Here is a 136,607-nt window from a genome sequence, read left to right as displayed (position 1 = left end):
TTGAACACATGCACCGCTTTTGCAAGTCGCTCTGCAGCAGCCAAGACTTCTCCCCCTTTTTGTTTTTGCAAAAGCGCTTTCAAGGTTTGATGCGCTCTCTCCACGATGGCTTGTCCCGTGGGGGAATGCGGTATTCCTGTGATGTGACGTATACCCCAGAGTTGGCAAAAATGAGTAAATTTCCGGGAAGTGTAGGCCAGACCATTGTCAGTTTTGATCTCTGCAGGCACACCCAGTGCCATAATTGCAGCATGCATATGTTTGATGACATGCCGTGCTGTTTCACCTGTTTGCGCTGTTGCCCAGAGCGCTAGAGAAAAGGTATCAATAGAAACATGCACATATTTAAGCCTGCCAAATTCTGGGATATGGGTCACATCCATTTGCCAGAGTTGTAAAGGTTGGAGTCCTCGGGGGTTTACTCCCAAACCGAGGCCTACTCCCACCTTCTGGCAATCGGGACAGGATTGCACAATTCCTCTAGCATCAGCCACAGGAATGTGAAATTGTCTGGCTAACATTTTTGCTGACTGGTGAAAAAACTGGTGTGACAGCCTGGCCTGTTCAAAGGTGTTAACGGCAGGGCCCGTCCAGGCTGGAGCGACAAGTTGATCAGCTCGAGCGTTTCCCAACGCAAGGCCTCCACATTGTTGATGACTGCGGATGTGCATAATAAAATATTCATCCTGACATTGGTTCAAAAGCGTCAGCAATTGTAACAACAAAGTATGTAATACAGGATTTCGCACAGGTTTCACCATGCTGTTTTCCAGATGTTGTACTGTACCTACCACATACAATGAGTCTGATACTATATTAAGAGGTTCTTGAGACCAGCGTTGAAATGTCCAGATAACAGCTCGAAGTTCTAAAGTCTGTAAAGAGTCACCAGGCACTCCAGGGAGTAATTGATGTTCCCAGGTGTCCCCTTCCTTCCAGGTCACTGCAGCCCTTCGAGATTTTCGTCCAGCATCAGTGAAGACAGTTATCCCTTCTACTGGAACCTCTGATCGCAAGGGTAAATGTACAAACCGCTGATGGCATAATAATGACAAAAGCTTATCCGATCGATAACTATTGGTGATAGTACCTAAGAAATCAGCAATTGCTATTTGAAAGACAGTTGAAGCAGATAATAACCAATCTAAATAAAACTGAGATACAGGTATGTAGATGACTTCTGGTTCGATGCCTGAAATATCTAAAATTCGCTGCCTCCCTTTTATGACAAGCTGTGAAAATAATTGAGGCCGTGTAACTACTGTGTTTCTGGGCTGAAAAGGGAGAAAAATCCATTCCAAAATTCGTAAATTTGGTTTTGTTTCACTCAACTGAATAATAAGCCCCAATGGGTGTTCACGTTTATCCCCAGAGTTAACTAACATAAAAGAAAGAGCTTTATCATCCAGTCGCCTGTGAGTATAAGTTGTCATGATTTTATTGCTAATTACTTGTAAAGCTTGCTGTTGATCCTCATCCAGTTGACAGCGCTCCTGAGCTTGTACAGACGTGCCCAGGAGTGGCATCAAAGGTTTCAGATCATCGTTCGTGATTCCACAGATGTTACGAACCCACTGGATATCCCCAATTAATCTCTGCGCATCAGACAATGTTTCTATTTTTGTGTTGATTTTAACCTTTTGAGGGCGAATCATTGCATTTGTAATAATCCAGCCCAGATACAGCCATGGTCCCTGTTTCTGAATTTTCTCTGGTGCTATCTCTAATCCCCTCTCCCTGAGACTGCATGTTAGCTGGCCCAATATTGTCACGCAGTCCAGTTGTTTTCCTGCCACTAAGATATCATCCATGTAATGATAAATGAGTAAATGAGGATACTGTTTTCGGATGGGTTCCAGAGCCCACGCGACGAAAGACTGACAGATCGTGGGTGAATTTTTCATCCCTTGTGGTAGCAACACCCAGTGATACCTCTTTGCTGGTTCGGCCTTATTAATTGATGGCACTGTAAAGGCAAACCTTTCAGCATCCTCTGGATGTAAGGGGATTGTAAAGAAGCAATCTTTTAGATCGATAACTACCAGATCCCAGCCTTCAGGTAACATTACTGGGGAAGGCAAACCAGGTTGTAAGGTGCCCATGTCACAGATAACCACATTAATCGCTCTCAAATCATGTAACAGACGCCATTTCCCAGACTTTTTCTGAATTGTAAAAATTGGTGTGTTCCATGGGCTAGTTGAAGGCAGGATATGTCCGGCATCTAGCTGTTCCTGTACCAAATCAATAATTTGCAGCCGGTCCAGTTTTAGCGGCCACTGGTCGATCCATATGGGATCATCAGTTTTCCAGGTTAATTTTAGGACTGGTTGCTCTACCGTGGCCGCGCCTAAAAAGGCGAAGTAATCAATCGAGCTCCCATTTGACTGAGCAGATCTCTGCCCACCAGTGCCACAGGTGAGTGCATCACATAGGGACGTGTGGTTACTAGCTTGCCATCCGGAAACATAAATGCTATTGTGTCTCTGCTGATGGACGCGACTTGAGTTCCTCCAACCCCTAGAATTCCTGTATTAGCAGGCAGTAAAGGCCACTGACTAGGCCATAGATAAAGTGGTACAATTGTGACATCTGCTCCAGTGTCAATGAGCATTCGTAATTTACTCGTCTGTCCATTAGGGTGTCTCATCTCCATCTGCCTCTCTGGCTTCCCCCGACTAATGTCCAGGGCTAACAAAACATCTGGTTGTCCGGTGGACCCAAAGCCTTTTTCACCTCTCTTCTTTTGTCCTGCATTAGGCACTTCTGATTCAAATGGAATTAGCTGAGCAATTTTCGATCCCTCCATGATAGTCAAAGGAGGAGTAAGTGTGTATACCATGATTTTAATTGTTCCCTCAAAGTCAGCATCAATAAGTCCTGGGATGACAAAAATACCTTTTTTAGATGCTGAGGAACGTCCAATTAATAAGGCACTTAAACCATGTCCCAGAGGTCCCACCAGATTAGAATCAACCAGATGTATTGTAGTGTCTGTAAGTGTAATAGCTACTGCTGTTGCCAAGTCCACTCCTGCGCTTCCTGAGGTGGCAGCGGAGCAGCGGTCCAAGCACCCTGGACTTGTGTCGTCGCGCGAGGGCGGGGCGCGCTCTGCCTCCCGTTTCCCCTTTTACGAGACACGTGAGCACGACATTCTGATTTAAAATGACCTATTTGTCCACAGTTAAAGCACTTATCTCGCTTGCCTTTGATGTGTTTGCCTCTGACTATTGGTGTTACTGCAGCTCCTACCGCAGCAGCCATAAAGGCAGCTTTCTCCTGATCAAGCATTCGCTCTGCTGCCTCCAACAGCTGACCTGCAGTAGATTGTCGTGGGAGAAGGCTTAAAGCTTTATTAGTTTTGTCGTTAGCATTGTCATAAGCAAGCATATCAAGGAACTTAACTTTCATTTCATCACTTAAATCAGGATTGCTATTAATGGCGGCATGCAATCTGTCGATGAATTTTGGGTAGGGCTCCGTGGGCCCCTGTCTCACTCCTGTAAATGCTGGCGCCGCTTTTTCATCATGTACGGCTAGAATGATTTTGAGAGCCAATTCCTGGGTTAACCGTAACACTTCTGGTTGAAATCCCACTTGCCAATCTGGGCTAGCAAAAGGACCTGCCCCCATCAGCATCTGAGCTTGCACCCCATATAGAGGGTCTCCTTGCTAACGGGGTGTGGCTGCCGCAGCGTCGCAGGCCACTTGCCAGCGTTGGAAAAACTGCAATTGTTGTGAAGCTGTTAGTAAGGTTTGTATAATCATGCGCACATCATACGGAGTCAATAAATGTGCTGTAAAGATACGCTGAATTACCGAATTTGTATATGGTGATTTCAACCCATATTGTGTTACGGCTAATTTTGCTTCTTTAATCATTTTCCAATCTAAGGCTTCCCACTCATTGCCCTGTGGGGTCACTATTACTGGGAACGTCATTGGGCCAAGTTCATTAAACTGCCCCTCTATTGTAGCATCCCGAATAACTCCCCGCCAACGGTTTGCCGGATTATTATTACCACTCGCGCGTCCCAGTGCCCCCCCTCCCATTTCGGCCGATGGTGGCGGCAACCCGATAGCCACCGTTTCCCTCTGACCAACGCCCCCCCGCCCGTGTCGCAGAAGAAGGGGTTAAAAGGAAGAGGCGGCAGTGCTGTGGGGGTGGGCTGAGCGGCTTGCTGCATTCTGATTTCAAGTTGCTCTAACTTTCTCGTTAACTCTTGCAAGTGCTGATCTTGTAAACCATAACGAGATTGTTCTTGCGGCGACTGAGGTGTCGGAGGCGAGGACGGGGGCAGGGGTGGGTAGGCGCCGTCCTCTAAAGAGGAAGCAGCGGCAGCGGCGGTGGGGCGGTCGGGCGGTCGGACGTGTTTACACGTCGCTCGAAACAGGCGCCACCGGCCCTGGGCTCTGCCCACAGCCCACGCCTCCTCAGCTGCTCGCCCACCGGCTTGCCAGTCTCCTTAGAGCCGGCTAGCCGCCTTTCTGTCTCCAAAAGAGTCAAAAGCGCCCCCCAAAAAAGCTCCTTTCCAGTCCCTTTTGCCGCGAAAACCCCCCGTACGGGCTTGCCTGCACTGGAGCTGCTCTCCTCGGCCAGTGACCGTTGGTGTGTTTACACGTCGCTCGAAACAGGCGCCACCGGCCCTGGGCTCTGCCCACAGCCCAGGCCTCCTCAGCTGCTTGCCCACCAGCTTGCCAGTCTCCTTAGAGCCAGCTAGCCGCCTTTCTGTCTCCAAAAGAGTCAAAAGTGCCCCCAAAAAAGCTCCTTTCCATCCGCTTTTGCCGCGAAAACCCCCCAGTACGGGCTTGCCTGCACTGGAGCTGCTCTCCTCGGCAAGTCACCGTTGGTGTGTTTACACGTCGCTCGAAACAGGCGCCACCGGCCCTGGGCTCTGCCCACAGCCCACGCCTCCTCAGCTGCTCGCCCACCGGCTTGCCAGTCTCCTTAGAGCCGGCAAGCCGCCTTTCTGTCTCCAAAAGAGTCAAAAGTTCCCCCCATAAAAAGCTCCTTTCCAGTCCCTTTTGCCACGAAAACCCCCCAGTACGGGCTTGCCTGCACTGAAGCTGCTCTCCTCGGCCAGTCACCGTTGGTGTGTTTACACGTCGCTCGAAACAGGCGCCACCGGCCCTGGGCTCTGCCCACACCGCACGCCTCCTCAGCTGCTCGCCCACCGGCTTGCCAGTCTCCTTAGAGCCGGCTAGCCGCCTTTCTGTCTCCAAAACATTCAAAAGTCCCCCCAAAAAAACCTCCTTTCCAGTGCCTTTTGCCGCGAAAACCCCCCAGTACGGGCTTGCCTGCACTGGAGCTGCTCTCCTCGGCAAGTCACCGTTGGTGTGTTTACAACTCGCTCGAAACAGGCGCCACCGGCCCTGGGCTCTGCCCACACCACACGCCTCCTCAGCTGCTCGCCCACCGGCTTGCCAGTCTCCTTAGAGCTGGCTAGCCGCCTTTCTGTCTCCAAAAGAGTCAAAACTCCCCCCAAAAAAACCTTCTTTCCAGTCCCTTTTGCCGCGAAAACACCCCAGTACAGGCTTGCCCGCACTGGAGCTGCTCTCCTCGGCCAGTCACCGTTGGTGTGTTTACACGTCGCTCCAAAGAGGGGCCACCGGCCCTGGGCTCTGCCCACAGGCCGCGCCTCCTCAGCTGCTCGCCCACCGGCTTGCCAGTCTCCTTAGAGCCGGCTAGCCGCCTTTCTGTCTCCGAAACATTCAAAAGTGCCCCCAGAAAAAGCTCCTTTCCAGTCCCTTTTGCCGCGAAAACCCCCCAGTAGGGGCTTGCCTGCACTGAAGCTGCCCTCCTCGGCCAGTCACCGTTGGTGTGTTTACACGTCGCTCGAAACAGGCGCCACCGGCCCTGGGCTCTGCCCACACCGCACGCCTCCTCAGCTGCCCGCCCACCGGCTTGCCAGTCTCCTTAGAGCCGGCTAGCCGCCTTTCTGTCTCCAAAAGAGTCAAAAGTGCCCCCCAAAAAAGCTCCTTTCCAGTCCCTTTTGCCGCGAAAACCCCCAGTACGGGCTTGCCTGCACTGGAGCTGCTCTCCTCGGCAAGTCACCGTTGGTGTGATTACACGTCGCTCGAAACAGGCACCACCGGCCCTGGGCTCTGCCCACACCGCACGCCTCCTCAGCTGCTCGCCCACCGGCTTGCCAGTCTCCTTAGAGCCGGCTAGCCACATTTCGGTCTCCAAAAGAGTCAGAAGTCCCCCCAAAAAAACCTCCTTTCCAGTCCCTTTTGCCGCGAACACCCCCCTGTACGGGCTTGCCCGCACTGGAGCTGCTCTCCTCGGCAAGTGACCGTTCGTGTCGTGTGTTTACACCTCGCTCGAAAGAGGCGCCACCGGCCCTGGGCTCTGCCCACAGCCCACGCCTCCTCAGCTGCTCGCACACCGGCTTGCCTGTCTCCTTAGAGGCGGCTAGCAGCCTTTCTGTCTCCAAGACATTCAAAAGTCCCCCCCAGAAACGCTCCTTTCCAGTCCCTTTTGCCGCGAAAACCCCCCAGTACGGGCTTGCCTGCACTGGAGCTGCTCTCCTCGGCAAGTCACCGTTGGTGTGTTTACACGTTGCTCCAAAGAGGGGCCACCGGCCCTGGGCTCTGCCCACACCGCACGCCTCCTCAGCTGCTCGCCCACCGGCTTGCCAGTCTCCTTAGAGCTGGCTAGCCGCCTTTCTGTCTCCAAAAGAGTCAAAAGTCCCCCCAAAAAAAGCTCCTTTCCAGTCCCTTTTGCCGCGAAAATCCCCAGTAAGGGCGTGCCTGCACTGGAGGTGCTCTCATCGGCAAGTCACCGTTGGTGTGTTTACACGTCGCTCGAAACAGGCGCCACCGGCCCTGGGCTCTGCCCACAGCCCACGCCTCCTCAGCTGCTCGCCCACCGGCTTGCCAGTCTCCTTAGAGCCGGCTAGCCGCCTTTCTGTCTCCAAAAGAGTCAAAAGTGCCCCCCAAAAAAGCTCCTTTCCAGTCCCTTTTGCGGCGAAAACCCCCCAGTACGGGCTTGCCTGCACTGGAGCTGCTCTCCTCGGCAAGTGACCGTTCGTGTGTTTACACGTCGCTCAAAAGAGGCGCCACCGGCCCTGGGCTCTGCCCACACCGCACGCCTCCTCAGCTGCCCGCCCACCGGCTTGCCAGTCTCCTTAGAGCCGGCTAGCCGCCTTTCTGTCTCCAAAACATTCAAAAGTCCCCCCCAGAAACGCTCCTTTCCAGTCCCTTTTGCCGCGAAAACCCCCCAGTACGGGCTTGCCTGCACTGGAGCTGCTCTCCTCGGCAAGTGGCCGTTCGTGTGTTTACACCTCGCTCGAAAGAGGGGCCACCGGCCCTGGGCTCTGCCCACAGCCCACGCCTCCTCAGCTGCTCGCCCACCGGCTTGCCAGTCTCCTTAGAGCTGGCTAGCCGCCTTTCTGTCTCCAAAAGAGTCAAAAGTCCCCCCAAAAAAAGCTCCTTTCCAGTCCCTTTTGCCGCGAAAATCCCCAGTAAGGGCGTGCCTGCACTGGAGCTGCTCTCATCGGCAAGTGACCGTTGGTGTGTTTACACGTCGCTCCAAAGAGACGCCACCGGCCCTGGGCTCTGCCCACACCGCACGCCTCCTCAGCTGCTCGCCCACCGGCTTGCCAGTCTCCTTAGAGCCGGCTAGCCGCCTTTCTGTCTCCAAAAGAGTCAAAAGTCCCCCCAAAAAAAGCTCCTTTCCAGCCCCTTTTGCGGCGAAAACCCCCCAGTACGGGCTTGCCCGCACTGGAGCTGCTCTCCTCGGCAAGTGACCGTTCGTGTGTTTACACGTCGCTCAAAAGAGGCGCCACCGGCCCTGGGCTCTGCCCACACCGCACGCCTCCTCAGCTGCCCGCCCACCGGCTTGCCAGTCTCCTTAGAGCCGGCTAGCCGCCTTTCTGTCTCCAAAACATTCAAAAGTCCCCCCCAGAAACGCTCCTTTCCAGTCCCTTTTGCCGCGAAAACCCCCCAGTACGGGCTTGCCTGCACTGGAGCTGCTCTCCTCGGCCAGTCACCGTTGGTGTGTTTACACGTTGCTCCAAAGAGGGGCCACCGGCCCTGGGCTCTGCCCACAGCCCACGCCTCCTCAGCTGCTCGCCCACCGGCTTGCCAGTCTCCTTAGAGCCGGCTAGCCGCCTTTCTGTCTCCAAAACATTCAAAAGTTCCCCCCAGAAAAAGCTCCTTTCCAGTCCCTTTTGCCGCGAAAACCCCCCAGTACGGGCTTGCCTGCACTGGAGCTGCTCTCCTCGGCAAGTCACCGTTGGTGTGTTTACACGTCGCTCGAAACAGGCGTCACCGGCCCTGGGCTCTGCCCACAGGCCACGCCTCCTCAGCTGCTCGCCCACCGGCTTGCCAGTCTCCTTAGAGGCGGCTAGCCGCCTTTCTGTCTCCAAAAGAGTCAAACGTCCCCCCCAGAAACGCTCCTTTCCAGTCCCTTTTGCCGCGAAAACCCCCTGTACGGGCTTGCCTGCACTGGAGCTGCTCTCCTCGGCAAGTCACTGTTGGTGTGTTTACAAGTCGCTCGAAACTGGCGCCACTGGCCCTGGGCTCTGCCCACACCGCACGCCTCCTCAGCTGCCCGCCCACCGGCTTGCCAGTCTCCTTAGAGCCGGCTAGCCGCCTTTCTGTCTCCAAAAGAGTCACAAGTCCCCCGAAAAAAAGCTCCTTTCCAGCCCCTTTTGCGGCGAAAACCCACCAGTACAGGCTTGCCCGCACTGGAGCTGCTCTCCTCGGCAAGTGACCGTTCGTGTGTTTACACCTCGCTCCAAAGAGGCGCCACCGGCCCTGGGCTCTGCCCACACCGCACGCCTCCTCAGGTGCTCGCCCACCGGCTTACCAGTCTCCTTAGAGCCGGCTAGCCGCCTTTCTGTCTCCAAAAGAGTCAAAAGTGCCCCCCAAAAAAGCTCCTTTCCAGTCCCTTTTGCCGCGAAAACCCCGTGTACGGGCTTGCCTGCACTGGAGCTGCTCTCCTCGGCCAGTGACCATTGGTGTGTTTACACGTCGCTCGAAACAGGCGCCACCAGCCCTGGGCTCTGCCCACAGCCCACGCCTCCTCAGCTGCTCGCCCACCGGCTTGCCAGTCTCCTTAGAGCTGGCTAGCCGCCTTTCTGTCTCCAAAAGAGTCAAAAGTGCCCCCCAAAAAAGCTCCTTTCCAGTCCCTTTTGCCGCGAAAACCCCCCAGTACAGGCTTGCCTGCACTGGAGCTGCTCTCCTCGGCAAGTCACCGTTGGTGTGTTTACAAGTCGCTCGAAACAGGCGCCACCGGCCCTGGGCTCTGCCCACACCGCACGCCTCCTCAGCTGCCCGCCCACCGGCTTGCCAGTCTCCTTAGAGCCGGCTAGCCGCCTTTCTGTCTTCAGAAGAGTCAAAAGTGCCCCCAAAAAAGCTCCTTTCCAGCCCCTTTTGCGGCGAAAACCCCCCAGTACAGGCTTGCCCGCACTGGAGCTGCTCTCCTCGGCAAGTCAACGTTGGTGTGTTTACGCGTCGCTCGAAACAGGCGCCACCGGCCCCGGGCTCTGCCCACAAGGCCGCGCCTCCTCAGCTGCTCGCCCACCGGCTTGCCAGTCTCCTTAGAGCCGGCTAGCCGCCTTTCTGTCTCCAAAAGAGTCAAAAGTCCCCCCAAAAAAAGCTCCTTTCCAGTCCCTTTTGCCGCGAAAATCCCCAGTAAGGGCGTGCCTGCACTGGAGCTGCTCTCCTCGGCAAGTGACCGTTGGTGTGTTTACACGTCGCTCGAAACAGGCGCCACCGGCCCTGGGCTCTGCCCACAGCCCACGCCTCCTCAGGTGCCCGCCCACCAGCTTGCCAGTCTCCTTAGAGCCGGCTAGCCGCCTTTCTGTCTCCAAAAGAGTCAAAAGTGCCCCCCAAAAAAGCTCCTTTCCAGCCCCTTTTGCGGCGAAAACCCCCCAGTACAGGCTTGCCTGCACTGGAGCTGCTCTCCTCGGCAAGTCACCGTTGGTGTGTTTACACGTCGCTCGAAACAGGCGCCACCGGCCCTGGGCTCTGCCCACACCGCACGCCTCCTCAGCTGCTCGCCCACCGGCTTGCCAGTCTCCTTAGAGCCGGCTAGCCGCCTTTCTGTCTCCAAAAGAGTCAAAAGTCCCCCCAAAAAAACCTCCTTTCCAGTCCCTTTTGCCGCGAAAACCCCCCAGTACGGGCTTGCCTGCACTGGAGCTGCTCTCCTCGGCGAGTGACCGTTGGTGTGTTTACACCTCGCTCCAAAGAGGCGCCACCGGCCCTGGGCTCTGCCCACACCGCACGCCTCCTCAGCTGCTCGCCCACCGGCTTGCCAGTCTCCTTAGAGCCGGCTAGCCGCCTTTCTGTCTCCAAAAGAGTCAGAAGTCCCCCCCAAAAAAGCTCCTTTCCAGCCCCTTTTGCCGCGAAAACCCCCCAGTAAGGGCTTGCCTGCACTGGAGCTGCTCTCCTCGGCAAGTCACCGTTGGTGCGTTTACACGTCGCTCAAAAGAGGCGCCACCGGCCCTGGGCTCTGCCCACACCGCACGCCTCCTCAGCTGCTCGCCCACCGGCTTGCCAGTCTCCTTAGAGCCGGCTAGCCGCCTTTCTGTCTCCAAAAGAGTCAAAAGTCCCCCCAAAAAAACCTCCTTTCCAGTCCCTTTTGCCGCGAAAACCCCCCAGTACAGGCTTGCCTGCACTGGAGCTGCTCTCCTCGGCAAGTCACCGTTGGTGTGTTTACAAGTCGCTCGAAACAGGCGCCACCGGCCCTGGGCTCTGCCCACACCGCACGCCTCCTCAGCTGCTCGCCCACCGGCTTGCCAGTCTCCTTAGAGCCGGCTAGCCGCCTTTCTGTCTTCAGAAGAGTCAAAAGTGCCCCCAAAAAAGCTCCTTTCCAGCCCCTTTTGCCGCGAAAATCCCCAGTAAGGGCGTGCCTGCACTGGAGCTGCTCTCCTCGGCAAGTCAACGTTGGTGTGTTTACACGTCGCTCCAAAGAGACGCCACCGGCCCTGGGCTCTGCCCACAGCCCACGCCTCCTCAGCTGCTCGCCCACCGGCTTGCCAGTCTCCTTAGAGCCGGCTAGCCGCCTTTCTGTCTCCAAAAGAGTCAAAAGTCCCCCCAAAAAAAGCTCCTTTCCAGCCCCTTTTGCGGCGAAAACCCCCCAGTACGGGCTTGCCTGCACTGGAGCTGCTCTCCTCGGCAAGTGACCGTTCGTGTGTTTACACCTCGCTCGAAAGAGGCGCCACCGGCCCTGGGCTCTGCCCACACCGCACGCCTCCTCAGCTGCTCGCCCACCGGCTTGCCAGTCTCCTTAGAGCCGGCTAGCCGCCTTTCTGTCTCCAAGACATTCAAAAGTCCCCCCCAGAAACGCTCCTTCCCAGTCCCTTTTGCCGCGAAAACCCCCCGTACGGGCTTCCCTGCACTGGAGCTGCTCTCCTCGGCCAGTCACCATTGGTGTGTTTACACGTTGCTCCAAAGAGGCGCCAGCGGCCCTGGGCTCTGCCCACACCGCACGCCTCCTCAGCTGCCCGCCCACCGGCTTGCCAGTCTCCTTAGAGCCGGCTAGCCGCCTTTCTGCCTCCAAAAGAGTCAAAAGTCCCCCAAAAAAAAGCTCCTTTCCAGTCCCTTTTGCCGCGAAAACCCCCCAGTACGGGCTTGCCCGCACTGGAGCTGCTCTCCTCGGCAAGTCACCGTTGGTGTGTTTACAAGTCGCTCAAAACAGGCACCACCGGCCCTGGGCTCTGCCCACAGCCCACGCCTCCTCAGGTGCCCGCCCACCGGCTTGCGAGTCTCCTTAGAGCCGGCTAGCCGCCTTTCTGTCTCCAAAAGAGTCAAAAGTCCCCCCAAAAAAACCTCCTTTCCAGTCCCTTTTGCCGCGAAAACCCCCTGTACGGGCTTGCCTGCACTGGAGCTGCTCTCCTCGGCCAGTCACCGTTGGTGTGTTTACACGTCGCTCGAAAGAGGGGCCACCGGCCCTGGGCTCTGCCCACAGCCCACGCCTCCTCAGCTGCTCGCCCACCGGCTTGCCAGTCTCCTTAGAGCTGGCTAGCCGCCTTTCTGTCTCCAAAAGAGTCAGAAGTCCCCCCAAAAAAAGCTCCTTTCCAGTCCCTTTTGCCGCGAAAATCCCCAGTAAGGGCGTGCCTGCACTGGAGCTGCTCTCCTCGGCAAGTGACCGTTCGTGTGTTTACACCTCGCTCGAAAGAGGCGCCACCGGCCCTGGGCTCTGCCCACACCGCACGCCTCCTCAGGTGCCCGCCCACCGGCTTACCAGTCTCCTTAGAGCCGGCTAGCCGCCTTTCTGTCTCCAAAAGAGTCAAAAGTGCCCCCAAAAAAGCTCCTTTCCAGCCCCTTTTGCCGCGAAAACCCCCCAGTACGGGCTTGCCTGCACTGGAGCTGCTCTCCTCGGCCAGTCACCCGTGGTGTGTTTACACGTCGCTCGAAACAGGCGCCACCGGCCCTGGGCTCTGCCCACACCGCACACCGCCTCAGCTGCTCGCCCACCGGCTTGCCAGTCTCCTTAGAGCCGGCTAGCCGCCTTTCTGTCTCCAAAACATTCAAAAGTCCCCCCCAGAAACGCTCCTTTCCAGTCCCTTTTGCCGCGAAAACCCCCCAGTACGGGCTTGCCTTCACTGGAGCTGCTCTCCTCGGCAAGTCGCCGTTGGTGTGTTTACAAGTCGCTCAAAACAGGCGCCACCGGCCCTGGGCTCTGCCCACACCGCACGCCTCCTCAGCTGCTCGCCCACCGGCTTGCCAGTCTCCTTAGAGCCGGCTAGCCGCCTTTCTGTCTCCAAAAGAGTCAGAAGTCCCCCCCAAAAAAGCTCCTTTCCAGCCCCTTTTGCCGCGAAAACCCCCCAGTACGGGCTTGCCTGCACTGGAGCTGCTCTCCTCGGCAAGTCACCGTTGGTGCGTTTACACGTCGCTCAAAAGAGGCGCCACCGGCCCTGGGCTCTGCCCACACCGCACGCCTCCTCAGCTGCTCGCACACCGGCTTGCCAGTCTCCTTAGAGCCGGCTAGCCGCCTTTCTGTCTTCAGAAGAGTCAAAAGTGCCCCCAAAAAAGCTCCTTTCCAGCCCCTTTTGCCGCGAAAATCCCCAGTAAGGGCGTGCCTGCACTGGAGCTGCTCTCCTCGGCAAGTCAACGTTGGTGTGTTTACACGTCGCTCGAAACAGGCGCCACCGGCCCTGGGCTCTGCCCACATCGCACGCCTCCTCAGCTGCTCGCCCACCGGCTTGCCAGTCTCCTTAGAGCCGGCTAGCCGCCTTTCTGTCTCCAAAAGAGTCAAAAGTCCCCCCCAAAAAAGCTCCTTTCCAGTCCATTTTGCCGCGAAAACCCCCCGTACGGGCTTGCCTGCACTGGAGCTGCTCTCCTCCGCCAGTCACCGTTGGTGTGTTTACACGTCGCTCGAAAGAGGGGCCACCGGCCCTGGGCTCTGCCCACAGCCCACGCCTCCTCAGCTGCTCGCCCACCGGCTTGCCAGTCTCCTTAGAGCTGGCTAGCCGCCTTTCTGTCTCCAAAAGAGTCAAAAGTCCCCCCAAAAAAAGCTCCTTTCCAGCCCCTTTTGCCGCGAAAACCCCCCGTACGGGCTTGCCTGCACTGGAGCTGCTCTCCTCGGCCAGTCACCATTGGTGTGTTTACACGTTGCTCCAAAGAGGCGCCACCGGCCCTGGGCTCTGCCCACACCGCACGCCTCCTCAGCTGCCCGCCCACCGGCTTGCCAGTCTCCTTAGAGCCGGCTAGCCGCCTTTCTGCCTCCAAAAGGGTCAAAAGTCCCCCCAAAAAAAGCTCCTTTCCAGCCCCTTTTGCGGCGAAAACCCCCCAGTACGGGCTTGCCTGCACTGGAGCTGCTCTCCTCGGCAAGTCACCGTTGGTGTGTTTACAAGTCGCTCAAAACAGGCGCCACCAGCCCTGGGCTCTGCCCACAGCCCACGCCTCCTCAGGTGCCCGCCCACCGGCTTGCCAGTCTCCTTAGAGCCGGCTAGCCGCCTTTCTGTCTCCAAAACATTCAAAAGTCCCCCCCAGAAACGCTCCTTTCCAGTCCCTTTTGCCGCGAAAACCCCCCAGTACGGGCTTGCCTGCACTGGAGCTGCTCTCCTTGGCAAGTGAGCGTTCGTGTGTTTACACCTCGCTCGAAAGAGGCGCCACCGGCCCTGGGCTCTGCCCACACCGCACGCCTCCTCAGCTGCTCGCCCACCGGCTTGCCAGTCTCCTTAGGGGCGGCTAGCCGCCTTTCTGTCTCCAAAAGAGTCAAAAGTCCCCCCAAAAAAAGCTCCTTTCCAGCCCCTTTTGCGGCGAAAACCCCCCAGTACGGGCTTGCCTGCACTGGAGCTGCTCTCCTCGGCAAGTCACCGTTGGTGTGTTTACACGTCGCTCGAAACAGGCGCCACCGGCCCTGGGCTCTGCCCACAGCCCACGCCTCCTCAGCTGCTCGCCCACCGGCTTGCCAGTCTCCTTAGAGCCGGCTAGCCGCCTTTCTGTCTCCAAAAGAGTCAAAAGTTCCCCCCAGAAAAAGCTCCTTTCCAGTCCCTTTTGCCGCGAAAACCCCCCAGTACGGGCTTGCCTGCACTGGAGCTGCTCTCCTCGGCAAGTCACCGTTGGTGTGTTTACACGTCGCTCCAAAGAGGGGCCACCGGCCCTGGGCTCTGCCCACAGCCCACGCCTCCTCAGCTGCTCGCCCACCGGCTTGCCAGTCTCCTTAGAGCCGGCAAGCCGCCTTTCTGTCTCCAAAACATTCAAAAGTCCCCCCCAGAAACGCTCCTTTCCAGTCCCTTTTGCCGCGAAAACCCCCCAGTACGGGCTTGCCTGCACTGGAGCTGCTCTCCTCGGCAAGTCACCGTTGGTGCGTTTACACGTCGCTCAAAAGAGGCGCCACCGGCCCTGGGCTCTGCCCACACCGCACGCCTCCTCAGCTGCTCGCACACCGGCTTGCCAGTCTCCTTAGAGCCGGCTAGCCGCCTTTCTATCTCCAAAAGAGTCAAAAGTCCCCCCAAAAAAACCTCCTTTCCAGTCCCTTTTGCCGCGAAAACCCCCCAGTACAGGCTTGCCTGCACTGGAGCTGCTCTCCTCGGCAAGTCACCGTTGGTGTGTTTACAAGTCGCTCGAAACAGGCGCCACCGGCCCTGGGCTCTGCCCACACCGCACGCCTCCTCAGCTGCTCGCCCACCGGCTTGCCAGTCTCCTTAGAGCCGGCTAGCCGCCTTTCTGTCTTCAGAAGAGTCAAAAGTGCCCCCAAAAAAGCTCCTTTCCAGCCCCTTTTGCCGCGAAAATCCCCAGTAAGGGCGTGCCTGCACTGGAGCTGCTCTCCTCGGCAAGTGACCGTTGGTGTGTTTACACGTCGCTCGAAAGAGGCGCCACCGGCCCTGGGCTCTGCCCACAGCCCACGCCTCCTCAGCTGCCCGCCCACCGGCTTGCCAGTCTCCTTAGAGCCGGCTAGCCGCCTTTCTGTCTCCAAAAGAGTCAAAAGTCCCCCCAAAAAAAACTCCTTTCCAGTCCCTTTTGCCGCGAAAACCCCCCAGTACGGGCTTGCCTGCACTGGAGCTGCTCTCCTCGGCAAGTCACCGTTGGTGTGTTTACAAGTCGCTCGAAACAGGCGCCACCGGCCCTGGGCTCTGCCCACACCGCACGCCTCCTCAGGTGCCCGCCCACCGGCTTACCAGTCTCCTTAGAGCCGGCTAGCCGCCTTTCTGTCTCCAAAAGAGTCAAAAGTGCCCCCAAAAAAGCTCCTTTCCAGCCCCTTTTGCCGCGAAAACCCCCCAGTACGGGCTTGCCTGCACTGGAGCTGCTCTCCTCGGCAAGTCACCGTTGGTGTGTTTACAAGTGGCTCGAAACAGGCGCCACCGGCCCTGGGCTCTGCCCACACCGCACGCCTCCTCAGCTGCTCGCCCACCGGCTTGCCAGTCTCCTTAGAGCCGGCTAGCCGCCTTTCTGTCTCCAAAACATTCAAAAGTCCCCCCCAGAAACGCTCCTTTCCAGTCCCTTTTGCCGCGAAAACACCCCAGTACGGGCTTGCCTGCACTGGAGCTGCTCTCCTCGGCGAGTGACCGTTGGTGTGTTTACACGTCGCTCGAAACAGGCGCCACCGGCCCTGGGCTCTGCCCACAGCCCACGCCTCCTCAGCTGCTCGCCCACCGGCTTGCCAGTCTCCTTAGAGCCGGCTAGCCGCCTTTCTGTCTCCAAAAGAGTCAAAAGTTCCCCCCAGAAAAAGCTCCTTTCCAGTCCCTTTTGCCGCGAAAACCCCCCAGTACGGGCTTGCCTGCACTGGAGCTGCTCTCCTCGGCAAGTCACCGTTGGTGTGTTTACACGTCGCTCCAAAGAGGGGCCACCGGCCCTGGGCTCTGCCCACAGCCCACGCCTCCTCAGCTGCTCGCCCACCGGCTTGCCAGTCTCCTTAGAGCCGGCAAGCCGCCTTTCTGTCTCCAAAACATTCAAAAGTCCCCCCCAGAAACGCTCCTTTCCAGTCCCTTTTGCCGCGAAAACCCCCCAGTACGGGCTTGCCTGCACTGGAGCTGCTCTCCTCGGCAAGTCACCGTTGGTGCGTTTACACGTCGCTCAAAAGAGGCGCCACCGGCCCTGGGCTCTGCCCACACCGCACGCCTCCTCAGCTGCTCGCACACCGGCTTGCCAGTCTCCTTAGAGCCGGCTAGCCGCCTTTCTATCTCCAAAAGAGTCAAAAGTCCCCCCAAAAAAACCTCCTTTCCAGTCCCTTTTGCCGCGAAAACCCCCCAGTACAGGCTTGCCTGCACTGGAGCTGCTCTCCTCGGCAAGTCACCGTTGGTGTGTTTACAAGTCGCTCGAAACAGGCGCCACCGGCCCTGGGCTCTGCCCACACCGCACGCCTCCTCAGCTGCTCGCCCACCGGCTTGCCAGTCTCCTTAGAGCCGGCTAGCCGCCTTTCTGTCTTCAGAAGAGTCAAAAGTGCCCCCAAAAAAGCTCCTTTCCAGCCCCTTTTGCCGCGAAAATCCCCAGTAAGGGCGTGCCTGCACTGGAGCTGCTCTCCTCGGCAAGTGACCGTTGGTGTGTTTACACGTCGCTCGAAAGAGGCGCCACCGGCCCTGGGCTCTGCCCACAGCCCACGCCTCCTCAGCTGCCCGCCCACCGGCTTGCCAGTCTCCTTAGAGCCGGCTAGCCGCCTTTCTGTCTCCAAAAGAGTCAAAAGTCCCCCCAAAAAAAACTCCTTTCCAGTCCCTTTTGCCGCGAAAACCCCCCAGTACGGGCTTGCCTGCACTGGAGCTGCTCTCCTCGGCAAGTCACCGTTGGTGTGTTTACAAGTCGCTCGAAACAGGCGCCACCGGCCCTGGGCTCTGCCCACACCGCACGCCTCCTCAGGTGCCCGCCCACCGGCTTACCAGTCTCCTTAGAGCCGGCTAGCCGCCTTTCTGTCTCCAAAAGAGTCAAAAGTGCCCCCAAAAAAGCTCCTTTCCAGCCCCTTTTGCCGCGAAAACCCCCCAGTACGGGCTTGCCTGCACTGGAGCTGCTCTCCTCGGCAAGTCACCGTTGGTGTGTTTACAAGTGGCTCGAAACAGGCGCCACCGGCCCTGGGCTCTGCCCACACCGCACGCCTCCTCAGCTGCTCGCCCACCGGCTTGCCAGTCTCCTTAGAGCCGGCTAGCCGCCTTTCTGTCTCCAAAACATTCAAAAGTCCCCCCCAGAAACGCTCCTTTCCAGTCCCTTTTGCCGCGAAAACACCCCAGTACGGGCTTGCCTGCACTGGAGCTGCTCTCCTCGGCGAGTGACCGTTGGTGTGTTTACACGTCGCTCGAAACAGGCGCCACCGGCCCTGGGCTCTGCCCACACCGCACGCCTCCTCAGCTGCCCGCCCACCGGCTTGCCAGTCTCCTTAGAGCCGGCTAGCCGCCTTTCTGTCTCCAAAACATTCAAAAGTCCCCCCCAGAAACGCTCCTTTCCAGTCCCTTTTGCCGCGAAAACCCCCCAGTACGGGCTTGCCTGCACTGGAGCTGCTCTCCTCGGCAAGTCACCGTTGGTGTGTTTACACGTCGCTCGAAACAGGCGCCACCGGCCCTGGGCTCTGCCCACAGCCCACGCCTCCTCAGCTGCTCGCCCACCGGCTTGCCAGTCTCCTTAGAGCCGGCTAGCCGCCTTTCTGTCTCCAAAAGAGTCAAAAGTTCCCCCCAGAAAAAGCTCCTTTCCAGTCCCTTTTGCCGCGAAAACCCCCCAGTACGGGCTTGCCTGCACTGGAGCTGCTCTCCTCGGCAAGTCACCGTTGGTGTGTTTACACGTCGCTCCAAAGAGGGGCCACCGGCCCTGGGCTCTGCCCACAGCCCACGCCTCCTCAGCTGCTCGCCCACCGGCTTGCCAGTCTCCTTAGAGCCGGCAAGCCGCCTTTCTGTCTCCAAAACATTCAAAAGTCCCCCCCAGAAACGCTCCTTTCCAGTCCCTTTTGCCGCGAAAACCCCCCAGTACGGGCTTGCCTGCACTGGAGCTGCTCTCCTCGGCAAGTCACCGTTGGTGCGTTTACACGTCGCTCAAAAGAGGCGCCACCGGCCCTGGGCTCTGCCCACACCGCACGCCTCCTCAGCTGCTCGCACACCGGCTTGCCAGTCTCCTTAGAGCCGGCTAGCCGCCTTTCTATCTCCAAAAGAGTCAAAAGTCCCCCAAAAAAACCTCCTTTCCAGTCCCTTTTGCCGCGAAAACCCCCCAGTACAGGCTTGCCTGCACTGGAGCTGCTCTCCTCGGCAAGTCACCGTTGGTGTGTTTACAAGTCGCTCGAAACAGGCGCCACCGGCCCTGGGCTCTGCCCACACCGCACGCCTCCTCAGCTGCTCGCCCACCGGCTTGCCAGTCTCCTTAGAGCCGGCTAGCCGCCTTTCTGTCTTCAGAAGAGTCAAAAGTGCCCCCAAAAAAGCTCCTTTCCAGCCCCTTTTGCCGCGAAAATCCCCAGTAAGGGCGTGCCTGCACTGGAGCTGCTCTCCTCGGCAAGTGACCGTTGGTGTGTTTACACGTCGCTCGAAAGAGGCGCCACCGGCCCTGGGCTCTGCCCACAGCCCACGCCTCCTCAGCTGCCCGCCCACCGGCTTGCCAGTCTCCTTAGAGCCGGCTAGCCGCCTTTCTGTCTCCAAAAGAGTCAAAAGTCCCCCCAAAAAAAACTCCTTTCCAGTCCCTTTTGCCGCGAAAACCCCCCAGTACGGGCTTGCCTGCACTGGAGCTGCTCTCCTCGGCAAGTCACCGTTGGTGTGTTTACAAGTCGCTCGAAACAGGCGCCACCGGCCCTGGGCTCTGCCCACACCGCACGCCTCCTCAGGTGCCCGCCCACCGGCTTACCAGTCTCCTTAGAGCCGGCTAGCCGCCTTTCTGTCTCCAAAAGAGTCAAAAGTGCCCCCAAAAAAGCTCCTTTCCAGCCCCTTTTGCCGCGAAAACCCCCCAGTACGGGCTTGCCTGCACTGGAGCTGCTCTCCTCGGCAAGTCACCGTTGGTGTGTTTACAAGTGGCTCGAAACAGGCGCCACCGGCCCTGGGCTCTGCCCACAGCCCACGCCTCCTCAGCTGCTCGCCCACCGGCTTGCCAGTCTCCTTAGAGCCGGCTAGCCGCCTTTCTGTCTCCAAAACATTCAAAAGTCCCCCCCAGAAACGCTCCTTTCCAGTCCCTTTTGCCGCGAAAACACCCCAGTACGGGCTTGCCTGCACTGGAGCTGCTCTCCTCGGCGAGTGACCGTTGGTGTGTTTACACGTCGCTCGAAACAGGCGCCACCGGCCCTGGGCTCTGCCCACACCGCACGCCTCCTCAGCTGCCCGCCCACCGGCTTGCCAGTCTCCTTAGAGCCGGCTAGCCGCCTTTCTGTCTCCAAAACATTCAAAAGTCCCCCCCAGAAACGCTCCTTTCCAGTCCCTTTTGCCGCGAAAACCCCCCAGTACGGGCTTGCCTGCACTGGAGCTGCTCACCTCGGCGAGTGACCGTTGGTGTGTTTACACGTCGCTCGAAACAGGCGCCACCGGCCCTGGGCTCTGCCCACACCGCACGCCTCCTCAGCTGCTCGCCCACCGGCTTGCCAGTCTCCTTAGAGCCGGCTAGCCGCCTTTCTGTCTCCAAAAGAGTCAAAAGTCCCCCCAAAAAAACCTCCTTTCCAGTCCCTTTTGCCGCGAAAACCCCCCAGTACGGGCTTGCCTGCACTGGAGCTGCTCTCCTCGGCAAGTCACCGTTGGTGCGTTTACACGTCGCTCAAAAGAGGCGCCACCGGCCCTGGGCTCTGCCCACACCGCACGCCTCCTCAGCTGCTCGCCCACCGGCTTGCCAGTCTCCTTAGAGCCGGCTAGCCGCCTTTCTGTCTCCAAAAGAGTCAAAAGTCCCCCCAAAAAAACCTCCTTTCCAGTCCCTTTTGCCGCGAAAACCCCCCAGTACAGGCTTGCCTGCACTGGAGCTGCTCTCCTCGGCCAGTCACCGTTGGTGTGTTTACACGTCGCTCCAAAGAGGCGCCACCGGCCCTGGGCTCTGCCCACAGCCCACGCCTCCTCAGCTGCCCGCCCACCGGCTTGCCAGTCTCCTTAGAGCCGGCTAGCCGCCTTTCTGTCTCCAAAACATTCAAAAGTGCCCCCAGAAAAAGCTCCTTTCCAGTCCCTTTTGCCGCGAAAACCCCCCAGTAGGGGCTTGCCTGCACTGAAGCTGCCCTACTCGGCCAGTCACCGTTGGTGTGTTTACACGTCGCTCGAAACAGGCGCCACCGGCCCTGGGCTCTGCCCACACCGCACGCCTCCTCAGCTGCTCGCCCACCGGCTTGCCAGTCTCCTTAGAGCCGGCTAGCCGCCTTTCTGTCTCCAAAACATTCAAAAGTCCCCCCCAGAAACGCTCCTTTCCAGTCCCTTTTGCCGCGAAAACCCCCCAGTACGGGCTTGCCTGCACTGGAGCTGCTCTCCTCGGCAAGTCACCGTTGGTGTGTTTACAAGTCGCTCGAAACAGGCGCCACTGGCCCTGGGCTCTGCCCACAGCCCACGCCTCCTCAGCTGCCCGTCCACCGGCTTGCCAGTCTCCTTAGAGCCGGCTAGCCGCCTTTCTGTCTCCAAAAGAGTCAAAAGTCCCCCAAAAAAAAGCTCCTTTCCAGTCCCTTTTGCCGCGAAAATCCCCAGCAAGGGCGTGCCTGCACTGGAGCTGCTCTCCTCGGCCAGTCACCATTGGTGCGTTTACACGTCGCTCAAAAGAGGCGCCACCGGCCCTGGGCTCTGCCCACAGCCCACGCCTCCTCAGCTGCTCGCCCACCGGCTTGCCAGTCTCCTTAGAGCCGGCTAGCCGCCTTTCTGTCTCCAAAAGAGTCAAAAGTCCCCCCAAAAAAACCTCCTTTCCAGTCCCTTTTGCCGCGAACACCCCCCAGTACGGGCTTGCCCGCACTGGAGCTGCTCTCCTCGGCAAGTGACCGTTCGTGTGTTTACACCTCGCTCCAAAGAGGCGCCACCGGCCCTGGGCTCTGCCCACACCGCACGCCTCCTCAGCTGCTCGCCCACCGGCTTGCCAGTCTCCTTAGAGCCGGCTAGCCGCCTTTCTGTCTCCAAAAGAGTCAAAAGTCCCCCCAAAAAAACCTCCTTTCCAGTCCCTTTTGCCGCGAAAACCCCCCAGTACGGGCTTGCCTGCACTGGAGCTGCTCTCCTCGGCGAGTGACCGTTGGTGTGTTTACACGTCGCTCCAAAGAGGGGCCACCGGCCCTGGGCTCTGCCCACAGCCCACGCCTCCTCAGCTGCTCGCCCACCGGCTTGCCAGTCTCCTTAGAGCCGGCTAGCCGCCTTTCTGTCTCCAAAACATTCAAAAGTCCCCCCCAGAAACGCTCCTTTCCAGTCCCTTTTGCCGCGAAAACCCCCCAGTACGGGCTTGCCTGCACTGGAGCTGCTCTCCTCGGCGAGTGACCGTTGGTGTGTTTACACGTCGCTCGAAACAGGCGTCACCGGCCCCGGGCTCTGCCCACAGGCCACGCCTCCTCAGCTGCTCGCCCACCGGCTTGCCAGTCTCCTTAGAGCCGGCTAGCCGCCTTTCTGTCTCCAAGACATTCAAAAGTCCCCCCCAGAAACGCTCCTTCCCAGTCCCTTTTGCCGCGAAAACCCCCCAGTACGGGCTTGCCTGCACTGGAGCTGCTCTCCTCGGCAAGTCACCGTTGGTGCGTTTACACGTCGCTCAAAAGAGGCGCCACCGGCCCTGGGCTCTGCCCACACCGCACGCCTCCTCAGCTGCTCGCCCACCGGCTTGCCAGTCTCCTTAGAGCCGGCTAGCCACCTTTCTGTCTCCAAAAGAGTCAAAAGTCCCCCAAAAAAAACCTCCTTTCCAGTCCCTTTTGCCGCGAAAACCCCCCAGTACAGGCTTGCCTGCACTGGAGCTGCTCTCCTCGGCCAGTCACCATTGGTGCGTTTACACGTCGCTCAAAAGAGGCGCCACCGGCCCTGGGCTCTGCCCACAGGCCGCGCCTCCTCAGCTGCTCGCCCACCGGCTTGCCAGTCTCCTTAGAGCCGGCTAGCCGCCTTTCTGTCTCCAAAAGAGTCAAAATTGCCCCCAAAAAAAGCTCCTTTCCAGTCCCTTTTGCCGCGAAAACCCCCCAGTACAGACTTGCCTGCACTGGAGCTGCTCTCCTCGGCCAGTCACCATTGGTGCGTTTACACGTCGCTCAAAAGAGGCGCCACCGGCCCTGGGCTCTGCCCACAGCCCACGCCTCCTCAGCTGCCCGCCCACCGGCTTGCCAGTCTCCTTAGAGCCGGCTAGCCACCTTTCTGTCTCCAAAAGAGTCAAAAGTCCCCCAAAAAAAAGCTCCTTTCCAGTCCCTTTTGCCGCGAAAATCCCCAGCAAGGGCGTGCCTGCACTGGAGCTGCTCTCCTCGGCCAGTCACCATTGGTGCGTTTACACCTCGCTCCAAAGAGGCGCCACCGGCCCTGGGCTCTGCCCACAGCCCACGCCTCCTCAGCTGCTCGCCCACCGGCTTGCCAGTCTCCTTAGAGCCGGCTAGCCGCCTTTCTGTCTCCAAAAGAGTCAAAAGTGCCCCCCAAAAAAGCTCCTTTCCAGTCCATTTTGCCGCGAAAACCCCCTGTACGGGCTTGCCTGCACTGGAGCTGCTCTCCTCGGCAAGTGACCGTTGGTGTGTTTACACGTTGCTCCAAAGAGGCGCCACCGGCCCTGGGCTCTGCCCACACCGCACGCCTCCTCAGCTGCTCGCCCACCGGCTTGCCAGTCTCCTTAGAGCCGGCTAGCCGCCTTTCTGTCTCCAAAAGAGTCAAAAGTCCCCCCAAAAAAACCTCCTTTCCAGTCCCTTTTGCCGCGAAAACCCCCCAGTACGGGCTTGCCTGCACTGGAGCTGCTCTCCTCGGCAAGTGACCGTTCGTGTGTTTACACCTCGCTCGAAAGAGGCGCCACCGGCCCTGGGCTCTGCCCACAGGCCGCGCCTCCTCAGCTGCCCGCCCACCGGCTTGCCAGTCTCCTTAGAGCTGGCTAGCCACCTTTCTGTCTCCAAAACATTCAAAAGTGCCCCCAGAAAAAGCTCCTTTCCAGTCCCTTTTGCCGCGAAAACCCCCCGTACGGGCTTGCCTGCACTGGAGCTGCTCTCCTCGGCCAGTCACCGTTGGTGTGTTTACACGTCGCTCCAAAGAGGCGCCACCGGCCCTGGGCTCTGCCCACAGCCCACGCCTCCTCAGCTGCCCGCCCACCGGCTTGCCAGTCTCCTTAGAGCCGGCTAGCCGCCTTTCTGTCTCCAAAAGAGTCAAAAGTCCCCCAAAAAAAAGCTCCTTTCCAGTCCCTTTTGCCGCGAAAATCCCCAGTAAGGGCGTGCCTCCACTGGAGCTGCTCTCATCGGCAAGTCACCGTTGGTGTGTTTACACGTCGCTCGAAACAGGCGCCACCGGCCCTGGGCTCTGCCCACAGCCCACGCCTCCTCAGGTGCCCGCCCACCGGCTTGCCAGTCTCCTTAGAGCCGGCTAGCCGCCTTTCTGTCTCCAAAAGAGTCAAAAGTCCCCCCAAAAAAAGCTCCTTTCCAGTCCCTTTTGCCGCGAAAATCCCCAGCAAGGGCGTGCCTGCACTGGAGCTGCTCTCCTCGGCCAGTCACCATTGGTGCGTTTACACGTCGCTCAAAAGAGGCGCCACCGGCCCTGGGCTCTGCCCACAGCCCACGCCTCCTCAGCTGCCCGCCCACCGGCTTGCCAGTCTCCTTAGAGCCGGCTAGCCGCCTTTCTGTCTCCAAAAGAGTCAAAAGTCCCCCAAAAAAAAGCTCCTTTCCAGTCCCTTTTGCCGCGAAAATCCCCAGTAAGGGCGTGCCTGCACTGGAGCTGCTCTCCTCGGCAAGTGACCGTTCGTGTGTTTACACGTCGCTCGAAAGAGGCGCCACCGGCCCTGGGCTCTGCCCACACCGCACGCCTCCTCAGCTGCTCGCCCACCGGCTTGCCAGTCTCCTTAGAGCCGGCTAGCCGCCTTTCTGTCTCCAAAAGAGTCAAAAGTCCCCCCCAAAAAAGCTCCTTTCCAGTCCATTTTGCCGCGAAAACCCCCAGTACGGGCTTGCCTGCACTGGAGCTGATCTCCTCGGCAAGTCACCCGTGGTGTGTTTACAAGTCGCTCGAAACAGGCGCCACCGGCCCTGGGCTCTGCCCACACCGCACGCCTCCTCAGCTGCCCGCCCACCGGCTTGCCAGTCTCCTTAGAGCCGGCTAGCCGCCTTTCTGTCTCCAAAACATTCAAAAGTCCCCCCAAAAAAACCTCCTTTCCAGCCCCTTTTGCGGCGAAAACCCCCCAGTACAGGCTTGCCTGCACTGGAGCTGCTCTCCTCGGCAAGTCACCGTTGGTGTGTTTACACGTCGCTCGAAACAGGCCCCACCGGCCCTGGGCTCTGCCCACAGGCCACGCCTCCTCAGCTGCTCGCCCACCGGCTTGCCAGTCTCCTTAGAGCCGGCTAGCCGCCTTCCTGTCTCCAAGACATTCAAAAGTCCCCCCCAGAAACGCTCCTTCCCAGTCCCTTTTGCCGCGAAAACCCCCCGTACGGGCTTGCCTGCACTGGAGCTGCTCTCCTCGGCAAGTCACCGTTGGTGTGTTTACAAGTCGCTCAAAAGAGGCGCCACCGGCCCTGGGCTCTGCCCACACCGCACGCCTCCTCAGGTGCCCGCCCACCGGCTTACCAGTCTCCTTAGAGCCGGCTAGCCGCCTTTCTGTCTCCAAAAGAGTCAAAAGTCCCCCCAAAAAAAGCTCCTTTCCAGTCCCTTTTGCCGCGAAAATTCCCAGTAAGGGCGTGCCTGCACTGGAGCTGCTCTCCTCGGCAAGTCACCGTTGGTGCGTTTACACGTCGCTCAAAAGAGGCGCCACCGGCCCTGGGCTCTGCCCACACCGCACGCCTCCTCAGCTGCTCGCCCACCGGCTTGCCAGTCTCCTTAGAGCCGGCTAGCCGCCTTTCTGTCTCCAAAAGAGTCAAAAGTCCCCCCCAAAAAACCTCCTTTCCAGTCCCTTTTGCCGCGAAAACCCCCCAGTACAGGCTTGCCTGCACTGGAGCTGCTCTCCTCGGCGAGTGACCGTTGGTGTGTTTACAAGTCGCTCGAAACAGGCGCCACCGGCCCTGGGCTCTGCCCACAGGCCACGCCTCCTCAGCTGCTCGCCCACCGGCTTGCCAGTCTCCTTAGAGCCGGCTAGCCGCCTTTCTGTCTCCAAGACATTCAAAAGTCCCCCCCAGAAACGCTCCTTTCCAGTCCCTTTTGCCGCGAAAACCCCCCGTACGGGCTTGCCTGCACTGGAGCTGCTCTCCTCGGCCAGTCACCGTTGGTGTGTTTACACGTCGCTCCAAAGAGGCGCCACCGGCCCTGGGCTCTGCCCACACCGCACGCCTCCTCAGCTGCCCGCCCACCGGCTTGCCAGTCTCCTTAGAGCCGGCTAGCCGCCTTTCTGTCTCCAAAAGAGTCAAAAGTCCCCCCAAAAAAACCTCCTTTGCAGTCCCTTTTGCCGCGAAAACCCCCCAGTACGGGCTTGCCTGCACTGGAGCTGCTCTCCTCGGCAAGTCACCGTTGGTGTGTTTACACGTCGCTCGAAACAGGCGCCACCGGCCCTGGGCTCTGCCCACACCGCACGCCTCCTCAGCTGCCCGCCCACCGGCTTGCCAGTCTCCTTAGAGCCGGCTAGCCGCCTTTCTGTCTCCAAAACATTCAAAAGTCCCCCCCAGAAACGCTCCTTTCCAGTCCCTTTTGCCGCGAAAACCCCCCAGTACGGGCTTGCCTGCACTGGAGCTGCTCTCCTCGGCGAGTGACCGTTGGTGTGTTTACACGTCGCTCCAAAGAGGGGCCACCGGCCCTGGGCTCTGCCCACAGCCCATGCCTCCTCAGCTGCTCGCCCACCGGCTTGCCAGTCTCCTTAGAGCCGGCTAGCCGCCTTTCTGTCTCCAAAAGAGTCAGAAGTCCCCCCCAAAAAAGCTCCTTTCCAGCCCCTTTTGCCGCGAAAATCCCCAGTAAGGGCGTGCCTGCACTGGAGCTGCTCTCCTCGGCGAGTGACCGTTGGTGTGTTTACACGTCGCTCGAAAGAGGCGCCACCGGCCCTGGGCTCTGCCCACAGCCCACGCCTCCTCAGCTGCCCGCCCACCGGCTTGCCAGTCTCCTTAGAGCCGGCTAGCCGCCTTTCTGTCTCCAAAAGAGTCAAAAGTCCCCCCAAAAAAAGCTCCTTTCCAGTCCCTTTTGCCGCGAAAACCCCCCGTACGGGCTTGCCTGCACTGGAGCTGCTCTCCTCGGCCAGTCACCGTTGGTGTGTTTACACGTCGCTCCAAAGAGGCGCCACCGGCCCTGGGCTCTGCCCACAGCCCACGCCTCCTCAGCTGCCCGCCCACCGGCTTGCCAGTCTCCTTAGAGCCGGCTAGCCGCCTTTCTGTCTCCAAAACATTCAAAAGTGCCCCCAGAAAAAGCTCCTTTCCAGTCCCTTTTGCCGCGAAAACCCCCCAGTAGGGGCTTGCCTGCACTGAAGCTGCCCTCCTCGGCCAGTCACCGTTGGCATGTTTACACGTCGCTCGAAACAGGCGCCACCGGCCCTGGGCTCTGCCCACACCGCACGCCTCCTCAGCTGCTCGCCCACCGGCTTGCCAGTCTCCTTAGAGCCGGCTAGCCGCCTTTCTGTCTCCAAGACATTCAAAAGTCCCCCCCAGAAACGCTCCTTCCCAGTCCCTTTTGCCGCGAAAACCCCCAGTACGGGCTTGCCTGCACTGGAGCTGCTCTCCTCGGCCAGTCACCATTGGTGCGTTTACACGTCGCTCAAAAGAGGCGCCACCGGCCCTGGGCTCTGCCCACACCGCACGCCTCCTCAGCTGCCCGGCCACCGGCTTGCCAGTCTCCTTAGAGCCGGCTAGCCGCCTTTCTGTCTCCAAAAGAGTCAAAAGTCCCCCCAAAAAAAGCTCCTTTCCAGTCCCTTTTGCCGCGAAAACCCCCCGTACGGGCTTGCCTGCACTGGAGCTGCTCTCCTCGGCCAGTCACCATTGGTGCGTTTACACGTCGCTCGAAACAGGCGCCACCGGCCCTGGGCTCTGCCCACACCACACGCCTCCTCAGCTGCTCGCACACCAGCTTGCCAGTCTCCTTAGAGCCGGCTAGCCGCCTTTCTGTCTCCAAGACATTCAAAAGTCCCCCCCAGAAACGCTCCTTTCCAGTCCCTTTTGCCGCGAAAACCCCCCAGTAGGGGCTTGCCTGCACTGAAGCTGCCCTCCTCGGCCAGTCACCGTTGGTATGTTTACACGTCGCTCGAAACAGGCGCCACCGGCCCTGGGCTCTGCCCACACCGCACGCCTCCTCAGCTGCCCGCCCACCGGCTTGCCAGTCTCCTTAGAGCCGGCTAGCCGCCTTTCTGTCTCCAAAAGAGTCAAAAGTGCCCCCAAAAAAAGCTCCTTTCCAGCCCCTTTTGCCGCGAAAACCCCCCATTACAGGCTTGCCCGCACTGGAGCTGCTCTCCTCGGCAAGTCACCGTTGGTGTGTTTACACGTCGCTCGAAACAGGCGCCACCGGCCCCGGGCTCTGCCCACAGGCCGCGCCTCCTCAGCTGCTCGCCCACCGGCTTGCCAGTCTCCTTAGAGCCGGCTAGCCGCCTTTCTGTCTCCAAAAGAGTCAAAAGTGCCCCCAAAAAAAGCTCCTTTCCAGTCCCTTTTGCCGCGAAAACCCCCCAGTACGGGCTTGCCTGCACTGGAGCTGCTCTCCTCGGCAAGTGACCGTTGGTGTGTTTACACGTCGCTCCAAAGAGACGCCACCGGCCCTGGGCTCTGCCCACAGCCCACGCCTCCTCAGCTGCTCGCCCACCGGCTTGCCAGTCTCCTTAGAGCTGGCTAGCCGCCTTTCTGTCTTCAGAAGAGTCAAAAGTGCCCCCAAAAAAGCTCCTTTCCAGCCCCTTTTGCCGCGAAAATCCCCAGTAAGGGCGTGCCTGCACTGGAGCTGCTCTCCTCGGCAAGTCAACGTTGGTGTGTTTACACGTCGCTCGAAACAGGCGCCACCGGCCCTGGGCTCTGCCCACACCGCACGCCTCCTCAGCTGCTCGCCCACCGGCTTGCCAGTCTCCTTAGAGCCGGCTAGCCGCCTTTCTGTCTCCAAAAGAGTCAAAAGTCCCCCCCAAAAAAGCTCCTTTCCAGTCCCTTTTGCCGCGAAAACCCCCCAGTACGGGCTTGCCCTCACTGGAGCTGCTCTCCTCGGCAAGTCACCGTTGGTGTGTTTACACGTCGCTCAAAAGAGGCGCCACCGGCCCTGGGCTCTGCCCACAGCCCACGCCTCCTCAGCTGCCCGCCCACCGGCTTGCCAGTCTCCTTAGAGCCGGCTAGCCGCCTTTCTGTCTCCAAAAGAGTCAAAAGTCCCCCCAAAAAAAGCTCCTTTCCAGTCCCTTTTGCCGCGAAAACCCCCCGTACGGGCTTGCCTGCACTGGAGCTGCTCTCCTCGGCCAGTCACCATTGGTGCGTTTACACGTCGCTCAAAAGAGGCGCCACCGGCCCTGGGCTCTGCCCACAGCCCACGCCTCCTCAGCTGCCCGCCCACCGGCTTGCCAGTCTCCTTAGAGCCGGCTAGCCGCCTTTCTGTCTCCAAAAGAGTCAAAAGTCCCCCAAAAAAAAGCTCCTTTCCAGTCCCTTTTGCCGCGAAAATCCCCAGTAAGGGCGTGCCTCCACTGGAGCTGCTCTCATCGGCAAGTCACCGTTGGTGTGTTTACACGTCGCTCGAAACAGGCGCCACCGGCCCTGGGCTCTGCCCACAGCCCACGCCTCCTCAGGTGCCCGCCCACCGGCTTGCCAGTCTCCTTAGAGCCGGCTAGCCGCCTTTCTGTCTCCAAAAGAGTCAAAAGTCCCCCCAAAAAAACCTCCTTTCCAGTCCCTTTTGCCGCGAAAACCCCCCAGTACGGGCTTGCCTGCACTGGAGCTGCTCTCCTCGGCGAGTGACCGTTGGTGTGTTTACACGTCGCTCCAAAGAGGGGCCACCGGCCCTGGGCTCTGCCCACAGCCCACGCCTCCTCAGCTGCTCGCCCACCGGCTTGCCAGTCTCCTTAGAGCCGGCTAGCCGCCTTTCTGTCTCCAAAACATTCAAAAGTCCCCCCCAGAAACGCTCCTTTCCAGTCCCTTTTGCCGCGAAAACCCCCCAGTACGGGCTTGCCTGCACTGGAGCTGCTCTCCTCGGCAAGTCACCGTTGGTGCGTTTACACGTCGCTCAAAAGAGGCGCCACCGGCCCTGGGCTCTGCCCACACCGCACGCCTCCTCAGCTGCTCGCCCACCGGCTTGCCAGTCTCCTTAGAGCCGGCTAGCCGCCTTTCTGTCTTCAGAAGACTCAAAAGTGCCCCCAAAAAAGCTCCTTTCCAGCCCCTTTTGCCGCGAAAATCCCCAGTAAGGGCGTGCCTGCACTGGAGCTGCTCTCCTCGGCAAGTGACCGTTCGTGTGTTTACACGTCGCTCGAAAGAGGCGCCACCGGCCCTGGGCTCTGCCCACACCGCACGCCTCCTCAGCTGCCCGCCCACCGGCTTGCCAGTCTCCTTAGAGCCGGCTAGCCGCCTTTCTGTCTCCAAAACATTCAAAAGTGCCCCCAGAAAAAGCTCCTTTCCAGTCCCTTTTGCCGCGAAAACCCCCCAGTAGGGGCTTGCCTGCACTGAAGCTGCCCTCCTCGGCCAGTCACCGTTGGTATGTTTACACGTCGCTCGAAACAGGCGCCACCGGCCCTGGGCTCTGCCCACACCGCACGCCTCCTCAGCTGCTCGCCCACCGGCTTGCCAGTCTCCTTAGAGCCGGCTAGCCGCCTTTCTGTCTCCAAGACATTCAAAAGTCCCCCCCAGAAACGCTCCTTCCCAGTCCCTTTTGCCGCGAAAACCCCCAGTACGGGCTTGCCTGCACTGGAGCTGCTCTCCTCGGCCAGTCACCATTGGTGCGTTTACACGTCGCTCAAAAGAGGCGCCACCGGCCCTGGGCTCTGCCCACACCGCACGCCTCCTCAGCTGCCCGGCCACCGGCTTGCCAGTCTCCTTAGAGCCGGCTAGCCGCCTTTCTGTCTCCAAAAGAGTCAAAAGTCCCCCCAAAAAAAGCTCCTTTCCAGTCCCTTTTGCCGCGAAAACCCCCCGTACGGGCTTGCCTGCACTGGAGCTGCTCTCCTCGGCCAGTCACCATTGGTGCGTTTACACGTCGCTCGAAACAGGCGCCACCGGCCCTGGGCTCTGCCCACACCACACGCCTCCTCAGCTGCTCGCACACCAGCTTGCCAGTCTCCTTAGAGCCGGCTAGCCGCCTTTCTGTCTCCAAGACATTCAAAAGTCCCCCCCAGAAACGCTCCTTTCCAGTCCCTTTTGCCGCGAAAACCCCCCAGTAGGGGCTTGCCTGCACTGAAGCTGCCCTCCTCGGCCAGTCACCGTTGGTATGTTTACACGTCGCTCGAAACAGGCGCCACCGGCCCTGGGCTCTGCCCACACCGCACGCCTCCTCAGCTGCCCGCCCACCGGCTTGCCAGTCTCCTTAGAGCCGGCTAGCCGCCTTTCTGTCTCCAAAAGAGTCAAAAGTGCCCCCAAAAAAAGCTCCTTTCCAGCCCCTTTTGCCGCGAAAACCCCCCATTACAGGCTTGCCCGCACTGGAGCTGCTCTCCTCGGCAAGTCACCGTTGGTGTGTTTACACGTCGCTCGAAACAGGCGCCACCGGCCCCGGGCTCTGCCCACAGGCCGCGCCTCCTCAGCTGCTCGCCCACCGGCTTGCCAGTCTCCTTAGAGCCGGCTAGCCGCCTTTCTGTCTCCAAAAGAGTCAAAAGTGCCCCCAAAAAAAGCTCCTTTCCAGTCCCTTTTGCCGCGAAAACCCCCCAGTACAGACTTGCCTGCACTGGAGCTGCTCTCCTCGGCAAGTCAACGTTGGTGTGTTTACACGTCGCTCGAAACAGGCGCCACCGGCCCTGGGCTCTGCCCACACCGCACGCCTCCTCAGCTGCTCGCCCACCGGCTTGCCAGTCTCCTTAGAGCCGGCTAGCCGCCTTTCTGTCTCCAAAAGAGTCAAAAGTCCCCCCCAAAAAAGCTCCTTTCCAGTCCCTTTTGCCGCGAAAACCCCCCAGTACAGGCTTGCCTGCACTGGAGCTGCTCTCCTCGGCAAGTCACCGTTGGTGTGTTTACACGTCGCTCAAAAGAGGCGCCACCGGCCCTGGGCTCTGCCCACAGCCCACGCCTCCTCAGCTGCCCGCCCACCGGCTTGCCAGTCTCCTTAGAGCCGGCTAGCCGCCTTTCTGTCTCCAAAAGAGTCAAAAGTCCCCCCAAAAAAAGCTCCTTTCCAGTCCCTTTTGCCGCGAAAACCCCCCGTACGGGCTTGCCTGCACTGGAGCTGCTCTCCTCGGCCAGTCACCATTGGTGCGTTTACACGTCGCTCAAAAGAGGCGCCACCGGCCCTGGGCTCTGCCCACAGCCCACGCCTCCTCAGCTGCCCGCCCACCGGCTTGCCAGTCTCCTTAGAGCCGGCTAGCCGCCTTTCTGTCTCCAAAAGAGTCAAAAGTCCCCCAAAAAAAAGCTCCTTTCCAGTCCCTTTTGCCGCGAAAATCCCCAGTAAGGGCGTGCCTCCACTGGAGCTGCTCTCATCGGCAAGTCACCGTTGGTGTGTTTACACGTCGCTCGAAACAGGCGCCACCGGCCCTGGGCTCTGCCCACAGCCCACGCCTCCTCAGGTGCCCGCCCACCGGCTTGCCAGTCTCCTTAGAGCCGGCTAGCCGCCTTTCTGTCTCCAAAAGAGTCAAAAGTCCCCCCAAAAAAACCTCCTTTCCAGTCCCTTTTGCCGCGAAAACCCCCCAGTACGGGCTTGCCTGCACTGGAGCTGCTCTCCTCGGCGAGTGACCGTTGGTGTGTTTACACGTCGCTCCAAAGAGGGGCCACCGGCCCTGGGCTCTGCCCACAGCCCACGCCTCCTCAGCTGCTCGCCCACCGGCTTGCCAGTCTCCTTAGAGCCGGCTAGCCGCCTTTCTGTCTCCAAAACATTCAAAAGTCCCCCCCAGAAACGCTCCTTTCCAGTCCCTTTTGCCGCGAAAACCCCCCAGTACGGGCTTGCCTGCACTGGAGCTGCTCTCCTCGGCAAGTCACCGTTGGTGCGTTTACACGTCGCTCAAAAGAGGCGCCACCGGCCCTGGGCTCTGCCCACACCGCACGCCTCCTCAGGTGCTCGCACACCGGCTTGCCAGTCTCCTTAGAGCCGGCTAGCCGCCTTTCTATCTCCAAAAGAGTCAAAAGTCCCCCCAAAAAAACCTCCTTTCCAGTCCCTTTTGCCGCGAAAACCCCCCAGTACAGGCTTGCCTGCACTGGAGCTGCTCTCCTCGGCAAGTCACCGTTGGTGTGTTTACAAGTCGCTCGAAACAGGCGCCACCGGCCCTGGGCTCTGCCCACACCGCACGCCTCCTCAGCTGCTCGCCCACCGGCTGGCCAGTCTCCTTAGAGCCGGCTAGCCGCCTTTCTGTCTTCAGAAGAGTCAAAAGTGCCCCCAAAAAAGCTCCTTTCCAGCCCCTTTTGCCGCGAAAATCCCCAGTAAGGGCGTGCCTGCACTGGAGCTGCTCTCCTCGGCGAGTGACCGTTGGTGTGTTTACACGTCGCTCGAAAGAGGCGCCACCGGCCCTGGGCTCTGCCCACAGCCCACGCCTCCTCAGCTGCCCGCCCACCGGCTTGCCAGTCTCCTTAGAGCCGGCTAGCCGCCTTTCTGTCTCCAAAAGAGTCAAAAGTCCCCCCAAAAAAACCTCCTTTCCAGTCCCTTTTGCCGCGAAAACCCCCCAGTACAGGCTTGCCTGCACTGGAGCTGCTCTCCTCGGCAAGTCACCGTTGGTGTGTTTACACGTCGCTCGAAACAGGCGCCACCGGCCCTGGGCTCTGCCCACACCGCACGCCGCCTCAGCTGCTCGCCCACCGGCTTGCCAGTCTCCTTAGAGCCGGCTAGCCGCCTTTCTGTCTCCAAAAGAGTCAAAAGTCCCCCCAAAAAAAGCTCCTTTCCAGTCCCTTTTGCCGCGAAAATCCCCAGTAAGGGCGTGCCTGCACTGGAGCTGCTCTCCTCGGCAAGTCACCGTTGGTGTGTTTACACGTCGCTCGAAACAGGCGCCACCGGCCCTGGGCTCTGCCCACAGCCCACGCCTCCTCAGCTGCCCGCCCACCGGCTTGCCAGTCTCCTTAGAGCCGGCTAGCCGCCTTTCTGTCTCCAAGACATTCAAAAGTCCCCCCCAGAAACGCTCCTTCCCAGTCCCTTTTGCCGCGAAAACCCCCCAGTACGGGCTTGCCTGCACTGGAGCTGCTCTCCTCGGCGAGTGACCATTGGTGTGTTTACAAGTCGCTCGAAACAGGCACCACCGGCCCTGGGCTCTGCCCACACCGCACGCCTCCTCAGCTGCTCGCCCACCGGCTTGCCAGTCTCCTTAGAGCCGGCTAGCCGCCTTTCTGTCTTCAGAAGACTCAAAAGTGCCCCCAAAAAAGCTCCTTTCCAGCCCCTTTTGCCGCGAAAATCCCCAGTAAGGGCGTGCCTGCACTGGAGCTGCTCTCCTCGGCAAGTGACCGTTCGTGTGTTTACACCTCGCTCGAAAGAGGCGCCACCGGCCCTGGGCTCTGCCCACAGCCCACGCCTCCTCAGCTGCCCGCCCACCGGCTTGCCAGTCTCCTTAGAGCCGGCTAGCCGCCTTTCTGTCTCCAAAAGAGTCAAAAGTTCCCCCCAGAAAAAGCTCCTTTCCAGTCCCTTTTGCCGCGAAAACCCCCCAGTATGGGCTTGCCTGCACTGGAGCTGCTCTCCTCGGCAAGTCAACGTTGGTGTGTTTACACGTCGCTCGAAACAGGCGCCACCGGCCCTGGGCTCTGCCCACACCGCACGCCTCCTCAGCTGCTCGCACACCGGCTTGCCAGTCTCCTTAGAGCCGGCTAGCCGCCTTTCTGTCTCCAAAAGAGTCAAAAGTCCCCCCAAAAAAACCTCCTTTCCAGTCCCTTTTGCCGCGAAAACCCCCCAGTACGGGCTTGCCTGCACTGGAGCTGCTCTCCTCGGCCAGTCACCGTTCGTGTGTTTACACCTCGCTCGAAAGAGGCGCCACCGGCCCTGGGCTCTGCCCACACCGCACGCCTCCTCAGCTGCCCGCCCACCGGCTTGCCAGTCTCCTTAGAGCCGGCTAGCCGCCTTTCTGTCTCCAAAAGAGTCAAAAGTGCCCCCAAAAAAGCTCCTTTCCAGCCCCTTTTGCCGCGAAAACCCCCCAGTACGGGCTTGCCTGCACTGGAGCTGCTCTCCTCGGCCAGTCACCCGTGGTGTGTTTACACGTCGCTCGAAACAGGCGCCACCGGCCCTGGGCTCTGCCCACACCGCACGCCGCCTCAGCTGCTCGCCCACCGGCTTGCCAGTCTCCTTAGAGCCGGCTAGCCGCCTTTCTGTCTCCAAAACATTCAAAAGTCCCCCCCAGAAACGCTCCTTTCCAGTCCCTTTTGCCGCGAAAACCCCCCAGTACGGGCTTGCCTTCACTGGAGCTGCTCTCCTCGGCAAGTCGCCGTTGGTGTGTTTACAAGTCGCTCAAAACAGGCGCCACCGGCCCTGGGCTCTGCCCACACCGCACGCCTCCTCAGCTGCTCGCCCACCGGCTTGCCAGTCTCCTTAGAGCCGGCTAGCCGCCTTTCTGTCTCCAAAAGAGTCAGAAGTCCCCCCCAAAAAAGCTCCTTTCCAGCCCCTTTTGCCGCGAAAACCCCCCAGTACGGGCTTGCCTGCACTGGAGCTGCTCTCCTCGGCAAGTCACCGTTGGTGCGTTTACACGTCGCTCAAAAGAGGCGCCACCGGCCCTGGGCTCTGCCCACACCGCACGCCTCCTCAGCTGCTCGCACACCGGCTTGCCAGTCTCCTTAGAGCCGGCTAGCCGCCTTTCTGTCTCCAAAAGAGTCAAAAGTCCCCCCAAAAAAACCTCCTTTCCAGTCCCTTTTGCCGCGAAAACCCCCCAGTACAGGCTTGCCTGCACTGGAGCTGCTCTCCTCGGCAAGTCACCGTTGGTGTGTTTACAAGTCGCTCGAAACAGGCGCCACCGGCCCTGGGCTCTGCCCACACCGCACGCCTCCTCAGCTGCTCGCCCACCGGCTTGCCAGTCTCCTTAGAGCCGGCTAGCCGCCTTTCTGTCTTCAGAAGAGTCAAAAGTGCCCCCAAAAAAGCTCCTTTCCAGCCCCTTTTGCCGCGAAAACCCCCCAGTACAGGCTTGCCTGCACTGGAGCTGCTCTCCTCGGCAAGTCACCGTTGGTGTGTTTACACGTCGCTCGAAAGAGGCGCCACCGGCCCTGGGCTCTGCCCACAGCCCACGCCTCCTCAGCTGCCCGCCCACCGCCTTGCCAATCTCCTTAGAGCCGGCTAGCCGCCTTTCTGTCTCCAAAAGAGTCAAAAGTCCCCCCAAAAAAAGCTCCTTTCCAGTCCCTTTTGCCGCGAAAACCCCCCGTACGGGCTTGCCTGCACTGGAGCTGCTCTCCTCGGCAAGTCACCGTTGGTGTGTTTACACGTCGCTCGAAACAGGCGCCACCGGCCCTGGGCTCTGCCCACACCGCACGCCTCCTCAGCTGCCCGCCCACCGGCTTGCCAGTCTCCTTAGAGCCGGCTAGCCGCCTTTCTGTCTCCAAAAGAGTCAAAAGTCCCCCCAAAAAAACCTCCTTTCCAGTCCCTTTTGCCGCGAAAACCCCCCAGTACAGGCTTGCCTGCACTGGAGCTGCTCTCCTCGGCAAGTCACCGTTGGTGTGTTTACACGTCGCTCAAAAGAGGCGCCACCGGCCCTGGGCTCTGCCCACAGCCCACGCCTCCTCAGCTGCCCGCCCACCGGCTTGCCAGTCTCCTTAGAGCCGGCTAGCCGCCTTTCTGTCTCCAAAAGAGTCAAAAGTCCCCCCAAAAAAAGCTCCTTTCCAGTCCCTTTTGCCGCGAAAACCCCCCGTACGGGCTTGCCTGCACTGGAGCTGCTCTCCTCGGCCAGTCACCATTGGTGCGTTTACACGTCGCTCAAAAGAGGCGCCACCGGCCCTGGGCTCTGCCCACAGCCCACGCCTCCTCAGCTGCCCGCCCACCGGCTTGCCAGTCTCCTTAGAGCCGGCTAGCCGCCTTTCTGTCTCCAAAAGAGTCAAAAGTCCCCCAAAAAAAAGCTCCTTTCCAGTCCCTTTTGCCGCGAAAATCCCCAGTAAGGGCGTGCCTCCACTGGAGCTGCTCTCATCGGCAAGTCACCGTTGGTGTGTTTACACGTCGCTCGAAACAGGCGCCACCGGCCCTGGGCTCTGCCCACACCGCACGCCTCCTCAGCTGCCCGCCCACCGGCTTGCCAGTCTCCTTAGAGCCGGCTAGCCGCCTTTCTGTCTCCAAAAGAGTCAAAAGTCCCCCCAAAAAAACCTCCTTTCCAGTCCCTTTTGCCGCAAAAACCCCCCAGTACGGGCTTGCCTGCACTGGAGCTGCTCTCCTCGGCGAGTGACCGTTGGTGTGTTTACACGTCGCTCCAAAGAGGGGCCACCGGCCCTGGGCTCTGCCCACAGCCCACGCCTCCTCAGCTGCTCGCCCACCGGCTTGCCAGTCTCCTTAGAGCCGGCTAGCCGCCTTTCTGTCTCCAAAACATTCAAAAGTCCCCCCCAGAAACGCTCCTTTCCAGTCCCTTTTGCCGCGAAAACCCCCCAGTACGGGCTTGCCTGCACTGGAGCTGCTCTCCTCGGCAAGTCACCGTTGGTGTGTTTACAAGTCGCTCGAAACAGGCGCCACCGGCCCTGGGCTCTGCCCACACCGCACGCCTCCTCAGCTGCTCGCCCACCGGCTTGCCAGTCTCCTTAGAGCCGGCTAGCCGCCTTTCTGTCTTCAGAAGAGTCAAAAGTGCCCCCAAAAAAGCTCCTTTCCAGCCCCTTTTGCCGCGAAAATCCCCAGTAAGGGCGTGCCTGCACTGGAGCTGCTCTCCTCGGCGAGTGACCGTTGGTGTGTTTACACGTCGCTCGAAACAGGCGCCACCGGCCCTGGGCTCTGCCCACACCGCACGCCTCCTCAGCTGCCCGCCCACCGGCTTGCCAGTCTCCTTAGAGCCGGCTAGCCGCCTTTCTGTCTCCAAAAGAGTCAAAAGTCCCCCCAAAAAAACCTCCTTTCCAGTCCCTTTTGCCGCGAACACCCCCCAGTACGGGCTTGCCCGCACTGGAGCTGCTCTCCTCGGCAAGTGACCGTTCGTGTGTTTACACGTCGCTCGAAAGAGGCGCCACCGGCCCTGGGCTCTGCCCACACCGCACGCCTCCTCAGCTGCTCGCCCACCGGCTTGCCAGTCTCCTTAGAGCCGGCTAGCCGCCTTTCTGTCTCCAAAAGAGTCAAAAGTCCCCCCAAAAAAAGCTCCTTTCCAGTCCATTTTGCCGCGAAAACCCCCAGTACGGGCTTGCGTGCACTGGAGCTGATCTCCTCGGCAAGTCACCCGTGGTGTGTTTACAAGTCGCTCGAAACAGGCGCCACCGGCCCTGGGCTCTGCCCACACCGCACGCCTCCTCAGCTGCCCGCCCACCGGCTTGCCAGTCTCCTTAGAGCCGGCTAGCCGCCTTTCTGTCTCCAAAACATTCAAAAGTCCCCCCAAAAAAAGCTCCTTTCCAGCCCCTTTTGCGGCGAAAACCCCCCAGTACAGGCTTGCCTGCACTGGAGCTGCTCTCCTCGGCAAGTCACCGTTGGTGTGTTTACACGTCGCTCGAAACAGGCGCCACCGGCCCTGGGCTCTGCCCACAGCCCACGCCTCCTCAGGTGCCCGCCCACCAGCTTGCCAGTCTCCTTAGAGCCGGCTAGCCGCCTTTCTGTCTCCAAAAGAGTCAAAAGTGCCCCCCAAAAAAGCTCCTTTCCAGTCCCTTTTGCCGCGAAAACCCCCCAGTACGGGCTTGCCGGCACTGGAGCTGCTCTCCTCGGCGAGTGACCGTTGGTGTGTTTACACGTCGCTCGAAACAGGCGTCACCGGCCCCGGGCTCTGCCCACAGGCCACGCCTCCTCAGCTGCTCGCCCACCGGCTTGCCAGTCTCCTTAGAGCCGGCTAGCCGCCTTTCTGTCTCCAAAACATTCAAAAGTCCCCCCCAGAAACGCTCCTTTCCAGTCCCTTTTGCCGCAAAAACCCCCCAGTACAGGCTTGCCTTCACTGGAGCTGCTCTCCTCGGCAAGTCGCCGTTGGTGCGTTTACAAGTCGCTCAAAACAGGCGCCACCGGCCCTGGGCTCTGCCCACACCGCACGCCTCCTCAGCTGCTCGCCCACCGGCTTGCCAGTCTCCTTAGAGCCGGCTAGCCGCCTTTCTGTCTCCAAAAGAGTCAAAAGTCCCCCCAAAAAAACCTCCTTTCCAGTCCCTTTTGCCGCGAAAACCCCCCAGTACGGGCTTGCCTGCACTGGAGCTGCTCTCCTCGGCGAGTGACCGTTGGTGTGTTTACACGTCGCTCCAAAGAGGGGCCACCGGCCCTGGGCTCTGCCCACAGCCCACGCCTCCTCAGCTGCTCGCCCACCGGCTTGCCAGTCTCCTTAGAGCCGGCTAGCCGCCTTTCTGTCTCCAAAACATTCAAAAGTCCCCCCCAGAAACGCTCCTTTCCAGTCCCTTTTGCCGCGAAAACCCCCCAGTACGGGCTTGCCTGCACTGGAGCTGCTCACCTCGGCGAGTGACCGTTGGTGTGTTTACACGTCGCTCGAAACAGGCGCCACCGGCCCTGGGCTCTGCCCACACCGCACGCCTCCTCAGCTGCTCGCCCACCGGCTTGCCAGTCTCCTTAGAGCCGGCTAGCCGCCTTTCTGTCTCCAAAAGAGTCAAAAGTCCCCCCAAAAAAACCTCCTTTCCAGTCCCTTTTGCCGCGAAAACCCCCCAGTACGGGCTTGCCTGCACTGGAGCTGCTCTCCTCGGCAAGTCACCGTTGGTGCGTTTACACGTCGCTCAAAAGAGGCGCCACCGGCCCTGGGCTCTGCCCACACCGCACGCCTCCTCAGCTGCTCGCCCACCGGCTTGCCAGTCTCCTTAGAGCCGGCTAGCCGCCTTTCTGTCTCCAAAAGAGTCAAAAGTCCCCCCAAAAAAACCTCCTTTCCAGTCCCTTTTGCCGCGAAAACCCCCCAGTACAGGCTTGCCTGCACTGGAGCTGCTCTCCTCGGCAAGTCACCGTTGGTGTGTTTACAAGTCGCTCGAAACAGGCGCCACCGGCCCTGGGCTCTGCCCACACCGCACGCCTCCTCAGCTGCTCGCCCACCGGCTTGCCAGTCTCCTTAGAGCCGGCTAGCCGCCTTTCTGTCTTCAGAAGAGTCAAAAGTGCCCCCAAAAAAGCTCCTTTCCAGCCCCTTTTGCCGCGAAAATCCCCAGTAAGGGCGTGCCTGCACTGGAGCTGCTCTCCTCGGCGAGTGACCGTTGGTGTGTTTACACGTCGCTCGAAAGAGGCGCCACCGGCCCTGGGCTCTGCCCACAGCCCACGCCTCCTCAGGTGCCCGCCCACCGGCTTGCCAGTCTCCTTAGAGCCGGCTAGCCGCCTTTCTGTCTCCAAAAGAGTCAAAAGTCCCCCCAAAAAAAGCTCCTTTCCAGTCCCTTTTGCCGCGAAAACCCCCCAGTACAGGCTTGCCTGCACTGGAGCTGCTCTCCTCGGCAAGTCACCGTTGGTGTGTTTACACGTCGCTCGAAACAGGCGCCACCGGCCCTGGGCTCTGCCCACACCACACGCCTCCTCAGCTGCTCGCACACCAGCTTGCCAGTCTCCTTAGAGCCGGCTAGCCGCCTTTCTGTCTCCAAGACATTCAAAAGTCCCCCCCAGAAACGCTCCTTTCCAGTCCCTTTTGCCGCGAAAACCCCCCGTACGGGCTTGCCTGCACTGGAGCTGCTCTCCTCGGCCAGTCACCGTTGGTGTGTTTACACGTCGCTCCAAAGAGGCGCCACCGGCCCTGGGCTCTGCCCACAGCCCACGCCTCCTCAGCTGCCCGCCCACCGGCTTGCCAGTCTCCTTAGAGCCGGCTAGCCGCCTTTCTGTCTCCAAAACATTCAAAAGTGCCCCCAGAAAAAGCTCCTTTCCAGTCCCTTTTGCCGCGAAAACCCCCCAGTAGGGGCTTGCCTGCACTGAAGCTGCCCTACTCGGCCAGTCACCGTTGGTGTGTTTACACGTCGCTCGAAACAGGCGCCACCGGCCCTGGGCTCTGCCCACACCGCACGCCTCCTCAGCTGCTCGCCCACCGGCTTGCCAGTCTCCTTAGAGCCGGCTAGCCGCCTTTCTGTCTCCAAAACATTCAAAAGTCCCCCCCAGAAACGCTCCTTTCCAGTCCCTTTTGCCGCGAAAACCCCCCAGTACGGGCTTGCCTGCACTGGAGCTGCTCTCCTCGGCAAGTGACCGTTCGTGTGTTTACAAGTCGCTCGAAACAGGCGCCACCGGCCCTGGGCTCTGCCCACACCGCACGCCTCCTCAGCTGCTCGCCCACCAGCTTGCCAGTCTCCTTAGAGCCGGCTAGCCGCCTTTCTGTCTCCAAAAGAGTCAAAAGTCCCCCCAAAAAAACCTCCTTTCCAGTCCCTTTTGCCGCGAAAACCCCCCAGTACAGGCTTGCCTGCACTGGAGCTGCTCTCCTCGGCAAGTCACCGTTGGTGTGTTTACAAGTCGCTCGAAACAGGCGCCACCGGCCCTGGGCTCTGCCCACAGGCCGCGCCTCCTCAGCTGCTCGCCCACCGGCTTGCCAGTCTCCTTAGAGCCGGCTAGCCGCCTTTCTGTCTCCAAAAGAGTCAAAAGTCCCCCCAAAAAAAGCTCCTTTCCAGTCCCTTTTGCCGCGAAAACCCCCCGTACGGGCTTGCCTGCACTGGAGCTGCTCTCCTCGGCAAGTCACCGTTGGTGTGTTTACACGTCGCTCGAAACAGGCGCCACCGGCCCTGGGCTCTGCCCACAGCCCACGCCTCCTCAGCTGCCCGCCCACCGGCTTGCCAGTCTCCTTAGAGCCGGCTAGCCGCCTTTCTGTCTCCAAAAGAGTCAAAAGTCCCCCAAAAAAAAGCTCCTTTCCAGTCCCTTTTGCCGCGAAAATCCCCAGTAAGGGCGTGCCTCCACTGGAGCTGCTCTCATCGGCAAGTCACCGTTGGTGTGTTTACACGTCGCTCGAAACAGGCGCCACCGGCCCTGGGCTCTGCCCACACCGCACGCCTCCTCAGGTGCCCGCCCACCGGCTTGCCAGTCTCCTTAGAGCCGGCTAGCCGCCTTTCTGTCTCCAAAAGAGTCAAAAGTCCCCCCAAAAAAACCTCCTTTCCAGTCCCTTTTGCCGCAAAAACCCCCCAGTACGGGCTTGCCTGCACTGGAGCTGCTCTCCTCGGCGAGTGACCGTTGGTGTGTTTACACGTCGCTCCAAAGAGGGGCCACCGGCCCTGGGCTCTGCCCACAGCCCACGCCTCCTCAGCTGCTCGCCCACCGGCTTGCCAGTCTCCTTAGAGCCGGCTAGCCGCCTTTCTGTCTCCAAAACATTCAAAAGTCCCCCCCAGAAACGCTCCTTTCCAGTCCCTTTTGCCGCGAAAACCCCCCAGTACGGGCTTGCCTGCACTGGAGCTGCTCTCCTCGGCAAGTCACCGTTGGTGCGTTTACACGTCGCTCCAAAGAGGCGCCACCGGCCCTGGGCTCTGCCCACACCGCACGCCTCCTCAGCTGCTCGCACACCGGCTTGCCAGTCTCCTTAGAGCCGGCTAGCCGCCTTTCTATCTCCAAAAGAGTCAAAAGTCCCCCCAAAAAAACCTCCTTTCCAGTCCCTTTTGCCGCGAAAACCCCCCAGTACAGGCTTGCCTGCACTGGAGCTGCTCTCCTCGGCAAGTCACCGTTGGTGTGTTTACAAGTCGCTCGAAACAGGCGCCACCGGCCCTGGGCTCTGCCCACACCGCACGCCTCCTCAGCTGCCCGCCCACCGGCTTGCCAGTCTCCTTAGAGCCGGCTAGCCGCCTTTCTGTCTCCAAAAGAGTCAAAAGTCCCCCCAAAAAAACCTCCTTTCCAGTCCCTTTTGCCGCGAACACCCCCCAGTACGGGCTTGCCCGCACTGGAGCTGCTCTCCTCGGCAAGTGACCGTTCGTGTGTTTACACGTCGCTCGAAAGAGGCGCCACCGGCCCTGGGCTCTGCCCACACCGCACGCCTCCTCAGCTGCCCGCCCACCGGCTTGCCAGTCTCCTTAGAGCCGGCTAGCCGCCTTTCTGTCTCCAAAACATTCAAAAGTCCCCCCAAAAAAAGCTCCTTTCCAGCCCCTTTTGCGGCGAAAACCCCCCAGTACAGGCTTGCCTGCACTGGAGCTGCTCTCCTCGGCAAGTCACCGTTGGTGTGTTTACACGTCGCTCGAAACAGGCGCCACCGGCCCTGGGCTCTGCCCACAGCCCACGCCTCCTCAGGTGCCCGCCCACCAGCTTGCCAGTCTCCTTAGAGCCGGCTAGCCGCCTTTCTGTCTCCAAAAGAGTCAAAAGTGCCCCCCAAAAAAGCTCCTTTCCAGTCCCTTTTGCCGCGAAAACCCCCCAGTACGGGCTTGCCTGCACTGGAGCTGCTCTCCTCGGCGAGTGACCGTTGGTGTGTTTACACGTCGCTCGAAACAGGCGTCACCGGCCCCGGGCTCTGCCCACAGGCCACGCCTCCTCAGCTGCTCGCCCACCGGCTTGCCAGTCTCCTTAGAGCCGGCTAGCCGCCTTTCTGTCTCCAAAACATTCAAAAGTCCCCCCCAGAAACGCTCCTTTCCAGTCCCTTTTGCCGCAAAAACCCCCCAGTACAGGCTTGCCTTCACTGGAGCTGCTCTCCTCGGCAAGTCGCCGTTGGTGCGTTTACAAGTCGCTCAAAACAGGCGCCACCGGCCCTGGGCTCTGCCCACACCGCACGCCTCCTCAGCTGCTCGCCCACCGGCTTGCCAGTCTCCTTAGAGCCGGCTAGCCGCCTTTCTGTCTCCAAAAGAGTCAAAAGTCCCCCCAAAAAAACCTCCTTTCCAGTCCCTTTTGCCGCGAAAACCCCCCAGTACGGGCTTGCCTGCACTGGAGCTGCTCTCCTCGGCGAGTGACCGTTGGTGTGTTTACACGTCGCTCCAAAGAGGGGCCACCGGCCCTGGGCTCTGCCCACAGCCCACGCCTCCTCAGCTGCTCGCCCACCGGCTTGCCAGTCTCCTTAGAGCCGGCTAGCCGCCTTTCTGTCTCCAAAACATTCAAAAGTCCCCCCCAGAAACGCTCCTTTCCAGTCCCTTTTGCCGCGAAAACCCCCCAGTACGGGCTTGCCTGCACTGGAGCTGCTCACCTCGGCGAGTGACCGTTGGTGTGTTTACACGTCGCTCGAAACAGGCGCCACCGGCCCTGGGCTCTGCCCACACCGCACGCCTCCTCAGCTGCTCGCCCACCGGCTTGCCAGTCTCCTTAGAGCCGGCTAGCCGCCTTTCTGTCTCCAAAAGAGTCAAAAGTCCCCCCAAAAAAACCTCCTTTCCAGTCCCTTTTGCCGCGAAAACCCCCCAGTACGGGCTTGCCTGCACTGGAGCTGCTCTCCTCGGCAAGTCACCGTTGGTGCGTTTACACGTCGCTCAAAAGAGGCGCCACCGGCCCTGGGCTCTGCCCACACCGCACGCCTCCTCAGCTGCTCGCCCACCGGCTTGCCAGTCTCCTTAGAGCCGGCTAGCCGCCTTTCTGTCTCCAAAAGAGTCAAAAGTCCCCCCAAAAAAACCTCCTTTCCAGTCCCTTTTGCCGCGAAAACCCCCCAGTACAGGCTTGCCTGCACTGGAGCTGCTCTCCTCGGCAAGTCACCGTTGGTGTGTTTACAAGTCGCTCGAAACAGGCGCCACCGGCCCTGGGCTCTGCCCACACCGCACGCCTCCTCAGCTGCTCGCCCACCGGCTTGCCAGTCTCCTTAGAGCCGGCTAGCCGCCTTTCTGTCTTCAGAAGAGTCAAAAGTGCCCCCAAAAAAGCTCCTTTCCAGCCCCTTTTGCCGCGAAAATCCCCAGTAAGGGCGTGCCTGCACTGGAGCTGCTCTCCTCGGCGAGTGACCGTTGGTGTGTTTACACGTCGCTCGAAAGAGGCGCCACCGGCCCTGGGCTCTGCCCACAGCCCACGCCTCCTCAGGTGCCCGCCCACCGGCTTGCCAGTCTCCTTAGAGCCGGCTAGCCGCCTTTCTGTCTCCAAAAGAGTCAAAAGTCCCCCCAAAAAAAGCTCCTTTCCAGTCCCTTTTGCCGCGAAAACCCCCCAGTACAGGCTTGCCTGCACTGGAGCTGCTCTCCTCGGCAAGTCACCGTTGGTGTGTTTACACGTCGCTCGAAACAGGCGCCACCGGCCCTGGGCTCTGCCCACACCACACGCCTCCTCAGCTGCTCGCACACCAGCTTGCCAGTCTCCTTAGAGCCGGCTAGCCGCCTTTCTGTCTCCAAGACATTCAAAAGTCCCCCCCAGAAACGCTCCTTTCCAGTCCCTTTTGCCGCGAAAACCCCCCGTACGGGCTTGCCTGCACTGGAGCTGCTCTCCTCGGCCAGTCACCGTTGGTGTGTTTACACGTCGCTCCAAAGAGGCGCCACCGGCCCTGGGCTCTGCCCACAGCCCACGCCTCCTCAGCTGCCCGCCCACCGGCTTGCCAGTCTCCTTAGAGCCGGCTAGCCGCCTTTCTGTCTCCAAAACATTCAAAAGTGCCCCCAGAAAAAGCTCCTTTCCAGTCCCTTTTGCCGCGAAAACCCCCCAGTAGGGGCTTGCCTGCACTGAAGCTGCCCTACTCGGCCAGTCACCGTTGGTGTGTTTACACGTCGCTCGAAACAGGCGCCACCGGCCCTGGGCTCTGCCCACACCGCACGCCTCCTCAGCTGCTCGCCCACCGGCTTGCCAGTCTCCTTAGAGCCGGCTAGCCGCCTTTCTGTCTCCAAGACATTCAAAAGTCCCCCCCAGAAACGCTCCTTCCCAGTCCCTTTTGCCGCGAAAACCCCCAGTACGGGCTTGCCTGCACTGGAGCTGCTCTCCTCGGCCAGTCACCATTGGTGCGTTTACACGTCGCTCAAAAGAGGCGCCACCGGCCCTGGGCTCTGCCCACACCGCACGCCTCCTCAGCTGCCCGCCCACCGGCTTGCCAGTCTCCTTAGAGCCGGCTAGCCGCCTTTCTGTCTCCAAAAGAGTCAAAAGTCCCCCCAAAAAAAGCTCCTTTCCAGTCCCTTTTGCCGCGAAAACCCCCCGTACGGGCTTGCCTGCACTGGAGCTGCTCTCCTCGGCCAGTCACCATTGGTGCGTTTACACGTCGCTCAAAAGAGGCGCCACCGGCCCTGGGCTCTGCCCACAGCCCACGCCTCCTCAGCTGCCCGCCCACCGGCTTGCCAGTCTCCTTAGAGCCGGCTAGCCGCCTTTCTGTCTCCAAAACATTCAAAAGTCCCCCCCAGAAACGCTCCTTTCCAGTCCCTTTTGCCGCGAAAACCCCCCAGTACGGGCTTGCCTGCACTGGAGCTGCTCTCCTCGGCAAGTGACCGTTCGTGTGTTTACAAGTCGCTCGAAACAGGCGCCACCGGCCCTGGGCTCTGCCCACACCGCACGCCTCCTCAGCTGCTCGCCCACCAGCTTGCCAGTCTCCTTAGAGCCGGCTAGCCGCCTTTCTGTCTCCAAAAGAGTCAAAAGTCCCCCCAAAAAAACCTCCTTTCCAGTCCCTTTTGCCGCGAAAACCCCCCAGTACAGGCTTGCCTGCACTGGAGCTGCTCTCCTCGGCTAGTGACCGTTGGTGTGTTTACACGTCGCTCGAAACAGGCGTCACCGGCCCCGGGCTCTGCCCACAGGCCACGCCTCCTCAGCTGCTCGCCCACCGGCTTGCCAGTCTCCTTAGAGCCGGCTAGCCGCCTTTCTGTCTCCAAAACATTCAAAAGTCCCCCCCAGAAACGCTCCTTCCCAGTCCCTTTTGCCGCAAAAACCCCCCAGTACGGGCTTGCCTGCACTGGAGCTGCTCTCCTCGGCAAGTCACCGTTGGTGCGTTTACACGTCGCTCAAAAGAGGCGCCACCGGCCCTGGGCTCTGCCCACACCGCACGCCTCCTCAGCTGCTCGCCCACCGGCTTGCCAGTCTCCTTAGAGCCGGCTAGCCGCCTTTCTGTCTCCAAAAGAGTCAAAAGTCCCCCCAAAAAAACCTCCTTTCCAGTCCCTTTTGCCGCGAAAACCCCCCAGTACAGGCTTGCCTGCACTGGAGCTGCTCTCCTCGGCGAGTGACCGTTGGTGTGTTTACACGTCGCTCGAAAGAGGCGCCACCGGCCCTGGGCTCTGCCCACAGCCCACGCCTCCTCAGGTGCCCGCCCACCGGCTTGCCAGTCTCCTTAGAGCCGGCTAGCCGCCTTTCTGTCTCCAAAAGAGTCAAAAGTCCCCCCAAAAAAACCTCCTTTCCAGTCCCTTTTGCCGCGAAAACCCCCCAGTACAGGCTTGCCTGCACTGGAGCTGCTCTCCTCGGCAAGTCACCGTTGGTGTGTTTACACGTCGCTCGAAACAGGCGCCACCGGCCCTGGGCTCTGCCCACACCACACGCCTCCTCAGCTGCTCGCACACCAGCTTGCCAGTCTCCTTAGAGCCGGCTAGCCGCCTTTCTGTCTCCAAGACATTCAAAAGTCCCCCCCAGAAACGCTCCTTTCCAGTCCCTTTTGCCGCGAAAACCCCCCGTACGGGCTTGCCTGCACTGGAGCTGCTCTCCTCGGCCAGTCACCGTTGGTGTGTTTACACGTCGCTCCAAAGAGGCGCCACCGGCCCTGGGCTCTGCCCACAGCCCACGCCTCCTCAGCTGCCCGCCCACCGGCTTGCCAGTCTCCTTAGAGCCGGCTAGCCGCCTTTCTGTCTCCAAAACATTCAAAAGTGCCCCCAGAAAAAGCTCCTTTCCAGTCCCTTTTGCCGCGAAAACCCCCCAGTAGGGGCTTGCCTGCACTGAAGCTGCCCTACTCGGCCAGTCACCGTTGGTGTGTTTACACGTCGCTCGAAACAGGCGCCACCGGCCCTGGGCTCTGCCCACACCGCACGCCTCCTCAGCTGCTCGCCCACCGGCTTGCCAGTCTCCTTAGAGCCGGCTAGCCGCCTTTCTGTCTCCAAAAGAGTCAAAAGTCCCCCCAAAAAAACCTCCTTTCCAGTCCCTTTTGCCGCGAAAACCCCCCAGTACGGGCTTGCCTGCACTGGAGCTGCTCTCCTCGGCAAGTGACCGTTCGTGTGTTTACAAGTCGCTCGAAACAGGCGCCACCGGCCCTGGGCTCTGCCCACACCGCACGCCTCCTCAGCTGCTCGCCCACCAGCTTGCCAGTCTCCTTAGAGCCGGCTAGCCGCCTTTCTGTCTCCAAAACATTCAAAAGTCCCCCCCAGAAACGCTCCTTTCCAGTCCCTTTTGCCGCGAAAACCCCCCAGTACGGGCTTGCCTGCACTGGAGCTGCTCTCCTCGGCTAGTGACCGTTGGTGTGTTTACACGTCGCTCGAAACAGGCGTCACCGGCCCCGGGCTCTGCCCACAGGCCACGCCTCCTCAGCTGCTCGCCCACCGGCTTGCCAGTCTCCTTAGAGCCGGCTAGCCGCCTTTCTGTCTCCAAGACATTCAAAAGTCCCCCCCAGAAACGCTCCTTTCCAGTCCCTTTTGCCGCGAAAACCCCCCAGTACGGGCTTGCCTGCACTGGAGCTGCTCTCCTCGGCTAGTGACCGTTGGTGTGTTTACACGTCGCTCGAAACAGGCGTCACCGGCCCCGGGCTCTGCCCACAGGCCACGCCTCCTCAGCTGCTCGCCCACCGGCTTGCCAGTCTCCTTAGAGCCGGCTAGCCGCCTTTCTGTCTCCAAGACATTCAAAAGTCCCCCCCAGAAACGCTCCTTTCCAGTCCCTTTTGCCGCGAAAACCCCCCGTACGGGCTTGCCTGCACTGGAGCTGCTCTCCTCGGCCAGTCACCGTTGGTGTGTTTACACGTCGCTCCAAAGAGGCGCCACCGGCCCTGGGCTCTGCCCACAGCCCACGCCTCCTCAGCTGCCCGCCCACCGGCTTGCCAGTCTCCTTAGAGCCGGCTAGCCGCCTTTCTGTCTCCAAAACATTCAAAAGTGCCCCCAGAAAAAGCTCCTTTCCAGTCCCTTTTGCCGCGAAAACCCCCCAGTAGGGGCTTGCCTGCACTGAAGCTGCCCTACTCGGCCAGTCACCGTTGGTGTGTTTACACGTCGCTCGAAACAGGCGCCACCGGCCCTGGGCTCTGCCCACACCGCACGCCTCCTCAGCTGCTCGCCCACCGGCTTGCCAGTCTCCTTAGAGCCGGCTAGCCGCCTTTCTGTCTCCAAGACATTCAAAAGTCCCCCCCAGAAACGCTCCTTCCCAGTCCCTTTTGCCGCGAAAACCCCCAGTACGGGCTTGCCTGCACTGGAGCTGCTCTCCTCGGCCAGTCACCATTGGTGCGTTTACACGTCGCTCAAAAGAGGCGCCACCGGCCCTGGGCTCTGCCCACACCGCACGCCTCCTCAGCTGCCCGCCCACCGGCTTGCCAGTCTCCTTAGAGCCGGCTAGCCGCCTTTCTGTCTCCAAAAGAGTCAAAAGTCCCCCCAAAAAAAGCTCCTTTCCAGTCCCTTTTGCCGCGAAAACCCCCCGTACGGGCTTGCCTGCACTGGAGCTGCTCTCCTCGGCCAGTCACCATTGGTGCGTTTACACGTCGCTCAAAAGAGGCGCCACCGGCCCTGGGCTCTGCCCACAGCCCACGCCTCCTCAGCTGCCCGCCCACCGGCTTGCCAGTCTCCTTAGAGCCGGCTAGCCGCCTTTCTGTCTCCAAAACATTCAAAAGTCCCCCCCAGAAACGCTCCTTTCCAGTCCCTTTTGCCGCGAAAACCCCCCAGTACGGGCTTGCCTGCACTGGAGCTGCTCTCCTCGGCAAGTGACCGTTCGTGTGTTTACAAGTCGCTCGAAACAGGCGCCACCGGCCCTGGGCTCTGCCCACACCGCACGCCTCCTCAGCTGCTCGCCCACCAGCTTGCCAGTCTCCTTAGAGCCGGCTAGCCGCCTTTCTGTCTCCAAAAGAGTCAAAAGTCCCCCCAAAAAAACCTCCTTTCCAGTCCCTTTTGCCGCGAAAACCCCCCAGTACAGGCTTGCCTGCACTGGAGCTGCTCTCCTCGGCTAGTGACCGTTGGTGTGTTTACACGTCGCTCGAAACAGGCGTCACCGGCCCCGGGCTCTGCCCACAGGCCACGCCTCCTCAGCTGCTCGCCCACCGGCTTGCCAGTCTCCTTAGAGCCGGCTAGCCGCCTTTCTGTCTCCAAAACATTCAAAAGTCCCCCCCAGAAACGCTCCTTCCCAGTCCCTTTTGCCGCAAAAACCCCCCAGTACGGGCTTGCCTGCACTGGAGCTGCTCTCCTCGGCAAGTCACCGTTGGTGCGTTTACACGTCGCTCAAAAGAGGCGCCACCGGCCCTGGGCTCTGCCCACACCGCACGCCTCCTCAGCTGCTCGCCCACCGGCTTGCCAGTCTCCTTAGAGCCGGCTAGCCGCCTTTCTGTCTCCAAAAGAGTCAAAAGTCCCCCCAAAAAAACCTCCTTTCCAGTCCCTTTTGCCGCGAAAACCCCCCAGTACAGGCTTGCCTGCACTGGAGCTGCTCTCCTCGGCGAGTGACCGTTGGTGTGTTTACACGTCGCTCGAAAGAGGCGCCACCGGCCCTGGGCTCTGCCCACAGCCCACGCCTCCTCAGGTGCCCGCCCACCGGCTTGCCAGTCTCCTTAGAGCCGGCTAGCCGCCTTTCTGTCTCCAAAAGAGTCAAAAGTCCCCCCAAAAAAACCTCCTTTCCAGTCCCTTTTGCCGCGAAAACCCCCCAGTACAGGCTTGCCTGCACTGGAGCTGCTCTCCTCGGCAAGTCACCGTTGGTGTGTTTACACGTCGCTCGAAACAGGCGCCACCGGCCCTGGGCTCTGCCCACACCACACGCCTCCTCAGCTGCTCGCACACCAGCTTGCCAGTCTCCTTAGAGCCGGCTAGCCGCCTTTCTGTCTCCAAGACATTCAAAAGTCCCCCCCAGAAACGCTCCTTTCCAGTCCCTTTTGCCGCGAAAACCCCCCGTACGGGCTTGCCTGCACTGGAGCTGCTCTCCTCGGCCAGTCACCGTTGGTGTGTTTACACGTCGCTCCAAAGAGGCGCCACCGGCCCTGGGCTCTGCCCACAGCCCACGCCTCCTCAGCTGCCCGCCCACCGGCTTGCCAGTCTCCTTAGAGCCGGCTAGCCGCCTTTCTGTCTCCAAAACATTCAAAAGTGCCCCCAGAAAAAGCTCCTTTCCAGTCCCTTTTGCCGCGAAAACCCCCCAGTAGGGGCTTGCCTGCACTGAAGCTGCCCTACTCGGCCAGTCACCGTTGGTGTGTTTACACGTCGCTCGAAACAGGCGCCACCGGCCCTGGGCTCTGCCCACACCGCACGCCTCCTCAGCTGCTCGCCCACCGGCTTGCCAGTCTCCTTAGAGCCGGCTAGCCGCCTTTCTGTCTCCAAAAGAGTCAAAAGTCCCCCCAAAAAAACCTCCTTTCCAGTCCCTTTTGCCGCGAAAACCCCCCAGTACGGGCTTGCCTGCACTGGAGCTGCTCTCCTCGGCAAGTGACCGTTCGTGTGTTTACAAGTCGCTCGAAACAGGCGCCACCGGCCCTGGGCTCTGCCCACACCGCACGCCTCCTCAGCTGCTCGCCCACCAGCTTGCCAGTCTCCTTAGAGCCGGCTAGCCGCCTTTCTGTCTCCAAAACATTCAAAAGTCCCCCCCAGAAACGCTCCTTTCCAGTCCCTTTTGCCGCGAAAACCCCCCAGTACGGGCTTGCCTGCACTGGAGCTGCTCTCCTCGGCTAGTGACCGTTGGTGTGTTTACACGTCGCTCGAAACAGGCGTCACCGGCCCCGGGCTCTGCCCACAGGCCACGCCTCCTCAGCTGCTCGCCCACCGGCTTGCCAGTCTCCTTAGAGCCGGCTAGCCGCCTTTCTGTCTCCAAGACATTCAAAAGTCCCCCCCAGAAACGCTCCTTTCCAGTCCCTTTTGCCGCGAAAACCCCCCAGTACGGGCTTGCCTGCACTGGAGCTGCTCTCCTCGGCTAGTGACCGTTGGTGTGTTTACACGTCGCTCGAAACAGGCGTCACCGGCCCCGGGCTCTGCCCACAGGCCACGCCTCCTCAGCTGCTCGCCCACCGGCTTGCCAGTCTCCTTAGAGCCGGCTAGCCGCCTTTCTGTCTCCAAAAGAGTCAAAAGTCCCCCCAAAAAAAGCTCCTTTCCAGTCCCTTTTGCCGCGAAAACCCCCCGTACGGGCTTGCCTGCACTGGAGCTGCTCTCCTCGGCCAGTCACCATTGGTGCGTTTACACGTCGCTCAAAAGAGGCGCCACCGGCCCTGGGCTCTGCCCACAGCCCACGCCTCCTCAGCTGCCCGCCCACCGGCTTGCCAGTCTCCTTAGAGCCGGCTAGCCGCCTTTCTGTCTCCAAAAGAGTCAAAAGTCCCCCCAAAAAAAGCTCCTTTCCAGTCCCTTTTGCCGCGAAAACCCCCCGTACGGGCTTGCCTGCACTGCAGCTGCTCTCCTCGGCCAGTCACCATTGGTGCGTTTACACGTCGCTCAAAAGAGGCGCCACCGGCCCTGGGCTCTGCCCACAGCCCACGCCTCCTCAGCTGCCCGCCCACCGGCTTGCCAGTCTCCTTAGAGCCGGCTAGCCGCCTTTCTGTCTCCAAAAGAGTCAAAAGTCCCCCCAAAAAAAGCTCCTTTCCAGTCCCTTTTGCCGCGAAAATCCCCAGTAAGGGCGTGCCTCCACTGGAGCTGCTCTCATCGGCAAGTCACCGTTGGTGTGTTTACACGTCGCTCGAAACAGGCGCCACCGGCCCTGGGCTCTGCCCACACCGCACGCCTCCTCAGCTGCTCGCCCACCGGCTTGCCAGTCTCCTTAGAGCCGGCTAGCCGCCTTTCTGTCTCCAAAAGAGTCAAAAGCCCCCCCAAAAAAACCTCCTTTCCAGTCCCTTTTGCCGCGAAAACCCCCCAGTACAGACTTGCCTGCACTGGAGCTGCTCTCCTCGGCAAGTCACCCGTGGTGTGTTTACACGTCGCTCGAAACAGGCGCCACCGGCCCTGGGCTCTGCCCACAGCCCACGCCTCCTCAGCTGCCCGCCCACCGGCTTGCCAGTCTCCTTAGAGCCGGCTAGCCGCCTTTCTGTCTCCAAGACATTCAAAAGTCCCCCCCAGAAACGCTCCTTCCCAGTCCCTTTTGCCGCGAAAACCCCCAGTACGGGCTTGCCTGCACTGGAGCTGCTCTCCTCGGCCAGTCACCGTTGGTATGTTTACACGTCGCTCGAAACAGGCGCCACCGGCCCTGGGCTCTGCCCACACCGCACGCCTCCTCAGCTGCTCGCCCACCGGCTTGCCAGTCTCCTTAGAGCCGGCTAGCCGCCTTTCTGTCTCCAAGACATTCAAAAGTCCCCCCCAGAAACGCTCCTTCCCAGTCCCTTTTGCCGCGAAAACCCCCAGTACGGGCTTGCCTGCACTGGAGCTGCTCTCCTCGGCCAGTCACCATTGGTGTGTTTACACGTCGCTCCAAAGAGGGGCCACCAGCCCTGGGCTCTGCCCACAGCCCACGCCTCCTCAGCTGCTCGCCCACCGGCTTGCCAGTCTCCTTAGAGCCGGCTAGCCGCCTTTCTGTCTCCAAAACATTCAAAAGTCCCCCCCAGAAACGCTCCTTTCCAGTCCCTTTTGCCGCGAAAACCCCCCAGTACGGGCTTGCCTGCACTGGAGCTGCTCTCCTCGGCGAGTGACCGTTGGTGTGTTTACACGTCGCTCGAAACAGGCGTCACCGGCCCCGGGCTCTGCCCACAGGCCACGCCTCCTCAGCTGCTCGCCCACCGGCTTGCCAGTCTCCTTAGAGCCGGCTAGCCGCCTTTCTGTCTCCAAAAGAGTCAAAAGTCCCCCCAAAAAAACCTCCTTTGCAGTCCCTTTTGCCGCGAAAACCCCCCAGTACGGGCTTGCCTGCACTGGAGCTGCTCTCCTCGGCAAGTCACCGTTGGTGTGTTTACAAGTCGCTCGAAACAGGCGCCACCGGCCCTGGGCTCTGCCCACACCGCACGCCTCCTCAGCTGCTCGCCCACCGGCTTGCCAGTCTCCTTAGAGCCGGCTAGCCGCCTTTCTGTCTCCAAAAGAGTCAAAAGCCCCCCCAAAAAAACCTCCTTTCCAGTCCCTTTTGCCGCGAAAACCCCCCAGTACAGACTTGCCTGCACTGGAGCTGCTCTCCTCGGCAAGTCACCCGTGGTGTGTTTACACGTCGCTCGAAACAGGCGCCACCGGCCCTGGGCTCTGCCCACAGCCCACGCCTCCTCAGCTGCCCGCCCACCGGCTTGCCAGTCTCCTTAGAGCCGGCTAGCCGCCTTTCTGTCTCCAAAACATTCAAAAGTGCCCCCAGAAAAAGCTCCTTTCCAGTCCCTTTTGCCGCGAAAACCCCCCAGTACGGGCTTGCCTGCACTGGAGCTGCTCTCCTCGGCCAGTCACCGTTGGTATGTTTACACGTCGCTCGAAACAGGCGCCACCGGCCCTGGGCTCTGCCCACACCGCACGCCTCCTCAGCTGCCCGCCCACCGGCTTGCCAGTCTCCTTAGAGCCGGCTAGCCGCCTTTCTGTCTCCAAAACATTCAAAAGTCCCCCCCAGAAACGCTCCTTTCCAGTCCCTTTTGCCGCGAAAACCCCCCAGTACGGGCTTGCCTGCACTGGAGCTGCTCTCCTCGGCAAGTGACCGTTCGTGTGTTTACAAGTCGCTCGAAACAGGCGCCACCGGCCCTGGGCTCTGCCCACACCGCACGCCTCCTCAGCTGCTCGCCCACCAGCTTGCCAGTCTCCTTAGAGCCCGCTAGCCGCCTTTCTGTCTCCAAAAGAGTCAAAAGTGCCCCCCAAAAAAGCTCCTTTCCAGTCCCTTTTGCCGCGAAAACCCCCCAGTACGGGCTTGCCTGCACTGGAGCTGCTCTCCTCGGCGAGTGACCGTTGGTGTGTTTACACGTCGCTCGAAACAGGCGTCACCGGCCCCGGGCTCTGCCCACACCGCACGCCTCCTCAGCTGCTCGCCCACCGGCTTGCCAGTCTCCTTAGAGCCGGCTAGCCGCCTTTCTGTCTCCAAAACATTCAAAAGTCCCCCCCAGAAACGCTCCTTCCCAGTCCCTTTTGCCGCAAAAACCCCCCAGTACAGGCTTGCCTTCACTGGAGCTGCTCTCCTCGGCAAGTCGCCGTTGGTGTGTTTACAAGTCGCTCGAAACAGGCGCCACCGGCCCTGGGCTCTGCCCACACCGCACGCCGCCTCAGCTGCTCGCCCACCGGCTTGCCAGTCTCCTTAGAGCCGGCTAGCCGCCTTTCTGTCTCCAAAACATTCAAAAGTCCCCCCCAGAAACGCTCCTTTCCAGTCCCTTTTGCCGCGAAAACCCCCCAGTACAGGCTTGCCTTCACTGGAGCTGCTCTCCTCGGCAAGTCGCCGTTGGTGTGTTTACAAGTCGCTCAAAACAGGCGCCACCGGCCCTGGGCTCTGCCCACACCGCACGCCTCCTCAGCTGCTCGCCCACCGGCTTGCCAGTCTCCTTAGAGCCGGCTAGCCGCCTTTCTGTCTCCAAAAGAGTCAAAAGTCCCCCCAAAAAAACCTCCTTTCCAGTCCCTTTTGCCGCGAAAACCCCCCAGTACGGGCTTGCCTGCACTGGAGCTGCTCTCCTCGGCGAGTGACCGTTGGTGTGTTTACACGTCGCTCCAAAGAGGGGCCACCGGCCCTGGGCTCTGCCCACAGCCCACGCCTCCTCAGCTGCTCGCCCACCGGCTTGCCAGTCTCCTTAGAGCCGGCTAGCCGCCTTTCTGTCTCCAAAACATTCAAAAGTCCCCCCCAGAAACGCTCCTTTCCAGTCCCTTTTGCCGCGAAAACCCCCCAGTACGGGCTTGCCTGCACTGGAGCTGCTCTCCTCGGCAAGTCACCGTTGGTGCGTTTACACGTCGCTCCAAAGAGGCGCCACCGGCCCTGGGCTCTGCCCACACCGCACGCCTCCTCAGCTGCTCGCCCACCGGCTTGCCAGTCTCCTTAGAGCCGGCTAGCCGCCTTTCTGTCTCCAAAAGAGTCAAAAGTCCCCCCAAAAAAACCTCCTTTCCAGTCCCTTTTGCCGCGAAAACCCCCCAGTACGGGCTTGCCTGCACTGGAGCTGCTCTCCTCGGCGAGTCACCGTTGGTGTGTTTACAAGTCGCTCGAAACAGGCGCCACCGGCCCTGGGCTCTGCCCACACCGCACGCCTCCTCAGCTGCTCGCCCACCGGCTTGCCAGTCTCCTTAGAGCCGGCTAGCCGCCTTTCTGTCTCCAAAAGAGTCAAAAGCCCCCCCAAAAAAACCTCCTTTCCAGTCCCTTTTGCCGCGAAAACCCCCCAGTACAGACTTGCCTGCACTGGAGCTGCTCTCCTCGGCAAGTCACCCGTGGTGTGTTTACACGTCGCTCGAAACAGGCGCCACCGGCCCTGGGCTCTGCCCACAGCCCACGCCTCCTCAGCTGCCCGCCCACCGGCTTGCCAGTCTCCTTAGAGCCGGCTAGCCGCCTTTCTGTCTCCAAAACATTCAAAAGTGCCCCCAGAAAAAGCTCCTTTCCAGTCCCTTTTGCCGCGAAAACTCCCCAGTACGGGCTTGCCTGCACTGGAGCTGCTCTCCTCGGCCAGTCACCGTTGGTGCGTTTACACGTCGCTCGAAACAGGCGCCACCGGCCCTGGGCTCTGCCCACACCGCACGCCTCCTCAGCTGCTCGCCCACCGGCTTGCCAGTCTCCTTAGAGCCGGCTAGCCGCCTTTCTGTCTCCAAGACATTCAAAAGTCCCCCCCAGAAACGCTCCTTCCCAGTCCCTTTTGCCGCGAAAACCCCCAGTACGGGCTTGCCTGCACTGGAGCTGCTCTCCTCGGCCAGTCACCATTGGTGCGTTTACACGTCGCTCAAAAGAGGCGCCACGGGCCCTGGGCTCTGCCCACACCGCACGCCTCCTCAGCTGCTCGCCCACCGGCTTGCCAGTCTCCTTAGAGCCGGCTAGCCGCCTTTCTGTCTTCAGAAGAGTCAAAAGTGCCCCCAAAAAAGCTCCTTTCCAGCCCCTTTTGCCGCGAAAATCCCCAGTAAGGGCGTGCCTGCACTGGAGCTGCTCTCCTCGGCGAGTGACCGTTGGTGTGTTTACACGTCGCTCGAAAGAGGCGCCACCGGCCCTGGGCTCTGCCCACAGCCCACGCCTCCTCAGCTGCCCGCCCACCGGCTTGCCAGTCTCCTTAGAGCCGGCTAGCCGCCTTTCTGTCTCCAAAAGAGTCAAAAGTCCCCCCAAAAAAAGCTCCTTTCCAGTCCCTTTTGCCGCGAAAACCCCCCGTACGGGCTTGCCTGCACTGGAGCTGCTCTCTTCGGCCAGTCACCATTGGTGCGTTTACACGTCGCTCAAAAGAGGCGCCACCGGCCCTGGGCTCTGCCCACAGCCCACGCCTCCTCAGCTGCCCGCCCACCGGCTTGCCAGTCTCCTTAGAGCCGGCTAGCCGCCTTTCTGTCTCCAAAAGAGTCAAAAGTCCCCCCAAAAAAAGCTCCTTTCCAGTCCCTTTTGCCGCGAAAACCCCCCGTACGGGCTTGCCTGCACTGGAGCTGCTCTCCTCGGCCAGTCACCATTGGTGCGTTTACACGTCGCTCAAAAGAGGCGCCACCGGCCCTGGGCTCTGCCCACACCGCACGCCTCCTCAGGTGCCCGCCCACCGGCTTGCCAGTCTCCTTAGAGCTGGCTAGCCACCTTTCTGTCTCCAAAAGAGTCAAAAGTGCCCCCCAAAAAAGCTCCTTTCCAGTCCCTTTTGCCGCGAAAACCCCCTGTACGGGCTTGCCTGCACTGGAGCTGCTCTCCTCGGCCAGTCACCCGTGGTGTGTTTACACGTCGCTCCAAAGAGGCGCCACCGGCCCTGGGCTCTGCCCACAGCCCACGCCTCCTCAGCTGCTCGCCCACCGGCTTGCCAGTCTCCTTAGAGCCGGCTAGCCGCCTTTCTGTCTCCAAGACATTCAAAAGTCCCCCCCAGAAACGCTCCTTCCCAGTCCCTTTTGCCGCAAAAACCCCCCAGTACAGGCTTGCCTTCACTGGAGCTGCTCTCCTCGGCAAGTCGCCGTTGGTGTGTTTACAAGTCGCTCGAAACAGGCGCCACCGGCCCTGGGCTCTGCCCACACCGCACGCCGCCTCAGCTGCTCGCCCACCGGCTTGCCAGTCTCCTTAGAGCCGGCTAGCCGCCTTTCTGTCTCCAAAACATTCAAAAGTCCCCCCCAGAAACGCTCCTTTCCAGTCCCTTTTGCCGCGAAAACCCCCCAGTACGGGCTTGCCTGCACTGGAGCTGCTCTCCTCGGCGAGTGACCGTTGGTGTGTTTACACGTCGCTCCAAAGAGGGGCCACCGGCCCTGGGCTCTGCCCACAGCCCACGCCTCCTCAGCTGCTCGCCCACCGGCTTGCCAGTCTCCTTAGAGCCGGCTAGCCGCCTTTCTGTCTCCAAAACATTCAAAAGTCCCCCCCAGAAACGCTCCTTTCCAGTCCCTTTTGCCGCGAAAACCCCCCAGTACGGGCTTGCCTGCACTGGAGCTGCTCTCCTCGGCAAGTCACCGTTGGTGCGTTTACACGTCGCTCCAAAGAGGCGCCACCGGCCCTGGGCTCTGCCCACACCGCACGCCTCCTCAGCTGCTCGCCCACCGGCTTGCCAGTCTCCTTAGAGCCGGCTAGCCGCCTTTCTGTCTCCAAAAGAGTCAAAAGTCCCCCCAAAAAAACCTCCTTTCCAGTCCCTTTTGCCGCGAAAACCCCCCAGTACGGGCTTGCCTGCACTGGAGCTGCTCTCCTCGGCGAGTCACCGTTGGTGTGTTTACAAGTCGCTCGAAACAGGCGCCACCGGCCCTGGGCTCTGCCCACACCGCACGCCTCCTCAGCTGCTCGCCCACCGGCTTGCCAGTCTCCTTAGAGCCGGCTAGCCGCCTTTCTGTCTCCAAAAGAGTCAAAAGCCCCCCCAAAAAAACCTCCTTTCCAGTCCCTTTTGCCGCGAAAACCCCCCAGTACAGACTTGCCTGCACTGGAGCTGCTCTCCTCGGCAAGTCACCCGTGGTGTGTTTACACGTCGCTCGAAACAGGCGCCACCGGCCCTGGGCTCTGCCCACAGCCCACGCCTCCTCAGCTGCCCGCCCACCGGCTTGCCAGTCTCCTTAGAGCCGGCTAGCCGCCTTTCTGTCTCCAAAACATTCAAAAGTGCCCCCAGAAAAAGCTCCTTTCCAGTCCCTTTTGCCGCGAAAACCCCCCAGTACGGGCTTGCCTGCACTGGAGCTGCTCTCCTCGGCCAGTCACCGTTGGTATGTTTACACGTCGCTCGAAACAGGCGCCACCGGCCCTGGGCTCTGCCCACACCGCACGCCTCCTCAGCTGCTCGCCCACCGGCTTGCCAGTCTCCTTAGAGCCGGCTAGCCGCCTTTCTGTCTCCAAGACATTCAAAAGTCCCCCCCAGAAACGCTCCTTCCCAGTCCCTTTTGCCGCGAAAACCCCCAGTACGGGCTTGCCTGCACTGGAGCTGCTCTCCTCGGCCAGTCACCATTGGTGCGTTTACACGTCGCTCAAAAGAGGCGCCACGGGCCCTGGGCTCTGCCCACACCGCACGCCTCCTCAGCTGCTCGCCCACCGGCTTGCCAGTCTCCTTAGAGCCGGCTAGCCGCCTTTCTGTCTTCAGAAGAGTCAAAAGTGCCCCCAAAAAAGCTCCTTTCCAGCCCCTTTTGCCGCGAAAATCCCCAGTAAGGGCGTGCCTGCACTGGAGCTGCTCTCCTCGGCGAGTGACCGTTGGTGTGTTTACACGTCGCTCGAAAGAGGCGCCACCGGCCCTGGGCTCTGCCCACAGCCCACGCCTCCTCAGCTGCTCGCCCACCGGCTTGCCAGTCTCCTTAGAGCTGGCTAGCCGCCTTTCTGTCTCCAAAAGAGTCAAAAGTCCCCCCAAAAAAACCTCCTTTCCAGTCCCTTTTGCCGCGAAAACCCCCCAGTACGGGCTTGCCTGCACTGGAGCTGCTCTCCTCGGCGAGTGACCGTTGGTGTGTTTACACGTCGCTCGAAACAGGCGTCACCGGCCCCGGGCTCTGCCCACAGGCCACGCCTCCTCAGCTGCTCGCCCACCGGCTTGCCAGTCTCCTTAGAGCCGGCTAGCCGCCTTTCTGTCTCCAAGACATTCAAAAGTCCCCCCCAGAAACGCTCCTTTCCAGTCCCTTTTGCCGCGAAAACCCCCCGTACGGGCTTGCCTGCACTGGAGCTGCTCTCCTCGGCCAGTCACCATTGGTGCGTTTACACGTCGCTCAAAAGAGGCGCCACCGGCCCTGGGCTCTGCCCACACCGCACGCCTCCTCAGGTGCCCGCCCACCGGCTTGCCAGTCTCCTTAGAGCTGGCTAGCCACCTTTCTGTCTCCAAAAGAGTCAAAAGTGCCCCCCAAAAAAGCTCCTTTCCAGTCCCTTTTGCCGCGAAAACCCCCTGTACGGGCTTGCCTGCACTGGAGCTGCTCTCCTCGGCCAGTCACCCGTGGTGTGTTTACACGTCGCTCCAAAGAGGCGCCACCGGCCCTGGGCTCTGCCCACACCGCACGCCTCCTCAGCTGCCCGCCCAACGGCTTGCCAGTCTCCTTAGAGCCGGCTAGCCGCCTTTCTGTCTCCAAAAGAGTCAAAAGTCCCCCCAAAAAAACCTCCTTTGCAGTCCCTTTTGCCGCGAAAACCCCCCAGTACGGGCTTGCCTGCACTGGAGCTGCTCTCCTCGGCCAGTCACCGTTGGTATGTTTACACGTCGCTCGAAACAGGCGCCACCGGCCCTGGGCTCTGCCCACACCGCACGCCTCCTCAGCTGCCCGCCCACCGGCTTGCCAGTCTCCTTAGAGCCGGCTAGCCGCCTTTCTGTCTCCAAAACATTCAAAAGTCCCCCCCAGAAACGCTCCTTTCCAGTCCCTTTTGCCGCGAAAACCCCCCAGTACAGGCTTGCCTGCACTGGAGCTGCTCTCCTCGGCAAGTGACCGTTCGTGTGTTTACAAGTCGCTCGAAACAGGCGCCACCGGCCCTGGGCTCTGCCCACACCGCACGCCTCCTCAGCTGCTCGCCCACCAGCTTGCCAGTCTCCTTAGAGCCCGCTAGCCGCCTTTCTGTCTCCAAAAGAGTCAAAAGTGCCCCCCAAAAAAGCTCCTTTCCAGTCCCTTTTGCCGCGAAAACCCCCCAGTACGGGCTTGCCTGCACTGGAGCTGCTCTCCTCGGCGAGTGACCGTTGGTGTGTTTACACGTCGCTCGAAACAGGCGTCACCGGCCCCGGGCTCTGCCCACAGGCCACGCCTCCTCAGCTGCTCGCCCACCGGCTTGCCAGTCTCCTTAGAGCCGGCTAGCCGCCTTTCTGTCTCCAAGACATTCAAAAGTCCCCCCCAGAAACGCTCCTTTCCAGTCCCTTTTGCCGCGAAAACCCCCCGTACGGGCTTGCCTGCACTGGAGCTGCTCTCCTCGGCCAGTCACCATTGGTGCGTTTACACGTCGCTCAAAAGAGGCGCCACAGGCCCTGGGCTCTGCCCACAGCCCACGCCTCCTCAGCTGCTCGCCCACCGGCTTGCCAGTCTCCTTAGAGCCGGCTAGCCGCCTTTCTGTCTCCAAAAGAGTCAAAAGTCCCCCCAAAAAAACCTCCTTTCCAGTCCCTTTTGCCGCGAACACCCCCCAGTACGGGCTTGCCCGCACTGGAGCTGCTCTCCTCGGCAAGTGACCGTTCGTGTGTTTACACCTCGCTCCAAAGAGGCGCCACCGGCCCTGGGCTCTGCCCACACCGCACGCCTCCTCAGCTGCTCGCCCACCGGCTTGCCAGTCTCCTTAGAGCCGGCTAGCCGCCTTTCTGTCTCCAAAAGAGTCAAAAGTGCCCCCCAAAAAAGCTCCTTTCCAGTCCATTTTGCCGCGAAAACCCCCTGTACGGGCTTGCCTGCACTGGAGCTGCTCTCCTCGGCCAGTCACCGTTGGTGTGTTTACACGTTGCTCCAAAGAGGCGCCACCGGCCCTGGGCTCTGCCCACACCGCACGCCTCCTCAGCTGCTCGCACACCGGCTTGCCAGTCTCCTTAGAGCCGGCTAGCCGCCTTTCTGTCTCCAAAAGAGTCAAAAGTCCCCCCAAAAAAACCTCCTTTCCAGTCCCTTTTGCCGCGAAAACCCCCCAGTACGGGCTTGCCTGCACTGGAGCTGCTCTCCTCGGCAAGTGACCGTTCGTGTGTTTACACCTCGCTCGAAAGAGGCGCCACCGGCCCTGGGCTCTGCCCACAGCCCACGCCTCCTCAGCTGCCCGCCCACCGGCTTGCCAGTCTCCTTAGAGCCGGCTAGCCGCCTTTCTGTCTCCAAAAGAGTCAAAAGTCCCCCCAAAAAAAGCTCCTTTCCAGTCCCTTTTGCGGCGAAAACCCCCCAGTACAGGCTTGCCTGCACTGGAGCTGCTCTCCTCGGCAAGTCACCCATGGTGTGTTTACACGTCGCTCGAAACAGGCGCCACCGGCCCTGGGCTCTGCCCACACCGTACGCCTCCTCAGCTGCTCGCCCACCGGCTTGCCAGTCTCCTTAGAGCCGGCTAGCCGCCTTTCTATCTCCAAAACATTCAAAAGTCCCCCCCAGAAACGCTCCTTTCCAGTCCCTTTTGCCGCGAAAACCCCCCAGTACGGGCTTGCCTGCACTGGAGCTGCTCTCCTCGGCAAGTCACCGTTGGTGTGTTTACACGTCGCTCGAAACAGGCGCCACCGGCCCTGGGCTCTGCCCACAGGCCACGCCTCCTCAGCTGCTCGCCCACCGGCTTGCCAGTCTCCTTAGAGCCGGCTAGCCGCCTTTCTGTCTCCAAGACATTCAAAAGTCCCCGCCAGAAACGCTCCTTTCCAGTCCCTTTTGCCGCGAAAACCCCCTGTACGGGCTTGCCTGCACTGGAGCTGCTCTCCTCGGCCAGTCACCCGTGGTGTGTTTACACGTCGCTCCAAAGAGGCGCCACCGGCCCTGGGCTCTGCCCACACCGCACGCCTCCTCAGCTGCCCGCCCACCGGCTTGCCAGTCTCCTTAGAGCCGGCTAGCCGCCTTTCTGTCTCCAAAAGAGTCAAAAGTCCCCCCAAAAAAACCTCCTTTGCAGTCCCTTTTGCCGCGAAAACCCCCCAGTACGGGCTTGCCTGCACTGGAGCTGCTCTCCTCGGCAAGTCACCGTTGGTGTGTTTACAAGTCGCTCGAAACAGGCGCCACCGGCCCTGGGCTCTGCCCACACCGCACGCCTCCTCAGCTGCTCGCCCACCGGCTTGCCAGTCTCCTTAGAGCCGGCTAGCCGCCTTTCTGTCTCCAAAAGAGTCAAAAGCCCCCCCAAAAAAACCTCCTTTCCAGTCCCTTTTGCCGCGAAAACCCCCCAGTACAGACTTGCCTGCACTGGAGCTGCTCTCCTCGGCCAGTCACCGTTGGTATGTTTACACGTCGCTCGAAACAGGCGCCACCGGCCCTGGGCTCTGCCCACACCGCACGCCTCCTCAGCTGCCCAGCCACCGGCTTGCCAGTCTCCTTAGAGCCGGCTAGCCGCCTTTCTGTCTCCAAAACATTCAAAAGTCCCCCCCAGAAACGCTCCTTTCCAGTCCCTTTTGCCGCGAAAACCCCCCAGTACGGGCTTGCCTGCACTGGAGCTGCTCTCCTCGGCAAGTGACCGTTCGTGTGTTTACAAGTCGCTCGAAACAGGCGCCACCGGCCCTGGGCTCTGCCCACACCGCACGCCTCCTCAGCTGCTCGCCCACCAGCTTGCCAGTCTCCTTAGAGCCGGCTAGCCGCCTTTCTGTCTCCAAAAGAGTCAAAAGTCCCCCCAAAAAAACCTCCTTTCCAGTCCCTTTTGCCGCGAAAACCCCCCAGTACAGGCTTGCCTGCACTGGAGCTGCTCTCCTCGGCGAGTGACCGTTGGTGTGTTTACAAGTCGCTCGAAACTGGCGCCACCGGCCCTGGGCTCTGCCCACACCGCACGCCTACTCAGCTGCTCGCCCACCGGCTTGCCAGTCTCCTTAGAGCCGGCTAGCCGCCTTTCTGTCTCCAAAACATTCAAAAGTCCCCCCCAGAAACGCTCCTTTCCAGTCCCTTTTGCCGCGAAAACCCCCCAGTACGGGCTTGCCTGCACTGGAGCTGCTCTCCTCGGCGAGTGACCGTTGGTGTGTTTACACGTCGCTCGAAACAGGCGTCACCGGCCCCGGGCTCTGCCCACAGGCCACGCCTCCTCAGCTGCTCGCCCACCGGCTTGCCAGTCTCCTTAGAGCCGGCTAGCCGCCTTTCTGTCTCCAAGACATTCAAAAGTCCCCCCCAGAAACGCTCCTTTCCAGTCCCTTTTGCCGCGAAAACCCCCCGTACGGGCTTGCCTGCACTGGAGCTGCTCTCCTCGGCCAGTCACCATTGGTGCGTTTACACGTCGCTCAAAAGAGGCGCCACCGGCCCTGGGCTCTGCCCACAGCCCACGCCTCCTCAGCTGCTCGCCCACCGGCTTGCCAGTCTCCTTAGAGCCGGCTAGCCGCCTTTCTGTCTCCAAAAGAGTCAAAAGTCCCCCCAAAAAAACCTCCTTTCCAGTCCCTTTTGCCGCGAACACCCCCCAGTACGGGCTTGCCCGCACTGGAGCTGCTCTCCTCGGCAAGTGACCGTTCGTGTGTTTACACCTCGCTCCAAAGAGGCGCCACCGGCCCTGGGCTCTGCCCACACCGCACGCCTCCTCAGCTGCTCGCCCACCGGCTTGCCAGTCTCCTTAGAGCCGGCTAGCCGCCTTTCTGTCTCCAAAAGAGTCAAAAGTGCCCCCCAAAAAAGCTCCTTTCCAGTCCATTTTGCCGCGAAAACCCCCTGTACGGGCTTGCCTGCACTGGAGCTGCTCTCCTCGGCCAGTCACCGTTGGTGTGTTTACACGTTGCTCCAAAGAGGCGCCACCGGCCCTGGGCTCTGCCCACACCGCACGCCTCCTCAGCTGCTCGCACACCGGCTTGCCAGTCTCCTTAGAGCCGGCTAGCCGCCTTTCTGTCTCCAAAAGAGTCAAAAGTCCCCCCAAAAAAACCTCCTTTCCAGTCCCTTTTGCCGCGAAAACCCCCCAGTACGGGCTTGCCTGCACTGGAGCTGCTCTCCTCGGCAAGTGACCGTTCGTGTGTTTACACCTCGCTCGAAAGAGGCGCCACCGGCCCTGGGCTCTGCCCACAGCCCACGCCTCCTCAGCTGCCCGCCCACCGGCTTGCCAGTCTCCTTAGAGCCGGCTAGCCGCCTTTCTGTCTCCAAAAGAGTCAAAAGTCCCCCAAAAAAAAGCTCCTTTCCAGTCCCTTTTGCCGCGAAAATCCCCAGTAAGGGCGTGCCTGCACTGGAGCTGCTCTCCTCGGCAAGTGACCGTTCGTGTGTTTACACGTCGCTCGAAAGAGGCGCCACCGGCCCTGGGCTCTGCCCACACCGCACGCCTCCTCAGCTGCTCGCCCACCGGCTTGCCAGTCTCCTTAGAGCCGGCTAGCCGCCTTTCTGTCTCCAAAAGAGTCAAAAGTCCCCCCCAAAAAAGCTCCTTTCCAGTCCATTTTGCCGCGAAAACCCCCAGTACGGGCTTGCCTGCACTGGAGCTGATCTCCTCGGCAAGTCACCCGTGGTGTGTTTACAAGTCGCTCGAAACAGGCGCCACCGGCCCTGGGCTCTGCCCACACCGCACGCCTCCTCAGCTGCCCGCCCACCGGCTTGCCAGTCTCCTTAGAGCCGGCTAGCCGCCTTTCTGTCTCCAAAACATTCAAAAGTCCCCCCAAAAAAAGCTCCTTTCCAGCCCCTTTTGCGGCGAAAACCCCCCAGTACAGGCTTGCCTGCACTGGAGCTGCTCTCCTCGGCAAGTCACCGTTGGTGTGTTTACACGTCGCTCGAAACAGGCGCCACCGGCCCTGGGCTCTGCCCACAGCCCACGCCTCCTCAGGTGCCCGCCCACCAGCTTGCCAGTCTCCTTAGAGCCGGCTAGCCGCCTTTCTGTCTCCAAAAGAGTCAAAAGTGCCCCCCAAAAAAGCTCCTTTCCAGTCCCTTTTGCCGCGAAAACCCCCCAGTACGGGCTTGCCTGCACTGGAGCTGCTCTCCTCGGCGAGTGACCGTTGGTGTGTTTACACGTCGCTCGAAACAGGCGTCACCGGCCCCGGGCTCTGCCCACACCGCACGCCTCCTCAGCTGCTCGCCCACCAGCTTGCCAGTCTCCTTAGAGCCGGCTAGCCGCCTTTCTGTCTCCAAGACATTCAAAAGTCCCCCCCAGAAACGCTCCTTCCCAGTCCCTTTTGCCGCGAAAACCCCCCGTACGGGCTTGCCTGCACTGGAGCTGCTCTCCTCGGCCAGTCACCGTTGGTGTGTTTACAAGTCGCTCAAAAGAGGCGCCACCGGCCCTGGGCTCTGCCCACACCGCACGCCTCCTCAGGTGCCCGCCCACCGGCTTACCAGTCTCCTTAGAGCCGGCTAGCCGCCTTTCTGTCTCCAAAAGAGTCAAAAGTCCCCCCAAAAAAAGCTCCTTTCCAGTCCCTTTTGCCGCGAAAATCCCCAGTAAGGGCGTGCCTGCACTGGAGCTGCTCTCCTCGGCAAGTGACCGTTCGTGTGTTTACACCTCGCTCGAAAGAGGCGCCACCGGCCCTGGGCTCTGCCCACACCGCACGCCTCCTCAGCTGCCCGCCCAACGGCTTGCCAGTCTCCTTAGAGCCGGCTAGCCGCCTTTCTGTCTCCAAAAGAGTCAAAAGTCCCCCCAAAAAAACCTCCTTTCCAGTCCCTTTTGCCGCGAAAACCCCCCAGTACGGGCTTGCCTGCACTGGAGCTGCTCTCCTCGGCGAGTGACCGTTGGTGTGTTTACACGTCGCTCCAAAGAGGGGCCACCGGCCCTGGGCTCTGCCCACAGCCCACGCCTCCTCAGCTGCTCGCCCACCGGCTTGCCAGTCTCCTTAGAGCCGGCTAGCCGCCTTTCTGTCTCCAAAACATTCAAAAGTCCCCCCCAGAAACGCTCCTTTCCAGTCCCTTTTGCCGCGAAAACCCCCCAGTACGGGCTTGCCTGCACTGGAGCTGCTCTCCTCGGCAAGTCACCGTTGGTGCGTTTACACGTCGCTCCAAAGAGGCGCCACCGGCCCTGGGCTCTGCCCACACCGCACGCCTCCTCAGCTGCTCGCCCACCGGCTTGCCAGTCTCCTTAGAGCCGGCTAGCCGCCTTTCTGTCTTCAGAAGAGTCAAAAGTGCCCCCAAAAAAGCTCCTTTCCAGCCCCTTTTGCCGCGAAAATCCCCAGTAAGGGCGTGCCTGCACTGGAGCTGCTCTCCTCGGCGAGTGACCGTTGGTGTGTTTACACGTCGCTCGAAAGAGGCGCCACCGGCCCTGGGCTCTGCCCACAGCCCACGCCTCCTCAGCTGCCCGCCCACCGGCTTGCCAGTCTCCTTAGAGCCGGCTAGCCGCCTTTCTGTCTCCAAAAGAGTCAAAAGTCCCCCCAAAAAAACCTCCTTTCCAGTCCCTTTTGCCGCGAAAACCCCCCAGTACAGGCTTGCCTGCACTGGAGCTGCTCTCCTCGGCAAGTCACCGTTGGTGTGTTTACACGTCGCTCGAAACAGGCGCCACCGGCCCTGGGCTCTGCCCACACCACACGCCTCCTCAGCTGCTCGCACACCAGCTTGCCAGTCTCCTTAGAGCCGGCTAGCCGCCTTTCTGTCTCCAAAACATTCAAAAGTGCCCCCAGAAAAAGCTCCTTTCCAGTCCCTTTTGCCGCGAAAACCCCCCGTACGGGCTTGCCTGCACTGGAGCTGCTCTCCTCGGCCAGTCACCGTTGGTGTGTTTACACGTCGCTCCAAAGAGGCGCCACCGGCCCTGGGCTCTGCCCACAGCCCACGCCTCCTCAGCTGCCCGCCCACCGGCTTGCCAGTCTCCTTAGAGCCGGCTAGCCGCCTTTCTGTCTCAAAAGAGTCAAAAGTCCCCCAAAAAAAAGCTCCTTTCCAGTCCCTTTTGCCGCGAAAATCCCCAGTAAGGGCGTGCCTGCACTGGAGCTGCTCTCCTCGGCAAGTGACCGTTCGTGTGTTTACACGTCGCTCGAAAGAGGCGCCACCGGCCCTGGGCTCTGCCCACACCGCACGCCTCCTCAGCTGCTCGCCCACCGGCTTGCCAGTCTCCTTAGAGCCGGCTAGCCGCCTTTCTGTCTCCAAAAGAGTCAAAAGTCCCCCCCAAAAAAGCTCCTTTCCAGTCCATTTTGCCGCGAAAACCCCCAGTACGGGCTTGCCTGCACTGGAGCTGCTCTCCTCGGCAAGTCACCCGTGGTGTGTTTACAAGTCGCTCGAAACAGGCGCCACCGGCCCTGGGCTCTGCCCACACCGCACGCCTCCTCAGCTGCCCGCCCACCGGCTTGCCAGTCTCCTTAGAGCCGGCTAGCCGCCTTTCTGTCTCCAAAACATTCAAAAGTCCCCCCAAAAAAAGCTCCTTTCCAGCCCCTTTTGCGGCGAAAACCCCCCAGTACAGGCTTGCCTGCACTGGAGCTGCTCTCCTCGGCAAGTCACCGTTGGTGTGTTTACACGTCGCTCGAAACAGGCGCCACCGGCCCTGGGCTCTGCCCACACCGCACGCCTCCTCAGCTGCCCGCCCACCGGCTTGCCAGTCTCCTTAGAGCCGGCTAGCCGCCTTTCTGTCTCCAAAACATTCAAAAGTGCCCCCAGAAAAAACTCCTTTCCAGTCCCTTTTGCCGCGAAAACCCCCCAGTACGGGCTTGCCTGCACTGGAGCTGCTCTCCTCGGCCAGTCACCGTTGGTATGTTTACACGTCGCTCGAAACAGGCGCCACCGGCCCTGGGCTCTGCCCACACCGCACGCCTCCTCAGCTGCCCGCCCACCGGCTTGCCAGTCTCCTTAGAGCCGGCTAGCCGCCTTTCTGTCTCCAAAACATTCAAAAGTCCCCCCCAGAAACGCTCCTTTCCAGTCCCTTTTGCCGCGAAAACCCCCCAGTACGGGCTTGCCTGCACTGGAGCTGCTCTCCTCGGCAAGTCACCGTTGGTGTGTTTACAAGTCGCTCGAAACAGGCGCCACCGGCCCTGGGCTCAGCCCACACCGCACGCCTCCTCAGCTGCTCGCCCACCGGCTTGCCAGTCTCCTTAGAGCCGGCTAGCCGCCTTTCTGTCTCCAAAAGAGTCAAAAGTCCCCCCCAAAAAAGCTCCTTTCCAGTCCATTTTGCCGCGAAAACCCCCAGTACGGGCTTGCCTGCACTGGAGCTGATCTCCTCGGCAAGTCACCCGTGGTGTGTTTACAAGTCGCTCGAAACAGGCGCCACCGGCCCTGGGCTCTGCCCACACCGCACGCCTCCTCAGCTGCCCGCCCACCGGCTTGCCAGTCTCCTTAGAGCCGGCTAGCCGCCTTTCTGTCTCCAAGACATTCAAAAGTCCCCCCCAGAAACGCTCCTTCCCAGTCCCTTTTGCCGCGAAAACCCCCCAGTACGGGCTTGCCTGCACTGGAGCTGCTCTCCTCGGCAAGTCACCGTTGGTGCGTTTACACGTCGCTCAAAAGAGGCGCCACCGGCCCTGGGCTCTGCCCACACCGCACGCCTCCTCAGCTGCTCGCCCACCGGCTTGCCAGTCTCCTTAGAGCCGGCTAGCCGCCTTTCTGTCTCCAAAAGAGTCAAAAGTCCCCCCAAAAAAACCTCCTTTCCAGTCCCTTTTGCCGCGAAAACCCCCCAGTACAGGCTTGCCTGCACTGGAGCTGCTCTCCTCGGCAAGTCACCGTTGGTGTGTTTACAAGTCGCTCGAAACAGGCGCCACCGGCCCTGGGCTCTGCCCACACCGCACGCCTCCTCAGCTGCTCGCCCACCGGCTTGCCAGTCTCCTTAGAGCCGGCTAGCCGCCTTTCTGTCTTCAGAAGAGTCAAAAGTGCCCCCAAAAAAGCTCCTTTCCAGCCCCTTTTGCCGCGAAAATCCCCAGTAAGGGCGTGCCTGCACTGGAGCTGCTCTCCTCGGCGAGTGACCGTTGGTGTGTTTACACGTCGCTCGAAACAGGCGCCACCGGCCCTGGGCTCTGCCCACACCGCACGCCTCCTCAGCTGCTCGCCCACCGGCTTGCCAGTCTCCTTAGAGCCGGCTAGCCGCCTTTCTGTCTCCAAAAGAGTCAAAAGCCCCCCCAAAAAAACCTCCTTTCCAGTCCCTTTTGCCGCGAAAACCCCCCAGTACAGACTTGCCTGCACTGGAGCTGCTCTCCTCGGCAAGTCACCCGTGGTGTGTTTACACGTCGCTCGAAACAGGCGCCACCGGCCCTGGGCTCTGCCCACAGCCCACGCCTCCTCAGCTGCCCGCCCACCGGCTTGCCAGTCTCCTTAGAGCCGGCTAGCCGCCTTTCTGTCTCCAAAACATTCAAAAGTGCCCCCAGAAAAAGCTCCTTTCCAGTCCCTTTTGCCGCGAAAACCCCCCAGTACGGGCTTGCCTGCACTGGAGCTGCTCTCCTCGGCCAGTCACCGTTGGTATGTTTACACGTCGCTCGAAACAGGCGCCACCGGCCCTGGGCTCTGCCCACACCGCACGCCTCCTCAGCTGCTCGCCCACCGGCTTGCCAGTCTCCTTAGAGCCGGCTAGCCGCCTTTCTGTCTCCAAGACATTCAAAAGTCCCCCCCAGAAACGCTCCTTCCCAGTCCCTTTTGCCGCGAAAACCCCCAGTACGGGCTTGCCTGCACTGGAGCTGCTCTCCTCGGCCAGTCACCATTGGTGTGTTTACACGTCGCTCCAAAGAGGGGCCACCGGCCCTGGGCTCTGCCCACAGCCCACGCCTCCTCAGCTGCTCGCCCACCGGCTTGCCAGTCTCCTTAGAGCCGGCTAGCCGCCTTTCTGTCTCCAAGACATTCAAAAGTCCCCCCCAGAAACGCTCCTTCCCAGTCCCTTTTGCCGCGAAAACCCCCCAGTACGGGCTTGCCTGCACTGGAGCTGCTCTCCTCGGCAAGTCACCGTTGGTGCGTTTACACGTCGCTCAAAAGAGGCGCCACCGGCCCTGGGCTCTGCCCACACCGCACGCCTCCTCAGCTGCTCGCCCACCGGCTTGCCAGTCTCCTTAGAGCCGGCTAGCCGCCTTTCTGTCTCCAAAAGAGTCAAAAGTCCCCCCAAAAAAACCTCCTTCCCAGTCCCTTTTGCCGCGAAAACCCCCCAGTACGGGCTTGCCTGCACTGGAGCTGCTCTCCTCGGCAAGTCACCGTTGGTGCGTTTACACGTCGCTCAAAAGAGGCGCCACCGGCCCTGGGCTCTGCCCACACCGCACGCCTCCTCAGCTGCTCGCCCACCGGCTTGCCAGTCTCCTTAGAGCCGGCTAGCCGCCTTTCTGTCTCCAAAAGAGTCAAAAGTGCCCCCAAAAAAGCTCCTTTCCAGCCCCTTTTGCCGCGAAAATCCCCAGTAAGGGCGTGCCTGCACTGGAGCTGCTCTCCTCGGCGAGTGACCGTTGGTGTGTTTACACGTCGCTCGAAAGAGGCGCCACCGGCCCTGGGCTCTGCCCACAGCCCACGCCTCCTCAGCTGCCCGCCCACCGGCTTGCCAGTCTCCTTAGAGCCGGCTAGCCGCCTTTCTGTCTCCAAAAGAGTCAAAAGTCCCCCCAAAAAAACCTCCTTTCCAGTCCCTTTTGCCGCGAAAACCCCCCGTACGGGCTTGCCTGCACTGGAGCTGCTCTCCTCGGCCAGTCACCATTGGTGCGTTTACACGTCGCTCAAAAGAGGCGCCACCGGCCCTGGGCTCTGCCCACAGCCCACGCCTCCTCAGCTGCCCGCCCACCGGCTTGCCAGTCTCCTTAGAGCCGGCTAGCCGCCTTTCTGTCTCCAAAAGAGTCAAAAGTACCCCCAAAAAAAGCTCCTTTCCAGTCCCTTTTGCCGCGAAAACCCCCAGTACGGGCTTGCCTGCACTGGAGCTGCTCTCCTCGGCCAGTCACCATTGGTGCGTTTACACGTCGCTCAAAAGAGGCGCCACCGGCCCTGGGCTCTGCCCACAGCCCACGCCTCCTCAGCTGCCCGCCCACCGGCTTGCCAGTCTCCTTAGAGCCGGCTAGCCGCCTTTCTGTCTCCAAAAGAGTCAAAAGTCCCCCAAAAAAAAGCTCCTTTCCAGTCCCTTTTGCCGCGAAAATCCCCAGTAATGGCGTGCCTCCACTGGAGCTGCTCTCATCAGCAAGTCACCGTTGGTGTGTTTACACGTCGCTCGAAACAGGCGCCACCGGCCCTGGGCTCTGCCCACAGCCCACGCCTCCTCAGGTGCCCGCCCACCGGCTTGCCAGTCTCCTTAGAGCCGGCTAGCCGCCTTTCTGTCTCCAAAAGAGTCAAAAGTCCCCCCAAAAAAAGCTCCTTTCCAGTCCCTTTTGCCGCGAAAATCCCCAGCAAGGGCATGCCTGCACTGGAGCTGCTCTCCTCGGCCAGTCACCATTGGTGCGTTTACACGTCGCTCAAAAGAGGCGCCACCGGCCCTGGGCTCTGCCCACAGCCCACGCCTCCTCAGCTGCTCGCCCACCGGCTTGCCAGTCTCCTTAGAGCCGGCTAGCCGCCTTTCTGTCTCCAAAAGAGTCAAAAGTCCCCCAAAAAAACCTCCTTTCCAGTCCCTTTTGCCGCGAACACCCCCCAGTACGGGCTTGCCCGCACTGGAGCTGCTCTCCTCGGCAAGTGACCGTTCGTGTGTTTACACCTCGCTCCAAAGAGGCGCCACCGGCCCTGGGCTCTGCCCACACCGCACGCCTCCTCAGCTGCTCGCCCACCGGCTTGCCAGTCTCCTTAGAGCCGGCTAGCCGCCTTTCTGTCTCCAAAAGAGTCAAAAGTGCCCCCCAAAAAAGCTCCTTTCCAGTCCATTTTGCCGCGAAAACCCCCTGTACGGGCTTGCCTGCACTGGAGCTGCTCTCCTCGGCCAGTCACCGTTGGTGTGTTTACACGTTGCTCCAAAGAGGCGCCACCGGCCCTGGGCTCTGCCCACACCGCACGCCTCCTCAGCTGCTCGCACACCGGCTTGCCAGTCTCCTTAGAGCCGGCTAGCCGCCTTTCTGTCTCCAAAAGAGTCAAAAGTCCCCCCAAAAAAACCTCCTTTCCAGTCCCTTTTGCCGCGAAAACCCCCCAGTACGGGCTTGCCTGCACTGGAGCTGATCTCCTCGGCAAGTCACCCGTGGTGTGTTTACAAGTCGCTCGAAACAGGCGCCACCGGCCCTGGGCTCTGCCCACACCGCACGCCTCCTCAGCTGCCCGCCCACCGGCTTGCCAGTCTCCTTAGAGCCGGCTAGCCGCCTTTCTGTCTCCAAAACATTCAAAAGTCCCCCCAAAAAAAGCTCCTTTCCAGCCCCTTTTGTGGCGAAAACCCCCCAGTACAGGCTTGCCTGCACTGGAGCTGCTCTCCTCGGCCAGTCACCGTTGGTGTGTTTACACGTCGCTCGAAACAGGCGCCACCGGCCCTGGGCTCTGCCCACAGCCCACGCCTCCTCAGGTGCCCGCCCACCAGCTTGCCAGTCTCCTTAGAGCCGGCTAGCCGCCTTTCTGTCTCCAAAAGAGTCAAAAGTGCCCCCCAAAAAAGCTCCTTTCCAGTCCCTTTTGCCGCGAAAACCCCCCAGTACGGGCTTGCCTGCACTGGAGCTGCTCTCCTCGGCGAGTGACCGTTGGTGTGTTTACACGTCGCTCGAAACAGGCGTCACCGGCCCCGGGCTCTGCCCACACCGCACGCCTCCTCAGCTGCTCGCCCACCAGCTTGCCAGTCTCCTTAGAGCCGGCTAGCCGCCTTTCTGTCTCCAAGACATTCAAAAGTCCCCCCCAGAAACGCTCCTTCCCAGTCCCTTTTGCCGCGAAAACCCCCCGTACGGGCTTGCCTGCACTGGAGCTGCTCTCCTCGGCCAGTCACCGTTGGTGTGTTTACAAGTCGCTCAAAAGAGGCGCCACCGGCCCTGGGCTCTGCCCACAGCCCACGCCTCCTCAGGTGCCCGCCCACCGGCTTACCAGTCTCCTTAGAGCCGGCTAGCCGCCTTTCTGTCTCCAAAAGAGTCAAAAGTCCCCCCAAAAAAAGCTCCTTTCCAGTCCCTTTTGCCGCGAAAATCCCCAGTAAGGGCGTGCCTGCACTGGAGCTGCTCTCCTCGGCGAGTGACCGTTGGTGTGTTTACACGTCGCTCGAAAGAGGCGCCACCGGCCCTGGGCTCTGCCCACACCACACGCCTCCTCAGCTGCCCGCCCACCGGCTTGCCAGTCTCCTTAGAGCTGGCTAGCCACCTTTCTGTCTCCAAAACATTCAAAAGTGCCCCCAGAAAAAGCTCCTTTCCAGTCCCTTTTGCCGCGAAAACCCCCCGTACGGGCTTGCCTGCACTGGAGCTGCTCTCCTCGGCAAGTCACCGTTGGTGTGTTTACACGTCGCTCGAAACAGGCGCCACCGGCCCTGGGCTCTGCCCACAGCCCACGCCTCCTCAGGTGCCCGCCCACCGGCTTGCCAGTCTCCTTAGAGCCGGCTAGCCGCCTTTCTGTCTCCAAAAGAGTCAAAAGTCCCCCCCAGAAACGCTCCTTCCCAGTCCCTTTTGCCGCGAAAACCCCCCGTACGGGCTTGCCTGCACTGGAGCTGCTCTCCTCGGCAAGTCACCGTTGGTGTGTTTACAAGTCGCTCAAAAGAGGCGCCACCGGCCCTGGGCTCTGCCCACACCGCACGCCTCCTCAGGTGCCCGCCCACCGGCTTACCAGTCTCCTTAGAGCCGGCTAGCCGCCTTTCTGTCTCCAAAAGAGTCAAAAGTCCCCCCAAAAAAAGCTCCTTTCCAGTCCCTTTTGCCGCGAAAACCCCCCGTACGGGCTTGCCTGCACTGGAGCTGCTCTCCTCGGCCAGTCACCATTGGTGCGTTTACACGTCGCTCAAAAGAGGCGCCACCGGCCCTGGGCTCTGCCCACAGCCCACGCCTCCTCAGGTGCCCGCCCACCGGCTTGCCAGTCTCCTTAGAGCCGGCTAGCCGCCTTTCTGTCTCCAAAAGAGTCAAAAGTCCCCCCCAAAAAACCTCCTTTCCAGTCCCTTTTGCCGCGAAAACCCCCCGTACGGGCTTGCCTGCACTGGAGCTGCTCTCCTCGGCAAGTGACCGTTCGTGTGTTTACAAGTCGCTCGAAACAGGCGCCACCGGCCCTGGGCTCTGCCCACACCGCACGCCTCCTCAGCTGCTCGCCCACCGGCTTGCCAGTCTCCTTAGAGCCGGCTAGCCGCCTTTCTGTCTCCAAAAGAGTCAAAAGTCCCCCCAAAAAAACCTCCTTTCCAGTCCCTTTTGCCGCGAAAACCCCCCAGTACAGGCTTGCCTGCACTGGAGCTGCTCTCCTCGGCGAGTGACCGTTGGTGTGTTTACAAGTCGCTCGAAACAGGCGCCACCGGCCCTGGGCTCTGCCCACAGGCCACGCCTCCTCAGCTGCTCGCCCACCGGCTTGCCAGTCTCCTTAGAGCCGGCTAGCCGCCTTTCTGTCTCCAAGACATTCAAAAGTCCCCCCCAGAAACGCTCCTTTCCAGTCCCTTTTGCCGCGAAAACCCCCCGTACGGGCTTGCCTGCACTGGAGCTGCTCTCCTCGGCCAGTCACCGTTGGTGTGTTTACACGTCGCTCCAAAGAGGCGCCACCGGCCCTGGGCTCTGCCCACACCGCACGCCTCCTCAGCTGCCCGCCCACCGGCTTGCCAGTCTCCTTAGAGCCGGCTAGCCGCCTTTCTGTCTCCAAAAGAGTCAAAAGTCCCCCCAAAAAAACCTCCTTTGCAGTCCCTTTTGCCGCGAAAACCCCCCAGTACGGGCTTGCCTGCACTGGAGCTGCTCTCCTCGGCAAGTCACCGTTGGTGTGTTTACAAGTCGCTCGAAACAGGCGCCACCGGCCCTGGGCTCAGCCCACACCGCACGCCTCCTCAGCTGCTCGCCCACCGGCTTGCCAGTCTCCTTAGAGCCGGCTAGCCGCCTTTCTGTCTCCAAAAGAGTCAAAAGTCCCCCCCAAAAAAGCTCCTTTCCAGTCCATTTTGCCGCGAAAACCCCCAGTACGGGCTTGCCTGCACTGGAGCTGATCTCCTCGGCAAGTCACCCGTGGTGTGTTTACAAGTCGCTCGAAACAGGCGCCACCGGCCCTGGGCTCTGCCCACACCGCACGCCTCCTCAGCTGCCCGCCCACCGGCTTGCCAGTCTCCTTAGAGCCGGCTAGCCGCCTTTCTGTCTCCAAGACATTCAAAAGTCCCCCCCAGAAACGCTCCTTCCCAGTCCCTTTTGCCGCGAAAACCCCCCAGTACGGGCTTGCCTGCACTGGAGCTGCTCTCCTCGGCAAGTCACCGTTGGTGCGTTTACACGTCGCTCAAAAGAGGCGCCACCGGCCCTGGGCTCTGCCCACACCGCACGCCTCCTCAGCTGCTCGCCCACCGGCTTGCCAGTCTCCTTAGAGCCGGCTAGCCGCCTTTCTGTCTCCAAAAGAGTCAAAAGTCCCCCCAAAAAAACCTCCTTTCCAGTCCCTTTTGCCGCGAAAACCCCCCAGTACAGGCTTGCCTGCACTGGAGCTGCTCTCCTCGGCAAGTCACCGTTGGTGTGTTTACAAGTCGCTCGAAACAGGCGCCACCGGCCCTGGGCTCTGCCCACACCGCACGCCTCCTCAGCTGCTCGCCCACCGGCTTGCCAGTCTCCTTAGAGCCGGCTAGCCGCCTTTCTGTCTTCAGAAGAGTCAAAAGTGCCCCCAAAAAAGCTCCTTTCCAGCCCCTTTTGCCGCGAAAATCCCCAGTAAGGGCGTGCCTGCACTGGAGCTGCTCTCCTCGGCGAGTGACCGTTGGTGTGTTTACACGTCGCTCGAAACAGGCGCCACCGGCCCTGGGCTCTGCCCACACCGCACGCCTCCTCAGCTGCTCGCCCACCGGCTTGCCAGTCTCCTTAGAGCCGGCTAGCCGCCTTTCTGTCTCCAAAAGAGTCAAAAGCCCCCCAAAAAAACCTCCTTTCCAGTCCCTTTTGCCGCGAAAACCCCCCAGTACAGACTTGCCTGCACTGGAGCTGCTCTCCTCGGCAAGTCACCCGTGGTGTGTTTACACGTCGCTCGAAACAGGCGCCACCGGCCCTGGGCTCTGCCCACAGCCCACGCCTCCTCAGCTGCCCGCCCACCGGCTTGCCAGTCTCCTTAGAGCCGGCTAGCCGCCTTTCTGTCTCCAAAAGAGTCAAAAGTCCCCCCAAAAAAACCTCCTTTCCAGTCCCTTTTGCCGCGAAAACCCCCCGTACGGGCTTGCCTGCACTGGAGCTGCTCTCCTCGGCCAGTCACCATTGGTGCGTTTACACGTCGCTCAAAAGAGGCGCCACCGGCCCTGGGCTCTGCCCACAGCCCACGCCTCCTCAGCTGCCCGCCCACCGGCTTGCCAGTCTCCTTAGAGCCGGCTAGCCGCCTTTCTGTCTCCAAAAGAGTCAAAAGTACCCCCAAAAAAAGCTCCTTTCCAGTCCCTTTTGCCGCGAAAACCCCCCGTACGGGCTTGCCTGCACTGGAGCTGCTCTCCTCGGCCAGTCACCATTGGTGCGTTTACACGTCGCTCAAAAGAGGCGCCACCGGCCCTGGGCTCTGCCCACAGCCCACGCCTCCTCAGCTGCCCGCCCACCGGCTTGCCAGTCTCCTTAGAGCCGGCTAGCCGCCTTTCTGTCTCCAAAAGAGTCAAAAGTCCCCCAAAAAAAAGCTCCTTTCCAGTCCCTTTTGCCGCGAAAATCCCCAGTAAGGGCGTGCCTCCACTGGAGCTGCTCTCATCAGCAAGTCACCGTTGGTGTGTTTACACGTCGCTCGAAACAGGCGCCACCGGCCCTGGGCTCTGCCCACAGCCCACGCCTCCTCAGGTGCCCGCCCACCGGCTTGCCAGTCTCCTTAGAGCCGGCTAGCCGCCTTTCTGTCTCCAAAAGAGTCAAAAGTCCCCCCAAAAAAACCTCCTTTCCAGTCCCTTTTGCCGCGAAAACCCCCCAGTACGGGCTTGCCTGCACTGGAGCTGCTCTCCTCGGCCAGTCACCGTTGGTGTGTTTACACCTCGCTCCAAAGAGGCGCCACCGGCCCTGGGCTCTGCCCACAGCCCACGCCTCCTCAGCTGCTCGCCCACCGGCTTGCCAGTCTCCTTAGAGCTGGCTAGCCGCCTTTCTGTCTCCAAAAGAGTCAAAAGTCCCCCCAAAAAAAGCTCCTTTCCAGTCCCTTTTGCCGCGAAAATCCCCAGCAAGGGCATGCCTGCACTGGAGCTGCTCTCCTCGGCCAGTCACCATTGGTGCGTTTACACGTCGCTCAAAAGAGGCGCCACCGGCCCTGGGCTCTGCCCACAGCCCACGCCTCCTCAGCTGCTCGCCCACCGGCTTGCCAGTCTCCTTAGAGCCGGCTAGCCGCCTTTCTGTCTCCAAAAGAGTCAAAAGTCCCCCCAAAAAAACCTCCTTTCCAGTCCCTTTTGCCGCGAACACCCCCCAGTACGGGCTTGCCCGCACTGGAGCTGCTCTCCTCGGCAAGTGACCGTTCGTGTGTTTACACCTCGCTCCAAAGAGGCGCCACCGGCCCTGGGCTCTGCCCACACCGCACGCCTCCTCAGCTGCTCGCCCACCGGCTTGCCAGTCTCCTTAGAGCCGGCTAGCCGCCTTTCTGTCTCCAAAAGAGTCAAAAGTGCCCCCCAAAAAAGCTCCTTTCCAGTCCATTTTGCCGCGAAAACCCCCTGTACGGGCTTGCCTGCACTGGAGCTGCTCTCCTCGGCCAGTCACCGTTGGTGTGTTTACACGTTGCTCCAAAGAGGCGCCACCGGCCCTGGGCTCTGCCCACACCGCACGCCTCCTCAGCTGCTCGCACACCGGCTTGCCAGTCTCCTTAGAGCCGGCTAGCCGCCTTTCTGTCTCCAAAAGAGTCAAAAGTCCCCCCAAAAAAACCTCCTTTCCAGTCCCTTTTGCCGCGAAAACCCCCCAGTACGGGCTTGCCTGCACTGGAGCTGCTCTCCTCGGCAAGTGACCGTTCGTGTGTTTACACCTCGCTCGAAAGAGGCGCCACCGGCCCTGGGCTCTGCCCACAGCCCACGCCTCCTCAGCTGCCCGCCCACCGGCTTGCCAGTCTCCTTAGAGCCGGCTAGCCGCCTTTCTGTCTCCAAAAGAGTCAAAAGTCCCCCCCAAAAAAGCTCCTTTCCAGTCCATTTTGCCGCGAAAACCCCCAGTACGGGCTTGCCTGCACTGGAGCTGATCTCCTCGGCAAGTCACCCGTGGTGTGTTTACAAGTCGCTCGAAACAGGCGCCACCGGCCCTGGGCTCTGCCCACACCGCACGCCTCCTCAGCTGCCCGCCCACCGGCTTGCCAGTCTCCTTAGAGCCGGCTAGCCGCCTTTCTGTCTCCAAAACATTCAAAAGTCCCCCCAAAAAAAGCTCCTTTCCAGCCCCTTTTGTGGCGAAAACCCCCCAGTACAGGCTTGCCTGCACTGGAGCTGCTCTCCTCGGCCAGTCACCGTTGGTGTGTTTACACGTCGCTCGAAACAGGCGCCACCGGCCCTGGGCTCTGCCCACAGCCCACGCCTCCTCAGGTGCCCGCCCACCAGCTTGCCAGTCTCCTTAGAGCCGGCTAGCCGCCTTTCTGTCTCCAAAAGAGTCAAAAGTGCCCCCCAAAAAAGCTCCTTTCCAGTCCCTTTTGCCGCGAAAACCCCCCAGTACGGGCTTGCCTGCACTGGAGCTGCTCTCCTCGGCGAGTGACCGTTGGTGTGTTTACACGTCGCTCGAAACAGGCGTCACCGGCCCCGGGCTCTGCCCACACCGCACGCCTCCTCAGCTGCTCGCCCACCAGCTTGCCAGTCTCCTTAGAGCCGGCTAGCCGCCTTTCTGTTTCCAAGACATTCAAAAGTCCCCCCCAGAAACGCTCCTTCCCAGTCCCTTTTGCCGCGAAAACCCCCCGTACGGGCTTGCCTGCACTGGAGCTGCTCTCCTCGGCCAGTCACCGTTGGTGTGTTTACAAGTCGCTCAAAAGAGGCGCCACCGGCCCTGGGCTCTGCCCACAGCCCACGCCTCCTCAGGTGCCCGCCCACCGGCTTACCAGTCTCCTTAGAGCCGGCTAGCCGCCTTTCTGTCTCCAAAAGAGTCAAAAGTCCCCCCAAAAAAAGCTCCTTTCCAGTCCCTTTTGCCGCGAAAATCCCCAGTAAGGGCGTGCCTGCACTGGAGCTGCTCTCCTCGGCGAGTGACCGTTGGTGTGTTTACACGTCGCTCGAAAGAGGCGCCACCGGCCCTGGGCTCTGCCCACACCGCACGCCTCCTCAGCTGCCCGCCCACCGGCTTGCCAGTCTCCTTAGAGCTGGCTAGCCACCTTTCTGTCTCCAAAACATTCAAAAGTGCCCCCAGAAAAAGCTCCTTTCCAGTCCCTTTTGCCGCGAAAACCCCCCGTACGGGCTTGCCTGCACTGGAGCTGCTCTCCTCGGCCAGTCACCGTTGGTGTGTTTACACGTCGCTCCAAAGAGGCGCCACCGGCCCTGGGCTCTGCCCACAGCCCGCGCCTCCTCAGCTGCCCGCCCACCGGCTTGCCAGTCTCCTTAGAGCCGGCTAGCCGCCTTTCTGTCTCCAAAAGAGTCAAAAGTCCCCCAAAAAAAAGCTCCTTTCCAGTCCCTTTTGCCGCGAAAATCCCCAGTAAGGGCGTGCCTCCACTGGAGCTGCTCTCATCGGCAAGTCACCGTTGGTGTGTTTACACGTCGCTCGAAACAGGCGCCACCGGCCCTGGGCTCTGCCCACACCACACGCCTCCTCAGGTGCCCGCCCACCGGCTTGCCAGTCTCCTTAGAGCCGGCTAGCCGCCTTTCTGTCTCCAAAAGAGTCAAAAGTCCCCCAAAAAAAAGCTCCTTTCCAGTCCCTTTTGCCGCGAAAATCCCCAGTAAGGGCGTGCCTGCACTGGAGCTGCTCTCCTCGGCAAGTGACCGTTCGTGTGTTTACACGTCGCTCGAAAGAGGCGCCACCGGCCCTGGGCTCTGCCCACACCGCACGCCTCCTCAGCTGCTCGCCCACCGGCTTGCCAGTCTCCTTAGAGCCGGCTAGCCGCCTTTCTGTCTCCAAAAGAGTCAAAAGTCCCCCCCAAAAAAGCTCCTTTCCAGTCCATTTTGCCGCGAAAACCCCCAGTACGGGCTTGCCTGCACTGGAGCTGATCTCCTCGGCAAGTCACCCGTGGTGTGTTTACAAGTCGCTCGAAACAGGCGCCACCGGCCCTGGGCTCTGCCCACACCGCACGCCTCCTCAGCTGCCCGCCCACCGGCTTGCCAGTCTCCTTAGAGCCGGCTAGCCGCCTTTCTGTCTCCAAAAGAGTCAGAAGTCCCCCCCAAAAAAGCTCCTTTCCAGCCCCTTTTGCCGCGAAAATCCCCAGTAAGGGCGTGCCTGCACTGGAGCTGCTCTCCTCGGCGAGTGACCGTTGGTGTGTTTACACGTCGCTCGAAAGAGGCGCCACCGGCCCTGGGCTCTGCCCACAGCCCACGCCTCCTCAGCTGCCCGCCCACCGGCTTGCCAGTCTCCTTAGAGCCGGCTAGCCGCCTTTCTGTCTCCAAAAGAGTCAAAAGTCCCCCCAAAAAAAGCTCCTTTCCAGTCCCTTTTGCCGCGAAAACCCCCCGTACGGGCTTGCCTGCACTGGAGCTGCTCTCCTCGGCCAGTCACCGTTGGTGTGTTTACACGTCGCTCCAAAGAGGCGCCACCGGCCCTGGGCTCTGCCCACAGCCCACGCCTCCTCAGCTGCCCGCCCACCGGCTTGCCAGTCTCCTTAGAGCCGGCTAGCCGCCTTTCTGTCTCCAAAACATTCAAAAGTGCCCCCAGAAAAAGCTCCTTTCCAGTCCCTTTTGCCGCGAAAACCCCCCAGTAGGGGCTTGCCTGCACTGAAGCTGCCCTCCTCGGCCAGTCACCGTTGGTATGTTTACACGTCGCTCGAAACAGGCGCCACCGGCCCTGGGCTCTGCCCACACCGCACGCCTCCTCAGCTGCTCGCCCACCGGCTTGCCAGTCTCCTTAGAGCCGGCTAGCCGCCTTTCTGTCTCCAAGACATTCAAAAGTCCCCCCCAGAAACGCTCCTTCCCAGTCCCTTTTGCCGCGAAAACCCCCAGTACGGGCTTGCCTGCACTGGAGCTGCTCTCCTCGGCCAGTCACCATTGGTGCGTTTACACGTCGCTCAAAAGAGGCGCCACCGGCCCTGGGCTCTGCCCACACCGCACGCCTCCTCAGCTGCCCGGCCACCGGCTTGCCAGTCTCCTTAGAGCCGGCTAGCCGCCTTTCTGTCTCCAAAAGAGTCAAAAGTCCCCCCAAAAAAAGCTCCTTTCCAGTCCCTTTTGCCGCGAAAACCCCCCGTACGGGCTTGCCTGCACTGGAGCTGCTCTCCTCGGCCAGTCACCATTGGTGCGTTTACACGTCGCTCGAAACAGGCGCCACCGGCCCTGGGCTCTGCCCACACCACACGCCTCCTCAGCTGCTCGCACACCAGCTTGCCAGTCTCCTTAGAGCCGGCTAGCCGCCTTTCTGTCTCCAAGACATTCAAAAGTCCCCCCCAGAAACGCTCCTTTCCAGTCCCTTTTGCCGCGAAAACCCCCCAGTAGGGGCTTGCCTGCACTGAAGCTGCCCTCCTCGGCCAGTCACCGTTGGTATGTTTACACGTCGCTCGAAACAGGCGCCACCGGCCCTGGGCTCTGCCCACACCGCACGCCTCCTCAGCTGCCCGCCCACCGGCTTGCCAGTCTCCTTAGAGCCGGCTAGCCGCCTTTCTGTCTCCAAAAGAGTCAAAAGTGCCCCCAAAAAAAGCTCCTTTCCAGCCCCTTTTGCCGCGAAAACCCCCCATTACAGGCTTGCCCGCACTGGAGCTGCTCTCCTCGGCAAGTCACCGTTGGTGTGTTTACACGTCGCTCGAAACAGGCGCCACCGGCCCCGGGCTCTGCCCACACCGCACGCCTCCTCAGCTGCTCGCCCACCGGCTTGCCAGTCTCCTTAGAGCCGGCTAGCCGCCTTTCTGTCTCCAAAAGAGTCAAAAGTCCCCCCCAAAAAAGCTCCTTTCCAGTCCCTTTTGCCGCGAAAACCCCCCAGTACAGACTTGCCTGCACTGGAGCTGCTCTCCTCGGCAAGTCACCGTTGGTGTGTTTACACGTCGCTCAAAAGAGGCGCCACCGGCCCTGGGCTCTGCCCACAGCCCACGCCTCCTCAGCTGCCCGCCCACCGGCTTGCCAGCCTCCTTAGAGCCGGCTAGCCGCCTTTCTGTCTCCAAAAGAGTCAAAAGTCCCCCCAAAAAAAGCTCCTTTCCAGTCCCTTTTGCCGCGAAAACCCCCCGTACGGGCTTGCCTGCACTGGAGCTGCTCTCCTCGGCCAGTCACCATTGGTGCGTTTACACGTCGCTCAAAAGAGGCGCCACCGGCCCTGGGCTCTGCCCACAGCCCACGCCTCCTCAGCTGCCCGCCCACCGGCTTGCCAGTCTCCTTAGAGCCGGCTAGCCGCCTTTCTGTCTCCAAAAGAGTCAAAAGTCCCCCAAAAAAAAGCTCCTTTCCAGTCCCTTTTGCCGCGAAAATCCCCAGTAAGGGCGTGCCTCCACTGGAGCTGCTCTCATCGGCAAGTCACCGTTGGTGTGTTTACACGTCGCTCGAAACAGGCGCCACCGGCCCTGGGCTCTGCCCACAGCCCACGCCTCCTCAGGTGCCCGCCCACCGGCTTGCCAGTCTCCTTAGAGCCGGCTAGCCGCCTTTCTGTCTCCAAAAGAGTCAAAAGTCCCCCCAAAAAAACCTCCTTTCCAGTCCCTTTTGCCGCGAAAACCCCCCAGTACGGGCTTGCCTGCACTGGAGCTGCTCTCCTCGGCGAGTGACCGTTGGTGTGTTTACACGTCGCTCCAAAGAGGGGCCACCGGCCCTGGGCTCTGCCCACAGCCCACGCCTCCTCAGCTGCTCGCCCACCGGCTTGCCAGTCTCCTTAGAGCCGGCTAGCCGCCTTTCTGTCTCCAAAACATTCAAAAGTCCCCCCCAGAAACGCTCCTTTCCAGTCCCTTTTGCCGCGAAAACCCCCCAGTACGGGCTTGCCTGCACTGGAGCTGCTCTCCTCGGCAAGTCACCGTTGGTGCGTTTACACGTCGCTCAAAAGAGGCGCCACCGGCCCTGGGCTCTGCCCACACCGCACGCCTCCTCAGCTGCTCGCACACCGGCTTGCCAGTCTCCTTAGAGCCGGCTAGCCGCCTTTCTATCTCCAAAAGAGTCAAAAGTCCCCCCAAAAAAACCTCCTTTCCAGTCCCTTTTGCCGCGAAAACCCCCCAGTACAGGCTTGCCTGCACTGGAGCTGCTCTCCTCGGCAAGTCACCGTTGGTGTGTTTACAAGTCGCTCGAAACAGGCGCCACCGGCCCTGGGCTCTGCCCACACCGCACGCCTCCTCAGGTGCCCGCCCACCGGCTTGCCAGTCTCCTTAGAGCCGGCTAGCCGCCTTTCTGTCTCCAAAAGAGTCAAAAGTCCCCCCAAAAAAACCTCCTTTCCAGTCCCTTTTGCCGCGAAAACCCCCCAGTACGGGCTTGCCTGCACTGGAGCTGCTCTCCTCGGCGAGTGACCGTTGGTGTGTTTACACGTCGCTCCAAAGAGGGGCCACCGGCCCTGGGCTCTGCCCACAGCCCACGCCTCCTCAGCTGCTCGCCCACCGGCTTGCCAGTCTCCTTAGAGCCGGCTAGCCGCCTTTCTGTCTCCAAAACATTCAAAAGTCCCCCCCAGAAACGCTCCTTTCCAGTCCCTTTTGCCGCGAAAACCCCCCAGTACGGGCTTGCCTGCACTGGAGCTGCTCTCCTCGGCAAGTCACCGTTGGTGCGTTTACACGTCGCTCAAAAGAGGCGCCACCGGCCCTGGGCTCTGCCCACACCGCACGCCTCCTCAGCTGCTCGCACACCGGCTTGCCAGTCTCCTTAGAGCCGGCTAGCCGCCTTTCTATCTCCAAAAGAGTCAAAAGTCCCCCCAAAAAAACCTCCTTTCCAGTCCCTTTTGCCGCGAAAACCCCCCAGTACAGGCTTGCCTGCACTGGAGCTGCTCTCCTCGGCAAGTCACCGTTGGTGTGTTTACAAGTCGCTCGAAACAGGCGCCACCGGCCCTGGGCTCTGCCCACACCGCACGCCTCCTCAGCTGCTCGCCCACCGGCTTGCCAGTCTCCTTAGAGCCGGCTAGCCGCCTTTCTGTCTTCAGAAGAGTCAAAAGTGCCCCCAAAAAAGCTCCTTTCCAGCCCCTTTTGCCGCGAAAATCCCCAGTAAGGGCGTGCCTGCACTGGAGCTGCTCTCCTCGGCGAGTGACCGTTGGTGTGTTTACACGTCGCTCGAAAGAGGCGCCACCGGCCCTGGGCTCTGCCCACACCGCACGCCGCCTCAGCTGCTCGCCCACCGGCTTGCCAGTCTCCTTAGAGCCGGCTAGCCGCCTTTCTGTCTCCAAAAGAGTCAAAAGTCCCCCCAAAAAAAGCTCCTTTCTAGTCCCTTTTGCCGCGAAAATCCCCAGTAAGGGCGTGCCTGCACTGGAGCTGCTCTCCTCGGCAAGTCACCGTTGGTGTGTTTACACGTCGCTCGAAACAGGCGCCACCGGCCCTGGGCTCTGCCCACAGCCCACGCCTCCTCAGCTGCCCGCCCACCGGCTTGCCAGTCTCCTTAGAGCCGGCTAGCCGCCTTTCTGTCTCCAAGACATTCAAAAGTCCCCCCCAGAAACGCTCCTTCCCAGTCCCTTTTGCCGCGAAAACCCCCCAGTACGGGCTTGCCTGCACTGGAGCTGCTCTCCTCGGCGAGTGACCATTGGTGTGTTTACAAGTCGCTCGAAACAGGCACCACCGGCCCTGGGCTCTGCCCACACCGCACGCCTCCTCAGCTGCTCGCCCACCGGCTTGCCAGTCTCCTTAGAGCCGGCTAGCCGCCTTTCTGTCTTCAGAAGACTCAAAAGTGCCCCCAAAAAAGCTCCTTTCCAGCCCCTTTTGCCGCGAAAATCCCCAGTAAGGGCGTGCCTGCACTGGAGCTGCTCTCCTCGGCAAGTGACCGTTCGTGTGTTTACACCTCGCTCGAAAGAGGCGCCACCGGCCCTGGGCTCTGCCCACAGCCCACGCCTCCTCAGCTGCCCGCCCACCGGCTTGCCAGTCTCCTTAGAGCCGGCTAGCCGCCTTTCTGTCTCCAAAACATTCAAAAGTGCCCCCAGAAAAAGCTCCTTTCCAGTCCCTTTTGCCGCGAAAACCCCCCAGTAGGGGCTTGCCTGCACTGAAGCTGCCCTCCTCGGCCAGTCACCGTTGGTATGTTTACACGTCGCTCGAAACAGGCGCCACCGGCCCTGGGCTCTGCCCACACCGCACGCCTCCTCAGCTGCTCGCCCACCGGCTTGCCAGTCTCCTTAGAGCCGGCTAGCCGCCTTTCTGTCTCCAAGACATTCAAAAGTCCCCCCCAGAAACGCTCCTTCCCAGTCCCTTTTGCCGCGAAAACCCCCAGTACGGGCTTGCCTGCACTGGAGCTGCTCTCCTCGGCCAGTCACCATTGGTGCGTTTACACGTCGCTCAAAAGAGGCGCCACCGGCCCTGGGCTCTGCCCACACCGCACGCCTCCTCAGCTGCCCGGCCACCGGCTTGCCAGTCTCCTTAGAGCCGGCTAGCCGCCTTTCTGTCTCCAAAAGAGTCAAAAGTCCCCCCAAAAAAAGCTCCTTTCCAGTCCCTTTTGCCGCGAAAACCCCCCGTACGGGCTTGCCTGCACTGGAGCTGCTCTCCTCGGCCAGTCACCATTGGTGCGTTTACACGTCGCTCGAAACAGGCGCCACCGGCCCTGGGCTCTGCCCACACCACACGCCTCCTCAGCTGCTCGCACACCAGCTTGCCAGTCTCCTTAGAGCCGGCTAGCCGCCTTTCTGTCTCCAAGACATTCAAAAGTCCCCCCCAGAAACGCTCCTTTCCAGTCCCTTTTGCCGCGAAAACCCCCCAGTAGGGGCTTGCCTGCACTGAAGCTGCCCTCCTCGGCCAGTCACCGTTGGTATGTTTACACGTCGCTCGAAACAGGCGCCACCGGCCCTGGGCTCTGCCCACACCGCACGCCTCCTCAGCTGCCCGCCCACCGGCTTGCCAGTCTCCTTAGAGCCGGCTAGCCGCCTTTCTGTCTCCAAAAGAGTCAAAAGTGCCCCCAAAAAAAGCTCCTTTCCAGCCCCTTTTGCCGCGAAAACCCCCCATTACAGGCTTGCCCGCACTGGAGCTGCTCTCCTCGGCAAGTCACCGTTGGTGTGTTTACACGTCGCTCGAAACAGGCGCCACCGGCCCCGGGCTCTGCCCACAGGCCGCGCCTCCTCAGCTGCTCGCCCACCGGCTTGCCAGTCTCCTTAGAGCCGGCTAGCCGCCTTTCTGTCTCCAAAAGAGTCAAAAGTGCCCCCAAAAAAAGCTCCTTTCCAGTCCCTTTTGCCGCGAAAACCCCCCAGTACAGACTTGCCTGCACTGGAGCTGCTCTCCTCGGCAAGTGACCGTTGGTGTGTTTACACGTCGCTCCAAAGAGACGCCACCGGCCCTGGGCTCTGCCCACAGCCCACGCCTCCTCAGCTGCTCGCCCACCGGCTTGCCAGTCTCCTTAGAGCTGGCTAGCCGCCTTTCTGTCTTCAGAAGAGTCAAAAGTGCCCCCAAAAAAGCTCCTTTCCAGCCCCTTTTGCCGCGAAAATCCCCAGTAAGGGCGTGCCTGCACTGGAGCTGCTCTCCTCGGCAAGTCAACGTTGGTGTGTTTACACGTCGCTCGAAACAGGCGCCACCGGCCCTGGGCTCTGCCCACACCGCACGCCTCCTCAGCTGCTCGCCCACCGGCTTGCCAGTCTCCTTAGAGCCGGCTAGCCGCCTTTCTGTCTCCAAAAGAGTCAAAAGTCCCCCAAAAAAAAGCTCCTTTCCAGTCCCTTTTGCCGCGAAAATCCCCAGTAAGGGCGTGCCTCCACTGGAGCTGCTCTCATCGGCAAGTCACCGTTGGTGTGTTTACACGTCGCTCGAAACAGGCGCCACCGGCCCTGGGCTCTGCCCACAGCCCACGCCTCCTCAGGTGCCCGCCCACCGGCTTGCCAGTCTCCTTAGAGCCGGCTAGCCGCCTTTCTGTCTCCAAAAGAGTCAAAAGTCCCCCCAAAAAAACCTCCTTTCCAGTCCCTTTTGCCGCGAAAACCCCCCAGTACGGGCTTGCCTGCACTGGAGCTGCTCTCCTCGGCGAGTGACCGTTGGTGTGTTTACACGTCGCTCCAAAGAGGGGCCACCGGCCCTGGGCTCTGCCCACAGCCCACGCCTCCTCAGCTGCTCGCCCACCGGCTTGCCAGTCTCCTTAGAGCCGGCTAGCCGCCTTTCTGTCTCCAAAACATTCAAAAGTCCCCCCCAGAAACGCTCCTTTCCAGTCCCTTTTGCCGCGAAAACCCCCCAGTACGGGCTTGCCTGCACTGGAGCTGCTCTCCTCGGCAAGTCACCGTTGGTGCGTTTACACGTCGCTCAAAAGAGGCGCCACCGGCCCTGGGCTCTGCCCACACCGCACGCCTCCTCAGCTGCTCGCACACCGGCTTGCCAGTCTCCTTAGAGCCGGCTAGCCGCCTTTCTATCTCCAAAAGAGTCAAAAGTCCCCCCAAAAAAACCTCCTTTCCAGTCCCTTTTGCCGCGAAAACCCCCCAGTACAGGCTTGCCTGCACTGGAGCTGCTCTCCTCGGCAAGTCACCGTTGGTGTGTTTACAAGTCGCTCGAAACAGGCGCCACCGGCCCTGGGCTCTGCCCACACCGCACGCCTCCTCAGCTGCTCGCCCACCGGCTGGCCAGTCTCCTTAGAGCCGGCTAGCCGCCTTTCTGTCTTCAGAAGAGTCAAAAGTGCCCCCAAAAAAGCTCCTTTCCAGCCCCTTTTGCCGCGAAAATCCCCAGTAAGGGCGTGCCTGCACTGGAGCTGCTCTCCTCGGCGAGTGACCGTTGGTGTGTTTACACGTCGCTCGAAAGAGGCGCCACCGGCCCTGGGCTCTGCCCACAGCCCACGCCTCCTCAGCTGCCCGCCCACCGGCTTGCCAGTCTCCTTAGAGCCGGCTAGCCGCCTTTCTGTCTCCAAAAGAGTCAAAAGTCCCCCCAAAAAAACCTCCTTTCCAGTCCCTTTTGCCGCGAAAACCCCCCAGTACAGGCTTGCCTGCACTGGAGCTGCTCTCCTCGGCAAGTCACCGTTGGTGTGTTTACACGTCGCTCGAAACAGGCGCCACCGGCCCTGGGCTCTACCCACACCGCACGCCGCCTCAGCTGCTCGCCCACCGGTTTGCCAGTCTCCTTAGAGCCGGCTAGCCGCCTTTCTGTCTCCAAAAGAGTCAAAAGTCCCCCCAAAAAAACCTCCTTTCCAGTCCCTTTTGCCGCGAAAATCCCCAGTAAGGGCGTGCCTGCACTGGAGCTGCTCTCCTCGGCAAGTCACCGTTGGTGTGTTTACACGTCGCTCGAAACAGGCGCCACCGGCCCTGGGCTCTGCCCACAGCCCACGCCTCCTCAGCTGCCCGCCCACCGGCTTGCCAGTCTCCTTAGAGCCGGCTAGCCGCCTTTCTGTCTCCAAGACATTCAAAAGTCCCCCCCAGAAACGCTCCTTCCCAGTCCCTTTTGCCGCGAAAACCCCCCAGTACGGGCTTGCCTGCACTGGAGCTGCTCTCCTCGGCGAGTGACCATTGGTGTGTTTACAAGTCGCTCGAAACAGGCACCACCGGCCCTGGGCTCTGCCCACACCGCACGCCTCCTCAGCTGCTCGCCCACCGGCTTGCCAGTCTCCTTAGAGCCGGCTAGCCGCCTTTCTGTCTTCAGAAGAGTCAAAAGTGCCCCCAAAAAAGCTCCTTTCCAGCCCCTTTTGCCGCGAAAATCCCCAGTAAGGGCGTGCCTGCACTGGAGCTGCTCTCCTCGGCAAGTGACCGTTCGTGTGTTTACACCTCGCTCGAAAGAGGCGCCACCGGCCCTGGGCTCTGCCCACAGCCCACGCCTCCTCAGCTGCCCGCCCACCGGCTTGCCAGTCTCCTTAGAGCCGGCTAGCCGCCTTTCTGTCTCCAAAAGAGTCAAAAGTTCCCCCCAGAAAAAGCTCCTTTCCAGTCCCTTTTGCCGCGAAAACCCCCCAGTATGGGCTTGCCTGCACTGGAGCTGCTCTCCTCGGCAAGTCAACGTTGGTGTGTTTACACGTCGCTCGAAACAGGCGCCACCGGCCCTGGGCTCTGCCCACACCGCACGCCTCCTCAGCTGCTCGCACACCGGCTTGCCAGTCTCCTTAGAGCCGGCTAGCCGCCTTTCTGTCTCCAAAAGAGTCAAAAGTCCCCCCAAAAAAACCTCCTTTCCAGTCCCTTTTGCCGCGAAAACCCCCCAGTACGGGCTTGCCTGCACTGGAGCTGCTCTCCTCGGCCAGTCACCGTTCGTGTGTTTACACGTCGCTCGAAAGAGGGGCCACCGGCCCTGGGCTCTGCCCACAGCCCACGCCTCCTCAGCTGCTCGCCCACCGGCTTGCCAGTCTCCTTAGAGCTGGCTAGCCGCCTTTCTGTCTCCAAAAGAGTCAAAAGTCCCCCCAAAAAAAGCTCCTTTCCAGTCCCTTTTGCCGCGAAAATCCCCAGTAAGGGCGTGCCTGCACTGGAGCTGCTCTCCTCGGCAAGTGACCGTTCGTGTGTTTACACCTCGCTCGAAAGAGGCGCCACCGGCCCTGGGCTCTGCCCACACCGCACGCCTCCTCAGGTGCCCGCCCACCGGCTTACCAGTCTCCTTAGAGCCGGCTAGCCGCCTTTCTGTCTCCAAAAGAGTCAAAAGTGCCCCCAAAAAAGCTCCTTTCCAGCCCCTTTTGCCGCGAAAACCCCCCAGTACGGGCTTGCCTGCACTGGAGCTGCTCTCCTCGGCCAGTCACCCGTGGTGTGTTTACACGTCGCTCGAAACAGGCGCCACCGGCCCTGGGCTCTGCCCACACCGCACGCCTCCTCAGCTGCTCGCCCACCGGCTTGCCAGTCTCCTTAGAGCCGGCTAGCCGCCTTTCTGTCTCCAAAAGAGTCAGAAGTCCCCCCCAAAAAAGCTCCTTTCCAGTCCCTTTTGCCGCGAAAACCCCCCAGTACGGGCTTGCCTGCACTGGAGCTGCTCTCCTCGGCAAGTCACCGTTGGTGCGTTTACACGTCGCTCAAAAGAGGCGCCACCGGCCCTGGGCTCTGCCCACACCGCACGCCTCCTCAGCTGCTCGCACACCGGCTTGCCAGTCTCCTTAGAGCCGGCTAGCCGCCTTTCTGTCTCCAAAAGAGTCAAAAGTCCCCCCAAAAAAACCTCCTTTCCAGTCCCTTTTGCCGCGAAAACCCCCCAGTACAGGCTTGCCTGCACTGGAGCTGCTCTCCTCGGCAAGTCACCGTTGGTGTGTTTACAAGTCGCTCGAAACAGGCGCCACCGGCCCTGGGCTCTGCCCACACCGCACGCCTCCTCAGCTGCTCGCCCACCGGCTTGCCAGTCTCCTTAGAGCCGGCTAGCCGCCTTTCTGTCTTCAGAAGAGTCAAAAGTGCCCCCAAAAAAGCTCCTTTCCAGCCCCTTTTGCCGCGAAAATCCCCAGTAAGGGCGTGCCTGCACTGGAGCTGCTCTCCTCGGCAAGTCAACGTTGGTGTGTTTACACGTCGCTCGAAACAGGCGCCACCGGCCCTGGGCTCTGCCCACACCGCACGCCTCCTCAGCTGCTCGCCCACCGGCTTGCCAGTCTCCTTAGAGCCGGCTAGCCGCCTTTCTGTCTCCAAAAGAGTCAAAAGTCCCCCCAAAAAAAGCTCCTTTCCAGTCCCTTTTGCCGCGAAAACCCCCCGTACGGGCTTGCCTGCACTGGAGCTGCTCTCCTCGGCCAGTCACCATTGGTGCGTTTACACGTCGCTCAAAAGAGGCGCCACCGGCCCTGGGCTCTGCCCACAGCCCACGCCTCCTCAGCTGCCCGCCCACCGGCTTGCCAGTCTCCTTAGAGCCGGCTAGCCGCCTTTCTGTCTCCAAAAGAGTCAAAAGTCCCCCAAAAAAAAGCTCCTTTCCAGTCCCTTTTGCCGCGAAAATCCCCAGTAAGGGCGTGCCTCCACTGGAGCTGCTCTCATCGGCAAGTCACCGTTGGTGTGTTTACACGTCGCTCGAAACAGGCGCCACCGGCCCTGGGCTCTGCCCACAGCCCACGCCTCCTCAGGTGCCCGCCCACCGGCTTGCCAGTCTCCTTAGAGCCGGCTAGCCGCCTTTCTGTCTCCAAAAGAGTCAAAAGTCCCCCCAAAAAAACCTCCTTTCCAGTCCCTTTTGCCGCAAAAACCCCCCAGTACGGGCTTGCCTGCACTGGAGCTGCTCTCCTCGGCGAGTGACCGTTGGTGTGTTTACACGTCGCTCCAAAGAGGGGCCACCGGCCCTGGGCTCTGCCCACAGCCCACGCCTCCTCAGCTGCTCGCCCACCGGCTTGCCAGTCTCCTTAGAGCCGGCTAGCCGCCTTTCTGTCTCCAAAACATTCAAAAGTCCCCCCCAGAAACGCTCCTTTCCAGTCCCTTTTGCCGCGAAAACCCCCCAGTACGGGCTTGCCTGCACTGGAGCTGCTCTCCTCGGCAAGTCACCGTTGGTGCGTTTACACGTCGCTCCAAAGAGGCGCCACCGGCCCTGGGCTCTGCCCACACCGCACGCCTCCTCAGCTGCTCGCACACCGGCTTGCCAGTCTCCTTAGAGCCGGCTAGCCGCCTTTCTATCTCCAAAAGAGTCAAAAGTCCCCCCAAAAAAACCTCCTTTCCAGTCCCTTTTGCCGCGAAAACCCCCCAGTACAGGCTTGCCTGCACTGGAGCTGCTCTCCTCGGCAAGTCACCGTTGGTGTGTTTACAAGTCGCTCGAAACAGGCGCCACCGGCCCTGGGCTCTGCCCACACCGCACGCCTCCTCAGCTGCTCGCCCACCGGCTTGCCAGTCTCCTTAGAGCCGGCTAGCCGCCTTTCTGTCTTCAGAAGAGTCAAAAGTGCCCCCAAAAAAGCTCCTTTCCAGCCCCTTTTGCCGCGAAAATCCCCAGTAAGGGCGTGCCTGCACTGGAGCTGCTCTCCTCGGCGAGTGACCGTTGGTGTGTTTACACGTCGCTCGAAACAGGCGCCACCGGCCCTGGGCTCTGCCCACACCGCACGCCTCCTCAGCTGCCCGCCCACCGGCTTGCCAGTCTCCTTAGAGCCGGCTAGCCGCCTTTCTGTCTCCAAAAGAGTCAAAAGTCCCCCCAAAAAAACCTCCTTTCCAGTCCCTTTTGCCGCGAACACCCCCCAGTACGGGCTTGCCCGCACTGGAGCTGCTCTCCTCGGCAAGTGACCGTTCGTGTGTTTACACGTCGCTCGAAAGAGGCGCCACCGGCCCTGGGCTCTGCCCACACCGCACGCCTCCTCAGCTGCTCGCCCACCGGCTTGCCAGTCTCCTTAGAGCCGGCTAGCCGCCTTTCTGTCTCCAAAAGAGTCAAAAGTCCCCCCAAAAAAAGCTCCTTTCCAGTCCATTTTGCCGCGAAAACCCCCAGTACGGGCTTGCGTGCACTGGAGCTGATCTCCTCGGCAAGTCACCCGTGGTGTGTTTACAAGTCGCTCGAAACAGGCGCCACCGGCCCTGGGCTCTGCCCACACCGCACGCCTCCTCAGCTGCCCGCCCACCGGCTTGCCAGTCTCCTTAGAGCCGGCTAGCCGCCTTTCTGTCTCCAAAACATTCAAAAGTCCCCCCAAAAAAAGCTCCTTTCCAGCCCCTTTTGCGGCGAAAACCCCCCAGTACAGGCTTGCCTGCACTGGAGCTGCTCTCCTCGGCAAGTCACCGTTGGTGTGTTTACACGTCGCTCGAAACAGGCGCCACCGGCCCTGGGCTCTGCCCACAGCCCACGCCTCCTCAGGTGCCCGCCCACCAGCTTGCCAGTCTCCTTAGAGCCGGATAGCCGCCTTTCTGTCTCCAAAAGAGTCAAAAGTGCCCCCCAAAAAAGCTCCTTTCCAGTCCCTTTTGCCGCGAAAACCCCCCAGTACGGGCTTGCCTGCACTGGAGCTGCTCTCCTCGGCGAGTGACCGTTGGTGTGTTTACACGTCGCTCGAAACAGGCGTCACCGGCCCCGGGCTCTGCCCACAGGCCACGCCTCCTCAGCTGCTCGCCCACCGGCTTGCCAGTCTCCTTAGAGCCGGCTAGCCGCCTTTCTGTCTCCAAAACATTCAAAAGTCCCCCCCAGAAACGCTCCTTTCCAGTCCCTTTTGCCGCAAAAACCCCCCAGTACAGGCTTGCCTTCACTGGAGCTGCTCTCCTCGGCAAGTCGCCGTTGGTGCGTTTACAAGTCGCTCAAAACAGGCGCCACCGGCCCTGGGCTCTGCCCACACCGCACGCCTCCTCAGCTGCTCGCCCACCGGCTTGCCAGTCTCCTTAGAGCCGGCTAGCCGCCTTTCTGTCTCCAAAAGAGTCAAAAGTCCCCCCAAAAAAACCTCCTTTCCAGTCCCTTTTGCCGCGAAAACCCCCCAGTACGGGCTTGCCTGCACTGGAGCTGCTCTCCTCGGCCAGTCACCGTTGGTGTGTTTACACGTCGCTCCAAAGAGGGGCCACCGGCCCTGGGCTCTGCCCACAGCCCACGCCTCCTCAGCTGCTCGCCCACCGGCTTGCCAGTCTCCTTAGAGCCGGCTAGCCGCCTTTCTGTCTCCAAAACATTCAAAAGTCCCCCCCAGAAACGCTCCTTTCCAGTCCCTTTTGCCGCGAAAACCCCCCAGTACGGGCTTGCCTGCACTGGAGCTGCTCACCTCGGCGAGTGACCGTTGGTGTGTTTACACGTCGCTCGAAACAGGCGCCACCGGCCCTGGGCTCTGCCCACACTGCACGCCTCCTCAGCTGCTCGCCCACCGGCTTGCCAGTCTCCTTAGAGCCGGCTAGCCGCCTTTCTGTCTCCAAAAGAGTCAAAAGTCCCCCCAAAAAAACCTCCTTTCCAGTCCCTTTTGCCGCGAAAACCCCCCAGTACGGGCTTGCCTGCACTGGAGCTGCTCTCCTCGGCAAGTCACCGTTGGTGCGTTTACACGTCGCTCAAAAGAGGCGCCACCGGCCCTGGGCTCTGCCCACACCGCACGCCTCCTCAGCTGCTCGCCCACCGGCTTGCCAGTCTCCTTAGAGCCGGCTAGCCGCCTTTCTGTCTCCAAAAGAGTCAAAAGTCCCCCCAAAAAAACCTCCTTTCCAGTCCCTTTTGCCGCGAAAACCCCCCAGTACAGGCTTGCCTGCACTGGAGCTGCTCTCCTCGGCAAGTCACCGTTGGTGTGTTTACAAGTCGCTCGAAACAGGCGCCACCGGCCCTGGGCTCTGCCCACACCGCACGCCTCCTCAGCTGCTCGCCCACCGGCTTGCCAGTCTCCTTAGAGCCGGCTAGCCGCCTTTCTGTCTTCAGAAGAGTCAAAAGTGCCCCCAAAAAAGCTCCTTTCCAGCCCCTTTTGCCGCGAAAATCCCCAGTAAGGGCGTGCATGCACTGGAGCTGCTCTCCTCGGCGAGTGACCGTTGGTGTGTTTACACGTCGCTCGAAAGAGGCGCCACCGGCCCTGGGCTCTGCCCACAGCCCACGCCTCCTCAGGTGCCCGCCCACCGGCTTGCCAGTCTCCTTAGAGCCGGCTAGCCGCCTTTCTGTCTCCAAAAGAGTCAAAAGTCCCCCCAAAAAAAGCTCCTTTCCAGTCCCTTTTGCCGCGAAAACCCCCCAGTACAGGCTTGCCTGCACTGGAGCTGCTCTCCTCGGCAAGTCACCGTTGGTGTGTTTACACGTCGCTCGAAACAGGCGCCACCGGCCCTGGGCTCTGCCCACACCACACGCCTCCTCAGCTGCTCGCACACCAGCTTGCCAGTCTCCTTAGAGCCGGCTAGCCGCCTTTCTGTCTCCAAGACATTCAAAAGTCCCCCCCAGAAACGCTCCTTTCCAGTCCCTTTTGCCGCGAAAACCCCCCGTACGGGCTTGCCTGCACTGGAGCTGCTCTCCTCGGCCAGTCACCGTTGGTGTGTTTACACGTCGCTCGAAAGAGGCGCCACCGGCCCTGGGCTCTGCCCACAGCCCACGCCTCCTCAGCTGCCCGCCCACCGGCTTGCCAGTCTCCTTAGAGCCGGCTAGCCGCCTTTCTGTCTCCAAAACATTCAAAAGTGCCCCCAGAAAAAGCTCCTTTCCAGTCCCTTTTGCCGCGAAAACCCCCCAGTAGGGGCTTGCCTGCACTGAAGCTGCCCTACTCGGCCAGTCACCGTTGGTGTGTTTACACGTCGCTCGAAACAGGCGCCACCGGCCCTGGGCTCTGCCCACACCGCACGCCTCCTCAGCTGCTCGCCCACCGGCTTGCCAGTCTCCTTAGAGCCGGCTAGCCGCCTTTCTGTCTCCAAGACATTCAAAAGTCCCCCCAGAAACGCTCCTTCCCAGTCCCTTTTGCCGCGAAAACCCCCAGTACGGGCTTGCCTGCACTGGAGCTGCTCTCCTCGGCCAGTCACCATTGGTGCGTTTACACGTCGCTCAAAAGAGGCGCCACCGGCCCTGGGCTCTGCCCACACCGCACGCCTCCTCAGCTGCCCGCCCACCGGCTTGCCAGTCTCCTTAGAGCCGGCTAGCCGCCTTTCTGTCTCCAAAAGAGTCAAAAGTCCCCCCAAAAAAAGCTCCTTTCCAGTCCCTTTTGCCGCGAAAACCCCCCGTACGGGCTTGCCTGCACTGGAGCTGCTCTCCTCGGCCAGTCACCGTTGGTATGTTTACACGTCGCTCGAAACAGGCGCCACCGGCCCTGGGCTCTGCCCACACCGCACGCCTCCTCAGCTGCTCGCCCACCGGCTTGCCAGTCTCCTTAGAGCCGGCTAGCCGCCTTTCTGTCTCCAAGACATTCAAAAGTCCCCCCCAGAAACGCTCCTTCCCAGTCCCTTTTGCCGCGAAAACCCCCAGTACGGGCTTGCCTGCACTGGAGCTGCTCTCCTCGGCGAGTGACCGTTGGTGTGTTTACACGTCGCTCGAAAGAGGCGCCACCGGCCCTGGGCTCTGCCCACAGCCCACGCCTCCTCAGGTGCCCGCCCACCGGCTTGCCAGTCTCCTTAGAGCCGGCTAGCCGCCTTTCTGTCTCCAAAAGAGTCAAAAGTCCCCCCAAAAAAAGCTCCTTTCCAGTCCCTTTTGCCGCGAAAACCCCCCAGTACAGGCTTGCCTGCACTGGAGCTGCTCTCCTCGGCAAGTCACCGTTGGTGTGTTTACACGTCGCTCGAAACAGGCGCCACCGGCCCTGGGCTCTGCCCACACCACACGCCTCCTCAGCTGCTCGCACACCAGCTTGCCAGTCTCCTTAGAGCCGGCTAGCCGCCTTTCTGTCTCCAAGACATTCAAAAGTCCCCCCCAGAAACGCTCCTTTCCAGTCCCTTTTGCCGCGAAAACCCCCCGTACGGGCTTGCCTGCACTGGAGCTGCTCTCCTCGGCCAGTCACCGTTGGTGTGTTTACACGTCGCTCGAAAGAGGCGCCACCGGCCCTGGGCTCTGCCCACAGCCCACGCCTCCTCAGCTGCCCGCCCACCGGCTTGCCAGTCTCCTTAGAGCCGGCTAGCCGCCTTTCTGTCTCCAAAACATTCAAAAGTGCCCCCAGAAAAAGCTCCTTTCCAGTCCCTTTTGCCGCGAAAACCCCCCAGTAGGGGCTTGCCTGCACTGAAGCTGCCCTACTCGGCCAGTCACCGTTGGTGTGTTTACACGTCGCTCGAAACAGGCGCCACCGGCCCTGGGCTCTGCCCACACCGCACGCCTCCTCAGCTGCTCGCCCACCGGCTTGCCAGTCTCCTTAGAGCCGGCTAGCCGCCTTTCTGTCTCCAAGACATTCAAAAGTCCCCCCCAGAAACGCTCCTTCCCAGTCCCTTTTGCCGCGAAAACCCCCAGTACGGGCTTGCCTGCACTGGAGCTGCTCTCCTCGGCCAGTCACCATTGGTGCGTTTACACGTCGCTCAAAAGAGGCGCCACCGGCCCTGGGCTCTGCCCACACCGCACGCCTCCTCAGCTGCCCGCCCACCGGCTTGCCAGTCTCCTTAGAGCCGGCTAGCCGCCTTTCTGTCTCCAAAAGAGTCAAAAGTCCCCCCAAAAAAAGCTCCTTTCCAGTCCCTTTTGCCGCGAAAACCCCCCGTACGGGCTTGCCTGCACTGGAGCTGCTCTCCTCGGCCAGTCACCGTTGGTATGTTTACACGTCGCTCGAAACAGGCGCCACCGGCCCTGGGCTCTGCCCACACCGCACGCCTCCTCAGCTGCTCGCCCACCGGCTTGCCAGTCTCCTTAGAGCCGGCTAGCCGCCTTTCTGTCTCCAAGACATTCAAAAGTCCCCCCCAGAAACGCTCCTTCCCAGTCCCTTTTGCCGCGAAAACCCCCAGTACGGGCTTGCCTGCACTGGAGCTGCTCTCCTCGGCGAGTGACCGTTGGTGTGTTTACACGTCGCTCGAAACAGGCGTCACCGGCCCCGGGCTCTGCCCACAGGCCACGCCTCCTCAGCTGCTCGCCCACTGGCTTGCCAGTCTCCTTAGAGCCGGCTAGCCGCCTTTCTGTCTCCAAAAGAGTCAAAAGTCCCCCCAAAAAAACCTCCTTTGCAGTCCCTTTTGCCGCGAAAACCCCCCAGTACGGGCTTGCCTGCACTGGAGCTGCTCTCCTCGGCAAGTCACCGTTGGTGTGTTTACAAGTCGCTCGAAACAGGCGCCACCGGCCCTGGGCTCTGCCCACACCGCACGCCTCCTCAGCTGCTCGCCCACCGGCTTGCCAGTCTCCTTAGAGCCGGCTAGCCGCCTTTCTGTCTCCAAAAGAGTCAAAAGCCCCCCCAAAAAAACCTCCTTTCCAGTCCCTTTTGCCGCGAAAACCCCCCAGTACAGACTTGCCTGCACTGGAGCTGCTCTCCTCGGCAAGTCACCCGTGGTGTGTTTACACGTCGCTCGAAACAGGCGCCACCGGCCCTGGGCTCTGCCCACAGCCCACGCCTCCTCAGCTGCCCGCCCACCGGCTTGCCAGTCTCCTTAGAGCCGGCTAGCCGCCTTTCTGTCTCCAAAACATTCAAAAGTGCCCCCAGAAAAAGCTCCTTTCCAGTCCCTTTTGCCGCGAAAACCCCCCAGTACGGGCTTGCCTGCACTGGAGCTGCTCTCCTCGGCCAGTCACCGTTGGTATGTTTACACGTCGCTCGAAACAGGCGCCACCGGCCCTGGGCTCTGCCCACACCGCACGCCTCCTCAGCTGCCCGCCCACCGGCTTGCCAGTCTCCTTAGAGCCGGCTAGCCGCCTTTCTGTCTCCAAAACATTCAAAAGTCCCCCCCAGAAACGCTCCTTTCCAGTCCCTTTTGCCGCGAAAACCCCCCAGTACGGGCTTGCCTGCACTGGAGCTGCTCTCCTCGGCAAGTGACCGTTCGTGTGTTTACAAGTCGCTCGAAACAGGCGCCACCGGCCCTGGGCTCTGCCCACACCGCACGCCTCCTCAGCTGCTCGCCCACCAGCTTGCCAGTCTCCTTAGAGCCCGCTAGCCGCCTTTCTGTCTCCAAAAGAGTCAAAAGTGCCCCCCAAAAAAGCTCCTTTCCAGTCCCTTTTGCCGCGAAAACCCCCCAGTACGGGCTTGCCTGCACTGGAGCTGCTCTCCTCGGCGAGTGACCGTTGGTGTGTTTACACGTCGCTCGAAACAGGCGTCACCGGCCCCGGGCTCTGCCCACACCGCACGCCTCCTCAGCTGCTCGCCCACCGGCTTGCCAGTCTCCTTAGAGCCGGCTAGCCGCCTTTCTGTCTCCAAAACATTCAAAAGTCCCCCCCAGAAACGCTCCTTCCCAGTCCCTTTTGCCGCAAAAACCCCCCAGTAAAGGCTTGCCTTCACTGGAGCTGCTCTCCTCGGCAAGTCACCGTTGGTGTGTTTACACGTCGCTCGAAACAGTCGTCACCGGCCCCGGGCTCTGCCCACAGGCCACGCCTCCTCAGCTGCTCGCCCACCGGCTTGCCAGTCTCCTTAGAGCCGGCTAGCCGCCTTTCTGTCTCCAAGACATTCAAAAGTCCCCCCCAGAAACGCTCCTTCCCAGTCCCTTTTGCCGCAAAAACCCCCCAGTACAGGCTTGCCTTCACTGGAGCTGCTCTCCTCGGCAAGTCGCCGTTGGTGTGTTTACAAGTCGCTCGAAACAGGCGCCACCGGCCCTGGGCTCTGCCCACACCGCACGCCGCCTCAGCTGCTCGCCCACCGGCTTGCCAGTCTCCTTAGAGCCGGCTAGCCGCCTTTCTGTCTCCAAAACATTCAAAAGTCCCCCCCAGAAACGCTCCTTTCCAGTCCCTTTTGCCGCGAAAACCCCCCAGTACAGGCTTGCCTTCACTGGAGCTGCTCTCCTCGGCAAGTCGCCGTTGGTGTGTTTACAAGTCGCTCAAAACAGGCGCCACCGGCCCTGGGCTCTGCCCACACCGCACGCCTCCTCAGCTGCTCGCCCACCGGCTTGCCAGTCTCCTTAGAGCCGGCTAGCCGCCTTTCTGTCTCCAAAAGAGTCAAAAGTCCCCCCAAAAAAACCTCCTTTCCAGTCCCTTTTGCCGCGAAAACCCCCCAGTACGGGCTTGCCTGCACTGGAGCTGCTCTCCTCGGCGAGTGACCGTTGGTGTGTTTACACGTCGCTCCAAAGAGGGGCCACCGGCCCTGGGCTCTGCCCACAGCCCACGCCTCCTCAGCTGCTCGCCCACCGGCTTGCCAGTCTCCTTAGAGCCGGCTAGCCGCCTTTCTGTCTCCAAAACATTCAAAAGTCCCCCCCAGAAACGCTCCTTTCCAGTCCCTTTTGCCGCGAAAACCCCCCAGTACGGGCTTGCCTGCACTGGAGCTGCTCTCCTCGGCAAGTCACCGTTGGTGCGTTTACACGTCGCTCCAAAGAGGCGCCACCGGCCCTGGGCTCTGCCCACACCGCACGCCTCCTCAGCTGCTCGCCCACCGGCTTGCCAGTCTCCTTAGAGCCGGCTAGCCGCCTTTCTGTCTCCAAAAGAGTCAAAAGTCCCCCCAAAAAAACCTCCTTTCCAGTCCCTTTTGCCGCGAAAACCCCCCAGTACGGGCTTGCCTGCACTGGAGCTGCTCTCCTCGGCGAGTCACCGTTGGTGTGTTTACAAGTCGCTCGAAACAGGCGCCACCGGCCCTGGGCTCTGCCCACACCGCACGCCTCCTCAGCTGCTCGCCCACCGGCTTGCCAGTCTCCTTAGAGCCGGCTAGCCGCCTTTCTGTCTCCAAAAGAGTCAAAAGCCCCCCCAAAAAAACCTCCTTTCCAGTCCCTTTTGCCGCGAAAACCCCCCAGTACAGACTTGCCTGCACTGGAGCTGCTCTCCTCGGCAAGTCACCCGTGGTGTGTTTACACGTCGCTCGAAACAGGCGCCACCGGCCCTGGGCTCTGCCCACAGCCCACGCCTCCTCAGCTGCCCGCCCACCGGCTTGCCAGTCTCCTTAGAGCCGGCTAGCCGCCTTTCTGTCTCCAAAACATTCAAAAGTGCCCCCAGAAAAAGCTCCTTTCCAGTCCCTTTTGCCGCGAAAACCCCCCAGTACGGGCTTGCCTGCACTGGAGCTGCTCTCCTCGGCCAGTCACCGTTGGTATGTTTACACGTCGCTCGAAACAGGCGCCACCGGCCCTGGGCTCTGCCCACACCGCACGCCTCCTCAGCTGCTCGCCCACCGGCTTGCCAGTCTCCTTAGAGCCGGCTAGCCGCCTTTCTGTCTCCAAGACATTCAAAAGTCCCCCCCAGAAACGCTCCTTCCCAGTCCCTTTTGCCGCGAAAACCCCCAGTACGGGCTTGCCTGCACTGGAGCTGCTCTCCTCGGCCAGTCACCATTGGTGCGTTTACACGTCGCTCAAAAGAGGCGCCACGGGCCCTGGGCTCTGCCCACACCGCACGCCTCCTCAGCTGCTCGCCCACCGGCTTGCCAGTCTCCTTAGAGCCGGCTAGCCGCCTTTCTGTCTTCAGAAGAGTCAAAAGTGCCCCCAAAAAAGCTCCTTTCCAGCCCCTTTTGCCGCGAAAATCCCCAGTAAGGGCGTGCCTGCACTGGAGCTGCTCTCCTCGGCGAGTGACCGTTGGTGTGTTTACACGTCGCTCGAAAGAGGCGCCACCGGCCCTGGGCTCTGCCCACAGCCCACGCCTCCTCAGCTGCCCGCCCACCGGCTTGCCAGTCTCCTTAGAGCCGGCTAGCCGCCTTTCTGTCTCCAAAAGAGTCAAAAGTCCCCCCAAAAAAAGCTCCTTTCCAGTCCCTTTTGCCGCGAAAACCCCCCGTACGGGCTTGCCTGCACTGGAGCTGCTCTCTTCGGCCAGTCACCATTGGTGCGTTTACACGTCGCTCAAAAGAGGCGCCACCGGCCCTGGGCTCTGCCCACAGCCCACGCCTCCTCAGCTGCCCGCCCACCGGCTTGCCAGTCTCCTTAGAGCCGGCTAGCCGCCTTTCTGTCTCCAAAAGAGTCAAAAGTCCCCCCAAAAAAACCTCCTTTCCAGTCCCTTTTGCCGCGAAAACCCCCCAGTACGGGCTTGCCTGCACTGGAGCTGCTCTCCTCGGCGAGTGACCGTTGGTGTGTTTACACGTCGCTCGAAACAGGCGCCACCGGCCCTGGGCTCTGCCCACAGGCCACGCCTCCTCAGCTGCTCGCCCACCGGCTTGCCAGTCTCCTTAGAGCTGGCTAGCCGCCTTTCTGTCTCCAAAAGAGTCAAAAGTCCCCCCAAAAAAACCTCCTTTCCAGTCCCTTTTGCCGCGAAAACCCCCAGTACGGGCTTGCCTGCACTGGAGCTGCTCTCCTCGGCGAGTGACCGTTGGTGTGTTTACACGTCGCTCGAAACAGGCGTCACCGGCCCCGGGCTCTGCCCACAGGCCACGCCTCCTCAGCTGCTCGCCCACCGGCTTGCCAGTCTCCTTAGAGCCGGCTAGCCGCCTTTCTGTCTCCAAGACATTCAAAAGTCCCCCCCAGAAACGCTCCTTTCCAGTCCCTTTTGCCGCGAAAACCCCCCGTACGGGCTTGCCTGCACTGGAGCTGCTCTCCTCGGCCAGTCACCATTGGTGCGTTTACACGTCGCTCAAAAGAGGCGCCACCGGCCCTGGGCTCTGCCCACACCGCACGCCTCCTCAGGTGCCCGCCCACCGGCTTGCCAGTCTCCTTAGAGCTGGCTAGCCACCTTTCTGTCTCCAAAAGAGTCAAAAGTGCCCCCCAAAAAAGCTCCTTTCCAGTCCCTTTTGCCGCGAAAACCCCCTGTACGGGCTTGCCTGCACTGGAGCTGCTCTCCTCGGCCAGTCACCCGTGGTGTGTTTACACGTCGCTCGAAACAGGCGTCACCGGCCCCGGGCTCTGCCCACAGGCCACGCCTCCTCAGCTGCTCGCCCACCGGCTTGCCAGTCTCCTTAGAGCCGGCTAGCCGCCTTTCTGTCTCCAAGACATTCAAAAGTCCCCCCCAGAAACGCTCCTTCCCAGTCCCTTTTGCCGCAAAAACCCCCCAGTACAGGCTTGCCTTCACTGGAGCTGCTCTCCTCGGCAAGTCGCCGTTGGTGTGTTTACAAGTCGCTCGAAACAGGCGCCACCGGCCCTGGGCTCTGCCCACACCGCACGCCGCCTCAGCTGCTCGCCCACCGGCTTGCCAGTCTCCTTAGAGCCGGCTAGCCGCCTTTCTGTCTCCAAAACATTCAAAAGTCCCCCCCAGAAACGCTCCTATCCAGTCCCTTTTGCCGCGAAAACCCCCCAGTACGGGCTTGCCTTCACTGGAGCTGCTCTCCTCGGCAAGTCGCCGTTGGTGTGTTTACAAGTCGCTCAAAACAGGCGCCACCGGCCCTGGGCTCTGCCCACACCGCACGCCTCCTCAGCTGCTCGCCCACCGGCTTGCCAGTCTCCTTAGAGCCGGCTAGCCGCCTTTCTGTCTCCAAAACATTCAAAAGTCCCCCCCAGAAACGCTCCTTTCCAGTCCCTTTTGCCGCGAAAACCCCCCAGTACGGGCTTGCCTGCACTGGAGCTGCTCTCCTCGGCAAGTCACCGTTGGTGCGTTTACACGTCGCTCCAAAGAGGCGCCACCGGCCCTGGGCTCTGCCCACACCGCACGCCTCCTCAGCTGCTCGCCCACCGGCTTGCCAGTCTCCTTAGAGCCGGCTAGCCGCCTTTCTGTCTCCAAAAGAGTCAAAAGTCCCCCCAAAAAAACCTCCTTTCCAGTCCCTTTTGCCGCGAAAACCCCCCAGTACGGGCTTGCCTGCACTGGAGCTGCTCTCCTCGGCGAGTCACCGTTGGTGTGTTTACAAGTCGCTCGAAACAGGCGCCACCGGCCCTGGGCTCTGCCCACACCGCACGCCTCCTCAGCTGCTCGCCCACCGGCTTGCCAGTCTCCTTAGAGCCGGCTAGCCGCCTTTCTGTCTCCAAAAGAGTCAAAAGCCCCCCCAAAAAAACCTCCTTTCCAGTCCCTTTTGCCGCGAAAACCCCCCAGTACAGACTTGCCTGCACTGGAGCTGCTCTCCTCGGCAAGTCACCCGTGGTGTGTTTACACGTCGCTCGAAACAGGCGCCACCGGCCCTGGGCTCTGCCCACAGCCCACGCCTCCTCAGCTGCCCGCCCACCGGCTTGCCAGTCTCCTTAGAGCCGGCTAGCCGCCTTTCTGTCTCCAAAACATTCAAAAGTGCCCCCAGAAAAAGCTCCTTTCCAGTCCCTTTTGCCGCGAAAACCCCCCAGTACGGGCTTGCCTGCACTGGAGCTGCTCTCCTCGGCCAGTCACCGTTGGTATGTTTACACGTCGCTCGAAACAGGCGCCACCGGCCCTGGGCTCTGCCCACACCGCACGCCTCCTCAGCTGCTCGCCCACCGGCTTGCCAGTCTCCTTAGAGCCGGCTAGCCGCCTTTCTGTCTCCAAGACATTCAAAAGTCCCCCCCAGAAACGCTCCTTCCCAGTCCCTTTTGCCGCGAAAACCCCCAGTACGGGCTTGCCTGCACTGGAGCTGCTCTCCTCGGCCAGTCACCATTGGTGCGTTTACACGTCGCTCAAAAGAGGCGCCACGGGCCCTGGGCTCTGCCCACACCGCACGCCTCCTCAGCTGCTCGCCCACCGGCTTGCCAGTCTCCTTAGAGCCGGCTAGCCGCCTTTCTGTCTTCAGAAGAGTCAAAAGTGCCCCCAAAAAAGCTCCTTTCCAGCCCCTTTTGCCGCGAAAATCCCCAGTAAGGGCGTGCCTGCACTGGAGCTGCTCTCCTCGGCGAGTGACCGTTGGTGTGTTTACACGTCGCTCGAAACAGGCGCCACCGGCCCTGGGCTCTGCCCACAGCCCACGCCTCCTCAGCTGCCCGCCCACCGGCTTGCCAGTCTCCTTAGAGCCGGCTAGCCGCCTTTCTGTCTCCAAAAGAGTCAAAAGTCCCCCCAAAAAAAGCTCCTTTCCAGTCCCTTTTGCCGCGAAAACCCCCCGTACGGGCTTGCCTGCACTGGAGCTGCTCTCTTCGGCCAGTCACCATTGGTGCGTTTACACGTCGCTCAAAAGAGGCGCCACCGGCCCTGGGCTCTGCCCACAGCCCACGCCTCCTCAGCTGCCCGCCCACCGGCTTGCCAGTCTCCTTAGAGCCGGCTAGCCGCCTTTCTGTCTCCAAAAGAGTCAAAAGTCCCCCCAAAAAAAGCTCCTTTCCAGTCCCTTTTGCCGCGAAAACCCCCCAGTACAGGCTTGCCTGCACTGGAGCTGCTCTCCTCGGCAAGTCACCCATGGTGTGTTTACACGTCGCTCGAAACAGGCGCCACCGGCCCTGGGCTCTGCCCACAGGCCACGCCTCCTCAGCTGCTCGCCCACCGGCTTGCCAGTCTCCTTAGAGCTGGCTAGCCGCCTTTCTGTCTCCAAAAGAGTCAAAAGTCCCCCCAAAAAAACCTCCTTTCCAGTCCCTTTTGCCGCGAAAACCCCCCAGTACGGGCTTGCCTGCACTGGAGCTGCTCTCCTCGGCGAGTGACCGTTGGTGTGTTTACACGTCGCTCGAAACAGGCGTCACCGGCCCCGGGCTCTGCCCACAGGCCACGCCTCCTCAGCTGCTCGCCCACCGGCTTGCCAGTCTCCTTAGAGCCGGCTAGCCGCCTTTCTGTCTCCAAGACATTCAAAAGTCCCCCCCAGAAACGCTCCTTTCCAGTCCCTTTTGCCGCGAAAACCCCCCGTACGGGCTTGCCTGCACTGGAGCTGCTCTCCTCGGCCAGTCACCATTGGTGCGTTTACACGTCGCTCAAAAGAGGCGCCACCGGCCCTGGGCTCTGCCCACACCGCACGCCTCCTCAGGTGCCCGCCCACCGGCTTGCCAGTCTCCTTAGAGCTGGCTAGCCACCTTTCTGTCTCCAAAAGAGTCAAAAGTGCCCCCCAAAAAAGCTCCTTTCCAGTCCCTTTTGCCGCGAAAACCCCCTGTACGGGCTTGCCTGCACTGGAGCTGCTCTCCTCGGCCAGTCACCCGTGGTGTGTTTACACGTCGCTCCAAAGAGGCGCCACCGGCCCTGGGCTCTGCCCACACCGCACGCCTCCTCAGCTGCCCGCCCACCGGCTTGCCAGTCTCCTTAGAGCCGGCTAGCCGCCTTTCTGTCTCCAAAAGAGTCAAAAGCCCCCCCAAAAAAACCTCCTTTCCAGTCCCTTTTGCCGCGAAAACCCCCCAGTACAGACTTGCCTGCACTGGAGCTGCTCTCCTCGGCAAGTCACCCGTGGTGTGTTTACACGTCGCTCGAAACAGGCGCCACCGGCCCTGGGCTCTGCCCACAGCCCACGCCTCCTCAGCTGCCCGCCCACCGGCTTGCCAGTCTCCTTAGAGCCGGCTAGCCGCCTTTCTGTCTCCAAAACATTCAAAAGTGCCCCCAGAAAAAGCTCCTTTCCAGTCCCTTTTGCCGCGAAAACCCCCCAGTACGGGCTTGCCTGCACTGGAGCTGCTCTCCTCGGCAAGTGACCGTTCGTGTGTTTACAAGTCGCTCGAAACAGGCGCCACCGGCCCTGGGCTCTGCCCACACCGCACGCCTCCTCAGCTGCTCGCCCACCAGCTTGCCAGTCTCCTTAGAGCCCGCTAGCCGCCTTTCTGTCTCCAAAAGAGTCAAAAGTGCCCCCCAAAAAAGCTCCTTTCCAGTCCCTTTTGCCGCGAAAACCCCCCAGTACGGGCTTGCCTGCACTGGAGCTGCTCTCCTCGGCGAGTGACCGTTGGTGTGTTTACACGTCGCTCGAAACAGGCGCCACCGGCCCTGGGCTCTGCCCACACCGCACGCCGCCTCAGCTGCTCGCCCACCGGCTTGCCAGTCTCCTTAGAGCCGGCTAGCCGCCTTTCTGTCTCCAAAAGAGTCAAAAGTCCCCCCAAAAAAACCTCCTTTCCAGTCCCTTTTGCCGCGAAAACCCCCCAGTACGGGCTTGCCTGCACTGGAGCTGCTCTCCTCGGCGAGTGACCGTTGGTGTGTTTACACGTCGCTCCAAAGAGGGGCCACCGGCCCTGGGCTCTGCCCACAGCCCACGCCTCCTCAGCTGCTCGCCCACCGGCTTGCCAGTCTCCTTAGAGCCGGCTAGCCGCCTTTCTGTCTCCAAAACATTCAAAAGTCCCCCCCAGAAACGCTCCTTTCCAGTCCCTTTTGCCGCGAAAACCCCCCAGTACGGGCTTGCCTGCACTGGAGCTGCTCTCCTCGGCAAGTCACCGTTGGTGCGTTTACACGTCGCTCCAAAGAGGCGCCACCGGCCCTGGGCTCTGCCCACACCGCACGCCTCCTCAGCTGCTCGCCCACCGGCTTGCCAGTCTCCTTAGAGCCGGCTAGCCGCCTTTCTGTCTCCAAAAGAGTCAAAAGCCCCCCCAAAAAAACCTCCTTTCCAGTCCCTTTTGCCGCGAAAACCCCCCAGTACAGACTTGCCTGCACTGGAGCTGCTCTCCTCGGCAAGTCACCCGTGGTGTGTTTACACGTCGCTCGAAACAGGCGCCACCGGCCCTGGGCTCTGCCCACAGCCCACGCCTCCTCAGCTGCCCGCCCACCGGCTTGCCAGTCTCCTTAGAGCCGGCTAGCCGCCTTTCTGTCTCCAAAACATTCAAAAGTGCCCCCAGAAAAAGCTCCTTTCCAGTCCCTTTTGCCGCGAAAACCCCCCAGTACGGGCTTGCCTGCACTGGAGCTGCTCTCCTCGGCCAGTCACCGTTGGTATGTTTACACGTCGCTCGAAACAGGCGCCACCGGCCCTGGGCTCTGCCCACACCGCACGCCTCCTCAGCTGCTCGCCCACCGGCTTGCCAGTCTCCTTAGAGCCGGCTAGCCGCCTTTCTGTCTCCAAGACATTCAAAAGTCCCCCCCAGAAACGCTCCTTCCCAGTCCCTTTTGCCGCGAAAACCCCCAGTACGGGCTTGCCTGCACTGGAGCTGCTCTCCTCGGCCAGTCACCATTGGTGTGTTTACACGTCGCTCCAAAGAGGGGCCACCGGCCCTGGGCTCTGCCCACAGCCCACGCCTCCTCAGCTGCTCGCCCACCGGCTTGCCAGTCTCCTTAGAGCCGGCTAGCCGCCTTTCTGTCTTCAGAAGAGTCAAAAGTGCCCCCAAAAAAGCTCCTTTCCAGCCCCTTTTGCCGCGAAAATCCCCAGTAAGGGCGTGCCTGCACTGGAGCTGCTCTCCTCGGCGAGTGACCGTTGGTGTGTTTACACGTCGCTCGAAAGAGGCGCCACCGGCCCTGGGCTCTGCCCACAGCCCACGCCTCCTCAGCTGCCCGCCCACCGGCTTGCCAGTCTCCTTAGAGCCGGCTAGCCGCCTTTCTGTCTCCAAAACATTCAAAAGTCCCCCCCAGAAACGCTCCTTTCCAGTCCCTTTTGCCGCGAAAACCCCCCAGTACGGGCTTGCCTGCACTGGAGCTGCTCTCCTCGGCAAGTCACCCATGGTGTGTTTACACGTCGCTCGAAACAGGCGCCACCGGCCCTGGGCTCTGCCCACACCGTACGCCTCCTCAGCTGCTCGCCCACCGGCTTGCCAGTCTCCTTAGAGCCGGCTAGCCGCCTTTCTATCTCCAAAACATTCAAAAGTCCCCCCCAGAAACGCTCCTTTCCAGTCCCTTTTGCCGCGAAAACCCCCCAGTACGGGCTTGCCTGCACTGGAGCTGCTCTCCTCGGCAAGTCACCGTTGGTGTGTTTACACGTCGCTCGAAACAGGCGCCACCGGCCCTGGGCTCTGCCCACAGGCCACGCCTCCTCAGCTGCTCGCCCACCGGCTTGCCAGTCTCCTTAGAGCCGGCTAGCCGCCTTTCTGTCTCCAAGACATTCAAAAGTCCCCGCCAGAAACGCTCCTTTCCAGTCCCTTTTGCCGCGAAAACCCCCTGTACGGGCTTGCCTGCACTGGAGCTGCTCTCCTCGGCCAGTCACCCGTGGTGTGTTTACACGTCGCTCCAAAGAGGCGCCACCGGCCCTGGGCTCTGCCCACACCGCACGCCTCCTCAGCTGCCCGCCCACCGGCTTGCCAGTCTCCTTAGAGCCGGCTAGCCGCCTTTCTGTCTCCAAAAGAGTCAAAAGTCCCCCCAAAAAAACCTCCTTTGCAGTCCCTTTTGCCGCGAAAACCCCCCAGTACGGGCTTGCCTGCACTGGAGCTGCTCTCCTCGGCAAGTCACCGTTGGTGTGTTTACAAGTCGCTCGAAACAGGCGCCACCGGCCCTGGGCTCTGCCCACACCGCACGCCTCCTCAGCTGCTCGCCCACCGGCTTGCCAGTCTCCTTAGAGCCGGCTAGCCGCCTTTCTGTCTCCAAAAGAGTCAAAAGCCCCCCCAAAAAAACCTCCTTTCCAGTCCCTTTTGCCGCGAAAACCCCCCAGTACAGACTTGCCTGCACTGGAGCTGCTCTCCTCGGCCAGTCACCGTTGGTATGTTTACACGTCGCTCGAAACAGGCGCCACCGGCCCTGGGCTCTGCCCACACCGCACGCCTCCTCAGCTGCCCGGCCACCGGCTTGCCAGTCTCCTTAGAGCCGGCTAGCCGCCTTTCTGTCTCCAAAACATTCAAAAGTGCCCCCAGAAACGCTCCTTTCCAGTCCCTTTTGCCGCGAAAACCCCCCAGTACGGGCTTGCCTGCACTGGAGCTGCTCTCCTCGGCCAGTCACCATTGGTGCGTTTACACGTCGCTCAAAAGAGGCGCCACCGGCCCTGGGCTCTGCCCACAGCCCACGCCTCCTCAGCTGCTCGCCCACCGGCTTGCCAGTCTCCTTAGAGCCGGCTAGCCGCCTTTCTGTCTCCAAAAGAGTCAAAAGTCCCCCCAAAAAAACCTCCTTTCCAGTCCCTTTTGCCGCGAACACCCCCCAGTACGGGCTTGCCCGCACTGGAGCTGCTCTCCTCGGCAAGTGACCGTTCGTGTGTTTACACCTCGCTCCAAAGAGGCGCCACCGGCCCTGGGCTCTGCCCACACCGCACGCCTCCTCAGCTGCTCGCCCACCGGCTTGCCAGTCTCCTTAGAGCCGGCTAGCCGCCTTTCTGTCTCCAAAAGAGTCAAAAGTGCCCCCCAAAAAAGCTCCTTTCCAGTCCATTTTGCCGCGAAAACCCCCTGTACGGGCTTGCCTGCACTGGAGCTGCTCTCCTCGGCCAGTCACCGTTGGTGTGTTTACACGTTGCTCCAAAGAGGCGCCACCGGCCCTGGGCTCTGCCCACACCGCACGCCTCCTCAGCTGCTCGCACACCGGCTTGCCAGTCTCCTTAGAGCCGGCTAGCCGCCTTTCTGTCTCCAAAAGAGTCAAAAGTCCCCCCAAAAAAACCTCCTTTCCAGTCCCTTTTGCCGCGAAAACCCCCCAGTACGGGCTTGCCTGCACTGGAGCTGCTCTCCTCGGCAAGTGACCGTTCGTGTGTTTACACCTCGCTCGAAAGAGGCGCCACCGGCCCTGGGCTCTGCCCACAGCCCACGCCTCCTCAGCTGCCCGCCCACCGGCTTGCCAGTCTCCTTAGAGCCGGCTAGCCGCCTTTCTGTCTCCAAAAGAGTCAAAAGTCCCCCAAAAAAAAGCTCCTTTCCAGTCCCTTTTGCCGCGAAAATCCCCAGTAAGGGCGTGCCTGCACTGGAGCTGCTCTCCTCGGCAAGTGACCGTTCGTGTGTTTACACGTCGCTCGAAAGAGGCGCCACCGGCCCTGGGCTCTGCCCACACCGCACGCCTCCTCAGCTGCTCGCCCACCGGCTTGCCAGTCTCCTTAGAGCCGGCTAGCCGCCTTTCTGTCTCCAAAAGAGTCAAAAGTCCCCCCCAAAAAAGCTCCTTTCCAGTCCATTTTGCCGCGAAAACCCCCAGTACGGGCTTGCCTGCACTGGAGCTGATCTCCTCGGCAAGTCACCCGTGGTGTGTTTACAAGTCGCTCGAAACAGGCGCCACCGGCCCTGGGCTCTGCCCACACCGCACGCCTCCTCAGCTGCCCGCCCACCGGCTTGCCAGTCTCCTTAGAGCCGGCTAGCCGCCTTTCTGTCTCCAAAACATTCAAAAGTCCCCCCAAAAAAAGCTCCTTTCCAGCCCCTTTTGCGGCGAAAACCCCCCAGTACAGGCTTGCCTGCACTGGAGCTGCTCTCCTCGGCAAGTCACCGTTGGTGTGTTTACACATCGCTCGAAACAGGCGCCACCGGCCCTGGGCTCTGCCCACAGCCCACGCCTCCTCAGGTGCCCGCCCACCAGCTTGCCAGTCTCCTTAGAGCCGGCTAGCCGCCTTTCTGTCTCCAAGACATTCAAAAGTCCCCCCCAGAAACGCTCCTTCCCAGTCCCTTTTGCCGCGAAAACCCCCCGTACGGGCTTGCCTGCACTGGAGCTGCTCTCCTCGGCCAGTCACCGTTGGTGTGTTTACAAGTCGCTCAAAAGAGGCGCCACCGGCCCTGGGCTCTGCCCACACCGCACGCCTCCTCAGGTGCCCGCCCACCGGCTTACCAGTCTCCTTAGAGCCGGCTAGCCGCCTTTCTGTCTCCAAAAGAGTCAAAAGTCCCCCCAAAAAAAGCTCCTTTCCAGTCCCTTTTGCCGCGAAAATCCCCAGTAAGGGCGTGCCTGCACTGGAGCTGCTCTCCTCGGCAAGTGACCGTTCGTGTGTTTACACCTCGCTCGAAAGAGGCGCCACCGGCCCTGGGCTCTGCCCACACCGCACGCCTCCTCAGCTGCCCGCCCACCGGCTTGCCAGTCTCCTTAGAGCCGGCTAGCCGCCTTTCTGTCTCCAAAAGAGTCAAAAGTCCCCCCAAAAAAACCTCCTTTCCAGTCCCTTTTGCCGCGAAAACCCCCCAGTACGGGCTTGCCTGCACTGGAGCTGCTCTCCTCGGCGAGTGACCGTTGGTGTGTTTACACATCGCTCCAAAGAGGGGCCACCGGCCCTGGGCTCTGCCCACAGCCCACGCCTCCTCAGCTGCTCGCCCACCGGCTTGCCAGTCTCCTTAGAGCCGGCTAGCCGCCTTTCTGTCTCCAAAACATTCAAAAGTCCCCCCCAGAAACGCTCCTTTCCAGTCCCTTTTGCCGCGAAAACCCCCCAGTACGGGCTTGCCTGCACTGGAGCTGCTCTCCTCGGCAAGTCACCGTTGGTGCGTTTACACGTCGCTCCAAAGAGGCGCCACCGGCCCTGGGCTCTGCCCACACCGCACGCCTCCTCAGCTGCTCGCCCACCGGCTTGCCAGTCTCCTTAGAGCCGGCTAGCCGCCTTTCTGTCTTCAGAAGAGTCAAAAGTGCCCCCAAAAAAGCTCCTTTCCAGCCCCTTTTGCCGCGAAAACCCCCCAGTACGGGCTTGCCTGCACTGGAGCTGCTCTCCTCGGCGAGTGACCGTTGGTGTGTTTACACGTCGCTCGAAAGAGGCGCCACCGGCCCTGGGCTCTGCCCACAGCCCACGCCTCCTCAGCTGCCCGCCCACCGGCTTGCCAGTCTCCTTAGAGCCGGCTAGCCGCCTTTCTGTCTCCAAAACATTCAAAAGTGCCCCCAGAAAAAGCTCCTTTCCAGTCCCTTTTGCCGCGAAAACCCCCCGTACGGGCTTGCCTGCACTGGAGCTGCTCTCCTCGGCCAGTCACCGTTGGTGTGTTTACACCTCGCTCCAAAGAGGCGCCACCGGCCCTGGGCTCTGCCCACAGCCCACGCCTCCTCAGCTGCCCGCCCACCGGCTTGCCAGTCTCCTTAGAGCCGGCTAGCCGCCTTTCTGTCTCCAAAAGAGTCAAAAGTCCCCCAAAAAAAAGCTCCTTTCCAGTCCCTTTTGCCGCGAAAATCCCCAGTAAGGGCGTGCCTGCACTGGAGCTGCTCTCCTCGGCAAGTGACCGTTCGTGTGTTTACACGTCGCTCGAAAGAGGCGCCACCGGCCCTGGGCTCTGCCCACACCGCACGCCTCCTCAGCTGCTCGCCCACCGGCTTGCCAGTCTCCTTAGAGCCGGCTAGCCGCCTTTCTGTCTCCAAAAGAGTCAAAAGTCCCCCCCAAAAAAGCTCCTTTCCAGTCCATTTTGCCGCGAAAACCCCCAGTACGGGCTTGCCTGCACTGGAGCTGATCTCCTCGGCAAGTCACCCGTGGTGTGTTTACAAGTCGCTCGAAACAGGCGCCACCGGCCCTGGGCTCTGCCCACACCGCACGCCTCCTCAGCTGCCCGCCCACCGGCTTGCCAGTCTCCTTAGAGCCGGCTAGCCGCCTTTCTGTCTCCAAAACATTCAAAAGTCCCCCCAAAAAAAGCTCCTTTCCAGCCCCTTTTGCGGCGAAAACCCCCCAGTACAGGCTTGCCTGCACTGGAGCTGCTCTCCTCGGCAAGTCACCGTTGGTGTGTTTACACGTCGCTCGAAACAGGCGCCACCGGCCCTGGGCTCTGCCCACACCGCACGCCTCCTCAGGTGCCCGCCCACCAGCTTGCCAGTCTCCTTAGAGCCGGCTAGCCGCCTTTCTGTCTCCAAAAGAGTCAAAAGTGCCCCCCAAAAAAGCTCCTTTCCAGTCCCTTTTGCCGCGAAAACCCCCCAGTACGGGCTTGCCTGCACTGGAGCTGCTCTCCTCGGCGAGTGACCGTTGGTGTGTTTACACGTCGCTCGAAACAGGCGCCACCGGCCCTGGGCTCTGCCCACAGCCCACGCCTCCTCAGCTGCCCGCCCACCGGCTTGCCAGTCTCCTTAGAGCCGGCTAGCCGCCTTTCTGTCTCCAAAACATTCAAAAGTGCCCCCAGAAAAAGCTCCTTTCCAGTCCCTTTTGCCGCGAAAACCCCCCAGTACGGGCTTGCCTGCACTGGAGCTGCTCTCCTCGGCCAGTCACCGTTGGTATGTTTACACGTCGCTCGAAACAGGCGCCACCGGCCCTGGGCTCTGCCCACACCGCACGCCTCCTCAGCTGCCCGCCCACCGGCTTGCCAGTCTCCTTAGAGCCGGCTAGCCGCCTTTCTGTCTCCAAAACATTCAAAAGTCCCCCCAGAAACGCTCCTTTCCAGTCCCTTTTGCCGCGAAAACCCCCCAGTACGGGCTTGCCTGCACTGGAGCTGCTCTCCTCGGCAAGTCACCGTTGGTGTGTTTACAAGTCGCTCGAAACAGGCGCCACCGGCCCTGGGCTCAGCCCACACCGCACGCCTCCTCAGCTGCTCGCCCACCGGCTTGCCAGTCTCCTTAGAGCTGGCTAGCCGCCTTTCTGTCTCCAAAAGAGTCAAAAGTCCCCCCAAAAAAACCTCCTTTCCAGTCCCTTTTGCCGCGAAAACCCCCCAGTACGGGCTTGCCTGCACTGGAGCTGCTCTCCTCGGCGAGTGACCGTTGGTGTGTTTACACGTCGCTCGAAACAGGCGTCACCGGCCCCGGGCTCTGCCCACAGGCCACGCCTACTCAGCTGCTCGCCCACCGGCTTGCCAGTCTCCTTAGAGCCGGCTAGCCGCCTTTCTGTCTCCAAAAGAGTCAAAAGTCCCCCCCAGAAACGCTCCTTTCCAGTCCCTTTTGCCGCGAAAACCCCCCGTACGGGCTTGCCTGCACTGGAGCTGCTCTCCTCGGCCAGTCACCATTGGTGCGTTTACACGTCGCTCAAAAGAGGCGCCACCGGCCCTGGGCTCTGCCCACAGCCCACGCCTCCTCAGCTGCTCGCCCACCGGCTTGCCAGTCTCCTTAGAGCCGGCTAGCCGCCTTTCTGTCTCCAAAAGAGTCAAAAGTCCCCCCAAAAAAACCTCCTTTCCAGTCCCTTTTGCCGCGAACACCCCCCAGTACGGGCTTGCCCGCACTGGAGCTGCTCTCCTCGGCAAGTGACCGTTCGTGTGTTTACACCTCGCTCCAAAGAGGCGCCACCGGCCCTGGGCTCTGCCCACACCGCACGCCTCCTCAGCTGCTCGCCCACCGGCTTGCCAGTCTCCTTAGAGCCGGCTAGCCGCCTTTCTGTCTCCAAAAGAGTCAAAAGTGCCCCCCAAAAAAACCTCCTTTCCAGTCCCTTTTGCCGCGAAAACCCCCCAGTACGGGCTTGCCTGCACTGGAGCTGCTCTCCTCGGCAAGTGACCGTTCGTGTGTTTACACCTCGCTCGAAAGAGGCGCCACCGGCCCTGGGCTCTGCCCACAGCCCACGCCTCCTCAGCTGCCCGCCCACCGGCTTGCCAGTCTCCTTAGAGCCGGCTAGCCGCCTTTCTGTCTCCAAAAGAGTCAAAAGTCCCCCAAAAAAAAGCTCCTTTCCAGTCCCTTTTGCCGCGAAAATCCCCAGTAAGGGCGTGCCTGCACTGGAGCTGCTCTCCTCGGCAAGTGACCGTTCGTGTGTTTACACGTCGCTCGAAAGAGGCGCCACCGGCCCTGGGCTCTGCCCACACCGCACGCCTCCTCAGCTGCTCGCCCACCGGCTTGCCAGTCTCCTTAGAGCCGGCTAGCCGCCTTTCTGTCTCCAAAAGAGTCAAAAGTCCCCCCCAAAAAAGCTCCTTTCCAGTCCATTTTGCCGCGAAAACCCCCAGTACGGGCTTGCCTGCACTGGAGCTGATCTCCTCGGCAAGTCACCCGTGGTGTGTTTACAAGTCGCTCGAAACAGGCGCCACCGGCCCTGGGCTCTGCCCACACCGCACGCCTCCTCAGCTGCCCGCCCACCGGCTTGCCAGTCTCCTTAGAGCCGGCTAGCCGCCTTTCTGTCTCCAAGACATTCAAAAGTCCCCCCCAGAAACGCTCCTTCCCAGTCCCTTTTGCCGCGAAAACCCCCCAGTACGGGCTTGCCTGCACTGGAGCTGCTCTCCTCGGCAAGTCACCGTTGGTGCGTTTACACGTCGCTCAAAAGAGGCGCCACCGGCCCTGGGCTCTGCCCACACCGCACGCCTCCTCAGCTGCTCGCCCACCGGCTTGCCAGTCTCCTTAGAGCCGGCTAGCCGCCTTTCTGTCTTCAGAAGAGTCAAAAGTGCCCCCAAAAAAGCTCCTTTCCAGCCCCTTTTGCCGCGAAAATCCCCAGTAAGGGCGTGCCTGCACTGGAGCTGCTCTCCTCGGCGAGTGACCGTTGGTGTGTTTACACGTCGCTCGAAACAGGCGCCACCGGCCCTGGGCTCTGCCCACACCGCACGCCTCCTCAGCTGCTCGCCCACACGGCTTGCCAGTCTCCTTAGAGCCGGCTAGCCGCCTTTCTGTCTCCAAAAGAGTCAAAAGCCCCCCCAAAAAAACCTCCTTTCCAGTCCCTTTTGCCGCGAAAACCCCCCAGTACAGACTTGCCTGCACTGGAGCTGCTCTCCTCGGCAAGTCACCCGTGGTGTGTTTACACGTCGCTCGAAACAGGCGCCACCGGCCCTGGGCTCTGCCCACAGCCCACGCCTCCTCAGCTGCCCGCCCACCGGCTTGCCAGTCTCCTTAGAGCCGGCTAGCCGCCTTTCTGTCTCCAAAAGAGTCAAAAGTACCCCCAAAAAAAGCTCCTTTCCAGTCCCTTTTGCCGCGAAAACCCCCCGTACGGGCTTGCCTGCACTGGAGCTGCTCTCCTCGGCCAGTCACCATTGGTGCGTTTACACGTCGCTCAAAAGAGGCGCCACCGGCCCTGGGCTCTGCCCACAGCCCACGCCTCCTCAGCTGCCCGCCCACCGGCTTGCCAGTCTCCTTAGAGCCGGCTAGCCGCCTTTCTGTCTCCAAAAGAGTCAAAAGTCCCCCAAAAAAAAGCTCCTTTCCAGTCCCTTTTGCCGCGAAAATCCCCAGTAATGGCGTGCCTCCACTGGAGCTGCTCTCATCGGCAAGTCACCGTTGGTGTGTTTACACGTCGCTCGAAACAGGCGCCACCGGCCCTGGGCTCTGCCCACAGCCCACGCCTCCTCAGGTGCCCGCCCACCGGCTTGCCAGTCTCCTTAGAGCCGGCTAGCCGCCTTTCTGTCTCCAAAAGAGTCAAAAGTCCCCCCAAAAAAACCTCCTTTCCAGTCCCTTTTGCCGCGAAAACCCCCCGTACGGGCTTGCCTGCACTGGAGCTGCTCTCCTCGGCCAGTCACCGTTGGTGTGTTTACACCTCGCTCCAAAGAGGCGCCACCGGCCCTGGGCTCTGCCCACAGCCCACGCCTCCTCAGCTGCTCGCCCACCGGCTTGCCAGTCTCCTTAGAGCTGGCTAGCCGCCTTTCTGTCTCCAAAAGAGTCAAAAGTCCCCCCAAAAAAAGCTCCTTTCCAGTCCCTTTTGCCGCGAAAACCCCCCGTACGGGCTTGCCTGCACTGGAGCTGCTCTCCTCGGCCAGTCACCATTGGTGCGTTTACACGTCGCTCAAAAGAGGCGCCACCGGCCCTGGGCTCTGCCCACACCGCACGCCTCCTCAGGTGCCCGCCCACCGGCTTGCCAGTCTCCTTAGAGCTGGCTAGCCACCTTTCTGTCTCCAAAAGAGTCAAAAGTGCCCCCCAAAAAAGCTCCTTTCCAGTCCCTTTTGCCGCGAAAACCCCCTGTACGGGCTTGCCTGCACTGGAGCTGCTCTCCTCGGCCAGTCACCCGTGGTGTGTTTACACGTCGCTCCAAAGAGGCGCCACCGGCCCTGGGCTCTGCCCACACCGCACGCCTCCTCAGCTGCCCGCCCACCGGCTTGCCAGTCTCCTTAGAGCCGGCTAGCCGCCTTTGTCTCCAAAAGAGTCAAAAGTCCCCCCAAAAAAACCTCCTTTGCAGTCCCTTTTGCCGCGAAAACCCCCCAGTACGGGCTTGCCTGCACTGGAGCTGCTCTCCTCGGCAAGTCACCGTTGGTGTGTTTACAAGTCGCTCGAAACAGGCGCCACCGGCCCTGGGCTCTGCCCACACCGCACGCCTCCTCAGCTGCTCGCCCACCGGCTTGCCAGTCTCCTTAGAGCCGGCTAGCCGCCTTTCTGTCTCCAAAAGAGTCAAAAGCCCCCCCAAAAAAACCTCCTTTCCAGTCCCTTTTGCCGCGAAAACCCCCCAGTACAGACTTGCCTGCACTGGAGCTGCTCTCCTCGGCAAGTCACCCGTGGTGTGTTTACACGTCGCTCGAAACAGGCGCCACCGGCCCTGGGCTCTGCCCACAGCCCACGCCTCCTCAGCTGCCCGCCCACCGGCTTGCCAGTCTCCTTAGAGCCGGCTAGCCGCCTTTCTGTCTCCAAAACATTCAAAAGTGCCCCCAGAAAAAGCTCCTTTCCAGTCCCTTTTGCCGCGAAAACCCCCCAGTACGGGCTTGCCTGCACTGGAGCTGCTCTCCTCGGCCAGTCACCGTTGGTATGTTTACACGTCGCTCGAAACAGGCGCCACCGGCCCTGGGCTCTGCCCACACCGCACGCCTCCTCAGCTGCCCGCCCACCGGCTTGCCAGTCTCCTTAGAGCCGGCTAGCCGCCTTTCTGTCTCCAAAACATTCAAAAGTCCCCCCCAGAAACGCTCCTTTCCAGTCCCTTTTGCCGCGAAAACCCCCCAGTACGGGCTTGCCTGCACTGGAGCTGCTCTCCTCGGCAAGTGACCGTTCGTGTGTTTACAAGTCGCTCGAAACAGGCGCCACCGGCCCTGGGCTCTGCCCACACCGCACGCCTCCTCAGCTGCTCGCCCACCAGCTTGCCAGTCTCCTTAGAGCCCGCTAGCCGCCTTTCTGTCTCCAAAAGAGTCAAAAGTGCCCCCCAAAAAAGCTCCTTTCCAGTCCCTTTTGCCGCGAAAACCCCCCAGTACGGGCTTGCCTGCACTGGAGCTGCTCTCCTCGGCGAGTGACCGTTGGTGTGTTTACACGTCGCTCGAAACAGGCGTCACCGGCCCCGGGCTCTGCCCACAGGCCACGCCTCCTCAGCTGCTCGCCCACCGGCTTGCCAGTCTCCTTAGAGCCGGCTAGCCGCCTTTCTGTCTCCAAGACATTCAAAAGTCCCCCCCAGAAACGCTCCTTCCCAGTCCCTTTTGCCGCAAAAACCCCCCAGTACAGGCTTGCCTTCACTGGAGCTGCTCTCCTCGGCAAGTCGCCGTTGGTGTGTTTACAAGTCGCTCGAAACAGGCGCCACCGGCCCTGGGCTCTGCCCACACCGCACGCCGCCTCAGCTGCTCGCCCACCGGCTTGCCAGTCTCCTTAGAGCCGGCTAGCCGCCTTTCTGTCTCCAAAAGAGTCAAAAGTCCCCCCAAAAAAACCTCCTTTCCAGTCCCTTTTGCCGCGAAAACCCCCCAGTACGGGCTTGCCTGCACTGGAGCTGCTCTCCTCGGCGAGTGACCGTTGGTGTGTTTACACGTCGCTCCAAAGAGGGGCCACCGGCCCTGGGCTCTGCCCACAGCCCACGCCTCCTCAGCTGCTCGCCCACCGGCTTGCCAGTCTCCTTAGAGCCGGCTAGCCGCCTTTCTGTCTCCAAAACATTCAAAAGTCCCCCCCAGAAACGCTCCTTTCCAGTCCCTTTTGCCGCGAAAACCCCCCAGTACGGGCTTGCCTGCACTGGAGCTGCTCTCCTCGGCAAGTCACCGTTGGTGCGTTTACACGTCGCTCCAAAGAGGCGCCACCGGCCCTGGGCTCTGCCCACACCGCACGCCTCCTCAGCTGCTCGCCCACCGGCTTGCCAGTCTCCTTAGAGCCGGCTAGCCGCCTTTCTGTCTCCAAAAGAGTCAAAAGCCCCCCCAAAAAAACCTCCTTTCCAGTCCCTTTTGCCGCGAAAACCCCCCAGTACAGACTTGCCTGCACTGGAGCTGCTCTCCTCGGCAAGTCACCCGTGGTGTGTTTACACGTCGCTCGAAACAGGCGCCACCGGCCCTGGGCTCTGCCCACAGCCCACGCCTCCTCAGCTGCCCGCCCACCGGCTTGCCAGTCTCCTTAGAGCCGGCTAGCCGCCTTTCTGTCTCCAAAAGAGTCAAAAGCCCCCCCAAAAAAACCTCCTTTCCAGTCCCTTTTGTGGCGAAAACCCCCCAGTACAGACTTGCCTGCACTGGAGCTGCTCTCCTCGGCCAGTCACCGTTGGTATGTTTACACGTCGCTCGAAACAGGCGCCACCGGCCCTGGGCTCTGCCCACACCGCACGCCTCCTCAGCTGCCCGGCCACCGGCTTGCCAGTCTCCTTAGAGCCGGCTAGCCGCCTTTCTGTCTCCAAAACATTCAAAAGTCCCCCCCAGAAACGCTCCTTTCCAGTCCCTTTTGCCGCGAAAACCCCCCAGTACGGGCTTGCCTGCACTGGAGCTGCTCTCCTCGGCCAGTCACCATTGGTGCGTTTACACGTCGCTCAAAAGAGGCGCCACCGGCCCTGGGCTCTGCCCACAGCCCACGCCTCCTCAGCTGCTCGCCCACCGGCTTGCCAGTCTCCTTAGAGCCGGCTAGCCGCCTTTCTGTCTCCAAAAGAGTCAAAAGTCCCCCCAAAAAAACCTCCTTTCCAGTCCCTTTTGCCGCGAACACCCCCCAGTACGGGCTTGCCCGCACTGGAGCTGCTCTCCTCGGCAAGTGACCGTTCGTGTGTTTACACCTCGCTCCAAAGAGGCGCCACCGGCCCTGGGCTCTGCCCACACCGCACGCCTCCTCAGCTGCTCGCCCACCGGCTTGCCAGTCTCCTTAGAGCCGGCTAGCCGCCTTTCTGTCTCCAAAAGAGTCAAAAGTGCCCCCCAAAAAAGCTCCTTTCCAGTCCATTTTGCCGCGAAAACCCCCTGTACGGGCTTGCCTGCACTGGAGCTGCTCTCCTCGGCCAGTCACCGTTGGTGTGTTTACACGTTGCTCCAAAGAGGCGCCACCGGCCCTGGGCTCTGCCCACACCGCACGCCTCCTCAGCTGCTCGCACACCGGCTTGCCAGTCTCCTTAGAGCCGGCTAGCCGCCTTTCTGTCTCCAAAAGAGTCAAAAGTCCCCCCAAAAAAACCTCCTTTCCAGTCCCTTTTGCCGCGAAAACCCCCCAGTACGGGCTTGCCTGCACTGGAGCTGCTCTCCTCGGCAAGTGACCGTTCGTGTGTTTACACCTCGCTCGAAAGAGGCGCCACCGGCCCTGGGCTCTGCCCACAGCCCACGCCTCCTCAGCTGCCCGCCCACCGGCTTGCCAGTCTCCTTAGAGCCGGCTAGCCGCCTTTCTGTCTCCAAAAGAGTCAAAAGTCCCCCAAAAAAAAGCTCCTTTCCAGTCCCTTTTGCCGCGAAAATCCCCAGTAAGGGCGTGCCTGCACTGGAGCTGCTCTCCTCGGCAAGTGACCGTTCGTGTGTTTACACCTCGCTCGAAAGAGGCGCCACCGGCCCTGGGCTCTGCCCACACCGCACGCCTCCTCAGCTGCCCGCCCACCGGCTTGCCAGTCTCCTTAGAGCCGGCTAGCCGCCTTTCTGTCTCCAAAAGAGTCAAAAGTCCCCCCAAAAAAACCTCCTTTCCAGTCCCTTTTGCCGCGAAAACCCCCCAGTACGGGCTTGCCTGCACTGGAGCTGCTCTCCTCGGCGAGTGACCGTTGGTGTGTTTACACGTCGCTCCAAAGAGGGGCCACCGGCCCTGGGCTCTGCCCACAGCCCACGCCTCCTCAGCTGCTCGCCCACCGGCTTGCCAGTCTCCTTAGAGCCGGCTAGCCGCCTTTCTGTCTCCAAAACATTCAAAAGTCCCCCCCAGAAACGCTCCTTTCCAGTCCCTTTTGCCGCGAAAACCCCCCAGTACGGGCTTGCCTGCACTGGAGCTGCTCTCCTCGGCAAGTCACCGTTGGTGCGTTTACACGTCGCTCCAAAGAGGCGCCACCGGCCCTGGGCTCTGCCCACACCGCACGCCTCCTCAGCTGCTCGCCCACCGGCTTGCCAGTCTCCTTAGAGCCGGCTAGCCGCCTTTCTGTCTTCAGAAGAGTCAAAAGTGCCCCCAAAAAAGCTCCTTTCCAGCCCCTTTTGCCGCGAAAATCCCCAGTAAGGGCGTGCCTGCACTGGAGCTGCTCTCCTCGGCGAGTGACCGTTGGTGTGTTTACACGTCGCTCGAAAGAGGCGCCACCGGCCCTGGGCTCTGCCCACAGCCCACGCCTCCTCAGCTGCCCGCCCACCGGCTTGCCAGTCTCCTTAGAGCCGGCTAGCCGCCTTTCTGTCTCCAAAACATTCAAAAGTGCCCCCAGAAAAAGCTCCTTTCCAGTCCCTTTTGCCGCGAAAACCCCCCGTACGGGCTTGCCTGCACTGGAGCTGCTCTCCTCGGCCAGTCACCGTTGGTGTGTTTACACGTCGCTCCAAAGAGGCGCCACCGGCCCTGGGCTCTGCCCACAGCCCACGCCTCCTCAGCTGCCCGCCCACCGGCTTGCCAGTCTCCTTAGAGCCGGCTAGCCGCCTTTCTGTCTCCAAAAGAGTCAAAAGTCCCCCAAAAAAAAGCTCCTTTCCAGTCCCTTTTGCCGCGAAAATCCCCAGTAAGGGCGTGCCTGCACTGGAGCTGCTCTCCTCGGCAAGTGACCGTTCGTGTGTTTACACGTCGCTCGAAAGAGGCGCCACCGGCCCTGGGCTCTGCCCACACCGCACGCCTCCTCAGCTGCTCGCCCACCGGCTTGCCAGTCTCCTTAGAGCCGGCTAGCCGCCTTTCTGTCTCCAAAAGAGTCAAAAGTCCCCCCCAAAAAAGCTCCTTTCCAGTCCATTTTGCCGCGAAAACCCCCAGTACGGGCTTGCCTGCACTGGAGCTGATCTCCTCGGCAAGTCACCCGTGGTGTGTTTACAAGTCGCTCGAAACAGGCGCCACCGGCCCTGGGCTCTGCCCACACCGCACGCCTCCTCAGCTGCCCGCCCACCGGCTTGCCAGTCTCCTTAGAGCCGGCTAGCCGCCTTTCTGTCTCCAAAACATTCAAAAGTCCCCCCAAAAAAAGCTCCTTTCCAGCCCCTTTTGCGGCGAAAACCCCCCAGTACAGGCTTGCCTGCACTGGAGCTGCTCTCCTCGGCAAGTCACCGTTGGTGTGTTTACACGTCGCTCGAAACAGGCGCCACCGGCCCTGGGCTCTGCCCACACCGCACGCCTCCTCAGGTGCCCGCCCACCAGCTTGCCAGTCTCCTTAGAGCCGGCTAGCCGCCTTTCTGTCTCCAAAAGAGTCAAAAGTGCCCCCCAAAAAAGCTCCTTTCCAGTCCCTTTTGCCGCGAAAACCCCCCAGTACGGGCTTGCCTGCACTGGAGCTGCTCTCCTCGGCGAGTGACCGTTGGTGTGTTTACACGTCGCTCGAAACAGGCGCCACCGGCCCTGGGCTCTGCCCACAGCCCACGCCTCCTCAGCTGCCCGCCCACCGGCTTGCCAGTCTCCTTAGAGCCGGCTAGCCGCCTTTCTGTCTCCAAAACATTCAAAAGTGCCCCCAGAAAAAGCTCCTTTCCAGTCCCTTTTGCCGCGAAAACCCCCCAGTACGGGCTTGCCTGCACTGGAGCTGCTCTCCTCGGCAAGTCACCGTTGGTGTGTTTACAAGTCGCTCGAAACAGGCGCCACCGGCCCTGGGCTCAGCCCACACCGCACGCCTCCTCAGCTGCTCGCCCACCGGCTTGCCAGTCTCCTTAGAGCTGGCTAGCCGCCTTTCTGTCTCCAAAAGAGTCAAAAGTCCCCCCAAAAAAACCTCCTTTCCAGTCCCTTTTGCCGCGAAAACCCCCCAGTACGGGCTTGCCTGCACTGGAGCTGCTCTCCTCGGCGAGTGACCGTTGGTGTGTTTACATGTCGCTCGAAACAGGCGTCACCGGCCCCGGGCTCTGCCCACAGGCCACGCCTACTCAGCTGCTCGCCCACCGGCTTGCCAGTCTCCTTAGAGCCGGCTAGCCGCCTTTCTGTCTCCAAGACATTCAAAAGTCCCCCCCAGAAACGCTCCTTTCCAGTCCCTTTTGCCGCGAAAACCCCCCGTACGGGCTTGCCTGCACTGGAGCTGCTCTCCTCGGCCAGTCACCATTGGTGCGTTTACACGTCGCTCAAAAGAGGCGCCACCGGCCCTGGGCTCTGCCCACAGCCCACGCCTCCTCAGCTGCTCGCCCACCGGCTTGCCAGTCTCCTTAGAGCCGGCTAGCCGCCTTTCTGTCTCCAAAAGAGTCAAAAGTCCCCCCAAAAAAACCTCCTTTCCAGTCCCTTTTGCCGCGAACACCCCCCAGTACGGGCTTGCCCGCACTGGAGCTGCTCTCCTCGGCAAGTGACCGTTCGTGTGTTTACACCTCGCTCCAAAGAGGCGCCACCGGCCCTGGGCTCTGCCCACACCGCACGCCTCCTCAGCTGCTCGCCCACCGGCTTGCCAGTCTCCTTAGAGCCGGCTAGCCGCCTTTCTGTCTCCAAAAGAGTCAAAAGTGCCCCCCAAAAAAACCTCCTTTCCAGTCCCTTTTGCCGCGAAAACCCCCCAGTACGGGCTTGCCTGCACTGGAGCTGCTCTCCTCGGCAAGTGACCGTTCGTGTGTTTACACCTCGCTCGAAAGAGGCGCCACCGGCCCTGGGCTCTGCCCACAGCCCACGCCTCCTCAGCTGCCCGCCCACCGGCTTGCCAGTCTCCTTAGAGCCGGCTAGCCGCCTTTCTGTCTCCAAAAGAGTCAAAAGTCCCCCAAAAAAAAGCTCCTTTCCAGTCCCTTTTGCCGCGAAAATCCCCAGTAAGGGCGTGCCTGCACTGGAGCTGCTCTCCTCGGCAAGTGACCGTTCGTGTGTTTACACGTCGCTCGAAAGAGGCGCCACCGGCCCTGGGCTCTGCCCACACCGCACGCCTCCTCAGCTGCTCGCCCACCGGCTTGCCAGTCTCCTTAGAGCCGGCTAGCCGCCTTTCTGTCTCCAAAAGAGTCAAAAGTCCCCCCCAAAAAAGCTCCTTTCCAGTCCATTTTGCCGCGAAAACCCCCAGTACGGGCTTGCCTGCACTGGAGCTGATCTCCTCGGCAAGTCACCCGTGGTGTGTTTACAAGTCGCTCGAAACAGGCGCCACCGGCCCTGGGCTCTGCCCACACCGCACGCCTCCTCAGCTGCCCGCCCACCGGCTTGCCAGTCTCCTTAGAGCCGGCTAGCCGCCTTTCTGTCTCCAAGACATTCAAAAGTCCCCCCCAGAAACGCTCCTTCCCAGTCCCTTTTGCCGCGAAAACCCCCCAGTACGGGCTTGCCTGCACTGGAGCTGCTCTCCTCGGCAAGTCACCGTTGGTGCGTTTACACGTCGCTCAAAAGAGGCGCCACCGGCCCTGGGCTCTGCCCACACCGCACGCCTCCTCAGCTGCTCGCCCACCGGCTTGCCAGTCTCCTTAGAGCCGGCTAGCCGCCTTTCTGTCTCCAAAAGAGTCAAAAGTCCCCCCAAAAAAACCTCCTTTCCAGCCCCTTTTGCGGCGAAAACCCCCCAGTACAGGCTTGCCTGCACTGGAGCTGCTCTCCTCGGCAAGTCACCGTTGGTGTGTTTACAAGTCGCTCGAAACAGGCGCCACCGGCCCTGGGCTCTGCCCACACCGCACGCCTCCTCAGCTGCTCGCCCACCGGCTTGCCAGTCTCCTTAGAGCCGGCTAGCCGCCTTTCTGTCTCCAAAAGAGTCAAAAGCCCCCCCAAAAAAACCTCCTTTCCAGTCCCTTTTGCCGCGAAAACCCCCCAGTACAGACTTGCCTGCACTGGAGCTGCTCTCCTCGGCAAGTCACCCGTGGTGTGTTTACACGTCGCTCGAAACAGGCGCCACCGGCCCTGGGCTCTGCCCACAGCCCACGCCTCCTCAGCTGCCCGCCCACCGGCTTGCCAGTCTCCTTAGAGCCGGCTAGCCGCCTTTCTGTCTCCAAAACATTCAAAAGTGCCCCCAGAAAAAGCTCCTTTCCAGTCCCTTTTGCCGCGAAAACCCCCCAGTACGGGCTTGCCTGCACTGGAGCTGCTCTCCTCGGCCAGTCACCGTTGGTATGTTTACACGTCGCTCGAAACAGGCGCCACCGGCCCTGGGCTCTGCCCACACCGCACGCCTCCTCAGCTGCCCGCCCACCGGCTTGCCAGTCTCCTTAGAGCCGGCTAGCCGCCTTTCTGTCTCCAAAACATTCAAAAGTCCCCCCCAGAAACGCTCCTTTCCAGTCCCTTTTGCCGCGAAAACCCCCCAGTACGGGCTTGCCTGCACTGGAGCTGCTCTCCTCGGCAAGTGACCGTTCGTGTGTTTACAAGTCGCTCGAAACAGGCGCCACCGGCCCTGGGCTCTGCCCACACCGCACGCCTCCTCAGCTGCTCGCCCACCAGCTTGCCAGTCTCCTTAGAGCCCGCTAGCCGCCTTTCTGTCTCCAAAAGAGTCAAAAGTGCCCCCCAAAAAAGCTCCTTTCCAGTCCCTTTTGCCGCGAAAACCCCCCAGTACGGGCTTGCCTGCACTGGAGCTGCTCTCCTCGGCGAGTGACCGTTGGTGTGTTTACACGTCGCTCGAAACAGGCGTCACCGGCCCCGGGCTCTGCCCACAGGCCACGCCTCCTCAGCTGCTCGCCCACCGGCTTGCCAGTCTCCTTAGAGCCGGCTAGCCGCCTTTCTGTCTCCAAGACATTCAAAAGTCCCCCCCAGAAACGCTCCTTCCCAGTCCCTTTTGCCGCAAAAACCCCCCAGTACAGGCTTGCCTTCACTGGAGCTGCTCTCCTCGGCAAGTCGCCGTTGGTGTGTTTACAAGTCGCTCGAAACAGGCGCCACCGGCCCTGGGCTCTGCCCACACCGCACGCCGCCTCAGCTGCTCGCCCACCGGCTTGCCAGTCTCCTTAGAGCCGGCTAGCCGCCTTTCTGTCTCCAAAAGAGTCAAAAGTCCCCCCAAAAAAACCTCCTTTCCAGTCCCTTTTGCCGCGAAAACCCCCCAGTACGGGCTTGCCTGCACTGGAGCTGCTCTCCTCGGCGAGTGACCGTTGGTGTGTTTACACGTCGCTCCAAAGAGGGGCCACCGGCCCTGGGCTCTGCCCACAGCCCACGCCTCCTCAGCTGCTCGCCCACCGGCTTGCCAGTCTCCTTAGAGCCGGCTAGCCGCCTTTCTGTCTCCAAAACATTCAAAAGTCCCCCCCAGAAACGCTCCTTTCCAGTCCCTTTTGCCGCGAAAACCCCCCAGTACGGGCTTGCCTGCACTGGAGCTGCTCTCCTCGGCAAGTCACCGTTGGTGCGTTTACACGTCGCTCCAAAGAGGCGCCACCGGCCCTGGGCTCTGCCCACACCGCACGCCTCCTCAGCTGCTCGCCCACCGGCTTGCCAGTCTCCTTAGAGCCGGCTAGCCGCCTTTCTGTCTCCAAAAGAGTCAAAAGCCCCCCCAAAAAAACCTCCTTTCCAGTCCCTTTTGCCGCGAAAACCCCCCAGTACAGACTTGCCTGCACTGGAGCTGCTCTCCTCGGCAAGTCACCCGTGGTGTGTTTACACGTCGCTCGAAACAGGCGCCACCGGCCCTGGGCTCTGCCCACAGCCCACGCCTCCTCAGCTGCCCGCCCACCGGCTTGCCAGTCTCCTTAGAGCCGGCTAGCCGCCTTTCTGTCTCCAAAAGAGTCAAAAGCCCCCCCAAAAAAACCTCCTTTCCAGTCCCTTTTGTGGCGAAAACCCCCCAGTACAGACTTGCCTGCACTGGAGCTGCTCTCCTCGGCCAGTCACCGTTGGTATGTTTACACGTCGCTCGAAACAGGCGCCACCGGCCCTGGGCTCTGCCCACACCGCACGCCTCCTCAGCTGCCCGGCCACCGGCTTGCCAGTCTCCTTAGAGCCGGCTAGCCGCCTTTCTGTCTCCAAAACATTCAAAAGTCCCCCCCAGAAACGCTCCTTTCCAGTCCCTTTTGCCGCGAAAACCCCCCAGTACGGGCTTGCCTGCACTGGAGCTGCTCTCCTCGGCCAGTCACCATTGGTGCGTTTACACGTCGCTCAAAAGAGGCGCCACCGGCCCTGGGCTCTGCCCACAGCCCACGCCTCCTCAGCTGCTCGCCCACCGGCTTGCCAGTCTCCTTAGAGCCGGCTAGCCGCCTTTCTGTCTCCAAAAGAGTCAAAAGTCCCCCCAAAAAAACCTCCTTTCCAGTCCCTTTTGCCGCGAACACCCCCCAGTACGGGCTTGCCCGCACTGGAGCTGCTCTCCTCGGCAAGTGACCGTTCGTGTGTTTACACCTCGCTCCAAAGAGGCGCCACCGGCCCTGGGCTCTGCCCACACCGCACGCCTCCTCAGCTGCTCGCCCACCGGCTTGCCAGTCTCCTTAGAGCCGGCTAGCCGCCTTTCTGTCTCCAAAAGAGTCAAAAGTGCCCCCCAAAAAAGCTCCTTTCCAGTCCATTTTGCCGCGAAAACCCCCTGTACGGGCTTGCCTGCACTGGAGCTGCTCTCCTCGGCCAGTCACCGTTGGTGTGTTTACACGTTGCTCCAAAGAGGCGCCACCGGCCCTGGGCTCTGCCCACACCGCACGCCTCCTCAGCTGCTCGCACACCGGCTTGCCAGTCTCCTTAGAGCCGGCTAGCCGCCTTTCTGTCTCCAAAAGAGTCAAAAGTCCCCCCAAAAAAACCTCCTTTCCAGTCCCTTTTGCCGCGAAAACCCCCCAGTACGGGCTTGCCTGCACTGGAGCTGCTCTCCTCGGCAAGTGACCGTTCGTGTGTTTACACCTCGCTCGAAAGAGGCGCCACCGGCCCTGGGCTCTGCCCACAGCCCACGCCTCCTCAGCTGCCCGCCCACCGGCTTGCCAGTCTCCTTAGAGCCGGCTAGCCGCCTTTCTGTCTCCAAAAGAGTCAAAAGTCCCCCAAAAAAAAGCTCCTTTCCAGTCCCTTTTGCCGCGAAAATCCCCAGTAAGGGCGTGCCTGCACTGGAGCTGCTCTCCTCGGCAAGTGACCGTTCGTGTGTTTACACGTCGCTCGAAAGAGGCGCCACCGGCCCTGGGCTCTGCCCACACCGCACGCCTCCTCAGCTGCTCGCCCACCGGCTTGCCAGTCTCCTTAGAGCCGGCTAGCCGCCTTTCTGTCTCCAAAAGAGTCAAAAGTCCCCCCCAAAAAAGCTCCTTTCCAGACCATTTTGCCGCGAAAACCCCCAGTACGGGCTTGCCTGCACTGGAGCTGATCTCCTCGGCAAGTCACCCGTGGTGTGTTTACAAGTCGCTCGAAACAGGCGCCACCGGCCCTGGGCTCTGCCCACACCGCACGCCTCCTCAGCTGCCCGCCCACCGGCTTGCCAGTCTCCTTAGAGCCGGCTAGCCGCCTTTCTGTCTCCAAAACATTCAAAAGTCCCCCCAAAAAAAGCTCCTTTCCAGCCCCTTTTGCGGCGAAAACCCCCCAGTACAGGCTTGCCTGCACTGGAGCTGCTCTCCTCGGCAAGTCACCGTTGGTGTGTTTACACGTCGCTCGAAACAGGCGCCACCGGCCCTGGGCTCTGCCCACAGCCCACGCCTCCTCAGGTGCCCGCCCACCAGCTTGCCAGTCTCCTTAGAGCCGGCTAGCCGCCTTTCTGTCTCCAAAAGAGTCAAAAGTGCCCCCCAAAAAAGCTCCTTTCCAGTCCCTTTTGCCGCGAAAACCCCCCAGTACGGGCTTGCCTGCACTGGAGCTGCTCTCCTCGGCGAGTGACCGTTGGTGTGTTTACACGTCGCTCGAAACAGGCGTCACCGGCCCCGGGCTCTGCCCACACCGCACGCCTCCTCAGCTGCTCGCCCACCAGCTTGCCAGTCTCCTTAGAGCCGGCTAGCCGCCTTTCTGTCTCCAAGACATTCAAAAGTCCCCCCCAGAAACGCTCCTTCCCAGTCCCTTTTGCCGCGAAAACCCCCAGTACGGGCTTGCCTGCACTGGAGCTGCTCTCCTCGGCCAGTCACCGTTGGTGTGTTTACAAGTCGCTCAAAAGAGGCGCCACCGGCCCTGGGCTCTGCCCACACCGCACGCCTCCTCAGGTGCCCGCCCACCGGCTTACCAGTCTCCTTAGAGCCGGCTAGCCGCCTTTCTGTCTCCAAAAGAGTCAAAAGTCCCCCCAAAAAAAGCTCCTTTCCAGTCCCTTTTGCCGCGAAAATCCCCAGTAAGGGCGTGCCTGCACTGGAGCTGCTCTCCTCGGCAAGTGACCGTTCGTGTGTTTACACCTCGCTCGAAAGAGGCGCCACCGGCCCTGGGCTCTGCCCACACCGCACGCCTCCTCAGCTGCCCGCCCACCGGCTTGCCAGTCTCCTTAGAGCCGGCTAGCCGCCTTTCTGTCTCCAAAAGAGTCAAAAGTCCCCCCAAAAAAACCTCCTTTCCAGTCCCTTTTGCCGCGAAAACCCCCCAGTACGGGCTTGCCTGCACTGGAGCTGCTCTCCTCGGCGAGTGACCGTTGGTGTGTTTACACGTCGCTCCAAAGAGGGGCCACCGGCCCTGGGCTCTGCCCACAGCCCACGCCTCCTCAGCTGCTCGCCCACCGGCTTGCCAGTCTCCTTAGAGCCGGCTAGCCGCCTTTCTGTCTCCAAAACATTCAAAAGTCCCCCCCAGAAACGCTCCTTTCCAGTCCCTTTTGCCGCGAAAACCCCCCAGTACGGGCTTGCCTGCACTGGAGCTGCTCTCCTCGGCAAGTCACCGTTGGTGCGTTTACACGTCGCTCCAAAGAGGCGCCACCGGCCCTGGGCTCTGCCCACACCGCACGCCTCCTCAGCTGCTCGCCCACCGGCTTGCCAGTCTCCTTAGAGCCGGCTAGCCGCCTTTCTGTCTTCAGAAGAGTCAAAAGTGCCCCCAAAAAAGCTCCTTTCCAGCCCCTTTTGCCGCGAAAATCCCCAGTAAGGGCGTGCCTGCACTGGAGCTGCTCTCCTCGGCGAGTGACCGTTGGTGTGTTTACACGTCGCTCGAAAGAGGCGCCACCGGCCCTGGGCTCTGCCCACAGCCCACGCCTCCTCAGCTGCCCGCCCACCGGCTTGCCAGTCTCCTTAGAGCCGGCTAGCCGCCTTTCTGTCTCCAAAACATTCAAAAGTGCCCCCAGAAAAAGCTCCTTTCCAGTCCCTTTTGCCGCGAAAACCCCCCGTACGGGCTTGCCTGCACTGGAGCTGCTCTCCTCGGCCAGTCACCGTTGGTGTGTTTACACGTCGCTCCAAAGAGGCGCCACCGGCCCTGGGCTCTGCCCACAGCCCACGCCTCCTCAGCTGCCCGCCCACCGGCTTGCCAGTCTCCTTAGAGCCGGCTAGCCGCCTTTCTGTCTCCAAAAGAGTCAAAAGTCCCCCAAAAAAAAGCTCCTTTCCAGTCCCTTTTGCCGCGAAAATCCCCAGTAAGGGCGTGCCTGCACTGGAGCTGCTCTCCTCGGCAAGTGACCGTTCGTGTGTTTACACGTCGCTCGAAAGAGGCGCCACCGGCCCTGGGCTCTGCCCACACCGCACGCCTCCTCAGCTGCTCGCCCACCGGCTTGCCAGTCTCCTTAGAGCCGGCTAGCCGCCTTTCTGTCTCCAAAAGAGTCAAAAGTCCCCCCCAAAAAAGCTCCTTTCCAGTCCATTTTGCCGCGAAAACCCCCAGTACGGGCTTGCCTGCACTGGAGCTGATCTCCTCGGCAAGTCACCCGTGGTGTGTTTACAAGTCGCTCGAAACAGGCGCCACCGGCCCTGGGCTCTGCCCACACCGCACGCCTCCTCAGCTGCCCGCCCACCGGCTTGCCAGTCTCCTTAGAGCCGGCTAGCCGCCTTTCTGTCTCCAAAACATTCAAAAGTCCCCCCAAAAAAAGCTCCTTTCCAGCCCCTTTTGCGGCGAAAACCCCCCAGTACAGGCTTGCCTGCACTGGAGCTGCTCTCCTCGGCAAGTCACCGTTGGTGTGTTTACACGTCGCTCGAAACAGGCGCCACCGGCCCTGGGCTCTGCCCACACCGCACGCCTCCTCAGGTGCCCGCCCACCAGCTTGCCAGTCTCCTTAGAGCCGGCTAGCCGCCTTTCTGTCTCCAAAAGAGTCAAAAGTGCCCCCCAAAAAAGCTCCTTTCCAGTCCCTTTTGCCGCGAAAACCCCCCAGTACGGGCTTGCCTGCACTGGAGCTGCTCTCCTCGGCGAGTGACCGTTGGTGTGTTTACACGTCGCTCGAAACAGGCGCCACCGGCCCTGGGCTCTGCCCACAGCCCACGCCTCCTCAGCTGCCCGCCCACCGGCTTGCCAGTCTCCTTAGAGCCGGCTAGCCGCCTTTCTGTCTCCAAAACATTCAAAAGTGCCCCCAGAAAAAGCTCCTTTCCAGTCCCTTTTGCCGCGAAAACCCCCCAGTACGGGCTTGCCTGCACTGGAGCTGCTCTCCTCGGCAAGTCACCGTTGGTGTGTTTACAAGTCGCTCGAAACAGGCGCCACCGGCCCTGGGCTCAGCCCACACCGCACGCCTCCTCAGCTGCTCGCCCACCGGCTTGCCAGTCTCCTTAGAGCTGGCTAGCCGCCTTTCTGTCTCCAAAAGAGTCAAAAGTCCCCCCAAAAAAACCTCCTTTCCAGTCCCTTTTGCCGCGAAAACCCCCCAGTACGGGCTTGCCTGCACTGGAGCTGCTCTCCTCGGCGAGTGACCGTTGGTGTGTTTACATGTCGCTCGAAACAGGCGTCACCGGCCCCGGGCTCTGCCCACAGGCCACGCCTACTCAGCTGCTCGCCCACCGGCTTGCCAGTCTCCTTAGAGCCGGCTAGCCGCCTTTCTGTCTCCAAGACATTCAAAAGTCCCCCCCAGAAACGCTCCTTTCCAGTCCCTTTTGCCGCGAAAACCCCCCGTACGGGCTTGCCTGCACTGGAGCTGCTCTCCTCGGCCAGTCACCATTGGTGCGTTTACACGTCGCTCAAAAGAGGCGCCACCGGCCCTGGGCTCTGCCCACAGCCCACGCCTCCTCAGCTGCTCGCCCACCGGCTTGCCAGTCTCCTTAGAGCCGGCTAGCCGCCTTTCTGTCTCCAAAAGAGTCAAAAGTCCCCCCAAAAAAACCTCCTTTCCAGTCCCTTTTGCCGCGAACACCCCCCAGTACGGGCTTGCCCGCACTGGAGCTGCTCTCCTCGGCAAGTGACCGTTCGTGTGTTTACACCTCGCTCCAAAGAGGCGCCACCGGCCCTGGGCTCTGCCCACACCGCACGCCTCCTCAGCTGCTCGCCCACCGGCTTGCCAGTCTCCTTAGAGCCGGCTAGCCGCCTTTCTGTCTCCAAAAGAGTCAAAAGTGCCCCCCAAAAAAACCTCCTTTCCAGTCCCTTTTGCCGCGAAAACCCCCCAGTACGGGCTTGCCTGCACTGGAGCTGCTCTCCTCGGCAAGTGACCGTTCGTGTGTTTACACCTCGCTCGAAAGAGGCGCCACCGGCCCTGGGCTCTGCCCACAGCCCACGCCTCCTCAGCTGCCCGCCCACCGGCTTGCCAGTCTCCTTAGAGCCGGCTAGCCGCCTTTCTGTCTCCAAAAGAGTCAAAAGTCCCCCAAAAAAAAGCTCCTTTCCAGTCCCTTTTGCCGCGAAAATCCCCAGTAAGGGCGTGCCTGCACTGGAGCTGCTCTCCTCGGCAAGTGACCGTTCGTGTGTTTACACGTCGCTCGAAAGAGGCGCCACCGGCCCTGGGCTCTGCCCACACCGCACGCCTCCTCAGCTGCTCGCCCACCGGCTTGCCAGTCTCCTTAGAGCCGGCTAGCCGCCTTTCTGTCTCCAAAAGAGTCAAAAGTCCCCCCCAAAAAAGCTCCTTTCCAGTCCATTTTGCCGCGAAAACCCCCAGTACGGGCTTGCCTGCACTGGAGCTGATCTCCTCGGCAAGTCACCCGTGGTGTGTTTACAAGTCGCTCGAAACAGGCGCCACCGGCCCTGGGCTCTGCCCACACCGCACGCCTCCTCAGCTGCCCGCCCACCGGCTTGCCAGTCTCCTTAGAGCCGGCTAGCCGCCTTTCTGTCTCCAAGACATTCAAAAGTCCCCCCCAGAAACGCTCCTTCCCAGTCCCTTTTGCCGCGAAAACCCCCCAGTACGGGCTTGCCTGCACTGGAGCTGCTCTCCTCGGCAAGTCACCGTTGGTGCGTTTACACGTCGCTCAAAAGAGGCGCCACCGGCCCTGGGCTCTGCCCACACCGCACGCCTCCTCAGCTGCTCGCCCACCGGCTTGCCAGTCTCCTTAGAGCCGGCTAGCCGCCTTTCTGTCTCCAAAAGAGTCAAAAGTCCCCCCAAAAAAACCTCCTTTCCAGCCCCTTTTGCGGCGAAAACCCCCCAGTACAGGCTTGCCTGCACTGGAGCTGCTCTCCTCGGCAAGTCACCGTTGGTGTGTTTACAAGTCGCTCGAAACAGGCGCCACCGGCCCTGGGCTCTGCCCACACCGCACGCCTCCTCAGCTGCTCGCCCACCGGCTTGCCAGTCTCCTTAGAGCCGGCTAGCCGCCTTTCTGTCTTCAGAAGAGTCAAAAGTGCCCCCAAAAAAGCTCCTTTCCAGCCCCTTTTGCCGCGAAAATCCCCAGTAAGGGCGTGCCTGCACTGGAGCTGCTCTCCTCGGCGAGTGACCGTTGGTGTGTTTACACGTCGCTCGAAACAGGCGCCACCGGCCCTGGGCTCTGCCCACACCGCACGCCTCCTCAGCTGCTCGCCCACCGGCTTGCCAGTCTCCTTAGAGCCGGCTAGCCGCCTTTCTGTCTCCAAAAGAGTCAAAAGCCCCCCCAAAAAAACCTCCTTTCCAGTCCCTTTTGCCGCGAAAACCCCCCAGTACAGACTTGCCTGCACTGGAGCTGCTCTCCTCGGCAAGTCACCCGTGGTGTGTTTACACGTCGCTCGAAACAGGCGCCACCGGCCCTGGGCTCTGCCCACAGCCCACGCCTCCTCAGCTGCCCGCCCACCGGCTTGCCAGTCTCCTTAGAGCCGGCTAGCCGCCTTTCTGTCTCCAAAAGAGTCAAAAGTCCCCCCAAAAAAACCTCCTTTCCAGTCCCTTTTGCCGCGAAAACCCCCCGTACGGGCTTGCCTGCACTGGAGCTGCTCTCCTCGGCCAGTCACCATTGGTGCGTTTACACGTCGCTCAAAAGAGGCGCCACCGGCCCTGGGCTCTGCCCACAGCCCACGCCTCCTCAGCTGCCCGCCCACCGGCTTGCCAGTCTCCTTAGAGCCGGCTAGCCGCCTTTCTGTCTCCAAAAGAGTCAAAAGTACCCCCAAAAAAAGCTCCTTTCCAGTCCCTTTTGCCGCGAAAACCCCCCGTACGGGCTTGCCTGCACTGGAGCTGCTCTCCTCGGCCAGTCACCATTGGTGCGTTTACACGTCGCTCAAAAGAGGCGCCACCGGCCCTGGGCTCTGCCCACAGCCCACGCCTCCTCAGCTGCCCGCCCACCGGCTTGCCAGTCTCCTTAGAGCCGGCTAGCCGCCTTTCTGTCTCCAAAAGAGTCAAAAGTCCCCCAAAAAAAAGCTCCTTTCCAGTCCCTTTTGCCGCGAAAATCCCCAGTAATGGCGTGCCTCCACTGGAGCTGCTCTCATCGGCAAGTCACCGTTGGTGTGTTTACACGTCGCTCGAAACAGGCGCCACCGGCCCTGGGCTCTGCCCACAGCCCACGCCTCCTCAGGTGCCCGCCCACCGGCTTGCCAGTCTCCTTAGAGCCGGCTAGCCGCCTTTCTGTCTCCAAAAGAGTCAAAAGTCCCCCCAAAAAAACCTCCTTTCCAGTCCCTTTTGCCGCGAAAACCCCCCAGTACGGGCTTGCCTGCACTGGAGCTGCTCTCCTCGGCCAGTCACCGTTGGTGTGTTTACACCTCGCTCCAAAGAGGCGCCACCGGCCCTGGGCTCTGCCCACAGCCCACGCCTCCTCAGCTGCTCGCCCACCGGCTTGCCAGTCTCCTTAGAGCTGGCTAGCCGCCTTTCTGTCTCCAAAAGAGTCAAAAGTCCCCCCAAAAAAAGCTCCTTTCCAGTCCCTTTTGCCGCGAAAATCCCCAGCAAGGGCATGCCTGCACTGGAGCTGCTCTCCTCGGCCAGTCACCATTGGTGCGTTTACACGTCGCTCAAAAGAGGCGCCACCGGCCCTGGGCTCTGCCCACAGCCCACGCCTCCTCAGCTGCTCGCCCACCGGCTTGCCAGTCTCCTTAGAGCCGGCTAGCCGCCTTTCTGTCTCCAAAAGAGTCAAAAGTCCCCCCAAAAAAACCTCCTTTCCAGTCCCTTTTGCCGCGAACACCCCCCAGTACGGGCTTGCCCGCACTGGAGCTGCTCTCCTCGGCAAGTGACCGTTCGTGTGTTTACACCTCGCTCCAAAGAGGCGCCACCGGCCCTGGGCTCTGCCCACACCGCACGCCTCCTCAGCTGCTCGCCCACCGGCTTGCCAGTCTCCTTAGAGCCGGCTAGCCGCCTTTCTGTCTCCAAAAGAGTCAAAAGTGCCCCCCAAAAAAGCTCCTTTCCAGTCCATTTTGCCGCGAAAACCCCCTGTACGGGCTTGCCTGCACTGGAGCTGCTCTCCTCGGCCAGTCACCGTTGGTGTGTTTACACGTTGCTCCAAAGAGGCGCCACCGGCCCTGGGCTCTGCCCACACCGCACGCCTCCTCAGCTGCTCGCACACCGGCTTGCCAGTCTCCTTAGAGCCGGCTAGCCGCCTTTCTGTCTCCAAAAGAGTCAAAAGTCCCCCCAAAAAAACCTCCTTTCCAGTCCCTTTTGCCGCGAAAACCCCCAGTACGGGCTTGCCTGCACTGGAGCTGATCTCCTCGGCAAGTCACCCGTGGTGTGTTTACAAGTCGCTCGAAACAGGCGCCACCGGCCCTGGGCTCTGCCCACACCGCACGCCTCCTCAGCTGCCCGCCCACCGGCTTGCCAGTCTGCTTAGAGCCGGCTAGCCGCCTTTCTGTCTCCAAAACATTCAAAAGTCCCCCCAAAAAAAGCTCCTTTCCAGCCCCTTTTGCGGCGAAAACCCCCCAGTACAGGCTTGCCTGCACTGGAGCTGCTCTCCTCGGCAAGTCACCGTTGGTGTGTTTACACGTCGCTCGAAACAGGCGCCACCGGCCCTGGGCTCTGCCCACAGCCCACGCCTCCTCAGGTGCCCGCCCACCAGCTTGCCAGTCTCCTTAGAGCCGGCTAGCCGCCTTTCTGTCTCCAAAAGAGTCAAAAGTGCCCCCCAAAAAAGCTCCTTTCCAGTCCCTTTTGCCGCGAAAACCCCCCAGTACGGGCTTGCCTGCACTGGAGCTGCTCTCCTCGGCGAGTGACCGTTGGTGTGTTTACACGTCGCTCGAAACAGGCGTCACCGGCCCCGGGCTCTGCCCACACCGCACGCCTCCTCAGCTGCTCGCCCACCAGCTTGCCAGTCTCCTTAGAGCCGGCTAGCCGCCTTTCTGTCTCCAAGACATTCAAAAGTCCCCCCCAGAAACGCTCCTTCCCAGTCCCTTTTGCCGCGAAAACCCCCCGTACGGGCTTGCCTGCACTGGAGCTGCTCTCCTCGGCCAGTCACCGTTGGTGTGTTTACAAGTCGCTCAAAAGAGGCGCCACCGGCCCTGGGCTCTGCCCACACCGCACGCCTCCTCAGGTGCCCGCCCACCGGCTTACCAGTCTCCTTAGAGCCGGCTAGCCGCCTTTCTGTCTCCAAAAGAGTCAAAAGTCCCCCCAAAAAAAGCTCCTTTCCAGTCCCTTTTGCCGCGAAAATCCCCAGTAAGGGCGTGCCTGCACTGGAGCTGCTCTCCTCGGCAAGTGACCGTTCGTGTGTTTACACCTCGCTCGAAAGAGGCGCCACCGGCCCTGGGCTCTGCCCACACCGCACGCCTCCTCAGCTGCTCGCCCACCGGCTTGCCAGTCTCCTTAGAGCCGGCT

The sequence above is a fragment of the Strix aluco genome, chromosome 8 (genome assembly GCF_031877795.1).
Source record: "Strix aluco isolate bStrAlu1 chromosome 8, bStrAlu1.hap1, whole genome shotgun sequence".
NCBI classification, from domain to species: Eukaryota; Metazoa; Chordata; class Aves; order Strigiformes; family Strigidae; genus Strix; species Strix aluco.
This window is presented reverse-complemented; position numbering follows the sequence as displayed.